The 144,179-nt window shown below is 38.4% G+C and overlaps 1 protein-coding gene across 3 annotated transcripts; it reads right to left on the bottom strand.

The window, feature by feature from the left end:
- Positions 1-57,747: 57,747 nt before the first annotated feature.
- WDR27 (WD repeat domain 27) lies at positions 57,748-137,393 on the bottom strand. Of its 3 annotated transcripts, none has more exons than XM_060753767.2 (26): positions 137,314-137,393; positions 136,813-136,890; positions 134,756-134,954; positions 132,306-132,447; positions 131,013-131,137; positions 129,576-129,689; positions 128,740-128,791; positions 127,199-127,269; positions 126,672-126,783; positions 125,589-125,721; positions 123,541-123,644; positions 122,949-123,016; positions 121,854-121,987; positions 119,481-119,548; positions 118,447-118,525; positions 116,035-116,109; positions 115,570-115,673; positions 115,222-115,311; positions 113,061-113,182; positions 108,007-108,140; positions 106,958-107,055; positions 105,163-105,284; positions 91,520-91,617; positions 86,927-87,029; positions 82,161-82,259; positions 57,748-58,329 (listed from the first exon to the last, which is right to left on the bottom strand). In XM_060753767.2, the coding sequence occupies exons 3-26, from the start codon at positions 134,945-134,947 to the stop codon at positions 58,282-58,284; spliced, it is 2,487 nt and encodes an 828-aa protein (XP_060609750.2). In that variant the 5' UTR covers positions 134,948-134,954; positions 136,813-136,890; positions 137,314-137,393; the 3' UTR covers positions 57,748-58,281. The 3 variants fall into 3 exon arrangements, with proteins under 3 accessions (XP_060609750.2, XP_067321653.1, XP_060609752.2); XM_067465552.1 differs by having other exon boundaries at positions 115,570-115,670; XM_060753769.2 differs by lacking the exon at positions 137,314-137,393 and having other exon boundaries at positions 136,813-137,298.
- Between the last annotated feature and the right edge of the window lie 6,786 nt (positions 137,394-144,179).

Raw genomic sequence — 144,179 nt, 5'->3', positions numbered from 1 at the left:
CATCAATAGGAGCATAGTGTCTAGGTCCAGGGAAGTAATGCTACCCCTCTACTCTGCTTTTGTTACACCACACCTGGAATATTGTGCCCAATTCTGGGCACCACAATTCAAGAGAGATATTGACAAGCTGGAATGTGTCCAGAGGAGAGCGACTAAAATGATAAAGGGTCTGGAGAACAAGCCCTACGAGGAGCGGCTTAAGGAGTTGGGCATGTTTAGCCTGAAGAAGAGAAGGCTGAGAGGGGTTATGATAGCCATGTATAAATATGTGAGAGGAAGCCAAAGGGAGGAGGGAGAAAGCTTGTTTTCTGCTTCCCTGAAGACTAGGACGCGGAACAATGGCTTCAAACTACAAGAGAGGAGATTCCATCTGAACATGAGGAAGAACTTCCTGACTGTGAGAGCCGTTCAGCAGTGGAACTCTCTGCCCTGGAGTGTGGTGGAGGCTCCTTCTTTGGAAGCTTTTAAACAGAGGCTGGATGGCCATCTGTCAGGGGTGATTTGAATGCAATATTCCTGCTTCTTGGCAGGGGGTTGGACTGGATGGCCCATGAGGTCTCTTCCAACTCTTTGATTCTATGATTCTATGATTCTAAAATGACCAAGATCCTTTGTCAAGGATGCACAACATAAATCTCTCCCGGTGGGTTTGCATGCTGGTTGTGCTGTACCATCTTTGTTTTGAATGGTAGTGTTTCATACCTGAATGTGTACAACCAAAATGAAGAAACAAAACAACAGAAGTATAAAAAGCGTACAGCTTGCTACCCACACAGATGAACAATAAAACATATACTGGCAATGAGAACATCTTTGGCCACCAACATCTCCAGAATATACTCAAACCAGGACATCCCACGGGCTCTCTTGTTAACCTTGTATGTGAGAGCATATATGTGTATGTGCCTTCAACTAGCCTGCCAACTTATGAATTTGAAAGGCTTTCCTTGCACAAGGACTATTCAGATATGGTTTTGCCACTTGCTTGCTCTGGCATTTAGCCTACAGTATCTGGTATTTCATTGGTACTAAGTAATAAGTACTAAGCTGGGCTGATCCTGCTTAGCTTTCCAAGATCAGACAGGATCTGGTTCCTTTAGAGCAGTGGTTCCCAACATATATTTTTTTTACCAGGGACCACGTGACCAGGGACTACTTTGACCAGGGACCACTCTCCAACATTAGTACCAGAAGGGTTACGAATCAGTTTTTGGTCAACTTTAGATACAGTTTGGTTGGTTATTTGGGGTGCTGATTCAGAAATTTGCATTGGATAGACCACATCAGTTCTAGTTTCTGATACAGAACATATGCCATCCAGTAGTCGCCATCTGCTCGCCCACAGAAAACCATATTTAATAATCTAGAGCCAATGTGGTCTATCCAAGGGGATAGGACTGGTCAGAGACAGGGAAGGAGTGGCAGGCGGCACAAAGGGAACAGAAAATAAATAAATAAATAAAGAGGAAGGAGGCTGGTAAACCAGATTTTCATCCTCGTGACCCACTGGTGATCTGCGGGCCACAGGTTAAGAACCACTGTTTTAGAGTGTTTGGGCCTCACGCTAGATATAGGAGTGAGGAAATCTAAATATGTAGCAGAAGCACAGTGCTACACTGAAAAGGAACTTGGTATCCTCTCAAATTCTTTGTTTGAATAAAATGGATGGAAGGAGAGACAGGGGGGTTGGTTTTTGTTGGGGGGTTTTTTGCAGCTGGCTAAAGGCAAATAACATCACACAAGCAACATAAATCTAAAGAAAGGGAATAAGGGGAATTGTAGATATCTACAGCTGGAAAACTATAGCTGGAACTTTCCCAAGCCAGACAGACTAGAACTGTAAAGCACACTGAACAAAAGAAAAAAAGGGAAAAAAGAAAGAGAAAGAAAATTCTTAAACAGCTGCAAGATAAAACAACCTGTGATCTATCACTTTCTAATTTGGCTTCCAAGAATTTAGAATGGATTTTATCTCTAAAATGCAGTGGCAAGACTTAAAGGAAATGGACATAGGTAGTTATAGAGTGATAAAGATGCCTGATTTAGAGTTTTCTTTAAAAAAAAAAAGGCTTGCAACAGTGACTAATTATTAAAACACATGTTTAAAGTTCAGCATTCCTTTACTAAGATTTTCTTCTATTAAGAAGGACATAGACATATCACCACAAAATAGAACCCATATGCCCCAGTAAGGAAATTGCTCAGAGGGTAACTAACCTCTGCTACTGAACATACAGAATGAATTCCTACCACCCACAGTAATATCCTATGCTTGGGAGATGGGGAGCAATCCACATGTATAAAGGAATGTAAAGCCTCTGCAGATTTTTGAAGTCTGGCAGCAATTAACTGTTGGGAGCGGGTAAAGGAATGAACCAGAAGGTTCCCCCATAAACGTTCATGCCTTAAACATAGTATTCTTGCTGGATAATTTTTCCAAACTCTGATTGTTGAGACATGTGAGAGATTATACTGGATCTGTCACATGTAAACTGTGGAGGGGAGAGAGAGAGAGAGAGAAAGAGAAAGCAGGAGAGAGAGAGCAGAAGCTGAGCAATAACCAATCTAATGCTTATGCATGGATATGTATAGGACCACTTCACACTGGCTAAAATTCAGTGGCGGCAACCTTTTTCTTTTCTTTTCTTTTCTTTTTTGCACTTTTGCCACAGAGCCTGCCAGCTCCCATCACACACTGGAAAAGTACTTCCGAGGCAGGCTCCATGGTGAAAAAAACCCTGCAGCCACCAAAAAATTGCTAGCTATACTCGACAGGAGGCTTTCCAACTTTCCATAGGGAAAGATGGGTTGAGCCAGTTTGCTGAGGCTTCTGCCCAGGTGATGAGTTGAGGGAGAAGCCGGGATGGTGCCAGGTGACAGATCCACATGCCCCTTGAGCGGGTGCCATCAGCATCACCATGATCTGTGGCAATACTCAGCAATTCCTGGAGTGAATGTGAAGAAGTCTCTAGTCTAACAGAGAATAGAAAAAAGTTAAACTTTTTGTTGTAAAACATATCAAAATAGTTTTGTTCAGTAATAATATGTTCATAGTGAACCACAAGTCTCAATGGAACAGTGAGAAGAAATAAGAAAATTGCTGATACAAGAAGAAAGTCATTTAAAAAAAACTTAGCATTCACAGTGAAAGAAGAAAAAAGATTACAAAGCATGTGATACAAAAGCCAGTCAAATCAAGAGCAGACAATACTGTCTAGGCTAAATGGGTGAACAGTCTAATATGACAGACTATTTTTCTACTGTGTAGTTTCATATGCACCATCTGATATTATCTGGCCAAAATCCATAAGATTACTAATACATAAGATTTTTAAATGCTAATTTGCGGCTTATCTGGAGAGAGAAATCGTCAATGGAAATAGCAAGACTTTCCAGTTCTTTGTGTTTCATTTTATCTGCATATTCATGGTTTTCCATTCAAACTTTTTCATTAAATATCCTGGACTTCTTTCACTTCTTCCTCCCCAATGTTTTTCCACAACCCCCTCCCACTGGTCATGTGTTACATCTAGAGTAAAACAACATATTAAAAAAATGCCACTGATCCCTTTGATGTAAGAGCCTTCAATTGAAAATTGAAACTCTTAACCCGTTTAGGCTTGCCTGGTTAAGAAAAGATTGCACAGGTTCCCAACCACAAAGAGCTCTTTGCTCTGGGATTGGTCATTTCCTTGGGGTGGTCAGTCTGTGACATCCCCTTATTTAGGCAATAGGAACTGTGCAAATAGAGCAAAGTCCACACCCTTTACATTTCTCATTGGCTGAAAAAATAATGAGATGATGCTACTTGCTAGAAATAAGTGATCTATAAAACTATTGTTCTAAAAGTTACACTTTGTTCCTTCTGTAATATAGATTAGGCACCTCACATGTGTGTGCTTTTCTGTTTTTTTTCTGAATATTTTGAATACATCTTTTTTTTCCTCTTGATACAAGAAATATCTGTGTTATTGCCTGTCTTTTGAACCTGCCAAACTGATTGCCCTAGACCCGGGGGGGGGGGGGGGGTGTCACAGTTTCATCTTATCATATGAGACAGGTAAACTCCAAATTGTATCTTGATAGCTGCCCTACATGGTTTGTGTTCAGTTATTATTATTTATTTATTTGCTTCATTTCTATACCACATTTTTCAGCCCAATTAGGCGACTCAATGCGGTTGAGTTACCTACAGAATTGCTTTCTTCCATACAATCCTCCTTGAACGCTGAGGTTCTCTAGGGAGCATCTGCTCCAATCAACCTGAACCCAACTGCTGACCATCACCAAGAGGCCCCAAGACTGTGAAGTGACCTGCTGGAAGAGTTCCAACAGCCAGATCATTTGAAGACCTATCTCTTCTGCCAGACCTACCCAGCCAGTTGTAATCACACATTTTAAACTTGCATCTTATGTTTAACCTTTGTTCTGTGTAAAATATGAGTATTTATCGAATGTATTTAGATGACCACATGTTTTTAGCAATATTGTATAGGCCTGTCGGTTTCGTTTCGTTAATTCGTTAATTCGTATTAAAATCGTTATTTTTTGCATATCTGAAGCGATATCAAAACATATTTTTAAACCCGGAAGGGTTTAAAAATATCGAAGCAGCAGCCCCATGTATTTTACGAGCTGAAGCTCCGCTCGTTAATGGCATGGAGGCTGCTGCTGAGTGCGCCATCCGGCTCTGGCTCCTCCTCTTCCTCCGGAGCCCATTGGATAGCGCGCGCGCGCTCACAAGCGGCCTCCGCGCGCCATCCGGCTCTGGCTCCTGCGCCCCCCTCCTCCTCCTCCTCCTCCTCCTCTTCCTCCCAGCTGGGAGGAAGAGGAGGAGGAGGAGGAGGAGGAGGGGGGCGCAGGAGCCGGAGCCCATTGGATGGCGCGCGCGGGCTCACAAGCGGCCTCCGCGCGCCATCCGGCTCTGGCTCCTCCTCTTCCTCCGGAGCCCATTGGATGGCGCGCGCGCGCTCACAAGCGGCCTCCGCGCGCCATCCGGCTCTGGCTCCTGCGCCCCCCTCCTCCTCCTCCTCCTCCTCCTCTTCCTCCCAGCTGGGAGGAAGAGGAGGAGGAGGAGGAGGAGGAGGGGGGCGCAGGAGCCGGAGCCCATTGGATGGCGCGTGCGGGCTCACAAGCGGCCTCCGCGCGCCATCCGGCTTGTGTGACTTTTCAGGGCTGTATGACCATGTTCCAGAAGCATTCTCTCCTGACATTTTGCCCACATCTATGGCAGGCATCCTCAGAGGTCTGTTGGAAACTAGGCAAATGGTGAGTTATATATCATCTAATATTATCTATGGAATGTCCAGGGTGGGAGAAAGCCATTCAATGCTAATCAAGGTGACCATTACTGCAACATTCACACTTAGCCTGTTTGATCAAGAAAAAATTTTTTTCTAAAATGTTTTGTAAATAATAACGAAAATTCGTAAATAACAAAACATTTTTTTGGAAAGTTTTGTAAATATTTTAAATATCGAAATAAAAAAACACCCCAATTAAGAATCAAATTTAGAAACAAATTTTTTCTTGATCAAACAGGCCTAATATTGTAACCTACCTTGAGCCACAAGGAGAGGTGGGTAAGAAATAAATTTGTTGTTGTTTTTGCTGTTGTTGTTGTTAGTAGTAGTAGCAGCAGTAGTAGTATTTATCTAGTATCTAGCATTATGATCATTTTCTTTTATTGCTGGAATTCTTCTCTCAATCACTTGATCTGTGTTGAATTACTATGCTTCCTTATGGCAGCTACCTTAGCTAGTTCTAGTATAACATAAACATCCATAGAGAAGAACATTTCATTTTGGGGAATAGTGAGTTAATTTAAACTGATGTGAGGAGTGGGAATGAAAAGTTTTTGATAATGCCAGACATTCCTTAGTAATACACCAGGATGGGGAAAACACCATTTAGACTCCCAAAATAACATTGGTTAGTACAGGAGCAAATCTGGAACTTGATTCTTCTCTGTTGAGCCCTTTGTTATGTGTAAGAAGAGTATTAGCTATTCAATGCATTGAAAGAATTTATAAAAACTAATCCTATAGGAATGTTTTTATATGACATCATATTAATAGCAAGTGTTAAACACTTTGTAACAGAAATTCTACTTTGTTTTGCCATTTACAACAAGCTTAATATAACTTTCTTTCCTTTTGAAAAGCACAATGCATCATACAGACACAATTGTCATGACAGCTGATCCTGAGCCTAGTTAAATTTTGAAATATATTATGAACTATTTCCAAAAATATAATAATACAAAGATATAGTTATATCAGATGTTACATTTTTGCTTTTTGTTATTTTACTGTTTTCTGCCTCAAGATATTCAATCAAGACTTGCTATTGCTATTTGACACCAAAGCAACTTCACATGATCCTATGAATGAGAGATCTCCAAGACCTTAAGGATTAAGTGCCCTTGTCATGTCTTGCATATTCAGATCTGTTACTTCCTTGGTCAAATCATGGAGGTCATTTTTTTTTAAAAAAAGTTCTTCTTTGCCAAGCATTGCTGTCTTTTCCGTGAGTCTCATCATCTCATATACCATATTCAAAGTATGACAAATTTTAGTCATCTTAGGTTATAGTGAAAGTACAGAATGTCATACCAATACATTTGTCATTCATAGAAATCTCCTCCAATTTTCAAATGTGTTCTTTCTTCCTTTTTTAGATTTCCTTCCACCCCATATGGGGACAGGACCTCAGCTGGAAGTCACACAATGTGTGTTGGCTGGCATGAGGCTCTGTCCCTGAAGAAGGCTCGAAGCTTCCCAGGATGCTCATTTTAGTATGATGAGGTTGTTAGCCCAAATCTCTGCCATGCAGAAAAATACAATGAAAGCACTCGCAGCAGATAGTCATCCAGCCTATGTTTAGAAACCTCAAAGGAAGGAGATTCAGCACACTCTGAGACATACAGCTCATAGGGTCAAAAAGCTCTTCCTAATCTTCAGGTGGAATCTCTTTTCCTGTAGTTTGAATCCACTGCTCCATTTCCTAATATCGGGAGTAGCAAGAAACAGCATCCCCCCTTCTCAATGCATCATCCTTTCAAATATTTGCCCATTGCCACTGTGATTGTGTTTACGGTAATTTTATATTGTTATGCATTCATATGTTTTATGTAATTATGATGCTGTGTATTGTTTTTGGTTTTGGTTTTATTTTGCTGTAATTTGTTGTTTGGGCTTGGCCTCATGTAAGCCACCCCGAGTCCCCATCTGGGAGATGGTGGTGGGGTATAAATAAATATTATTATTATTATTACTATTATTTGAACATTGCTATCATGTCACTTCTTAAATGTTTTTTCTCCAGGCTAAATAGCTTCCTAAGCCATTCCCAGTCACACAATGCAGTGTGCATCCCATTGCTGGTCTGACCCCCCCCCCCTTCCTCCATGAGTCCCCCATTGTCCGCTATTAATGTGTAAAACCCATCCATGGATCCGAAGCCTGCACTGTTCGTATTACCTACCTTGGTGCAATTCTTCACTATTTCCAAGCTAGCTGTTTTCTGTTCTTTTGGATTTATTTACATTTGCCTTAAAAAAAAAGAAATCTGAAAATGCAATTGTGCTGAAATTCAAATAAAAAAACCTATAGAATAGCAGTAGTACAGGAAGTTGGGAGGAAATACATTCATGGGACAACAAACTGCACTAATGAAGAGAATTGTGATATTGAGGGCTTGTACCCATTATCAATGCTAATAGTTATAGTGGAAAATTGGTTTGTATGATAAAGTTTGCTGAGTCTCAATATCCCCAAGCCTGTGGATGGGTTCCAGGGTTTTGCCTATTAACAGAAGCAACACAAGCCAGCAGTAAGATGTTTGGTGGATTAAATATCTCTCTTTTTTTAAAAAATCCTCTTAAGGAAGGCTGCCAAAATCTGACAAAAATGTGGCTGGAGAGGAGAGTCAGTTGTAGACCAGCAGCTGCAGGAGCTGCAGACCAGACGGTTGTACTGAGGCCCTGGCTTAAACGTTTTGGCAGGTGAATCCAGAGAAATCTCAGAACAAAAGTGCAAAAAAGGGGGAAATCGGGGACAGGGAATTCAACATGCAAAAGCTCAACATCTGATTGCGAACAATACCCCAGTCTTGCCCCATCATTCATGCTAGCAAGGTATTACTCCCATCTCAAATATCATAAAATACAATAGTGTTGGGGTTATGCCCATATCTTTATCTCTCATGTCTTTATCTCCAGTTTAAGGAAACTCAGTGAGATTCTATCTATTCTACACAGTTAAAGAAAATGGAGACCACTTGCTTTCTTGTAATCCCATTTGATAGAATTCTGGGATTTGTAGTTTGGTGAACAGAATTGTTGATGGCTGGGGCTCTTGGAAATATCCTGTGCATAGGATCCCCATAATTCAATGCCAATATAATAACAAATAAGTCTTGAACACTGCCCAAACAAGTACAGAGCTGTAGCAGAAAATTCTTAGCACTTTGCAAAACTGAAAATCCCAATATTCTGTAATACAGTGCCTTCATAGGTACAATGATATCAGACTGCAGTATCAAGTATAAATACCCTCTGAGTTGAACAAAGCTGGTGGCTTCCTTGTCAGTGGGGCAGTTTTTGTTCCACGTGACCTCATCAGATGAGGGTAAATTTGGCAGCATGCTCCACTTTGCATTCTCTTTAAGCACAGGGCCTGCCAGCTCCCATTACACAATGCACAACTACATCTGCCAGGGCTCCATGCTTAACGGGAAGGCGAAATGGAGCATGTCCCCCTGGCAGCTTCCCGTGTCTGCCAGCAACAATGGGGGGAAGCCGGGTGGTTGACACTTCCCCCTGTGAGATAGTGAATTTGGTGAGTTGAGCGACACCGAGCATGGGGCAATTGCCCCCCGACATTCACAGCCAGAATCACCACAACATTTACCGATTCTGGCATCTTTTGTTGATGTGAAAGGAGCTACCACCTCTGATATGTTTAATGCCTTAGAGAGCCCTGTTAAAAGTCAAACTAAAAGCAGACAATAGTCCTTGCCTTGCCCTTTCTCAATTCTGTACCCCTCCAGTCTCTTTGTTTTGTTGTTCTTCTGTAAGGTTAGTTTACTTAAAATTATTAACTAATTTATTATCAGTTGCTGCTTTTTAGTACACACTTCAGGCTTTCCACCTAGGAAATGGTGACACACAAGGAAAGGGGTAAGACAGTTGCTGGCTGCTCTTCTCTCCCTCAGTGACACTGCAATAGAGGAAGGAGCTCCCACCAGCCCCTGGGATCAAGACACAATGAAGATGTGCCTATTCTTTCCACACAGTGGCTGTTGATATTGGGCGTTGCTGGGACAAAGCTGTTGGGATTGTGGGGCTGTGCCTGGCAGTTGTTTTCTCCCTCAGAGGCCACAATAGTGGCAGTTGAAATGGAAAGAGGGCCTTTCACCAGTTGCTGGAACAAGGCATAATGGAGGTGTGCCTAGTTGCTGTTCTCTCTCTCAAAGGCCACAGTAGTGCCCTGGCTGCTCTCTCTCTCCCCACCCCCCCCCCCCCACCCCCAATATTGATAGATCATAATATTACACCCACAAGTATTTGAGTAGTTACATAGTTGTGGGATCACAGAGTAATAGGATAAAGAAAGATACAGGTTGCGGTACCAGTAGCTGCAATTCTACATGAGATACGTAACTAGCAACAATCTCATAGCTATGCTCTATCTCCTAATCAAATCCTTTAATATCCATCTAAAATGCTAGGCAGCTGTACCAAGCAAGGGAGTTCTGTAGTACTGTCAACTGGGCAATGGAAGATGATAAACTAGTCGACTCCCACCAGCAAGCCATTGTGCAATGAGCAGAAGCTCTGGAGTCTGGTTGCATTTCCCCATTGCACTGCAGCTCACTGGCAGAAGAGGACTGGGCGCATCATCCTCCAGTGCCCATTAACCATTGTTGCAGGATACCTTTAATTGGTAATTGCAGTGGGTCTAGCAGGATTTGTGATTTGACAATTGCTAGCTTAATTCTTCCACTTTAAACCCTTTCAAATCCCTCAGCCCCCCAAAAGTGTTTTCTTTACAAATTTCAGGAAGTTTTCAGCTAAAATCTGGTGAAACACATGCCAAGTGCCTGCCTACATCCCTCCTAAAAAACAAACCCCAAAATATTTAGCCATTATAATAGATTCTATTGGAATGGAAAACTTTTTGTTGATAGCTGTAAAAAATAACATGGCCAGGACATTTGATAGGTAGAAGCCCTGAGGTACAGTTCCAGTTTTTCTACTGGCCTGAAAGGCAATTCTTTCTTGCCTGCAATATACCAGGAGACTAAAAATGTGGAGGCATTTCTCCTGTGGAAAACTAGGATTTATTCTGGCAGCAAAACTATGGCACATAAGAAAAAGAATTTCCTAAACAGATCACACACTTTCCTGTGCTGGCTTAGCAAGAGGGAAAAGTTCTCACTTATTGAAATTGCTTTATGAAGTTCTCCAAATAAACAAGAAAAGTCAAGAACTTCTCTATTTCTTGCCTTTGTTTCTGGTTAGTGTGTCTGCCTCTGTAACATTGATATGGATTTGCACTTTCTTTCCCATTCAATCAACTCAATTATTTCTGTTTGTTATGTTTTGTCATTCCTTCAACAAGATCCAGCCAGGCACTCCACACAATTGACCTGTGTCCACTTCATCTTCACAACAACCTTGTGTGGTAAGTCAGGCCCACCCAATGAATTCCATGGCTCATTGGATACAGTCATCTGGATTTCCCAAATCCCAATCCAAAACCTTAACTACTATACCACATTGCCTCTCTAACCTTTGAAAAGCAATATGTGCAAGTTGCATTTGTGCTTACAACATGCTTGTAATGATTTCAGATGCCTTGTCAGTGAAAAAACAAAGACTGGCCATATCATTTCTTGATACCATAATCTGAGTAGTGCATATGAAACAATGACTATACTGTACTTTGTATCTAGAAAGCAATTTGAATATCTTGTGGAATAATATTCGTGGAAGTTTTTTTTCCCAATGCAGTGCGTAACATTTATTAATGTGGAACAACACTTCTTAGTGCATACCACGTTAGACCCTGTGCTTTTTATGATATTCTTCAACAGAATATGGAACAGCTATCTCCTCATGCCAGCTGGCATTTGTGCTTATAGTGTGAGTGGAAGAAGGGAGTTCTTTTTCCCCCCTCACCGAACCAGACAATTATGGAAACTGTGAGACTACAGGAAAGCATTAGCAGGTGACATGAAGCATTTATTTGTTTTAAATAGCTGTTCACAGTGCTGCTCCAAAGTCATTCCAACCATTTCCAAGTTTAGAATTTTTATAAGTACAAAGGTTTGATAACCACAACTATAATTATTCAGGTAAAAAAAACAACCTGGTATTCACCAGAGTTAGTCTTCATACAGGAATATTTTTGGCAAAGCCTTAACCAGCAGTTCAATTTTGTTCTGATGAACAAAATCAGACAAAACCTACTTCATCTTTCTTTTAGAAGTAGTTTTTTTTCTCTCAAACATGATTCTTTTACAAGCCTCATTCACCCTGAAACATCCTTGCTCTATTTAACCTGTACATAATATTCATCGTAGCACATCAATATAAAAGAGGGAAGCTGTAGCACTCTTGGGGGCCTTCCATCATCCCTGGCTATTGGTTATGCTGACCAGGGCTGAAAAATATTTTCTAGCACTATGATTCCACTTTACCTGTCATGATAACTTACTATGGGATTCTGGAATTTGGAGTTTTGCATTAGAAGAGCTCTGTGGCTGAGTATCCAAAACAATCCTCCCTAAACTGCAAATATAAGAATTTCATAGGACGTCATCACGGCAGATACAGGGTTATAACTTTGTAATGTGAGAATATCCCTACAGAGATAGAGGATCTCCACTTCTATTTAAACCTACACATTTGGGACCAAGATGGACCCAAAGATAACTGAGTTGCTTACCAAGAGAGAGAAAGGGTTGAGGGAAGAATGTAAATTCTACCCCATACCTTGAGACGAGTCAGAAGTGACTGAATGAATAAATAACAACAACCTTGAGATGCCTGACTTAGCCATGGCAGTCTATGCCTTAGTCACATCCTGTTTGGACTACTGCAATGCCTTCTATGTGGGGTTGCCTTTGAGGATAGTTTGGAAGCTACAATTAGTCAGGAGATCAGCAGCCAGGTTGTTTTGTGGAGCATTGCATTGTGAGAGGATGACTCCTATGTTGCGACAGCTCTACCCCAGGCACTGTGGTCTGCGGAGGAGGCCCTCCTCTCGATCCCACCTCCGTCACAAGCATGGCTGGTGGGGACAAGAGAGGGGGCCTTCTTCGTGATCACTCCCCACCTCCGTATCAAAAAATATAAAAATGGCCCCCACCCTCCTCTCTCAAAAAGCTACTAAAACACACCTTTGCACTTTGGCATAAGGAGAGGAGGATGATTACAGCACTTAGTAATGCCTTTGAAAAGCAGGCTGTCCTATCTGCACTTCATGGCCATTATGGTACAGTTAAGAACAACTAACAGCCAAATACTTACCCAATTTTTAATTGTGCTGACTATGTTAGATGTTTTATTGTTGACCATGCTTTTAAATGTCCTTGTTTAGTGATTAGTTGTTCTATGTTTTTATTTTTCTATTTAATTTCATTGTATTAGTACAATGTTATTATTATTCTGTATTATGTTTATTGCTGTAATGTTTTGATATATGCCAGGCATTGATATTTTTTTCCTTTCTGTAAACACCCTGTGTCCCCTGGAGAAGATAGGGTGATCTAAAAATAAAGATGACAATGATCCAAAGTACAAAATAATCAAAATGAAGAGAGGAAGGATTATGGTACACTAGTTGGCAAATTGCCATCTATGATTATCCAACCTCAACTCCATGATTATCCCTAATGTTGAAAATAAAATTATTATATGTATATACAGAAGCACATTTTCCTCCCAATACTCTTAGACCCATGTCTGAATTCATATTCACACATGATAAATAAATATATCACTAACTAAGAATGTATACAATGGGCCCTCTGTATCTATGGATTCTATATTCATGGATTCAACCACACATTTCTTAATAATAATAATAATAATAATAATAATAATATCCAAAAGGCAAACCTTGATTTTGCCATTTCATATAAGAGACACCATTTTACTATATCACTGTATATAACTGGACTTTAATATAGACAGATTTTTGTATCCACGGGGGTCCTGGAATCTAACTCCAGAGGATAACAACAACCATTGTATATTCATGTATACACACACTCACTCTTTAAGACATGGAGCTTTCACATTTCACATACTGTAGGGCACACATTTGTATATATGCAAATGTTCATGTCCACCCAAATGCAAAAATATGAACTAATGAATGCTTGAGTGTGAGAGAATAAAGTCACAAATAGACTAAAGATATGGATTTCTCATGAGATTGACCTCAACACAAAGGGCTATGGATTCATCATGCATCATGGTGAATCCATGGGGACCCGAAAGGGTGTGTGGAGAATCCGTCACTCCATGCCCACATTGCCAAACTTACCTGGACCTCCATTCCATGGGGAGAAGCATCGCCACCTGGCTTCCCCCCAATGCTCCAAAGGCAACAGGGGAAGCTCCCTGAGTTGCTGCCATGGTGGTGTACACCACTTGCTCTCCCCTTTCAACACCGAGCCCAGCCAGAAGTCCCTGTGTGTTGTGTAACAGGCTCCATGTTGAAAGTGGAGAGCAAGCAGCATATAATGGGCAAATCAGCCCATCTAATGAAGTCACATATCTAATGCAAACAATATGTAAGGTTTTGCTTTTCATTTAAATACCCAACCAGTTCTCCTTTGCACTCAAGCAACATGTTCATTTATTTTATTTAATAAACATTTGATTTATTAACATTTATTAGAATATTTTATTCTGCTTTTTTATTACAAGGTATGATGACAGATAAACAGATAAAACAATAAAAGCAATTTATACAATTCCAAATTGAAATCAGCAAATATTTTAAAGATCATATAAATGGAAAAAAATAACACAAACAAGCCAAAATGGCTAAAAACTCTGTAAGAGGGTTTTTTTAAAAAAAAATCACACGTTTTGAGCTGAAAACAATGTTGGCACTAGTCAGGCTTCAAAGGGAAGGACATCTGACATCTGAAGTCTTATAGCAAAGAAATCTTCTTCTGTGTCCTCATCCTTTGTCCCTACAGGTGATACAAAGTATGGCACCTTTAGACTGGACCTTATCCCATGGAAGCGGCCAAAGTAGTCTTGTTGTGTTTGGTGTGTAAAACATTTGTTAATCAAATGGTATGACTTCTCTTGTCTTCATACACATTTCATTTCTTCCAGTCTATAAATTAAAAATACGTGTTCACACACTCCATGGTTACTTCATCTATTTCTCCAGATCACATCCCTCACTCGCTTTACTTTTTTTCTCATTACCAGCATTTCTCACACATGTCATTGGGGAAAGAGATGAAATGGAGGTGGGAGAACAGACAGAACCTGTCCCATGACAAATGGGGATGATATGCATGCACTCAGGTTTTCTCTCTCAAGCACCTCCAAAAGTCCTTAGGCAGGCACAAATAGGAAGACATCACCAGCATTTTGAATTCACAGTAAGCAACATAGAATCATAGAATCATAGAGTTGGAAGAGACCTCATGGGCCATCTAGTCCAACGTCCTGCCAAGAAGCAGGAATCACATTCAAAGCACCCCCCAACAGATGGCCATCCAGCCTGTGTTTGAAAGCCTCCAAAGAAGGAGCTCCCACTGCTGAACAGTTCTTCCTAATGTTCAGGTGGAATCTACTTTCCTGTAGTTTACATAGACCTATCCTTCTGGCAACCATCCAATCCCCCCTTCCCCAGCTTTCATTTTAGAGAAATTATTTTGGTTTTAAAAGTGAACTTGGATGCCTGTGAAATTTATAAAGGAATTTGAGAATGATTGTATATACATGTATGCATTCAGGTCACTTATCAACTTATGATGACCCCACACATTTCATAAGGTTTTTAAGGCAAGAAATACTCAGAGATGGTTTTGACATTTCCTTCCTCTGAAAAGTCACCTAAAGCACCTGATATTAGGTGGTAGTCTTTCATTCATGTATAAGCATGGCTGATCCTTCTTAGCACCCAAAATCAGATTGGACGAGGTGATTTTAGGGTATTTGTGTGACTTCATAAGGGTTAAAAGTGAATAAATGTTTTACAAAAAATCCATATACATAGTTTCCTACTTCCCAAAGTCCTAAATATATGAAATTTTGCCAAAATGTGGGTCATGTTTTTACATCCAAAGGCAGCAGCTTCTGATGAAGAATAATGTAAAATAAGTCGGCAGCCTGCCCAGCAATAGTTTATTTATCTGATTGTTTAAAATATTTCTAAATCACCCTTCATTTCATAAATTACAGAGATGCATACACTAGACATAAAACATTTTTAAATAAAATACAAATCCAATGAAACAATAATCTCTGTAAGACTAAAAGCCAGGAGATGCCTATAAAAACAGCATGCATTCAAATCCCCCTTGAAAATGCACTCAGAAAAAAGACCTCAGCTGAAGATCTTAAAGCAAGCATGAGCTAGTAGAAGAAGGCACCTTTTCAACCCCCTAATAAACCCTCTTTGAGTTGTACTGGTGCCTTTGCAAATGTCAGCGAAGGCACCCTGGGATGGCCAGGAGCTCTTTGAAACTCCATGACCACAACTACGATAGGGACAGAATGACCAAGCAAAGGTGGCTGTCCAGCGAGACCCAACATAGTATCATCAGGATTCCATCCTGTTGCCATAGCAGGATGGAGGCATGTAGTGAAGACACTCATGAGGCTGATGAAGAGTATTGCACTTCACACCAACCACAGGCTTTCCTGCCTGTGTAGACCCACCCTTAGTAACCAGATGTTTGTTCAAAGTAAGGGGAAACCCATGGAAGAGAGCTCCACAGCCTTGGAACAGCTACCAAGAAGACTTTCATTCTTCACTAAATGCACCCATAAAGATGGTGGGACTAATAGAACCCCCCCCCCCCCCCACACACACACACACACACACACGCACACACTGATGAGGATCGTGATCATGATCCTTATATTGAGACAGAAGGAGAGAATCAACCTAGTAATGAGATTGGCTTACAATCCGGAAAAAAACCTGAAAGGAGGTATCACTTTCACACACTTATTTTTTGTTGTACAAAATTCACCAGGATCTGACCCATATTTTTTGTCTTTTAAAACTCTCACCTGTGACGGGACATTTCTAAGCCAGGCCTTCAGAAGAAAAAAATTGAAGCCAAGCCTGCAACCTGTCTTGAAACAGAGAGAGAGAGCAGTTATTATAATGGAAAGGTTGGCATCACTTCAACGGCTGCATGGCTGCTCGAGAGATGATGTGGCTGTGAGTTTAAAGTACGCCTGCCAAGTTTCACTCTTTTCAAATATGGTACAATCATGGTAAAACGTTTGACTGAGTTTGTTTTATTTTTAAACACATATGCACATGCCCGTACAGTCCATTCACACAGAGAGGTAGAGAAAATTACAAATATTGCTTCTTTCCCCCTTTCTTTTTTAAAAAAAGTAGAAGTGTGCTTTTTGGGGTGAGGGACAGGGGTTGGAAGCCATGGTTTACTATGACAGCTGAAATCACTTTTCCTGATCCTCAGACTGTACCCTTTCCAAAAGAAAGGAAGTTCTGTATAGGCTACTCCCTGAAGATAGCGGTCTAAATATAACCAGACTCAGAACTCCAGAATTGGCTTCCTAACAGAGGCTTACAACAATATTGAGATTGCTACTGCTCCATTAGCAGCCCAAGCAGCAGGAGGGGAAAGTTCTTCTTTATTTCTAAGAGGCCTCCATTTTTTTTGCTGTACTCTTTGTTACTAAAAAGTGGAGCATTAGTAGTAAAAAAAATTGCTCCCCCACCTCTGATTGCTGTCAGAAAGCTGAGTGAAAGAAAATTGTGTGTGTTGGAAGGATGAGAGATCAGCCACCCAAATAAACCAATGAAGAATCAATGGCAAATGTAAGGCTGGATGGATGCGCGGAGAGAGCAAAGGTGCACAAAATATGGCCCTGGCGAGAAACCACATGCAGTCCTAAAGGGACTCATTTTGCAGCTCCTGAAACACTTGGACCGCCAAAAAAAATCTAAAGCAAAAATTCTGTGTGTTGAGGAGAAAACCAGAAAAAAACAGCTCAACACTATCAAATATCAACACTGTCACAATGTTTTAACCACCTCCTGTCATAATAGCAGATGTGAAAATGTAAGTGATGTCACTTCTGGTTGTATCCAGAGTGCTGGTGCAGACTCCCTAGAAAGTATGTGAGTGATTTAAAAAATGTCCCCCACTCCCGCTTGGCTAGTTGACCACTTCTAGATTAAAGGGAGAGTAAAGTCCTCAAAATTAATAAATTAAAGGGTATTCAATCTGAATAACTGTTAAAACAATTCCAGTTTGTGCAAAAGATAATGCAGAAATATTTCGCAAATGAAAAATTCCCCAAATGCTTTACATGAACAGCCCCCCTAAAATTGGGGCTTCTTGTGAAAATGTTGAACCCATAGAAACATTTTTATTTATACAAAAATCAAAAACAATATTTTGTGATTGCTGTATATCCCCATTGCAACAGGTATTTTGCAAACAAGTTCATACAATCACAGAAAAATATTAATAAATACATAAAAATATTGTTCAGTCTTGCTTGGAGCAATTGCGTAAGAAAACATATACATTCCTAAGCCATTTTGATATACCTGTTTCTCTAATGTAATGTTTATTTACACATATTCCACATTGAATAAACTTCTTTGTATACATTTTCTAAATGTATGCCTTAACAGTTGTGCATTTTTGAAGGTGAACAGATCTCTGTGTGCCTTCCCCTTCACTCCCATAGGAACTACAGAGATTAAAAATGTTTTGAAGCAGGGTTAACCTTGCACATATTGGCATTATTCGTCAAAACTCCTGTCATTATGACAGCGTCATCTAAAGAATACACTAGATCCCCCATGAAAATTTCCCTATGAAACATTTTCCACTTAAGTCTCATCTGTCAAGGTTGCTTTGAATGCAAATTTCCTGCTTCTTAGCAGGGGGTTGGACTGGATGGCCCACGAGATCTCTTCAAACTCTATTATTATTCTATGATTCATTCAGATATGACATTTGCCATGGATAAAGCACTTAACAGAATAAACATTACACACACACACACTTGTTTATGTTTAAACATTCTTACCACATGTATCAGCCCATCCTGTTGTCCTCTTCACATGCTTAAAACTGGGGGCCTGAATGGGTATGATGTTTATGAGCCAGTATATATGAGTGAGCTGACAGAAATATAAGTGTTCATGCATGATTTGACAGACATTAAATGTTTGGACAGAAGGGCATCACATTTGTTTCTGCCCATGATTCACTTTAAGAAATGTGCAAATGAATTATGAAAACAGAGATTTGGTTTTCATGACATTTCTCATTCAGGTACACAGTTCCTTGAAAGTGCCATAACATGATGATAATAATAATAATAATAATAAGAAGAAGAAGAAGAAGAAGAAGAAGAAGACTCTTGCAAAGACTCTTGTAAAGGTGGTCCCAGTGGTGATCGTCACACTGGGTGCAGTGCCTAAAGACCTTGGCCTGCACTTAAACACAATCAGCGCTGACAAGATTATCATCTGCCAGCTGCGAAAGGTCACCCTAGTGGGATCTGCATGCATTATTTGCCGATACATCACATAGTCCTAGACACTTGGGAAGTGTCTCACGTGTGATCCAATACAACAACCAGCAGAGTGTTTTTGTTTGCTGTGGACTCATCTTGTTGTGTTTCAAATAATAATAATAATAATAATAACAACAACAACAACAACAACAACAACTTTATTTATACTCCACTCTATCTCCCTGGAGGGACTCAGGGCGGATTCCAAATATAAAAGGCAATCATAATAATAATACAATACAACCCTGCTTGTAAAGAAAGCCCATGTTTATCTCCTAATGATAAATCACAAAACAAAAGTAAATTACATATATATAGATATACTCTTCCATAAGTCAACCTCATGTATAGATTGAGGTCAGGTTTTGGAGCCAAAGTAATGGATTTTGCTATCACTTGAGGAAAAGTCAAGGGTTATATTCCACAGAAAGGGGAGAGCACCAGCATCGCCTCAGGTGGACACCCTCCCCCCCCCCCCCCCCCCGGCTTCCAGCACCACTGCCATTTTCCTATTCAAGAATGGCCAAAGCAGTGATGCAGTGGAGAAAGTAGAGGGGTCGGTGCATCTTTTAGATTCTTCCAGGGCCGTCTTAACAGCAATATTGGCTCCCAGGAAAAACAGTACACTGGGTTCTGCCTACACAACCACTCACAGCAAAAAAAAAATGTAAATTATTGATAAAATAAACTTATATTTATTAGTACCCCCAACAAAATCAACGTAACCAAGATGTTAACTTTAGGATTTTGCTCTTTTTCTCTTTCTCTTCTGCAGCTCATTTCCTTTTCTGTGCTCCAGTCAAAACATTACTTTTAATTTCTGTTCAAAGGGTTACTTACAAAATTCACTAACACGTAATAAATCTAGTTTCCTTTTTCTCATTTCACTTTCTTACACTTCCTCTAACCCTTCGTCACACAAACAGAGCTCTTGGAACAGAAACTGTAGAGGCTCTGCTTCTGATAATGGAAATGCACACTGTTAGCAGTCGTCCCCAGCTGCCAATTGCCTCCTGCAAATCCAGTAAAATTTATCTTGCAAATGTAGACAAATGCAGAGAAATTTTACTGGATTCATGGGAGGCAGTTGACAACAGGAGACAACTCTTTGCTACAAGTCATAGTTGTTCTCCTACAGAGTTATCTTTTTCTTACATCATTTGTTTTCTTCCCTCTTCCCCCCTCATTCCCATTCTTCTATGAGAAATGAGATGAAAACAACTGATTGAGGTTTGTCATTCCAATAGCATGAGTATGAGCTGTAGATCTTCAGGTATCTTTCCCTTTCAAAAGAAGTCTGAACTGCTGCTGCTGCTGCTTCAAGTAGGCAGACAAGTAAGTTTTCAGTTCCTTGCTTAGAATAGCTGTGGAGGAGGAGCCTTGGCTTGGGGTCCCTGGGTACAAAGGGTGATTTCTGCTTGCACGTTTTGAAAGTGTTAGTTACAGCAGATGCTGGATGCAGATGCTGTGCGCTCAGTCTATGTGAAAGTTCACTCTCAGAAACTGGGAGCTCATAGTGCCTTTTCAGTTGATTTAGTTTCCCTCTCCCTCCTGCAAACTATTAAACATTTTAAAGTAAAGACAGCATGTAAAAAGCAGACATTTATTCTGCCGGCATAAGTACTACATACTGTCCCTGGGGTGGGTCTGGTAAGGACGAGGGGACTCCAGACAGTCTGTGAACTAAGTGATAAGACCCTCATAGCCAAGATATTTTGCCTGGCCTTTCATTTCCTCTCTGTCCTGCTGACAAAGTGATCTCACAGGGAAAAAACTATAGTTATCTATAGCTCTCAATCCCAGTTCAAGCTCCTTTTTCATCATCCCAACAGAATCCAAGCAGCAATTTAAAGCAAGAGCAGGTCACAGCCAACTTTCCTGTCACCATAAATGATGGATTTCAAATATACAAGAGAATGATGGATTTCAAATATGTAAGAATGACAAATATGTAAGAATGACAGCTTATATTCATGATTATGAAATCATTAATGCAACCTCTTATTCTTGTATCAGTTATCTCAAGCTGGATCCACACAAGCCTTTATCCCAGGAGAATCCATATTAGAAAAATGTGGATTTCCCTAGGGGCCTGTCCACACCACACCCACCACAGAAAGTGCACGCTTTCTGGGGTGGGTATCCAGAAGTTCTCTTGGGACTAGCCTGACAGAACGTTTGGAGCCCCCCCTCCCCTCACACCCCCGACCCCTTAGAAAAGTAATAAAAACTTACCTGCCCTCCATTACAAGCCTCGACCAGCTCTCTCATTTCTATGCATTGGGAGAGCTGGCCGAAGCATGTAATGGAGATTGGGTGAGTTTTTATTACTTTTCTAATGGGTCTGGGGAGGAGGTGGGTATTCCCACAGTTTACTAGGCTTACTTAGTCTAGTAAGCTGTGGGAATACTGTCTGGACTGCAGTATTCTGCAGTCCAGAACCAAAAATAGTGGGTTTATCCAGTGCCTTCCAAGAAGGCATGGAAAAAAACCACTATCTAATTAATTTGCTACGAACCAGGATTTTCCTGGTTTGTGGAGAATTAATATGGGACTATCCAGAACATTGTCTGGACAGCCGTTCCTTTATTGCGGTAGATACCGCAATAAAGGTCCTGTCTGGATGGGTCCCCAGATAACACAGGGGAGCTTGCTCTTCTTTATCCTCAGCAGTACACCATTTTAAGCCTCCAAAAGCAAAATCCTGGTACTTTAAAACAATGTTTGCATTACTAAAGTTTCTGTTTCCATTGTTTTAACTATGCTGCTTTTTAAAACACTTTTCAATTATTTTATCTGGATACTTAAAATGGTTTCTAAATGGTTTTAGCTTAAATCCCAGACTTAAGAGAAAAGGTGAGATATAAATACAGTTAATAAAATGTATTTATCTATTTCACAGAATGACAGAATCAGAGTTGAAAGAGTTTATGAAAACCATCCAGTCCACCTTCCTGTTGTGCAAGAATACACAAAGTATTTCCAGCAGATGGCCATTCAAGCTCTGTTCAAAAGCCTCCAAAGAAGTTGACCACCATACTTTGGCATATTCCAGTAGTCTTTCCCTAATTGTTAGTTGTAATATCTTTTTCTGTAGTTTGAATCTATTTTGCCTTAGTGTTTGGACCAGCAAAAACAAGCTTTCCACCTCCTCAATATGACATGATTTCAAATGTTGAAACATGGCTATCATAATCCCCAGTGGTGCAATGGGTTAAACCCTTGTGCCCACTGGACCGCTGACCAAAAGGTCAGTGGTTCGAATTTGGAGAGCGGGATGCGCTCCCGTCTGTCAGCTCCAGCTTCTCATGTAGGGACATGAAAGGAGCCTCCCACAGGATGGTAAAACATCCGGGCATCCCCCTGGGCTACGTCCTTGCAGATGGCCAATTCTCTCACACCAGAAGCAACGTACAGTTTCTCAAGTTGCCCGACACAAAAAATATGACCCCTCTCCACCTTCTCTTCTGCAAGTTAAACATAACCAGCTCTCAAAGCTGCTCCTAATAGGACTTGGCTTCGAAACCCTTGGCTTCATTACAGGACTCAAGCCTACCATGACAGGATTGAGTGCTGGGGGGTCACACCTGTGGCCAGTTATTGTGCTACAGGATGATGTTTCCAGCCTCCCTCTCCAGGATCTGCAATGCAAAAATCAGACTTAAACCCCCTGTTAGAACTCTTCATTGCACCAGTTTCCTAGAAAAAGAGGTATAGAAATGTCATTCTGTAGCACTCTGATCACTTAAAGAATAGTTTGGTGAACCTACTGGCTGTTAAGGTTTGATAATTGAGTCAGGAGACAATATGTAGTTCGACATTAGTGGTTGTTGTTATCTTACTTTCCTTTCTTAAACAAGAATTAAAGCCGCTATGCCTGTGATGTAGGATCTTGACTAATATTATCATAATTACAATTCCCACCAGCAATGGAGAAATCCCCCTAGTAGGGTCGGAGACATGGACATGGGCAGGAATCTGTCTGTCTTTTTATTATATGCCATAGCTAGGGATCAGTGAGGCTCTTTTCACTGGAATTCTGACTTGAAACATTTAACTACAAACTTGCCAAATTTACATTTCCAGAGCCTAAATAAAAACAAACATACATTGAAACCCACATTTGTCTTATGTTCATGATGTGGTTCAATCTCCCATAGCATCTTCAAAACACAGCATAGAGAAACTGTGTACATTTTAAACAGGTGACACAAAAATGCAAATATTTAAACAAATAATATGTGTTGATTTCATGCTTACTGGAGACAAGGTGAAATTGTAATCTGAACTGGAAATAGGATGGTAACAACAACAAAAAAATCATTCTTGAGGTCCCAAAGTCAAGAACCCGAGCCATTCATGCAGGTCTGAGAATCATATAGCTCCCCCTATGCTGTTGGATTGCAACCCCCAGCATTCCTCATCTTTAGCTAATCTAGTTAAGTCACAGTTTAATACATCCAAGGGCTGTGTGGTCCCCAGCTCCAGTACAGCAGATGCTGCTGGCTTGAAAACTTAACAGCTAAACTAGATGCTTGTTTCCTTTACTAAAATCCAAAGCAATGTGAGATTGTGTGATCACCACTGGAAAGATCCATGATTGGAAGGTTAAGTGAAATATGGTACAGCTGCTGTGAAGGAAGTTGGTTTGGCTGCCTTAGAGACCTCCCGCGAGGTGATGGTGTTGGATAGTTCAAGAAACAATAGATACAGGAGGTTGCAATCTCAGGAAATAGAAACAGCAGAGAAAGAAGATGAGAGAAACCTGAAAAAAGACTGACAACAAATTATTTGAAGGATTTTTATCCTACTGGTGGGGCTACTTTAGAGATGGGATTCCTTTTATTTCTTGCTAGGTTTCTCAAAATGACCAACCACAAAATCAGAGGGTTTTTTAACCTAGTTTCTGAGTTTATATTTTGGATATCTGGATTATCTGGCCTTCTGACAAATCTCAGCAACAAAATTCAACCAGCACACTATGATGTGAAAATGCTTAAATGAGTTCATGTTTGTGTGTCTGTTTCATTGCCCAGATATGCTTCTCTATAAAATAATCTAACTTTAATAATGTCCTCTAGAGAACAGTTGGGCCTGGGAAGCAATGATAAGAGATCTTGAAAGGCAGAAATGAATGGATGAGAAACTAATTACTTGAGAGGGATTTCTTTATTTTCCTTTATTCAGAGAAACCACTTCCTCTAAGCTGTCGGAGGGGAAACCATTTAATTAATTTAGAGCCTGGCTCTAAGAATGCATTTATTCTGATTACTTCATGCTGTTGGGCAATAAAATAATGAAACAAGAAAATATATCCATAGTAAAATATATGTTGCTGTATATAGCACAGTATGCAACCAATTACATGTTCATCAATGTATACAATGTCTTACTTTTGTATAAAAAGGGATTTTGCCATAGAACAAACTTCAAGGATAAGGAATCCACCAAAGAGAGTTTGAGGGGAGATATAAAATTATATTTTCACCAGTGATGTTGATGATGGTCTACTGAAAGGACACAGTAAACTAACATTCAGACATGTGGACTCCTATTAGTCTTTTTAGGACTACAAGAAGTCCCTTGTTGTAAGCCTTTGTTTCAAGGGCAATTTTGTAATTCTGTCTTGCAATGTAATGTTTCATTCAAAAGAAGGGAGAACATAATTCAAAGTAAAGCTTAGAAAGTTGTCTTTAAAAAGTAACTTTTTGAGTGTTGTAACTCACATTTTTAGGCACCTCAAAGTAATTAATACCACAACTACATTTTTAAAAAAGCAACAGGTAACAACTGGTTTCTAAAAATATTTTCTTTCTGTTTTTCTGTTTCCCCCAGCTGCTTAAAATGTGGGTCTCTACCCCAAATAGGGTTTCAAGGTCAGAGTTGTGGTCACGAAAAATGTGGTAACAGTAAAAGGTTTGTAAATACCACCTATTGACTGTTCTAGACATTATTCAAATATGTTAGCAACACTGTACAGTGGACTATGCAGAAAATGCTTCAGATGTACTTCATAAAAAGAGAACATGCTGATTTATTATCAGCAAATGTTTATTATCAGTTCTGTGTTCTCAGTCCCACGGATTTGAAGCATTTTGTCTGTCCTCATGAATGTCATATCCAGGTGTTATCAATATGCCACATGTTCATCAAGAAGTATCTTATTCTATGATTGGAAATGCTTTGCCATTTCTAACAGCATGAAGCTCTGCAAAGCTGATTATCTGTAATTTCTTTAATGAGTGCCCATGAGAGCAAGCAAAATGCTAAGGGGGTATGGTAATGACTGAGTCATAACCATGTGAGGGTTATTGCAAAAGGGGTTGTATCAGCCAGTGTCCCTTACTGATGACCTATCAGCAGGTGACTATATAAGGAGGATGAAAGAATCTGCCTTTCTCTCTCTGGGGGAACTCAGTGGGCATATCTGCCTATGTTGTATGTAACTATCTGATGAGTGCAAGTATAAGGATCTGTTTCTACATTTTGTAAATATTGCAACAGTGAAAGATTAAAGCCTCTGGATATTTTGGATGAAAACCTGAATCTGGAAGTTTACTAAACAACGTGTGTATAAGGTCAGATGCTGGCAGTTAGAATGGGTTGAAGCGGGCCAGTTTTAATAGTGTCCCAATGTATTGTTACTGTTATTGTTTATTCTGCTTAACTGTTTTTAATTTGCTTTAGGTATTGTATTGTTGTACTGTGTTTTGAGGCTTCGGCCTATGTAAGCCGCATCGAGTCCTTCGGGAGATGCTAGCGGGGTACAAATAAAGTTATAATGATGATAATAATAATAATTTTGCTGTGAGAGGACTCTACTGTATTTTGTTCGCTTCTGGGACGCTTACAATCCAGCTTGCAGCAGTTCAGGGAAGTTGTGATTTGGAAACTATAAATTACTTTACATATCAGTACATCTCACAACACATGCTTGGTTGGAGTTGGACAATGAAAATATGCCTTTCCTTGTGTGCCTGCTATATCCAATCAACTAAATGCTAGTGCTTGAGATTGCATTTTGTTCCTCAAATATTGTCTCTTTAAGAATATAAACCTGAGGACATGCTTATATTCATCATCATCACCACCACCTAATAATTATTACAATTATTATTATTATTATGTTTATTATTATGTTTATTTATATCCCACTTTTTTCTCCACAAGGAGACTCAAAGCAGCAGTTGTTGGCCTGAAGCCTGTTATTTGTCCTGATTAAAGTAGACATATTGGGTTCAACCTATGTGTTGATTCATCATTCAACAAATAATTGAAAGCACACACCAACACCATTAATCTTTTTCTAGTGTTAAACTGCTCTGAGATCCTTTATCAACTGAAGACTGATGCAAAAAAGCTTAAAATAAATAAACAATAGTTATAGTTCTACTATATGCTATAATTATGGACTGGAACCCCCAGTGGCGCAGTGGGTTAAATCCTTGTGCTGGCAGAACTGAAGACCGACAGGTCGCAGGTCATGGGGGGACATGAGAGAAGCTTCCCACAAGGATGGTAAAACATCAAAACATCTAGGCATTCCCTGGGCAACGTCCTTGTAGACAGCCAATTCTCTCACACCAGAAGTGACTTGTAGTTTCTCAAGTCGCTCGTGACATGAAAAAAAATTATGGGGTAGCCAAAGAAGATAAATTAACAAGCACAGGAATGGTTGCTTACTCTCTTATTGTTCTTCCAAAATTTATTGTTTAGTCTCTTTAAAGCAATGGAACTTATAAAGATTTTACTTAATTCTAGCATTTCTATATACCTCTAGCACCTGTAGACGTGGTGGCCATCTATGCAATGACTACGGGTTTTTCAGGCCTCTTCTACACTGCTCTACATCCCAGGATCTGTTCCCAGATTACCTCCTTTGTACTGGATTATATGAGTCTACACTTCCAGATCATCTGGAATAAACAGATAATCATTTTAACTATACCCTCAACTTGTTTCTGAAATGATATATAAATAAATAGTTCAAAAATAAATTTCTCAGTTGCATCCTGTCTTGTAGTTTTGAAACACTCCAGTCTTTGACCTTTAAGAAATTAAAATATTATGAAAAGTCTTAAAATATATCTAATATATTAAAATATTATGAAAAGTGGTGTCATTTGATGGTTATCTATTCTTTCAAAACCTAAGGCAGTTTTTAAAGTCTTGTTTAACATATGCCTTGCTTAATATTAAACTGAAACCCAGCCAATCTGTAAAATAAAAGGAAGGGCTATGTCATGTTAAAATATGGAGCGCCATCTAGTGAAAACTGGCCTGGATATTTGAATAGGCTTTCCCAGTAACGTTGGGGGGGGGGGGGGAAATAAAGTAATATTTACATGTTGCATTACATCATAAGGTTATTCATAAAGAGAATTTTAAATGTAGCTTTTCAATTAGTATGATTAATAGTGTTTTCTCTCTGTAACCACAAGCAGAAATAACTTTATTGTACCAACTTGCAAGGCTAAAATATATAATGTAAGCCTTCAAAGCTGTTTTAGCTTCTTCAATCAGGAAAAGATGTTAAAAATAATACAGGAGGAAAAATTGAGTCACAGGCCTGTCACGGATATTGTCAGTTAAAAAAAGCATTGAGGAATTTCAGTGCAGGAATAGGCCACTCCACTTCTTGTTCATGTGAAGACTAAAGACAAAGACAGATAAAAGTCAGGTAATAAAATTTCAACTCCATCAACAACAGAAAAGTAACTTTTCCCAAGATCCATCTGTTCTATCCTGTGTGAAGCTAACTGTTGCTTTCTTAAGCAGAAAATGTGAATTTTTCAAGATGACACTGTATTATTACCACTGGAAAAAACCTTTAGATTCTGTGTAGGTAAATCATGCCAAACTGTAGTTTGATGAAATAGTTATACATTGAAGTAGCATTTTTAAATATTAGCAAAAAATCATTAAAACATTTGGTAGGAGGCACAAAAGTAATATTTTATGCAAAATACAATTTTCCGTACAAAGAAAAGTCTGAATTATATGCAAGTACACTGCAAAATAGCCTCTGCTCCAAGCATTAAAGTCACCTTGCCTATTCTGATTCAGGGTAGGCAATTGAGAAACGGTGGTGGGGAGCAGTAGAAGTGGAACAGAAGTGAATTAGCATAGCTGAGAAGGAATCAGGGAATCAGTGTAGGCAGGCAAGTCAATAAAGGAGAAGTGCACAGATTAAGAATCCAAGAAGTACATTGTTTGTGGGTTCTTTAGACTAGTGAGTGAATGGGAAATGATGGTGATTGTATGGACAGGGCAGGCTGCATCACTTAATAATGACACCAACACAGCAGAGTTGGGACAACAACAAGTTTTATTGGTTACAGCAGACTCCAGGGGTTAGCATAACACTGCATGGAACCTGCATCTTACATATGATTTTATATTAATGGGATAACATGAGGGAGTTGATGTCTCTCCTCCTACTCCTTGCCTTCAGGAGGCAAAGGGGGGATGGAGGGATATCCATTGCCAAGGAGGAGGAGCTTGAGTGTGGAGGGGCCTTTACTGGCTGAGGCCCCATGATGTCCCAGCTAGTGATTACCCGAGATGTGGGACATTTTCCACTTTCCCTTAAAATCTGGGGTGCCTGGCAAGCCTGGCCCTAAAGGAGCCCAGTATGCCCACATTGCCTGTTTTGTGGCACACTCCCATAGACCATCAACTCTGTCATTAGGTCTGGAATCACTGCAAATCATAACAACTTCCATTTTAGAATTCCAACACATAAGCAAAATCTATTGTAAATTGGGGGGGGGGGGCAGGAAGATGGACATGGAGCCTTGCCAACCACACAATGGGAACTATCTGGCCACCTGCTGCCACCCTACTAGTTGCTGCAGCCAATGACGGCCTACACCAGATCACCCAATAACTCTCCAGGGCACATCCAGTCTACAGTGCAAACACATAAGACACAGTACATAATACAATTCACAGTACATAATTGGTCCAACATTGCTGCTCTTGCAACCATTTTTGCCTTCCTCGGCCCTTGCTCTTGTGCTGTGCTTCTTCAACCCTTCACTCCTGTATATTTCCATCCATTGCCATTTTGATCAGATGACCTCATCCGGCTTCCTGGTAACTGCAGTGCATGGTGCCCTCATTCCTATTTCTTTTCCTCTGCTCCCCTTTTTGGTTTTTTGTTTATCTATCACATCATGGCAGCCATAAATATCTACTACTAAAAGAAAAAAAACATAGTGTTATTGATTTCCTATTACCATTTCTGGGTAAATGTATCTGGTATATGCATTAGACTACCACTGCCCCAACTCTGAATCTTCTTTGTGGTGAGAAAAAGCAAGGTATAGATAAACATAAACATAACAACAGCAACAACAACATGAAATTTTATTTATTTATCAAATTATCTTAAGTCCAGTTTTATAATATACTCAGAGACAAAGAATCAGACATAGCTGTAGACTCCTGTAGATTTTCACAATAATCCATTGTGGTGTGTGGGGGGGGTGTATAATTTAAAACAAGAATATGTTTTTCAATAGTTTGTCTTCTTCTTTTCTTTTCTTGAACAGTGGGTACACATATATTGCTCTCCCCTCCTTCATCTTCATGGACCAAATAAAACATTGTCACCTCAATCTCACCGTGAGCAGTCTAGATGACACACAGGCTGTTCTGCAACAGAAGTACAACTTCCAGCCTTTATCTATCCTAAGAGTATCCCTTGCTGATGTTGAAATGTAGTTATTGTTTCCTCAGCCTTGCTGAAAATGCCATGAGTTTTAAAAAAAACACACACACAAAATCAAGACCATGACATCCCCAGGTAAGGCTCTCAACCATGGTGTGTCTAGCCTTTCTTTCCATCTTCTCTATAAAATGAGGGGATGGGAGGTCAAATAACATCTTTGATAACCATCACTATTTCACATCTCAGATACACCCGCCTGATTTCTAAATCTTTTGCATAGGTTGAAAAACAACCAGGAATAGTCTGAGCTGACGAATGGAATATATTTGGTTGGAAAAAAGAACTGGTATTACAGAAGGAGGAAAACAGCACAACAGTGTTGTGTAAAAAGACTCCTTACTCTCCATCGCTAGCCTATATTTATTCAATTATAAAAGTTTTGTGTGGATCTGTGCCAGGATTCATAATACTTGAAGCCATACCAGCAATCATAACTGTCAAGGATATTCAATCTGTTATTAAAAAATTGGGATAACTCAGAATGCTCACTTAATCTAACTGATGAGGCAAGAGTTGGCCCTGAGACATTTTTCAAGAATCATCTTTCGATATTAGAGGAAAGTGTAAATTTTTTGTTTGTTTGTTTTGGTGGACTCTGCTCCAGGTAAAAAGTAAAGGGCTGGTTGCAAATCTCCAGGTCACACAGGAGAGTACCCAAGATTTCATTGATTTCTTGCTTCAGCTTGTAAGGACTCTCTAGAAGATTCTCTATATTTCCTTACTTTTCTTCCTCCTTTCTTCTGGCTGTTATGGAACAAAAGCTCACCATTCACTTTGAAGTGATAAACAACTAGGTTAGATTGAACAGTCCTGATCCCCTATTCCTAAGTAAGTGAAAATCTTCCCTCATTTCATCTAGATTTCGGACCAATATCTGTAGCAAAAGAAATTATCTTAATTTTCATACTGGAAGCATATGTTATCTATGTGTTTGCAGGGATCTGTTTAAACCACAAGCTGTGAGCATCTGTTGTTGATATTTGATACATACTGGTAATATACAATCACATCTCCAGGGATCTTCCCTAAAGACAGTTCCACACAGGTAATAAAATACAGTTTGAAGCTGTCTTGGGGTCAGTGTGTCTTCAAAACATACAACCCCAATATGTGCTACAGCATGTATTCAGCCAGAAACAGTGCATTAAAACCATAAAACCCATTGCAGCTGATCAATATATAGCTGATGCAGAACTGGACTTGAAACAGAGAAATGCAGAGCACTTGTTGAGAAAGGGCTACTTCTTACACATTTGAAAAAACTGGAAACACAGCAGGCCAGAAGGTAAACAAACATCTCCCTTCCTTGGAGAGGAAACCACAGTGGTCCTGTGAAAATGCTCACTGCCCCCCCCCCCCGTTGCTTTGCTCTGCCTTGCTCTAGCACCGATCCTAACTGGACATTCTGCTGCCCATCAGCACATCCTATCACATGAGGTAGGAAAAAATATTCATGGTTACAGATTGATCCACAATCAGCAGAACTTTGCGGCCACTGTTCTAGCCTCCAATTCAACCCTAGAGTGCATTTAAATCCTGACTTGATTTAAATGACTATATATAACTGCTCTGAGGTTTTGCTTTAGAAATCTCAGAGTCTAGGACAACCCTAAGCTAGTAACCCTAGCATGGGATGAAGTGTTAAGGCATATCATTGCTGCAAACCTGATCCTATAGGTCATTACCTATAAAGCTCTAAGTGGTTTGGGACCTGCCTATCTTCATGACTGCATCTTCCCCTATGAGCCCACACGATCTCTAAGATCTTCTATGGAGGCTCTTCTCTCATTCCCACTCCCGTCTCAGGTGCAGTTGGTGGGGACGAGAGAGAGAGTGGTGGCCCCTCAGCTCTGGAACTCCCTCCCCAGGGAGATCAGGCTAGCACCCTCCCTATCCACATTTCGTAAGGAACTAAAGATGTGGATGTTCCGTCGTGCATTTGATTAGACAATTCCCTTGACAGTTGGCCCTAACAATGGCCTGAAATTATGTCCCTGGACTTTACTACTGTACTATTCAAAGCCAGAATGATCCTGTTATAACTGCTCTTTTCCTTACGCTGCTATATGACCTATGCGCCTTATTGACTAGCCTATTTTCTAATTTTGCACATCAACCTGCCCTCCCACAACAAGACTTGAAATATATATTTGGTCGTTGCTTATGATGCCTGTTTTATTATTGTTATAATGTTGTTTTATGTTGTCTTACACCATTGTTATATTTTTACATGCTATGTTTTAACTTTGTGTGATTGGGCTTGGCCCCATGCAAGCTGCCTCGAGTCCCTTCAGGGAGATGGAGATGGGGTATAAAAATAAAGTTGTTGTTGTTGTTGTTGTTGTTGTTGTTGTTGTTATTAACACAAAAGCACAGTATGTCACAGCAAATGAGATCTATGCACTATAAGTCGAACACTTCCCAAGTGTCTAGGACTGTGTGATTTATTTTTTAATGGTGCGTGCAGATCCAAGTAAGGTGGCCTTTTGCAGTTGACAGATCGTGATTTTGTCGATGTTTATTGTTTCCAAATGCTGGCTGAGATCTTTTGGCACGGCACCCAGTGTGCCAATGACCACTGGGACCACCTGTACTGGTTTCTGCCAGAGCCTTTGCAGTTCGATTTTGAGGCTTGATAACAGCTGAGTATTTCCTTTTGTTTTTCCTCAGTGCGACTGTCACCCGGTATGGCGACATCAATAATCCAGACTTTTTTCTTTTCCACAATCATGATGTCTGGTGTATAGTGTTCCAAAACTTTGTCAGTCTGGATTTGAAAGTCCCACAATATGTTTGCATGTTCATTTTCCACGAGCTTTGCGGGTTTATGATCCCACCAATTCTTTACTGCTGGTAGGTGGTACTTGTGACATAAGTTCCAGTGATCATCTGGGCCACAGAGTTGTGTCTTTGTTATTGTTGCTATTATTATTATTATTATTATTATTATTAGATATGATAGCAAATGGGAATGCATCACTCACACCCAGAATAGATGGACATTCCCATATGTGAAATGACAAGTGAGTTAGTCAATGAGAAAAATGCAGCTACAGTATTGGTATTTTTTATTACCAAACGTAAACAACTGAAAATGCAAATATTTTTCCTGAAAGCTAGTTCCTAGAATCTACTTTATTATTCCCCTTTCCTAATGACTGAAAGAAGGAAATAGTCACGTTAAGTGCAGCTGCTTTGGATTTACAGAATATCTGATTGACAGTGAACTTGAGATACAATCCTGGAATTGATTCTAATAATACAGAGTATATTCATGTAGTGGCAGCCAAAGGACTACCCTCAGGCCACACACAGTCCCTCAAGGCTGTTTTTGAAAGCTGGGAATTTCTGAATAGTCTGCTGTGGGCACTTATCACTACAAAGAGCTTCTCTAGGTTTGTGCCAGAAATGGTTTAATACATAAACAATATCCTCTGGCTATAATTCCGATTCTTAAGGCTTGGGCAATTCAGGGATTCCAAACAGTTGCATTTTCCTGTGTGGTCCTGACTTCTCCCAATAATTCCAAAGAAATATTAAATAACAAGAAAGAGAGAAAAATGGATCCTGATAACTGCAAGACTCTTCTGGTCCTGTGCCTTTTTAAAGAAAAGACTAATTTTCAAAATAGTCTTTTCTTTCTGGGCTTTTGGGTTCTGATGTTCTGGTGTTTGTTTTGCACAAATTTAGCTAACTATGGGCTAGAGGTGAAGCAGAGACTAAAACAGCACTTCTGTCTTAAGCTACTAAAAGTGTCAATCCATCTTTGCCAGCTAAAGAAAGAACAGCACATTCCCTCCCAGGGTTAGGAATCGAGTCTGCATACAAGCATTCAAGGAAAATAATGCATATGAAGAAAAACCACAGCACAGTCATGAAGTATTTTCCATCCTGCATAGCTGACTGTTCAGTATTCACTCTATATAATATACAGTTACTTTTGCTGCAGACAAACTTCATGTGGACTGAAATCAAAGCCGGCCCAGTCATTTGCAATAATAACACAGAAGCCTACCCACCAAAGGCACACGTGCCCCATCAATATTGCAGAGTGTGTTTTGCTGGATTCCTTCTGATGGATGTGGTTAAGCTAGTTTGCTAATGTAATAAGATAGTTTTGGTTTGAGGGTGATGGTGACATTTGAAAAGAATTTGGGATGATAAATTGCTTGGAGGAAATTATTGTACGGCTACCAAGGTCTGAAGAAAGCAAATCATGGATCCAGAATAATTGCGGTACACAAGTCCAGCACTGGATTTCCCATTAGGCTAAGTAAACTAAAACTTGAGGCCTCAGTCAAATTGAGAATGTACTTCATAGTGAAGTGATCTGAAAGATGCCTCATGTTGAGAGTATTTTGGTTTTTTCCTTCTTCTTCTTCCTGTAGTAAGCTGCTTTGCTGTTTTCTAAAGCACCAAGTCCCATCTGATCCTGGAAGCTAAGCAAGGTCAACTCTAGCTAGTACTTGGAAGGGAGATCACCATTGAACACCAGGTGCTGTGAGATATGTTTCAAATGAAGACATTGGAAAAACCACATTTGAGTATTTTCTGCCTAAGAAAACTGTATGAGATTCAGAGGGTTGCTTAAACATAGACGCACAGAAATGAAAAGTAAGGATTTTTCAATTCTGTCTTTGTGCAGATTCTACTAATCTGGATAGCATGTTTGTACATGTCTTTAACCTCTTTGAGTGACATCAAACAAATAAATCAAATATTTATCTGAAAAGTTTGATATTGGATGCAACTTTCTAAAACATGAAGGACATCAGATTCAGAATTTCAAAAATGCTATTTCTTCCAGAATGTTTTTGAAGTAGGCAATGTTTACAACAAAACATCACATTTCTACTGCTTTAAATTGCACTTTTGTGGATAGAATATAAAGTAGCAATTTTCCAGCACAAAATGTTCTTGTGTTTTTGTGCCTTGCTCAAGTCTGACTAACCTCTCTTTTATTATTTCATTCCCATTTGAATATATGTTGTCCTCATGAGACAAATCTTCCATTTGAATCTTCAGATAACAGCTAGGCATTGGGAGAACCACACTGACCACTTCCAGAATCTTGGAAAGTCAGACTTAGCCTGCAATGCCCCCACCTCCTCAATAAAAAATGTTATCTGTTTCTTTATGCTTTGGAACAAACTGGGCAATCCTTCATGCCCATTACCCACACTTTCCACCAAGGGAGGCAAGAGCTATGTTGGAAGGGGATGCCTGTGGTAGAAATTTAGCCTTTAGAAGATAAGAGAGGATAGTTTCCTTCATCTAACATGACAGGTTTATAGTACTTTCTTCAATCATTTCAGGATTAAAGAAATAGAAACCCCATTCCACATCCAACCCAAATTGTTCAGGAACTAGGTTGAGAGGCATATTTTCTCTGGGAGGGTAAAGGAGAAATAGCCATCAGGAGAACTGATACTTGTCTCTCACATGAAAACAAGAAGAATGTGTTACACTTTTTATAAAACACAAAGGAACTACTATTCGGGAACATTTATAGGAGATGTTGAATCCTTTGATAAAAGGTGAAACACAATATAACCAGAGAGCTCCAGGATAATGGTAACACAATTTTTGCTGATATCATAGGAAGTTAATAATATTTTATATTATTAAAGTAGCCTGTTAATTATAATAAAATTCACTAGAATTTTTGTGAGATAATGATCTCTTCTATCATAATAAGTGCCACAGTATAAGTGAAAGGTGAGTAACATGTGAAATCCTCCCTCCTCAATTTTATGTGATTGGTATTCTCATCAGCCATAGCCAACAAAACTAATCATGAAGGATGATGGGAAGTGTGTTCCAAGAACATCTTGGCTGCACCTGCTCACCCTTTCTTTGGGTCATATGGAACTACTTTATGTATCAAAATTTGGGACAGAAGTGAGATGTTTACCCCCCCCCCCCAAAAAAAACCCTCCCTATTTTCTCTTATTAGACTGCCAAGATGACATAGTTACATTTGAACATGGCCAGCCCAGATTCTCCAGATATTAATAAAACATTGTGTATTGCAGCAGGAAAGATTAATAAAGCCTTGTGCAAGGCTAGACATCTTATAAGGAGCACAGTAGCTTCAAATGCTGCTTGTTGATTCCCCTGTTGTTATTGGGTTTTTTCCCCCATAAAGTGAGTGGAGTAAAAAGAAAGCTCACTTGAAGAACATTGATTCATGCCTTTCTGCTAAAAACATGGTGCTCAAAATGGTCAGAAAAAACAAGTTAAACATAACAATAAAACATATATTTATTATTATTATTATTATTATTTATTTATTTCAGATATTTGTACACCGTCCTTCTCAACACCCCCGGGGGGGAGGCCTCAGGGCGGCTTCCAACCAGCAACAATTCGAAGCCTCCAATGTACACATAATAAAATCTATATAAATAAAAATGTAATGTTCGTTTGTTGGATTAACATAACTCAAAAACCACTGGATGAAATGATACGAAATTTGAACATTACACCCCTAACAGACCAATGAGTGACCATCACTCAGAACCCCCCCCCCCCAAAAAAAAAAACAATGGAAAGGACTTAAAACCCCTGAAAAGCTAAATAAGGAAAAGCTAAATGATGATGCAGGGGAAAAAAGAGAAGGAAGAGGGAGGGAAGGAAGGGGAGAAAGAAAGAAAGAAAGAAAGAAAGAAAGAAAGAAAGAAAGAAAGAAAGAAGCATGGAAACAAAGAGTGAAGGAAGGAAGGAAAGAGGTAGAGAAGGAAGAAAGGAGCGAAAGAGGAAAAGAAAAGGGATGGAAAGAAAGGGGTAAAGAAAGAAAGTAGGAAAGAAAAAAGGAAAGGAGGGAAATAGGGAGCAAAGGAAAAAGAGAAAGAAAGGGAGAAATAAGTAGGGAAGGAAAGACGGAAGCAAAAAGCAAAGGAAGGAAGGAAAGAGGAAGAGAAGGAAAGAGAAAGAGGAAAAGAAAAAAGGGAAGGAAAGAAAGAGGTAGAGAAGGAAGGAAGGAGAGAAAAAGAGGGGAAGGAAAGACAGAAAGAAGGATGGAAGCAAAAAGTGAAGGAAGGAAGGAAAGAGGCAGAGAAGGAGAGAAGGGGAAGGAAAAGGAAAAGAGAGGAAGGAAAGAGGTAGAGAAGGATGGAAGGAGAGAAGGAAAGAAGAAAAGGGAAGGAAGGAAAGAGGGAGCGAAGGAAGGAGGGAAAGAAGGAGAGAAAGACGGAGGGAAGGTTGGCCACAGCAATGCATGGCTGGTACAACTGGTACATAATAAAATCCAATAATTACATACATTTAAAACATTAAAGCACATTAATTAATTAAAATCTGTTTCTGTTTCAATAACAGCCTGGTGGCCTTAACCCATATAAAACCATAATATTAATAATAATTATAATTCAGGTTTTACAACTGAAGAAGTAGAAACAATTATGTCTCATCCTAACTAGTGCTGAACACATCTTTCAACAGTCTGCATGCTTACACTAGGAGAACTAGATGGCTCCCGCAGCCCCTTCCAGCTTTAAGATTCTGTGAGAGGCTGGGCTTTATTGCATGAGGCCACTATTCAGAAGCAGTGGCACAATTGCAGCCTCGATTTTGGACCTCTCTCCACTTGTACAATAGTGCTGATTTGCCCATCTCTAGCCCCAAAGTCATACTTCCACATACCCCCATAACCCCATCTTCTATTACTTTCATTGCCAAAATTACTTTTTGGCAACCATGCAGTTTCAGAAATGATTTTTAAAAAATCCTGTAAAGTCTGAAAAAAATCCTGCCCTTGATGTTATTTCAGTACTGGCATGCAGGCCAAGAAGGAAAACAGCTCCATTGCACAAGGTAGGTGAAGGCAATGTTGTGGAATTAGAAGCTATTGTTGTGTTTTGCCCACCGGTGGGTGGGTGGGTTAATCAGAGGGAGAAGCCAGATCAGTAATGGGATTCACAGTGTTGCATAATCAGGACTGTCATCAAAGGTGACTATCCTGCTTCAATGCCAATTTGCTTCCCTAATGCCATTAAGTGGGACCAAACTAGACATTTAAAGAAGACACATGTTTCAACAGGTAGACTTCCAAATCAAATCCACGTTTGTGTTCAAATAACCAATCACAAAACAAAGCACTCTAAATGCAAGATAGTCCACTGATGACAGCTATGTGCTATGACAAACAGATGTTTCATCATTTGAGGGAACTCCACCTCTTCTAAAAATGTGCTAAACATATTGTCTTGTTTGATCTACTGTTTCACTTAGAGGCCATAAAAATGGCCAGAGTTCCAGGAAATAAAATCAGTCCACTATCCCAGAGGATAGGGATATACATTGCAAAACTTGATAGGGCTTACAACAGGCAATGGTATCACACCACATTCTATCATGTGGCCTGTTTCCAGGGTGCACTGCCATTAGCCAGTCCAAAGGCAAGTGCAGAAACATCTGGGGTACTTGTGTTTTAAAGGGCCCTTGTATAAGAGGGGTCTTCCTCCACTTTTCCTCTCTTCTCTTTATTTGGTCAGGGGGCCTGAAGGAAAAATTAAATCAGCATTGGACATGTGACTACTCCCTTTCCCCAAAGGTAGAAATATGTGGCAGGTAGCATAAAAATTAAGTTTTTGGAGTATTCTAAATTTCAGATAAGGAAAATTCAATTTGTATCTGTTAAAAAGGTTCTTTTAGGACCAGGCATGTACCCGGGGGGGGGGGGGGGGCTTGAGGGGCTTCAGCCCCCCCCCCCCGAAATTTTCATGGTGGCCCACGAGAAGGCCTTACTGGTGCATTATTTAAACTGTTATGTTTATATCATGTTCTGATCACTATACTCAATATATCCCATAAGAGAAAGACATTTGTGGCATAAACGTTTATAATCCCAATCTACTCCATCTGGTGAAGTAGACTGAATCTATGACCGTTTATGTTGCGTATTTAATTGCCTCCACTAGTCTTAAAGGTGCTACAAGGTCTCTTCATATCTTGCTACAAAGGAGAAGAAATACCTCACAATTTTACAAGTAAGAAGAAATATGTTCAATTTTATCTTCTTGTACAAAAACAAGACAAAGATTTACAATTTGTTGTCATTTTGTGCCATCAACTCCTTTCTGACTTATGGTGAACCTAAGGCAACACAATCATGTTTTTATTCCTAGCGAGATTTTTACAGGCGGTGGGGGTGGGGGGTGGGTTGCCTTTGCTTTCCTCTGAGACGGAGAGAGTATGGTTTACCCAAGATCACTCAGTGGGTTTCCATGATTGAGCAGGGATTCAAACCCAGATTTGTAATCCAAGGCTATAACCACTACACAAATTTGACTTTCTAGCCCAGCACATATGTTGGGTTTTGCACTGTCGTTGTCACAAACCCAGCTGCATCTCCCTAAGACAATAGATGCTCAATTCGCCATTTGGCAGTTTAGGCTCAAATGTATATTTTTTGCAACCATCTTGTTCTAATCAAATGTGGATGTACTTGAGGGCACAAAGGCATAGTGAATGGTTCAGTAGCTTTCTGAATGCATGATGTGAAATTATTATTTACATAGGGATCAACTAGCCTCCTGTGGACTGGAGCAAAGGAACTGTGGGGACAGGAGGGGAAACTTTGTTGGAAAAAAATTCCATACACAAGAAAGCCAGTGTTAATTCACAGCCACTATATGACAACAATTATTGGCCACAGCTGGAATGTCAAAGAGTCTAGTAGTTTACATCTACTTGAAATGTAATACCTTTGTTTATGCCAGGCAGAGAGAAAATGATTAAACTCAACGTCCTTTTACAGAACATGTAGCAAACCAAGCTACATAAATCATGGGAGAAAGTATTTCTTGATTCTGTTAGCATACTCTACTAGCATACTTTCTAGTGTTTTTTGTAAATGGTTTTGTACCTGCTAACATTGCTTTTCAGGACTTCTTTTGTGGGTGCACTTTGAACCCAAATTGTTACAGAAAATGCTCACTAATAAAGATTAGTTTACCATATATTGCTGCTAAAAATCAGTGGGCAAAAAGCAAAGATGGTACTGAGTCATGAGACTGGGAGGCTCGATCTAAAATTGAAAGTCAAAGTAGCATTTATTGGGAACTGCAATTACCTATGAACATAAAATATGGTGATGAAAAAAAGCTTCTAAAGCAACAAAAGAACCCTGCCATAGCTGATTGCCCATGTGCATTTTTAAAGTGCTGTAATTTGTGGGCAGGGGGAGCCCTACAAGCCCAGCACTTCTGTCCAATTTCTGTTTCCTTTCAAACACGAATGAATCTGACTACAACTCCCAAGCCAGTAGGAGTTGTACAACATATATTTAGAAGGTCATGAATATGCCTTGTGAGATAGTGGAGCTTCCCTTGGCATTATTCCCATACTGACTATCCTCCCTTCAACATGTCAAATATGGCCATGCTCTGGCAGGAAAATAGAATATAAATGAATTGTGCACAAGGTTTCTGGATGTTCCGGGTGTTTTTGGCAGCATCAGGGGAGGGACCTTTCTTGTTGTGGAAGGCTAAGCAAAATGCAGAAAGTCCTAGCACCTACTGTCTGGATTAACGCGCATGCTATATGACTCCCCTGTGTTCAAGTGTTTTCGTGGATACCTGAATCCATAGATAATAGCAAACTATATACTGTGGCTATACTTGGGCTGGAATCATACTGAAGGACCTAAAGGGACCACAAACACTTTCGGGGGAATATTTTTGGAGTCAGACGAAGCAATGTTAGAATTGAGTCAAGACGTCTTTCCTAGTCCTTGGAAGCCTTGCCTTGGATAAATTCATGTGTTAAGTGCCTTGTTTCATTTCATGATTCAAGTTTTGAAGTTTTACCTTGGAAGTTTCTGTATTTGTTTTTCATGAACTCTGATGGACTAATTTCTTGGACTATTTGTATCTGCTTCTCTTTCTACCTACTTGGATTTACCTATTTTTATGGAGTGCTTTTTACTGCTACTGCTTTTTAATTACCTTCAATAAACTGCTTGCATTTTTACTCAGCTGTGTGGTGTTTAAGTCAGAGAGCTTTCCTGGCCCGGAGTGCAACACCCAGTGTGGTTGGGTATGCATTGGACTTCTATACTATACTCTTCTCATGCACTTTGCTAAGCCAAATTACAGAAAAAAATATGCGATTCCATTCATTCTCCTTTTTATTTTAAAAAAACCCCTGGATTTTCATTTTTATCACAAATTCCATTAAACTTTGTAGTGTTGTCATAATATCCTCTGCCTTTCATCCTTTCCAGCCTTTGTCCTAGACCAGCTCAGATGCCAGAAAAAGCAAATTCAACATTTGGTAGCCCTATAATGGACAGACTCAAAAGCAGGGGTCCTCAAACTAAGGCCCGAGAGCCAGATATGTCCCTCCAAGGTCATTTACCCGGCCCTCACTCAGGGTCAACCTAAGTCTGAAATTACTTGAAAGCACACAACAACAACAACAACAACAACAACAACAACAACAACAATCCTGTCTCATCAGCCAAAAGCAGGCCCACACTTCCCCTTGAAATACTAATAAGTTTATATTTGTTAAAAACTGTTCTTCATTTTAATTATTGTATTGTTTTAAGTGTTTTTTGCAATACAAATAAGATATGTGCAGTATGAATAGGAATTCATTCAAGTTGTTTTTCAAATTATAATCTGGTCCTCCAACAGTTTGAGGGACTGTGACCTGGCCCTTTGTTTAAAACGTTTGAGGACCCCTGCCCAAAAGAGTTCCAGGAAATAGCAGAGGTATATGGACTGCGGTGGACAAGAATTGCTGCTTTTGAATATTATACTCTAGCATACATGTGCATTTGATCTCGGAAAGTCATCAGTCCTGCAGGAGGAAATTATTGTGGTGCAACTCTGGTGGTTCCTGTTTGTGAGAAACCACCAGAAATCATCCCCTCCACATCCTCTGGAATAAATAGTTGGTTTTCTTTAGCCAAAGACACAGCAACAACCCACCTCCCCTCTCTCTCTCTCTCTCACACACACACACACACACTTCTTTTTTTTCACTGGACACCGTAAAATAGGAATGCCTGTTAATCTCTGGCCTTTACAAATGATACTAACACTTCATTTTATGATGTCACCCCTCTTCTGTTTCAGAAGATAAAGGAATGATAACTAGAAGCTATCGATTAACAGCACATGAGTGGGGGAGGGAGGGGAGTTGACACCCTTCCTCTCCTAGCAAACATCTGACTTCATTATAAATTGTTTAGTGAAAGAAAAGATAAACATGTTCTCTTATAGTTATCATATACAGCTGGAATCTGGTTTGGAATTCAGCAGCTGGAAGTAAGTATTCACTCCATATTTCCTGGAGCGACACTCCTGGAGCCACTGTATTTATTTATTTATTTATTTACGATATTTCTACCCCACCTTTCTCAGTTCGAAGGTGACTCAAGGCGGTTTACAAATTGGCAGTGATTCGATGCCATAGTAATCACAAAATACAATTAAACACATTTAGAACAACATTATAAAAATCCATTAAAAACTATTAAAAACATATAATCCCCAATGTATTCCTGTTAATCTTATTTTCCAGTAGCATCATCTAAGCCATTCCATGTTTCACTCTTTCATAGTTCCATGTTTATCTATTACACTGCATATCCAAAGCCTTTTTCAAAGAGCCAGGTTTTTACTTTTTTTTTCAGAGAGTCAGGGGTGAGGGGGGCAATCTAATGTCCCTAGGGAGGGAGTTCCTCAGTCAAGGGGCCACCACTGAGAAGGCTTTGTCTCTCGTCCTGGCCAGATGCGCCAGCAAAGAAGGCAGGATTAAGAGCAGGGCCTCCCCTGACGATCTTAAATTCCAAGACAGCTATAGCAATTGGGAAAGGGAGTAAAAAAATAATAACTTTTCCAACCTGTGTTCAATGTTATTGTAGGTGCAGGTAAATCAGACAAATCGTATTTCTTTATCAATTGGGTTGCTGTGAGTTTTTTGAGTTGTATGGCCATGTTCCAGCAGCATTCCCTCCTAATGTTTCACCTGCATCTGTGGCTGGCATCTTCAAAGGTTCTTGTCCCCCTCCAAATACTGCACATTGGAAATTCTGGGGGCAGTGGGCTAAGGGCAGTGGGAATGCAAAAGACATCACAAAGCAGTCTTTCTTAGTTGCAACAAGAGGTACCCACCCCATGACCCTTCTTCCTTGTCTTCATTGCTCAGATTGATAGCACAAAGAGGCAGACAACATGTTACAATTCAATGGAAAAATTGTGAATTATATCAGTGGTGATTATAGGCCAAAAAGGGAACTGTTCTAGCTTATTAATGCAATAAAGAAATTAATTAAAAGGCAGGATCCATTCTTCTTCTTCTTGAAGATTAGATGAAATAGCATTTAATTCAGTTGGACTAAACTACTATCATTCATGCATATTTACACATAACTATATATAAATGTTAAATATGGCATCCATAGCTGACAGAAATCAGCATGTGGCTTAAATCATGAGACCAAAACCATACAAATGTCCCTTTTAAAGCAAACATGCATGTGTAACCAAGGAGCAATGTGACAAGAGAAGATGTCAGTGGAAGACAACTAGCAATGAAAAGAAACATTATTGACTAACTAAAGAAAACATTGTATGTATATGTCTCTGAGAGAGAAAAGTTGCAAAGTATTCCCAACTGGGACAGAACAAATATGTTTGTCCTAGAGTATCATCCTGCCATTGCCCAATTAAGCATGGCCTCAACAAATAATGAAATTCACTCTTAAAAGTGCCTTTATAAACTCTGAAGTAGAAGAGTGAAAACAAACAAACAAACTGAAGGTATTTATACTGGTGAATTGGTGAGGTTGAGATGGACAAAGAATTCATATCTGAACAATATGTTATTTCTCAGCTGGTTCTTAGAATGGCAATATACATTATTTATTAGCAGTGTATATGAAGAACAGAAACACTTCTTAGTATAGTAAGACCTCCATATCCACAGGAGATACATTCCCATCAGGAATGTGATTACCTGAAGCTACAAATATGATTGAATTTCATTAAATTAGCTTACTTCAGGTCTCATCATACCATGGAGTTGCATTGTTGAGTCAATGGGATCATTGCAATAAGAGAAAAGTATTACATCACCACACTGGTTCCTTTTCAGCTATGCATACATTTAGGCCTATGCTCAGAAAACAAAAGGGGTACAACAATGTACAGATGAATTTCAATGAACCTCATCACACTGATGAGGTCCAGCATTGTGAATTTCCAGCCTCCATGGTGAATCTGGGCAGCATCAAGGCATCAGTGAGGAAATCCTGATGTCCTGGTCACCAGCTGATGCTTTCCCATCCCACGCCACTCCACCAAAGCCCCATTGGCGACTTCGGTGTTGGTGGTGGCAGCGTTCTACTACGCTGCCACCTCAGTTCACCCACAGAGGCTCATCAGAAGTCATCCTACATTGTATGATCAGCAGTGTAGAGCTCCATGGGTGAACAAGGGCAGAAGCTTCCTAGGACACTTCTTCCACCCCATGTGAAACATCTGAAGGATTAACACAAAGGAGGAGTTACCACGAAATGACAATAAAAGAAAATCAACTCATTTCATTTCAGTTTAGTCCATTTACAAAGCCAAGAGCAGTTTGACCCTTATAAACTTTACAAAGTAGGCAGTCAAGGAAATTCCAAATAGCTTTCAACATGCTTGGCTTAGATTAGAAGTTTCTATGAATCACTATTCAAACTATCTCTTTGCAACTAAGCAGTCATTGCCGGACTGCCATGAAGAAGGCCTTTTGAACCAAACATTATGACCACCTGACATACTTGGAGCATGTTGTACACTGTGATAGAAGTAAAACTGCATGCATAAGAAATACATTCCATGTGGTATGTTGATTCAAAAGTACTTCTTTGTGACAGTCTGGCAATTACTGCTCAGCTGTAAAGAGATACTTTGACTGGTGATTCATAGAAACTTTGAATACTTGATCTCCATTACAATGACATGTGCTTACAGTCTGTTATGGATGAATTGGGTATTGTCTATGTAATGATGCATTGCTGAATTCATATTCCAGGGTTAGTAATGGTGATGGACATCAGTCAGGGGTGCTTTGATTGTGCTCATCCTGCATAGCAGGGGGTTGGACTAGATGGCCCATGTAGTCTCTTCCAATTCTATGATTCTATGCTTTTAGGTCACAATTGTGCTTAATGTAAGCCAAAAAAATTGGATAGAACTCTTTTTCTTTGCATGTGGCTTTTGCTGAGCCAAGGCCCTTAAAAAATCTGTCTTAAAAAGGGATCCTGTGAGAGGTGTTTTGTCAGCAAATAGTTTTCTCATTGTGTATCTTCTTTTTCATAAGCATATACTTCACAAGTTCATCCTTCAAATCATCTTCTAGATAACACAAATGCTTCATTAGATCAAGTATTCACTGTCCCTTACAAGAATGCGAGGGAGGAATGTCTCACATATTTATTGCAGCAATCTTAACAATATCTCTTTACAATATTTATATTTGATAAAGTGTTTTACGGTGTTCAAGCCACATTGCATAAATGAGCTATCATTTCAGAAGGCTCAGCTCATCATTTGGAAGAAGTTCACTTCATAAATCTAATATATGAACTGAATTACTTTATCCATAGATCAATCTTTTTACAATAGATGCTTTATACAATATGGCTAAGAATAAGCTACTCTTGTGTTTAATTGGTCTAATACCTCATATATTTGGCTTTTTATCCCAGAAACAAAACAAACCAGAAAGTGTTTGAATTGAATAAAAAAAAAAAACCTTGATAATCAAATCCAGCTTTAATTCTTAATGCTGAGATCCCAGGCTATTATTTTCAGCCACCCACCATGTTATTGTCCATAGGAAAAGTAACTCTGTGCCTTTGTGATGGCATGAAAGAAATCTGGACGGACTGTGTTCTGCTGCAATAATCTTTCTGTCTGTACATTTAACTCAGTGAAACCTAGCATATATATGCCAGTCCGATCACCATGTTTGCAACATTGACATATTAGGTACATTTGACTTTGACTGCATGCAGCTGCCTCCATCACTTCTATTTCTTTTGTTTTCTAAAAGATGGGACAAATGAACTTGGGAAACATACCTAAGTCTTTTTTTGTATCTTTTAGATTCCTAAGTCAGTAAAACAAAAGATTAAAGAATAAAGGCATCAAACTTAGTAGTTTCATAGTCATGCAGTTGAAGTATGCCACTAAAACCTCAGCTGACACTCAATTCAACTCTAATGTTCATGTATAGCAGAGCTTTTTGAACATTTCATGTTGGTGACACACCTTTTTAGATATGTATCATTTTGTGACACAGTAATTCAGTTTACTAGAAGACAGGGATTAAACCAACCCCTTATAAGTGATATGGACACATACTTAAATCATAACAACAACATGTATGGGGACACAAAATATCTCATGAAAGTCTTTCATGTATACACATGCAGTCCCCAAGTTATGAACAAGGTCAGTTCTATAGTTTTGTTCTTCAGTTGAATTCATTTGTAAGTTTAAATAGATACATTTGTTAAGTCTAACTCTAGCCAAAAATATGGTTTTTAGCTTTGGATAGCATAATCATCACCATCATCATCATCTTTATTTATCCCCTGCCACCATCTCCCCAATGGGAACTTGGGATGGCTAACGTGAGGCCAAGCCCAAAAAATACAGTACAACACAATAAAATACAAAACTTACATCAGAAAATAATTATAGTAGCAAACAAAACAATAAAGCAAATTAACACAATATAAAATCAGACAGGAGGGGCAGGCCAAATGGACGAAACAATAAAACCCTGGGTGAGGTAGGAATAGAAAATGTGTGAGGAGGAGCCCAGGAAGGATAAAACAGTGGAGTAAGGCTTTCAGTTTAGGGCATAGGGAAGAGTTAGCACCCTTGTTGTTATGCCCTATGAAGATTCTCACTGTTAACCCCTAGTTAAGATCTTTTTAGTTAGAGGGATTAATATTTTTATGTGCAGTTTCTGTATGCTCAGTCTAGACAGTCTCTTTGCATTTGAAGCCTCTGTTGACCTGACCCTTTAAGAATCCCCTCAGGGATGGAGCCTCTGGCAAGGCACTTCAGGTTCTTGGAAGAATCAGCCTTTTGGTGACTGGAAGGTGAAGAGAGAAGGCTAGAAGGTCTAGAAATAGCATATCCTGTCTACAAATAGCAGTCCAGTTGGAACTGTGTGAGCTGTATTCAAGTACAGTCATTATTCTAGTTCATTAAGATTTGTATTCAAGTACAGTCAGAGTTAAATATTAAGACTATCTTAGAGAGAACTGAACACCATATAAGAAAGAGACAATAAGAAGAAATAGGGATTCACAAGCCTCAATTTGACCAGAAGTGTGCCTATCTCTCAAAGACTTTACCTCTTCTCATAATGACTTTGTAGTGAGATTCAGGAGGAAGAAAATTTAAAATTCTTGTCTGTGAATTATTTTAGAACAAAGATCACTTCTGATAAGTTTCTAGATCACGGCATATTATTTTAAATATATATTTATTAGAGTGATTAACAGACAGTGCTCTATAAACAAATCAACAAAATGTTTTGGCTTTTGTCTTCTTCACTTTCTCAAAATAAAAATAAAAGTTTTTTGCGGTGTGTAAGGTAATCTGTGGGACAACATGTATGTCCCTTAAATAAGAATCATCCCTTACAGTAAGGGATACTTGGCAACCCTAACTATGAGGTAATTGGTTTTCTGACCTCTTGGGACAAAGTGTACCTTCCTCTTGTGGTCTCTTCATGTGTTCCAACAGTTACCAGAATAGCATGGCCTGACACCACAGATGTGTAGTAACGTTTAAAGAAAAAATAGAGGATGCTACTGGAACAAATTGGAAAGCTCAGATGTGTTGATGACAACACATTACAGATGCATTACAGTTCCCAGAATCCCTCAGCTTAAATGAGGGATCTAGAAATTGTGGTAGCAAATGTCATGTTTCCAAGCTCTGAATAAGTTCCTGGTTTTCTTTAGATTGTGTGTGTTGTTTTGAGCACTAGTTCACTTCTTTTCACTGCCATTTGTTATAGTTTAAATATTACCCAAGTTGCAGATGGATACTAGATGAGTAATTTTTGAGAGTGACATGTGTGCAAATATCCAAAAATGTATAGGGCTTGTAGGCTTTTGCCTGCTCTATTCCCCTTTGGTTTTGTCTCATTATACACATTTTTTGCTCCACAAAGCTGCCTCCACCCAAAATGTATGTTCTCATGACACTTTACTGGAATGCATATAATCTGTCCTGTTCCTAATTAGACTGCTCAGAGCTAGGAATGACTAGGAAGAATGATTTTCAAGTGAGTGGGAAAATGGCTAGGGAAGAACGAGTTCACTATCTTTTTCATACAGAAATGACTGAGAAATTACTCTGTATCTCACAAGAGACAACAAGACCTTCATGAATCATATTTGCACAAACAATCACACAAATCAAACTTATCAAAGTACAACATCTCTCTTGTTTTCCCCATATGTCTGGAAACCTGTGAACCATGAGGAAGAACTGTTATAGTTCACATAGAAAACTCATGGATTCCGTTTAATGTGATGGATCATATGGAAGTACATTGTATGGCTGATGTATCACAGAAGACTGGGCAGGGACCATTCCAATGAATGTTCTGTCATTCTACTTTTTCAGCTACTTTAAAAATGTCTCCATTTCTCTTTCCTCCATTCACATTCCATTTTTTGTCCTCAACTTACTTCAGTTGCTGTAGACTGAGTTCAACGTGCAACATCAGTTTGGCCTCATTAAGACAGTCGGGTGGAAAGGAAGGGGTGGAATCTTACTCCCAGTAAATGCCAACAAAAGCAAATTGCTGCATCTACCATCATCTTATGTGTTCCATTCTGACTACATAGTGAAGTTGCTTGGCCACAAGTGTCCCAGTTTATATGTGGCTTCTAGGAAGTGTTCAGATTGATTTCTTCTCAGACCAATACATTTGCTTTTTGCCAGTCCATGGTATCTGCTGACTGCTCCTGCAACACCACACTTAAAATGAACTGTTTTTCTTCCTATTAGCTTTTTTCACTCTCCAGCTTTCACAACCATACACATAAATAACAAAAATGCCAGCAAGGTCAACCTGACCTTGGTATTTAAGGATATATATTTACACCATTAGCTTCCTTCATATCTGCTCTTCCAAGCCCTAATCTTCTTTAGATTTCTTGACCAGTCTCCTTTCTGATTTATGACTGGGAATAAAATCTTGATCTATCTCAATGTCTTCCTCATCTCCTTTTAAGTTCCATAAATCATCTGTGGTTTCTTAATTTCAACAGTTTTTGCATTTCTTCCTCTATCATTCAAAGTAGTGTCCTTGTGTTCATTTAATCTATCAACAGGACTTAAATCTCATGTAAACATCATTCTCTATTGATTAGAGGTAAAACTCTGAAGTCAGTCTACTGACTTGATGAAGCAGTTATGATAAATTGGGCATGCTGCTGATAGTTCCATGTAATAAAGAAGGGGTTATTTGGTGCATGATACCAGAGAACACTTATAGGTTGGAAGCAACTAAAGTAGACTTACACGTAGCAGTGATTTCCACACATTCACACACATACATAGACAAACATAGTCAACTGTTGCTAGGTTTAAGACTTTTAGGCCAAAAGCAAAAGCAAACTTAGAGGATGGAGAATATTTTGCCAGCTGCATGTGGCAAAAGAACCTTGAGATTTTTTGTTGATCATTAATTGGACATGATCCATCAGTGTAGAGCTACAGCAAAAAAGATGGATATTATTTTAGCCTTCATAATAGAATTATAGTTTACAAGACAAGTGAAATAATAGCCCCATAACACTCCGCATTAATTAGACATAATCTGGAAGATTGTGTTCATTTTTGAGACCTTCATTTCAGAAAAGATATAAGTAAGACGGAGTAGGTTCAAGCAGGCCGGTAGCCAAGATATTTTGATTGAAGGGATGCTGAGTTTGATTTGGTGGGGGGGGGGGGTGAGTTTGATTCAAAGAGGGGGGGGACTGAGGATCTACCCTAGGAAACCTTTTGTATCATTATCCCAATAGCCCCATGCATATGGGATATATTGAGCATGGTGATCAAATCATGATATGAATAAACATAACAGTTTAAATAATGTACAGTAAGGCCTTCTTGTGGACCACCCTTAGAATTTCAGGAGGGGGGCTGAAGCCCCTCAAGCCCCCCCCCCCCCCAGCTACATGCCTGGGTTCAGGGACAGACAACAAGTTGGTAAGAGGTATAAAGAGCAAAATATATGAGGAAAGGCAAGGCTTGACGAAGAGAAGACTGAGGATGACCTTACTGCACTCTTTAAATGTCTAAGCGTTTGCCACAGAGAAAGGAGTTAAAGTTCATTTTCTGTTGCCCTAAAGGGTAGGATATCACAATAGGGTTTTAAAGTTAGTGTGTCCACTTTGCTGTTGCCCAATTTCCTCTTGCAGAATTCTGAGGTCGTTTTGAAAGGCCTTTGCAATTCTCAGCCAAAGAGGTCTTCTGCTTCTCCAAACTACATTTCCCAGAATTAGATCTCAGATAATATCATTCTAATGTGATATTGCCCAAGGTCTAATGGTTTAAGGTTACAGGAAGATTGATTTCAAATTAACAGTAACAGAATTGTTGAACAGTGCAATCAGTATAGAGATGGTGGGGCTTCCTTCTCTAGACTTCTTCAAAAGGAGGTATACAGATACCTACTGAGAGTGCTGCAGCTGGAGATCATGCATTGAGCGGAGGCAAGGACCAAATAGCCCATGAGGTCCCTTCCAACTGATTCCATTATTCTATTATTTCAGCCAATGGCTTGTTGACGAATAAAAGCTACCAACTGACCATTATTCTAAGATTCGCAAAGCAGGACTTGTGCACACACAAAAAATGTATGCAGAGTAAATGGTATATTATTGTTTCTACTTTTGATGAAACTTTTAGGATACATGTTTGAAAAACAGCCAGATCTTATCTGTTTTTCCCCCTCCATAAAGCAAAGAGGAGACTGGACCATTTGCAATGGTTTCTGAAGCATCCACAGCTTATTTGAGTGTTGCATTGCTTTTGACCCGGATCGTTAAAGGCCAGCTCATGAGTAGAACTGGAGACACTCTGGCCTTGCCAACTAACAGTATAAGTATTTTGTTTTCTTTCCTACCATAACTTTACGAGATTGGGCTACCAGTGTTCATTCTCCTTGTAAATGAAAGATTGGCAAAGAATTAAAAATTAACCAGGACTGGAATTCAAATAATGTTCAGAATATGGGTGTTCTGTGCCATTTCAAAATTGAAACAAGGCTAATTCTCTAACACTCTTCAGTTATTGTTATTCAATATCTTCAAAACAACTTGAAACAATTTGCCCTTTGTAAAGAGCTTCACACAAGAATTAAGCATTCCATTCCACTGAAAGTCTACAGCCTTTCTTCTGCTAATTCAATTGTTCTGAAAAGCATTATGCAGGAACAACTTGACTCAAAACCAATGTGGTGTTTCCTCAGATTTCCCAGAACCCAGGAAAAATCCAGACCTTTAAACTTTGGGAAACTGCTCTGGCCTTTTCTTTCTCTTCCTCCCCACCCAAGCAAGCTTATTCAGGAAAAAAGGGGTGAGATAAAAAGAGAAGAACACATATAGGCTTCAACCTTGATATAAGCATATAGCCAAGTCTGCTCAATAATACCCTTTACTGCTAGAATACATTGTGCATAAGATATATAGATCTCTACCCATCATGTCCCTTTTCAAATTTATAATGAAGCTTGTATGACCTGGCCTGTTTCAAGTCAACTTTTCACACATCTTCTCCCATCCCCAATTTCCCAGGATATTTTTGCTTGAGGGTTGTGGTGGTGCAGCGGGTTAAACTGCTAAGTTGCAGAACTTGCTGACCAGAAGGTCGACGTTTCAAATCCGAGGGACAGAGTGAGCTTCCGCTGTTAGGACCAGCTTCTGCCAACCTAGTAGTTCGGAAACATGCAAATGTGAAATCAATAGGTACCACTTTGGCAGGGAGGTAACGGCGCTCTATACAGTCATGCCAGCCACATGACCTTGGAGGCATCTATGGACAATGCTGGCTATTCGGCTTAGAAATGGAGATGAGCGCCACCCCCAGAGTCGGACTCGACAAGACTTAATATCGAGAGGAAACCTTTACCCTTTTTGCTTGAGCAAGGGATGGGAGAATTTCTGAGCAGGCTGGTGAGTGATAAATATACATCATACTTAACAACAGTTTTATAAGGGACATGAAAGTTGTTTCTAAATTATTTTTAAAAGAACCAGTCTTTGAAATGCAGCTTTGATCCCCAATCTATATATATAAATTTGTTAGGGGCATCCAACGAGGAAACAAAACTCAAAAACCCCCCAACGAAACTTAACCAAAATTCCCATGCCCATAACACAACCCACAAGGTACAAACATATCTACTCAAAATGAAAAACAACACAACAACACACTCACAAAACGGCAAAACAACAAAACTCAAAAATCCCCCAACGAAACTTGACCAAAATTCCCATGCCCATAACACAACCCACAAGGTACAAACATATCTACTCAAAATGAAAAACAACACAACAACACACTCACAAAACGGCAAAACAACAAAACTCAAAAATCCCCCAACGAAACTTAACCGAACTTCCCATGCCCATAACACAACCCACAAGGTACAAACATATTACTCAAAATGAAAAACAACACAACAACACACTCAAAACGGCAAAAAAACAAAACTCAAAAAAACCCCAACGAAACTTAACAAAAATTCCCATGCCCATAACACAACCCACAAGGTACAAACGTATCTACTCAAAATGAAAAACAACACAACAACACACTCACAAAACGGCAAAACAACTGAGCATGCGCATTGGCGCCCAGCCGCAAGTTCCCTGGCGTGCGCACATGCCCTTCCGGCCAACGTTCCCTCTGCGGAAACCATGCCCACTCCAAGCCCCGCCGCGCCGCTTCCCGCACACACACACACCCCTGCCGCACACACACACACAACCCCACACTCCATCACTCCCCCCGCCGCCGCACACACACACGCAACCCCACTCCCCCCACCGCCGCACACACACACGCAACCCCACACTCCATCACTTCCCCCGCTGCCGCACGCACACACGCAACCCCACTCCCCCCGCCGCCGCACACACACACGCAACCCCACGCTCCATCACTCCCCCCGCCGCCGCACGCACACACACAACCCCACTCCCCCCACCGCTGCACACACACACACAACCCCACGCTCCATCACTCCCCCCCCGCCGCCGCACACACACACGCAACCCCATGCTCCATCACTCCCCCCGCCGCTGCACACACACACACAACTCCACGCTCCATCACCCCCCCACCCCAATCTTACCTCCTTTTACTTCACGCCCCCTCCAAACCCCACCCCGCCCCTTCCCGCCCTGTCAAAATCTAGGAAAGACAGGAAGGAAGGAAAGAAGGAAGAAAGAGAAAGGGAGGTAAAGAAAAAGGGGGAAGGAAGGAAAGTTAGAGAAAGAAGGAAGAATAAAAGGAAAGAAAAGGAAAGATGGAAGGAAAGAAAAGAGAGACAGCAGAAAAGAAAGAAAAAGGGGGAAGGAAGGAAAGAGATAGAGAAAGAAGAGGAGAAGGAAAGATGGGAGGGAAGGAAGGAGGGAAGGAGGGAAAGAAGGAGAGAAAGAGGGAAGATTGGCCACAGCAACACGTGGCGGGTAAAGGTTGTTATTTCTATTATTATTATTATTATTATGCTATTGTTCCTATGAGACCCTGGAGGAATGGGAGAGGTGTCAGGTCCCAGAGGCAATGCATTGCATTATTGTTATTGTTATGATGGTGGTAAAATAAAAGGAAATAAAAAGTGAAAGAAGGAAGCAAACAGGGAGGGAAGAAAGGCAAAGGAAGAAAGGGGGAGGGAATGAAGGAAAGAGAGAAGGATGAAACCAAGTAGTGAAAGAAAGAAAGAGGTAGAGAAAGAAGAAAGGAGAGAAAGGGGGAGGAAAAGGGGGAAGGAATAGGTAGGTACCTCTCTTTCATAATAGTCCAGATATCTACCTCAACTTTGATAAGTTTTACTATAGGCCACAGCAACGCGTGGCAGGGCACAGCTAGTCCTTTATAAATGAAAGGGCACAGACATTTAGTACTGGAGAAATGTTTTATCTTGGAAGAATGTTGTTGTATAATTTTTTTCTACAGCCCTTTGAGAAACTGCAGCCCCTTGAAAAGTGCTACGTGCATGACAGTACAAACTATGTTTAGAAAACCTAATTATAGAAAGTTCCACAGAAGATACCCAAATGAGTAATGTGTTAACTTTGCACCAAATCAAGTGTTTGAGTTACCAGATCAACTTTTAAAGCTACATCGTAGAGAAAGGTGGCCTATATAATGTTAGTCCAAGAACAGCAGGGGAAACTCTTTGAAAACACCTTTGCTTTTAGAGATCTTCCTGATGATAAAAAGCCATTCTCCTGCATGCTCATGTACATCATTGGAAACTGTGATCAGCCCCAGTCTTTCAATGTTTTGGAAAAGTATAAGGATATGTAGAGCTGTAGCTATGATTGAGGGGTGGGTAGAAGGGTGACTTTTTTCCCTCTCCAAATAAGAATCCTGCCACCTTGTGAAATTTTCCTTCAGTCTCCAAATTTCTACCACCATTGCAGAGATGGAGACATTGAAAATCTTCAATAGGTAGAACTCTCATAATCATAAGTGTTTGGCTTCACTTGACAATTTGGCTTATTCCTTTTCTTTGGAGTTCAAAGCTGTATTTCTATATACTAACCCGAATATAAGTTACTCGAGAAATTTGGGAACTGGAAGAAAATTTCATTTGTGAAGGTAGAATACTTATTTGGAGGGAGAACATCCTGATATCCTTCCGCAAAGGTTATGGCTCTGAGGATTTGTGCTTTTAAATGTGTGTGTGTGTAGTGTTATTGTTTTGATTGAAGGGCCAATGTGGGGAAGTGGTTTAGTGTTGGACTAGTTTGTTAGTGTTAGTGTTTGTTAGTGTTGGACTAGTGTTGGACTAATTTGAACCCCCACCCAGCTAGATAAAGCCACTGTGAGACCTTGGACAAACAATACTTTCTCAGATCAGAGTTGAGGTAAAAACAAACCCACTCAGAACAAATCTTGCCAAGAAAAAAAAAACTTGTGATAGGTTCACCTTAGAGTCACTCTAAGTTGGAAATGGCTGTGGTTTTATTACTTTTTTTTAACTTATATTTCTGCCCTCCTTAATGACACTGTGTACTCACCTGGGGTTGAAGTCATTTGGTTGTCAATGTCTGGGCAGATGAAGCACCCTCCCTTGGTCTTAAAACTGAACACCTCCCCACCCCAACTCCCTATTTCATATTTGATGGGGGAAGAGCCAGATGTAAAGGAAGTTGAGTCACTTTCATGCCCTGGAGCAATACAATGATTTTCGAGTTGATTGTAGACCACTAAAGGGAACCTCAGCACAAAACAAAACAAAACAAAATCCCAGTAGTAGTCAATTTTAATCAAATGTTTGAAAGTTGGTTTGCTAGAGCTATAAAATCAGTGGAACTGAATGAACCTGGAAGAAAAAGGAAATGTGAAACAAATAATTTATTAGAGCAACATACAAATCATCTCAAGCTTTCCCCTGAAAACATTTAATTACAAAACCACAGTGATTACTGCATGACTGCTATACTGAAGAAAGGAGCACTCCAAGGATACAGAAAAATAAACTGCTGACAGCAAATTACCAGTTCTGCAATATATTCAGTTGACTCATGAAGACTGTGTATTTCCCCTTGGGTTTTCTATTTGTTCTAACAATCATGTGGCAAGAACAAATAGGTTGGATGTATCTGCATCTTAGAATGCACACACACTCCATTAGGGGAGAAACAACAGAACAGAATCTACATCATTTACTTAAAATGGAGAATTAACAGTGGGCAAGATTGGAATACTGAAAGATTCATCCATTAGGGAGATACAAAGGGAAGAATTGTAAGGTACAAATATGATTTGTTAAGTCTACACAAATAGCTAGGCACAGAGAAATGAACTGAGATAAAAAGGGTTACTATGGACAAACTTTTAGGTCAGTTGTCGTTAACTTTTTTTGTTCCACAGTTCCCTTTGCAGCTATGTCAAAACCATGGATCCCTTTTCAGAATGTAGCGGTGGACATTTGCATGTATTTTAATTAAATTTTAGATCATCAGTTAGTGTGGCATGCCTGGTACAGGTTTGCTGAAACCAGACAAGTGTATCTAAAGGTCTCATGCAATCACAAATGAAGACAGCCATGCACACCAGACCTGTTAACACATATATTTTATATTTCTACCCAGGAAAAGTGGATACTTCAGGCTTTCTGTAATATTTCAAGTTGGAGTAAAGCCAAACTCATTTAAAACATGTTTTTGTGTAAAATTTCAACAGTTAAAACTTATTATTACACTGGCCACACACACAAATACCTATATTGCAGATATCGATACCCCCACTTTATCTTCATTTTGTTATATTAATATGATGAAGGAGAAAGTAGGCATATGTGTTAAAATGACTTAGAAAAGGGAGAGGAATGGAGTCAATCTAAATTTCCATTCTGTGTTGGAAAGTTGCTTGCTATCCAGTGTTGGAAGATGCTTTTCCTCAGTAAGCAGCCAACTAAAGGTTTAAGAAAAGAAACAGGAAGAGCTTCTCTTCTATTCTAAGACTGCCAACTGTTCAATTAGGTAATTTAAGTCTCTGGAATAATGTAATGTTTGCTCCAATTTGGATGGTAATGTGGTCACATTGCAAAATTTGCTAGGTATACTTACTGCATTTGCAGATCTTCTTTCTTATCAGTCACACTTCTTGATGAACCAAATTCAACAACAAAAATTGCAGGACATACAACACATAGGACAAACAGCTCATCTAAGTACCTGGGTCTTCCTTGGGGATCCTACTGAATTTGTGGAGACAATTTGGTGCACTGAAATGTTTATCAAATCACAGATGAGTGGATGCAAGTTGTAATTTTATACACAACAGCATCTTTTGCAAAGATTATGCATTTAAGCCTGTCACAACTAGATTCTTTCAAAAAGTTCCATTTATTTGCGTGGGATAGTTAAGCACCTTATTAATACAACTGCAGCGATCATGAATTAATACTGCAAACATTTAACTCGATCAGGTTAAATGTTTGCAGGTTAGTCTTTTCCATTGATTCCAGTGGGTTTGGAAAAAGGATCGTATACCATGCTAATATTCTGAACAACCTGTTCAGAAAATGAGTAAGGCTGATTTTCTTACTTGTTCTTAAAGTGATAGTGAAAGGGTCAGAATACTTCTTTGATCAGGAGAAACAAAATGGTTGATGGCTAGCAAAATTTGAAAGACAGTTGCTATCATATCCACTGAAACCTAAAGTATGGCAGAAGTTAGCTAAAGTACCTTCATGTGGTTCCCAAAGTGAGATCAACAGACAAGACAGATATTCTTCAACAATATTCTTCATGACTGCCTGCCATTTTAATCTCTTACACTGAAGTGTAGACATGGAGTGCGTAAATTTCGCATCCGTGGGATTTGTTGGACGTATAGCAGAGTGACTGTAAAAAACTGCTGACAAGGGTTGGTGATCACTGTCTTTCCTTGGTTTGACTGTAACCTCGGAGAAGAACTTGCTGAATTCCTTAGAGACACATATATAGTCCAGGGTGCTACTGGCTCTCACTGAATGATAGGTAAAAGGATAACAGTATTTCTTACTTTTCCCACTTAGTATGTAAAGATTGAATTTTCCCACTTAGTATGTAAAAATTGAATTTGTCTAGAACAAATTCAATCTCTGCCTTATTTCTAACTGTGTCTCTAGAGTTCCATTCAGCATGGAAGGGCAGATCGTCCTTGGGAATGCCACATAGCTCTGACAGTTTATTTGCTGAGCTTCCCAGTCTCGCAATGAAATCTCCTAGTAAAATTATTAATGCTGTTGGATGTTCAAAATAACTTCTACAGCTCTTTCAAGAGATGCCCATGTAGAATATTGAGAAAATCTGCATAGGAGGCATGTATACGTTTCTAATGACCACGATAGGAGGGATGGTTTTGCTCTTTTGGGATGGGCTCATAGTTGAAAATTTTACTGCAAGAATATTTGGTTGCTCCGGGAAATCTTTAAAAATAATTCAACAAACAACAAAATATATGACAATAAAATAAATCATTTTATTACTGAGGATTGGGTGTTATCAAAAGTGTTACCAAAGCTGGCTTATATTTGTGTATCAATTTTGGTGCTCAAATATTGTATTTTTAAAAGTAAAGTGGTTCAGACAACCATCTCAAATCATAATAAAATACAACAGAAACAGCGAAGATCTTTTTCAAATTTCATTTGATGTTCCCTGATAAATTATAGATTGCATTGCAATGGCTAAAGTTAATGGTATCCAACTAGACTGATAGCTAACTGATAGCACTGGTGAAATTAGGTTTCAAAATAATGTATACTAGAATGCTCTGCTAAAGAAGAGACAGAAGTACTCACTCTCGTGATGGATTATTTCCTGTCATACACTTTTCTAGAAGTAAGCCTTTAAGTGCATCTTGAGGGTTAACAGGGAGCAGAAAGCACATGGAAACCTATATTTAACAAACTATATAGTAGCCTGCCCAACCTTCTCCTTTCTTTTAGGGAAACTGATTCTCAAAGTAGCAGGGTAAAGATGTCAAAGTCTTCAGGGTAGGAACAAATGCAATTTTCCATCCAAAGTGGCTGTGGTGAGCTGTAATATGAAGCAAAGAGAATGTGTCTGTAATATAATGAATTGTACATGGCAGAAGTCTTGCTGTTTTATAAACAAATTAATGAATATAAAGGTGAACTGAATGTACTGATAATGTATTACAGTATTTTTTCTTTTCATTCACATTTTCTTTCAGTGTGAACCTCAGTTCTTATAACTAAGGTTAACATATACAGTGATTTACAAATAATAATTAATCAGTTCAACAATACTTTGGAGAGAGATAAAAACAGATCACAAATCTGGTAATATCTCAAGAAGAAAAAGTACTATGAAGTTAAATACAAAACCTGGTACCTATCAAGAGTAATGGCAAAAAGATTTGGAAATAGGTATCCCAGATCAAACATTGGCTTTATTTTGTAAAACTGTATCTAAAATGACACTTTGTATAAACATTAAGAATTTAAAAAATAAGTTTGTGTTTGGTGTACAGTGCTACCCAGGATATATTAGAAATCAGTTATGTACATTTTATTGATTAGCCCATTGGCCATATCAAAACATTTGACAAACATGTTTGACACATATACATGCAGCCTACAACCCACATAACAACAGAAGTTAAAATAAATTAGCTATTAACAAGGGAGAAATCAAACTTTGGTCAAGCCTGTAACTGGAGAGGGAGGGTTAAGGGTTCAAACCGCCTACCCATTTTTCAGACTGGAACTGTTTAAGAAAAATATAAAAGACTGTTTTCCTGAATCAAGAAGAAACAGCTTGTTGCCACTTTGTGAAACCTGTTGAGTTGACTGACATGATGCAGTTTAACATTTTGTTGAACTATACAGTGTGGTGGTGAGAACATTTGAAGAACTAAAAGAGAGTCCTCTATACAACAGACTTCTTCCCAAGCTGGACACCTTCTTTTAGCTATTCTGAATGTTGAATTTGTAGTAACCATACACATCCTAAGAAAGCTTCTGTCGTCGTCCCTTCAACTTAGCAAACATTACAAATAGTAGATATGGACATTTTTGGTAGTCTGCAACATGTCGATAGTCTCAGAAAAAGCCAGGGTGATGCAAACAGAATCTGTGAAAGAATTTCAGCAGATCTTTGACACAACAAGATCAGTAGTGGAGTCTATGGGTGGAGAAGTTAGGATTCCTTGCATCTGTTCAAGGCAGACTCAAAAGCCAACATGCAGGCAACTTCACCAACACCAATGGAATGTTATAGGATGAATGTGTACATCCCATTTTTGGACTTTTTCTGAAGTCAGTTTCAAATAAAGGTTTACAAGGCACAGGGAAATAGTTCAGGAATTGCAAGTGTTCCTCCCTATTTATTGTGGCCATTTAAAATCCAGCTTGAACAATTGCACAGAACTTTACAATGAATGCCTTCATGATACTGACACACTGATGGAAGAATTTGACCTGTGGTGTAGATTGCACCTGCAGAAAAAAAAACATAAAATGTATTGGAAGCATATCTTGTTTGTGATAGATAGTTTATTTTTGGAATACGAAGAAACTTCTTCAGATTTCTGCAACATTGCCAGTGTCAACAAATACGCGGGGCTGCTGATAAGTCTTTGGCTTTACCCAGAAAGAAATGAGATATGAAGATGAAACTTTACATTTATTCCACATACTCTCCACTGACATCAACACACTTCTTACATCGGTATTCCAAGTTCTGTAAGCCTTGCAAAAAGACACAGCAGACATGGCATCAGAAATGGTGTGAAATTTGGTACCCTTGAGGTGTTTCTTCAGGTTTGGAAACAGATTATCATCGGAGGGAGCTAGATCCAATGAATAAGGTAGGTGGTCAACCAGCTGGAAGCCTAACTCCACCAGTTTTGCCATGGTCGCTTGTACAGTGTGAGCAGAGGAATCGTCTTGCAGGAACAAGATTCCTTTGGACAGCTTTCCGCACCTTTTGGCCTTCAGAACTGCCTTCAATTGGTCCAAAGGTTCAGTGTAATACCTTGCATTGATGGTGGAACCATTTTGAAGGTCGTCCATTAGTACCACGCCCTCCTTATCCCAGAACACAGACTCCATCACCTTAGTGGTTGATTTTTGCACTTGAACTTCTTTGGATGAGGAGAACTACTGTGAATCCACTCTTTTGACTGCTCCTTGGTTTTAGGGTCATACAAATAAATCCAGGTCTCATCCTTAGTGACCAGTCAATCCAGGAAGTTCTTAACAGTCTGGGAACTCTGACAAATGGACCAGGAAGTTTTCACTCGCATGCTTTTCTGATCTGTTGTCAAACATTTGGGGACCCACTTTGCAGAGAGCTTCTTCATGTTTGTTTATTTATTTATTTAGTACATTTATATACCGCCCCTCTCAGCCTTCCGGCACCTCAAGGCAGTTTACAAGGCAAGAATTCAATGCCACCAAGGACACAATTACAATATACAATATAAAAAACATCAGCAACAATAAAATCAAACATTATAATGAAACGTACTTCAATCAATAATCATTAAAACAATGTCCAGTTCTGCCATATAGTTATTCCATTATTATATCCGTTACTCCGTATTTTCAAATGCCCGCTCAAATAGCCATGTCTTAAGATTCTTCTGGAATGATAGGAGCGAGGAAGCCGATCTAATCTCCCTAGGAAGGGCGTTCCATAGCTGAGGGGCCACCACTGAGAAGGCCCTGTGTCTCATTCCCGCCAACCATACTTGTGATGATGGCGGGACTGAGAGCAGGGCCTCTCCAGATGATCTTAAAGTCCTTGCTGGTTCATAAGGGGAGATTCATTCAGACAGGTAAGTTGGGCCAGAACCATTTCAAATGTTCATGGATAATGACACAAACACATTCACACAAAATCCCCATGATGTCTACTATTCCTTAGCTGAAATTCACCGATTTTCCAGTATGATGTTGTGCACAGCATCAACGATCTCCGGAACAACCACCACTCTTGGTCGTCCAGGACGTTCCTCATCATTGCTGCTGAAGTGGCCTGTTTTAAATTTGGCAACCTAGTTCTTAACTGTAGAATATGAAGGGCATTGATCTCCCAATGTCTGCAACATATCACCATGAATATCCTTCATGGACTTCCCTTGCAGAAACAAGAATTTGATCACTCCTCTGCACTTATTTGCTGTGAATATCACCTTAGACTCCGCCATTTTGTTTTCCCGCGTGCCTAGATCACTGTTGCCATAAGCTACAAACACAAAATGTTGGCAACATATATTAGACACATAACGTTTTCATGTGATGTAACATTCGTTACCATAGAAACAAAACAAGAACACAAAGCCAGAGACATATCAGCAGCCCCTGGTACAAATGAAACATCATTTTCAACTCTTAAATGTTTGCAAACATATATAAAAAGTGCAATGGAGCAAGAAAGACTCATGATTAGCTTTAAAAAGTTTCAACCCCCTCCCCCCATTTTTTCTGGTGATGGGCCTGACTTTGATAAAATAAACAATATGCTATTAATTGCTAATTGAACCAGTATAAGATTTACTATGCAATTTAACAAGAGTTTATACCAGTGGGCTTAGAAACATTAATAATAAAGTAGACCATTTATTATTGACATTTCTGTGCAGAATTCTTTTCTGTGCCATTTTTGCTGTTTTCTACATGTTTTCTATTTTTTCTGTTTTTCTGTTTTCGATGCAAAAACATCATATGTGAAAATGAACTCTCTAGGACAGAATAATTACAAAAAGTTAAGAAGCATTAAAATTACTAATCTGATTCAAAATTTTAAAAAGGGAAAAAGACTGGCAGATTTTTAAAATTCAAATACTGAGTAAATCCAAAAGTACAGGGTACATATTATTAAATGTTTTATAAGAAAGCATAACATTATTCATATTCCCGTATCCCTTCTCATTCTCTTTTAGTGTAACTGCACCAGACCTTTCTTGACAGTGAGGAAGAGAAAACTGGACATTTCTTTTATGGAAGTCACAGTCCCTCCACCAAATACATTTTAGAAAAGAACAAAATTAATAACTATCTTCCCAGTGAAGGTAGTTGATATATGTTTACATGAATGAGAGAAGCTATTCTGAATCCAATACATTTTTTCACTCTAGACTTTGGCACTCATCACATGTAAATTTGAAAATTAGTTCAAGGATATCATTAATGAATTCACATTATAGACCAGACATTTTTGTAAAAGTGGTGGGGGAAAGTTAATGTCTTTATACTTGTATCTATTCCAGAGTAAGAAAACTAACAATTGGAAGCTCTAGCTAGCTACATATTGCTAAAAAGAAATTTCTACATGTATTTTTCATTGTCTCACAGGGCTAATAAAAAGCAGAACACAGGAAACAATGGAAACAAATACCACAAATAAAATAGCAAAATGAAGAGGCACAATAGTAAATCAGTGGTGGAAATTATATGACCCAAGGACACTATGTGCCTGCAAGGCTGTTTCTACAGCAACTAGCAATTCTTCTTTAAAGCAAGCCACAACTCTCTCATGCCTACTTCTATTCAAATATCCCCCCTTCCCCCAAATTGTTTCACAAACCAAAAATTCCAGATAGATAGATATGGGTGGCCGAGATGGCCTTGGCAGGCCCTAGAAGGACCAAATTGACCACAACTTGTTCATCCTTATGGTAAATTAGCATGGAGGGCACTAGTGTCATACTAAGATAGCATGGGATGTTCACTGAACAGAATATGGGTCTTAGTGTTTCTACAGATGGTTGTCAATGAAATCAGAATCTCTTAGCCATTTGCTTTAGGCACAGTGAGGAATTTTTACTCTAAGTATCTTTTATGTAAATCCAAAATACTGAGCAGGAAAAATGTATTGGGTGTTGCAGAGAATACTCAGGTTATTATCTTGCCATAGTAAGACGACCAGAATTGAGCAAAATTTCCGCAATTGTATGAGTTTATCTATATCCACCTGCTATTAGTCTTGGACTGATACTTGCAAGCAGGGGCGGTTCAACCCATTACGCAAAGTAAGCATTTGCAGGATAGTTTATTTTGCCCATGGGCACTCTTGATGCACTCTTGGGGAAAAATAGACCTTGACATATGCGAGTTGTAGTTACTGGGATATATAGTTCACCTACAATCAAAGAGCATTCTGAACTCCACCAATGATGGAATTGAACCAAATATGGCACACAGAACTCCCACGACGAACAGAAAATATATATCAGTGATTTGGGGGGGGGGGGGGGCAAAATACTGTTTGCTTACCATTGAAAATTACCTAGGGCCACCTCTGCTTGCAAGTCAATGCAATTCTTCCTCTTAGGGCATATTTTCTCAATCACTTTATGCGAAATTAGAAATGCAACAGTAGATATCCTTATTTTTTGCACCTAGCAGCTATTCTACTCATAGCTCGAAGATCTATTAATTACAAAAGTAGCTTTTCATGAAAGATCTTATATGAAGGAAGCCAACTCAGAGCCCTTCACTTTGACTGTTGGCAGAACTGTAATGCCAAGAGTGTAATTCCACAAGTTTTTAGCACATACTGTTTTACAAAACATATAATTTATGTATGCCACAAGCATTTCCCTATTATAATGGGGTTCGCACAAAGGTCTAATACTTATCATAGCTTTGTGCTAGCATACACACAGTGGAAAATGTGTATGTGTGTGTAATCATTTCACATATAAACCAACTGTAATGTAAAAATCTGTGTACCTTTTTAAAAAATAGACCTCCGCTCTAGATTGCTATTTGAAACTTATAGAACTCACAAGTTACCTTCTCAAAGCAAAACACTCAAAATCTTGTTATTTGTAATGAGTTTGGTGTCCTTGTGTTACTAGGTGCAGGAATTCTATGCTTTTATTTTTTGTTTAAACAAAATCTTTATTGAGGTTACAATGATCTGATGTTTTGATCTTTACTTTGCTTACCATGTTTTTGGGAGAATGTTACCTAAGAAGACCTGCAGTTCATCCAATAGAGGAAACATTGGATCACTTAATTAGTGAAATGATCATTGTTAACTTTGCATGAGTTCCATTATGGTATAGTGCCCTCTGCTGAAAATCCAACAGGCAGAGGTATAAATAAAATATACACAATCAATTTGGAAAAAGAAATGGAAGAAAGAACTATATATAAGAGTTTCTAGCACGCTCTTCTCTCTCTTGCCCTCAACAAGGAACTACTAAACAATTGATTTATCCCCTTATGTGTCTCTGCCTGAATTAGAAGGGGAACATACATTCTTCTTTTTAATCTTTACTTATTGTTATTTTAAGGTTTTCATCAGCTATTACTTCTTCATTTTCTTGTGATGTTGGTGTTCTTTACCATTTTTCTTCATGGGCTTCAGAATATTTTTTTAATACAATATGTCCTTTACTCACTTATTTTAATTACAGAATCATTTTAATGCTGACAATCATTCAATTATTATTCACTGTTCTCTTTAAAAATGTGGCCAACTGCCTTAATGGAATTTTCTCATGGATGTCTAGATTTATGTTGAGATCAACATGCAAATATTGAAGATTTATCTTTTCCCACTCCCAAATTTCCTTTGTGTTATTTTATTTCATACTCTTCAAACAATTATGTACTTCAGTGTGGCAAGTCTGTAAATTTCTTTTGTTGTTTTGTTTTGATACATTTCTCATATTGCACCCCTGAGATCTATGCATTCCTGGTCTACCATATTGCTGGGTGTGTTATTTTACGGTTTGGTCAGTTTATAGGCTTTGTTGTAGGACATGGTCAATTCCTTTTTCTACTTGAGAAGGTATTTAAAGAAAGTCCTGATGTATCCCCAAACTTTAGTTGTATCATGCAAACTCAATTAACAATCTTTTCTGATATTCTGCTTCTCCTTATCTCTATGTTATCCTTTCACCCGGCATTTCCTAGACATGATGGAGTTAGAAGAGGGATGCTGACAATATCCATCTCGCATTTGATAGAAATGTTCCATTCCATGGCTTGATAACCTGCAGGAGTAGAAATGGTGCTAAGATGTTGACTACTAAAAACCTGGATCCTTAATGGTAACCAATGGTTAACGAATCTCTAATAACAAGAGCCATTCAGAGAATGGGAAGTCTAGCCTTTTCCTCCTCTGTCATGGAAGAATATCCTTCCTAGTGTAGGAGACAAATCTGATTGTCACACATCTGAAGTTGATAGGATTATAGATATTGGTGGAAGAACAAAATGGTTAGCTACCAATAGTGAAGGTGGTTCAATTGATGCCCATGCCAATAGTATCAATGTCAGTGTTGACATCAAAACTGAAACAGAAGCCAAATCCTCTGAAGCAGATAGAAAGGTTATTGCTGGAGGAGGATAGACAATGGAACTGCCCTTGAGCACTTCCAGCACTATAAAGGGTCTTGAAATGTAGATGGTGGAAGGAGACAGTGGCCTTCATCTCAGCATCTGCAGCACAAAGCACTTTCCCTAGCGCAAAACTAAGAAGACTGATTATAGCATGCATGATTAATGAAAGCTTGTCACAAATCCCAACCATGTAACATTGTACTTTGTCCAGACTAGCAAAAGGTATGCCTGCCTATAAGGAGCAATGTGCTCTCACAACCGATTTCACCCACATAGGGCTGCTGGAGGACAGAAAAGTTAAGACCAAAGAAGAAGAAATAAAACTGACACCACCACCCCATAATATGAGAGAGAAGTATGACATTCTTTGTCTACCTAAGAAGAATGAGAAGATGGCTCCCAATTAAATAACTGCAACAATCAAAAGAGAAGTGACTGGCACCAGCTGGGCCATAATCCTTAAGTGGGATGAAATGGGGTACAGGTAAATATTGGGGAGGGATGTTTTTATTATGTGCTTTCACTTTATTGCTGAATAATAATAATAATAATAATAATAATAATAATTTTATTACCCAGCTCTCCTTGTAGCTCGAGATGAGGTACCCGGTACACAGTTAAAATGTAAGTTAAAATTCACTGATAAATGCAGATTAAAATTCACAAGTAAAAATTGACCTTTAGGTGAACCTATCACATGATTTTCTGGGGCTGAGAATGTGTGAATGGCCCAATAGGTTTCCATGGCTAAGTGGGGAATTAAGCCCTAATCTCCAGAGTTGCAGTTCGATGTTTATCCAAATCTGTTCAACATCATCGGCTGTAAGGAAGAGTGAAGGAAAACTTCCATTCATGGATTTCCTTACATTAATCTCTTACCATCAAAGCTGTCATTTAGTTACAACATTAGGCGCTACTCTTATAATCAAAATTAGTCTCTCTCTCTCTCTCTCTCTCTCTTTTGGCCTGCCCAAATGTATTTCCCTCTACGAACCATCAAGGAGATTAAGATCATCCAAGGAGGCCCTGCTTTCAGTCCCACCACCGTCGCAGGCACAACTGGTGGGGATGAGGGACAGGGTCTTCTCAGTGGTGACTCCTCGGCTGTGGAACTCCCTCCCCAAGGAAATCAGGTCTGCCCTCTCCCTCTTGGTGCTAAGATTTTGACCAGAAAAAAACTTAAAGCATGGTTGTGGGACCAAGTATTCGAGCAGTAGATGCAGTAACTAGAATGAGAGTGATTTTATCTGACCGGCAATGGACTGACCTTGCACTATAATTCTGAACTGGCTGAATTTTAATGCATGTTTTATAATTGATTTTATATGTTGTTTTTATCTGTAACTGTTATTTTATAATGTATGTGTTGGCATCTAATGGTTGCCTGTTGTGAAAGGTTTTCTTGACAAACATTTAGAGATTCTCAATTGTCTTCCTTTTAGGCTAGAGAGTGACTTTACAAGGACATCCTGAAGATTTCCATGGCCGATTGAGGAATCAAAACTCAAATATCTACACGACACTGTCTCTCCCAAGTTGTTAATTCAGATTTTTTTTAATCGTCATAGAAATTTGTTTCCTCCATTCTAAACAATTGTGGTTTCCATCATATAGCATTATATGGGCTTTATAAGCATACTACACATTTTAAAATGTTCTTTAAAAACCTATGCTAATGTGCAAGTTCTACTAAGCTAGCCTGAAAAATATATAATGGTTTTCCAGTCACATTTGTAATAGGCATTTGTAAATCTATAACATATATTTAAAATTCACATGGTTGAAAAAGTGAATGTGGGTTCAGATTAAGTTTTTTTAAAAAAACATTTAAAAGATGACTTTAAAAGAAATCTAACACAAGTATCATCTTTTGGTAAAAGAACACAGATGTGCTTATGCTGTTACTATGAGATCATTCCCACCATGAGAGTGCCTCCTTAATAATGAGAAAAACAGGGAGGAATTGTTGCTAAAAGGCAGGGGCAAGCTACATTTGCAATCTATAATTACACACTTGTACAATTTCTGGGTCTTAATATCCTATGTCTGAATGCCAGAGAAAACCAAACCTCGAGTAAATGGTAAACTCCTCAAGATCCAAGTTGTAGTTCTAAAACTACTATGATCTAATCACCTAAACAGTAAAGAATATTGTGATTATGGGTAACAAGAGCCCTACAATAATCTGTCCTGGTGTAGCATGCATCTGTTCAAGATTTCATTCACTCCATTCTGTTCCTCCACCACCCAACAACAGCTACTATTCTGCTTCTTCTTCTTTCCCAACTACCCACCATTTTGGGTTTGGGAAAATGAATAGACACACTACTGTACAGTCTCGGCTATATTAAAATGTAGGATTTTCCACTAATATCTACAGGAAGATCTCACTTCAGTTTCTGGAAACACTCACAGCATGAACTAGGAAACAGCTGAATGAGACAATACAATGTTTCTTTCTTCTTTTAAAATTTCATCTGCTTCTTTATTTCAGTCTTATCTGTCATGTATTTGGCTTTTTGAAACTAGCTTGGTTGCATTTAGGCTGAATATATTTCAATGTATGAATGTTGATGTATTTTATTTTATGTATTTGAAAGTTGATGTATTTTATGTATTATGTATTTTATGTATGGCATCTTTCGCCCCAAGTCTCTATGGGAGATGGTGACAGACTATAAATGAAGTATTATTATTATGATGATGATTTCAGGAATGTATTTAAATCTAACCTGCCAATTAAAATTTAGAGATGTAAGCTGTAATCCTAGACTGTGTCTTTTTACCAAAGGAAGATATTAGGCCTGTGCGATTGATGAAAAAAGTGTTTCCAAATTCATTACAAAATTAGGGGGTGCCGATGTTTTGTTTCTAAAGTGTTTCTAAAGTTCATCAGTAAAAAAAATCATTACTATAACAAGAGTAGTGAAATTTCATTACTTTTTCATTGTAGTAGTTGCACAAGTGAAGAGACTTCAGGGGCTCCTTTTCTCTAATTTTATGGTTATTGAGGTGAAACTTGCTACAATGGTAGAACACATTTACCACTGTCAGCCCATCAAGTTTCAGAAAGTTTCTCTTATCCATGGATTTTTGGGGAAATTTCAATGTTTTTATAAAGAACATCTTTAAAAAAACTACAAGAGCTATCTCCTTGAATTTTCTTTACAATGACACAAGATAACAGGGGATAATTCCCCCAACTTTCAGAAGTATTCATACATCTACTGATTTTGAAACTGACTTTGGGAAGCTTCCGAGGTTTACAAAATTCAAATGAAAAAGTATTGAGTAAGTTTAGATTCCTAAGTTTTTGGTGCAGGGCATGGCCACATGATGGATATCGCATCATGATTACAAATTTAATGAATTTGATCTCATTTATGATAATTTTGCACAGCCCTAGAACATAGTCAATAGTGTCCTTCCATCAATGGAACCGACACTATTAGCAGATTCCAGATTTCCAAATATCCACAGATATAGCAGCCCAGTGTCTTCTCTCCTTGTAAAACTTTAGATCAACCGAATTTTTAAAAGGCTTTCTTGCTGAATATTAACATTTTTCAGGCCACTTCCCTGGATGCTTTTGGAAATATAAGTGATATTTAGTGGTTGCCTTATAACATTATCTGCTACCACTAAAACTTTTCTCATAAAATGATGACAAACATTTGGACTTTGAAGCTGCTAGTTGATTGAAGCATACATTGAAAACTGCATTCAGTGGCAGGGGCTGCTACAGCACAATAACTTATGTTAGCATGCAAAAGTTGTATTATGCTTTCCTCAGAACTTACATAACCTTAAGAAAATGCTATAGTTCTAGGAAAGCATTGCTCTGTTAAAGGGAGTAAGATTGAGTTTGAAGTTAGATCAAAATTCACAACTAAAGTTAAGTTTGGCTTTTGAATTTTGATTTAACTTGAACTCTCAAATGATCAAACAAATGTATTGAATGATCACCTTATCTGTGTCCCTGCAAAGTGGGAGCAGCACAAGGTATCCTGTGGCACATACCTGCTACCATGCAACTTTTTGGGATATCTGATATGTGGATTGGGCAGTTTTACTTCATTTATGTGCCAGGGATCAGTACCATGTTGCTGCACATTGGCTACAACTGTTTCCTCAGATCAACAATTGATGGGTCAACTAGCAATGTAATGCTAGCAAAAGCAATGGGGGCTGAACCAGTCTTGTGCGTATTCACCAACACTCCCTAACCACATGTTCCAAATTGCTGGGTAACTTTCTAGGGTTAGTTTTATCATGACAGAGGGCTGAAGAAGAGGGAGGCAGGACAAAGCTCAGATATCATTGTTAGCATTATGCCAGTATTATAATGTATGCATTGAAATCAGTATGTTAGATTTTCAATAATTAGCAAATCAACCAAGACACAAACTGAAACAATAAGATTGCTTCCTTCTGTAATAAGCCAAATCAGCTATTTCAGACATGTTACTATGGATTAAAAACTAAAATACTGAAGATGTCTTTCCTCCTAATACTAAGTGGTTGTTTTTTTATTTATGCTAATTTATATGTTCTTCAACTTGAAGAACTGATGTCCATTACAGTTTGAACAATACCAATAAGTAACTTGAGTTAATAATCTCTCTCTTTTTAAACTAATAAACTAAAATCCTTTAACTATCTTGGCCATTTCTAAGGTGCCAGACCTATATGCACTTTGAAGTCTAATTAAAATGAAAATAAACATATAGTTTATGTATATGACTGAAAAGTCTCGGTGCACTAGACAGTTTGGATACGAATAATATTAGAAAAACACTCCTAAATAGTTAAGTGAAATATGCTCCTGTAAACCACTAGGATGACTTCATAGGTTAGTCAATGAAAGAAGACAAAGAAGCTGTTATAATCGATATTAGAACTGTCTTGCAAAAATAAAGGAAAGTTTTAAATGAAAACACTACCATCTTCAGCATTCCAGTAACAATAAGAGCCGCCGCAAACTACAGGAAAGCGGGAGCGAGCTTGCGCTTGCGCTCGCTCCGAAGCCCCGCCTTTTTTCCCCCGAGGCTGCTCTCCCTCTTGCTAGCATGCCTGTTTTCCCTTGCTAGGCCAGCGTTCCAAGCGTACTCTTGCTGTTGACAGAATTCAACAGCGAGAGTACGCTTGGAACGCTGGCCTAGCAAGGGAAAACAGGCACGCTAGCAAGAGGGAGAGCAGCCTTGGGGGAAAAAAGGCGGGGCTTCGGAGCAAGCGCAAGCACAAGCTCGCTCCCGCTTTCCTGTAGTTTGCGGCGGCTCTAAGACCACGTTAACCAAGCACCTATGAATACCTACACGACCTCTTTAATATAGCTCAGCATATGTGTCTGGACAAAACATGTGGCTTGGTTAAAGTGAGCAGCATTGAAGCAAATGTATTTTTAAAGATATACAATGTATACAAATAAAGCCAGCCCTCTACATTTGTGGGTTTGATTTTTGAAGATTTGGTTATTTGTGGATTTGATTAATATGAATCCCTAGGTCCTCCATTGCATCTCTGTGGCCAAATTCTTCCAGACACTGAACATTGAGTCATGCTGGAGGACCTAACATATCTAGGCATTTTTAGATTCTCCTGTTTGATTCTATGCATATAGTCACACTAGGGGAACAAAAGATTTTTAGAAATATTCTGCAGGGTTAAAATATTTTTTATTTATGTTTTTTTCCACTATTGTGGGGGTCTTGCGTCCGTAGCTCACATGAAAGTGGATGGCCTACTGTTTAGAGCTCAGATTTGCAATGTATTTGGTTTAATATACTTCTGAAGAGCTTCCCCACTCATGACAGCTGGGGATTATTTTTTTTAAAAAAAATTACCAATCAAAAAAATCAAGCTAATAAAATGAAGATTGTTACTAGCTGTTAAAAAGAGTATAAATCTAACATCAATTGGAAGGTATATGTAGTTTCACAGATCCTTTATCAGGATATCTGTGTTGCTTGATTAAAATTAATCAAACAAATCAAAGTTAATTAAGTTTAAATTAAGAAATGTACCTTCCTATAAAGAAATTTTAGTAGTGATTAGCCAGTCTATGTTATTATAATTTTTCACGTCTACCGGGTCAGGACACTGAAGTCATTAAGGGTACTTCAAGCTTCCCATAAGCATAAGAAATTCACCCAAAAGAATTGAACTGTTGGAAGTGAGGGGTAAAACCTATGTTGGCAGCTGCTTTCACTCTCCTAATAAAGTCAATCCAGATGGAGAATCTCACACAAGTGTCTTAACCTCAATCTCATGGTGGCTTTGAATGCAGAGCAACAATTTTATTTTAAAATTTTATATTGATTTGCAATGTACCTTGGGCCTTTTTTCTTGAGAGAAAAAATGGTTTGTAAATGGAATGAATGAACAGCTCTGTAAAATATGTTACTGTAACAAAAGAATTCATTGTGTGAGTTCACACAGATGTTATTGTTGCTCAAGGATATACCACATTTTCACATATTTTCTGTCTGCCTCATTATACCCACATCAGAAACATACTAAACCTTCATTAAAAACAAATCTTACAGACCATGGAAGATTTACCAGCTAAGAGATCATCATATACAGTCCACAACGATACTGATTTTATAAAGAATAACTACTCCTCCAAAAACCATAAATCAAATAACAAATGTACAAACTATTATTGTAAACTGCCTTGTGTATAAATGGTACATTTGAAGGCAGTTTAGTACAACTGTCTACAGCAGCCTTCACTAATCTGAAGACTTCAAAATATGCTAGAGTAAAGCTCCCACATATATTTTCATGCTGTCTGGGGATAATGGGAATTGTAGTTCAACACATCTGGAGAGCACCTGTGAAGAAACTGGCCTACAATATATTTAACATATGACAATCACAGCTGCATGAATAATTTCCAAATAGTACAGCATGAGGTTGTGATCAACATCCTTGAAACTGTTCAACAGACCAACTTACAAACTTGTCCTACTTAGCTGGCAAGCTTGCTGGGGACATTAGCAGAACCAATTTAATTAGACACATGTGCTCTACACTTCTCATTTATGTAGGCTACCACTGAAGAATATCTCCTTGAAAATAGTAACAAACTCTCTGTGCCAAGGCAATGCATTGAAACTGGAACTTGGTCAATTGTATAGATTTTGACTGAAACTAATGGTCGAATCAATCGAGAAAGGTCTGGCCATTGAACAGATTGACTCATACTTAAGGATGAAGGTGAGACAACAGGCAGTCAAAGAAATCTACTCCTCAGAAGGGAAATTCAATCCAGAAAGTTATCATGGAAAAAAGCTTTTTTTCCACTAATCTTTGTTTTCACAATAAGCCAATTTTTTCAAAATCCAATGATCATAGTGATATCTTCTGAACAGAGGCACAGACATCAAAACAAACACCACAAGGATGCTAACCTTTCCCTATGCTATTCAAAGCTAAATATGTATATAATTTTGATTGGAGTAACACTTAAGAAATGCATCTGTTTTGACTTACAAGCAAGTTCAACTCAAGAACAAACCTACAGAACCTATCTTGTTCGTAACTTGAAGACTGCCTGTAGATGAAATTATTTCTCTAGATCAGGCATGGACAAACTTCAGCCCTCCAGGTGTCTTGGACTTCAACTCCTACAACTCTTAACAGCCTACTGGCTGGTAGGAATTCTAAGAGTTGAAGTCCAAAACACTTGGAGGGCCGAAGTTCACCCATGCCTGCTCTAGATGCACACTTGAAAAGCAGGATTGCAGTCACAGGAGATCTTTTCTTTCTGGCATATGCATAAGTGGGGTGAATAATAATACAAGAGATATATTCTGTCGACAGCAGAAGTGGAGTTAGTTTCACAAGGTCCTTTAATTATCTCTGCCAAAAAGTGCTTGTGACCCACCAATTACAATTCCCATGATTCCATAGTATTGAAACATGGCAGTTAAAGTGGTGTTAAACTGCATTGATTCTACAGTGTAGATGCAGCCCTAGATAGTTCTCTTGTTATCTTAATTGGGATGGGAAAGGCAGGTTGATTTAAAGCTGAAGATCTATATATTTAATACGCATGATAGTTATTCTCATCTTTGCACTGATTGTTCTGGAACAGCTGTTCCAGGAGCTCCAAATTTGTTTGCTTTGCACTGAGTGTTTGTTTATAGTCCTAAGTTTCAGGGACTCTGCAGATAGGTGGTTTCTTCTGGCTGCATCCATAGGGCAAGCCACCTGTCAATTATAGTTAGGTTCTCTGGTCCCGCCCCTTTTTGGGTTTTTGGAGGGAAGGGGCCATTTTTCAGTTAGTCTCAGCAAAGGAAGCCAATGCGCAGGATGTGTACAGACATTCTCCTGTACAAAGGCTTCAACCCTTAAGACTTCCCGGGGGAGAACAGTCTTAAGCCTCTAAAGATTACCAAAGCCTTACAGCCCTGAGGAATTCCGGAGGGAATAACAGCTTTAATCATCAAAATCTCCAGCTAAGTGACTACAGGCCTGCTGGTACGTCTGTTCGGTTTTGAGACACAGTTCAGCCGGTAGTGGATTCAAATCAGTCAGGTTTAGGTTCACAGTAGCCTGGGAGGAGCTAGAAAGGGGATTTTCCTTGAAAATAAAGCAAAGAAACAGTTAGAAGCCACCAGTTGCTTGAAGCCTGGAAGCATTTGTTTAATTTTGAAGACAAAGGAAGTTTCTGTTTAATTGTTCATCAATAAAAGATTGTTGTATTTAAGCTCAAGCCTCCTAAAGACTGTTTAATGAGGGAAAATTCTCTAAAGGCTTCTTTTCAGGTCCCCTGGCTTCCCGTTGGGCTAAAGTTGCATGTCCTGTGTTAAAAGCACTTCGTTTCAAGCCCAGCGGCGACAGAACACTGATGCTTATTACATTCAAAATCTAACAGTTAAATAAACAATAAGAATCAATGTTGATGACCTCATCTTTCAAAAACAGTGCTTTAATATCAAAAAGATGCCAAAACTGACCTCTGAATCTTACATAAGTCATGGTGAGCTAATGAAGAAAAATGAAGTGTGCCTGCCAGGCTAGTGGTTATATTTAAAAGAGAGTATCATATTTTGCAGTGCAAACAAAAGGGTTTGCTAGCATGTCATTTACACACAGAGACTGGACTGAATCTTCATAGTTACGATGAGACTATACTCCAGAATAATTGAGAGTCTACAGTGAAAAAGAAAAGCCAATTTGGGTAACTGAAGTGTTGTAATACAGTGGTAATGCAAGTCAGTGATTTTCTAAGCAGAGAAAGTGATACTAGCCTATTTAGAGTATATCATCGAAATAGGGGCCACATCATTTTACTTAAACAAATGTACCTGTCTTCAGTATCAACAGAATAGTCCATAAAGTGGGATGTATGAAGGGTTTCAGGTCACATTTTGGTACCTCTCAAAACTGCACACAATATCTTCAATGGTGTAAGTTAGACCATGAGCACTGGGGCCCTGCAGGCATGCCTGTCTTTTCATGAGATATTATTTCCAAGAGCTATTGATTATGGTTCACTGAACTTTGCCTTAATTGCAGGAATCAAGTTCTTCTTTTCTATCAAGTTGTGCAGGAAGTTTCCATAGTGTCAACTGTGATAAAAGGATCAAAATGGAAGCCTGGACTGTAAAATAACATTGGTTCATCAAGGAGGAAACTGATACTGTTTTCTCCTTTTCTTTGTTTTTTCTGTACCAAAGTCTCAGCTGTTCTTGAGGAAGCCATTTATGATTTGTTTTCTATGTTTCTCGGGAATCTCACTTATTTTGGGAACAGCCATTACTGTTTGTTTCCTCCCTTGCAAGTACTTATTCTGGAGTCCCAAGTTCCCCGGATGTTGCCTTTCCAGCTTTATTGTTCTGTGGTCTTAGTTATTCTCGCTATAGCTTTTGGGCACGGTGGTTTCTTGTAAAATTATTTCTTCTAATAAGTAACTTAATCAGGAATAATGGCTTTGTTCTAGTTACGGAAGTGCACCTCCCAATGACAGAAAATGGTAGTGTATGTTGTAGTCAGATTTAAACATATTGAAATGAATTAACATATTTTAAAAACCACATAATTATTTATTATTCCTTAGAATTCATGCTACTTTTCTTCTGTTAGGTCTCATGGTTTTTGAGTTATAGTGGAGATGGAGATACATCCATACTCTTAGTATTATTATTATACATGCACTGCAATTTAAAGAAAAGCAAGAATCTTTTTATCAATTCAAACATGCAAAACACAATAATTTTGATCTAGGAGAATAGACATCAGCATTGGTCATGGTTATGGCCTTTACCATCTTCCTGCAAGAATTCTCCCTATTGATTTCAAAAATATATGTGGGGGAACTTGTTGAGATCGACTTCTGTCTTTTTATCTTCCAACTGGATCCCTTTATGGAAGAAAATTCAGCATTACAGAAGTGCCCCGAGAAGGTGACTTTAGGATGAAATGAATGTGAATAATTTCAAGCCTGGTAGCAGGAACATAAGGCACATGTTATTTCCCCATCCCCTCCATTTTTCAATGGTGAGATGTGAGATGAAAACTGAGAAGTGGAAGCAGAAGAATTCACAGTTGATGAGGGCTTTGCAACCCTTTTCAAGAAAATGGAAATAAAACTGGCTGCAATTTTAAAGCGGTATTTTTTCCCTACTTTTCAAGCCCACCATTAATTAAAATATTCACTCCATATCTATTTTAAGAAATAACTTTGTTTATCATATTATACTTTCTGACACAATGACTATTAATATAAATAAACTCATTATGTTGTCTTGAAAGAAAAAAACAAAACTAAAAATCTGTAGAGTTTGCTAAAGCTTGGCATTTACAATTATGTTCTCTTCGACATTTTATAAAATAATTTGATTTTGTTGAAAGAAAACATGATCATTATATATTCCCACCAATACCCTGGCCAACATTGGCTAGAATTATGCTAGAATTATGCCCAATATGCATTCCTCAACCCACACTCCAATTGCCATCTAGGAAAGACCACTGGCATTTTGATGATTAGAATACACACCAAGCAAGCAATAGAAACTAAAAGGAATGTAAATGTAGGCTTGTTAAACTGTAAATGTTGACACAGCCATTTAAGGCAGATATTCAGGCAAAGACTCAAACTTCATTGCCATTCATGATCAACATTACCAAACAATCTCAAAATATCAAATGTAATGGACTTTAAATCATTCTGATCCTAAACAGAGAGCAGACTCTAACCTCAGTCTTCAGTGTACAACACAGAAGATATCAACTGAATTAGGAATTATGCAAAACCCAAAGATTTTAGAAGATTTATAAAGATATTCTGAAGGTCTCTTTTTAAACAAAGAAAAAAGCCTATGTGAAGCTACTGATGTTAGGGTTGCTTCTATACTAATGGATGCTTTTGCCCAAAATTTCTGGATGTTTTTGCCTTACAATAGAGTTTATGCATGCAGCACCCAAGAGTATTTTCAAAATAAACTTTTTTTGTAATAATGTGCAACTCTATTGATGCACAAAATGGGAAGGAGCCAGTTAAATATCTCTTCACATTGAAGGTTCCTTCACAATAAATCTTTGTAGAAAAATAGCTTGCAATTATAGTAGCCAGTTACATTGAATGACAAATGTAAAAACTACAGGGCAATCTGAAGATAGAATAAATAGCTGGATAGTTGAATACTCAAAAACTGCTGAGCCAATGCATGAAAATCTGAGGCTGTAATCCTAGACAGATCTTCCTGGAAGTAAATCTAGTCCATATTAACACTACAACCCTATTCATATCTATTCAAAGGTAAGTTCCTTTAATTTCAGTGAGACCTATTCCCAGTAAAAGATGACTATACACAGTCTCTACCTTTTATCCATTATATCAGCAGCTTTGGGATTTTAATCTTTTCAGTATGATAGAGTGAAAAGTACAGGAATTAAACTACAGGAATTAAAACTGGAAAAGATGAGATGTGGCCATTTAAAAGCAAGGGTGAAAGGACAACATGGTAGGCCCTGCATGAGAAAGAATGTAACGTACATGAGCATAAAATGCAGGCATCTTTAGTTTACCTAAATACATAACATTTCAAACAATTGCTTGGTGAAGCTTTTAAAAAAGAACATATATGTATTTTTCCAATATCATGGTGAGTACAGCAGTGATTCTGAAATTTTAGTCCTTCAAGTGTTTTGGACTTCAGATCCAACAAACTCTGACCACTGTTCAGGGTATGATGATGATGTTGATTTATTTCAGTTTTGTTCTGTTTTAATCAGTAATAAGCTGCCTTTTTATACTGGGAGACAGATGGGACATAGAGGATACAACTTAAATGAGCCTGTGAAGCCCATTAGATAGTGTTAGGCATTTTTTTCATGCTGAGAAAGACTATCAAATTGTGGCAATTTGGCCTGCACAAACAGACACAAAATTGTGACAACACATTCACTAACTGAAAGTTATACTAATGTTACCTTGTGCACCAGTTGCGCCTGTAGCTTGGGAAGTCAGACTTGACCATGGTGGTCCATGCTCTTGTTACATCTCGCATAGACTACTGCAAGGCACTCTATGTAGGGTTGCCTTCAAATAGTCCAGCAGTCAGATTTCTAATGGGAGCAGGGTACAGGGAGCATACAACTCCCCTGTTGCGTCAGCTCCACTGGCTTCTGATTTGCTAATGAGCCCAATTTAAAGTGCTCGCCTTAGTCTATAAAGCTCTAAATGTTTCCAGTCCAACTTATCTGTCCGAACGTATCTCCTTGTATGGGCCTACTAGAACTTTAAGATCATCTGGGGAGGCTCTGCTCTAGGCCCTACTCTCTTTGCAAGCACGATTGGTGGGGATGAGAGACACAGCCTTCTTAGTGGTGGCCCCTTGGCTGTGGAACTCCCTCCCCAGTGACATCAGGCAGGCCTCATCCCTTTTAATTTTTAGAAAAAAAGTTAAAGAGATAGCTTTGCACACAAGCATTTGAAGAATAAGTAACTACGGGTTTTAACACTGTTTGGATATGGATTATTTACTTATTTATTTATTTAGAGAATTTGTATCTCATCCTTCTCAACTCCCGAAGGGGGATTTAGGACAAAGCTCTTGAACAAATGGAACTATGCACTTTATATGTTTTAATCTGTGTGTTGTTTTAATGGTCTGACTGACTAATTATTAACCGTTTTAATGGAGGGGATATGCTATTGTTTTTACTGTTGATTTTACCGGTATTGAATTGTACCGGAGTTGTAAGCCACCTTGAGTCCCCTGAGGGGGAGAAAGGCAGTATATAAATATATTAATACTTTTGTACTAGCTGTTTTCAGAACTAGCATGAAGGATGCTCCTAAAGTATATTTTAAAGTCTGTACTAGCATAAGGTCTTTTGTTTATTTTCACTTATAAACTATAACCATGAGCAAGTATTTTAAAAAACAAAATACAAACTTTAACTCTGCCACGCATTTCATCTGCTATTATGTTAAAGATGTCATATAAACCTAGAATGTCTGGCAGAAAAGAAAGCACAACATTTCAATAATTTTATGATCCCATTCTCTACAATCAACATACAATCTATCTTGAGAGGAAAAGCAGTCCTCCAAATTGTTTTTGGAAAGACTCGACAGGGTTTGGCACCAATGCTTTCAAGCTGAATGATTTCATTTTTATAAGATTTGCACAGAAAACTGCTTCCTGATGTTTGTTTTCAAAGTAAGATATTGCATGCAAAAATTGTATATATGCCTATGTGAGTTCGTGCATGACCTGCCTCACAAGCTGCACAAGTATAATATGTTCTGGAAGTGGGGATTTAATTGGAAATGCTGGAAAGTATCCAAGACTAGACTGCAGTTGGTGGGACAGTGGGATTCTATGGAAATGAGAAGCAATTCTCCTTCTACTTCACCCCCATTGAATATATTTAAAAGCAGCTCAATTTTGAACCAGTTTCTAGGAGACACAAAAAGATGCAGAGGGAGGAAGAAGTTCTGTTACACTAATGCTGTAGTGCTAGCGTGATGCTGGACTGAGGCCCTTTGCTTCCCCATCTAATATATTATTCTGCCATTTTGAGCAGTGGAGGTAGCATATAGCTCTTGTGACTGGTAGTCTCTTCTTAAAAATGAATACTTTTTAAACAATTAAGATTGCTATCAGTACATTATGTGGTAGTAAAAATCCATCTCCCCTAATCAATTTGATTGGATGATCCCAAGTTCCAATGTTAGAGAGACCATGCATCTGTTAATTTATTTCCTGCATTTGAGGCATCTCATATAGATCTCATTCTATAAAAATACACATTTTTGTGTAGGAAATAGTAATTACTGTACATACTGTTTTCCGAGCAAACAAATGCTATTTTTATACACATATATTATTTCCTGCTGCTGAACACTGAACATTCAGAAGTCCTTTTGCAATAAATATATTGAATCAAATTTATATAAGGCAAGGAATTAATTACACCATTTCTTGAAATGATATGATTTGAATAGTCACTACATTATTCTGCTATGCAGAATAACCAGCTTGACTTAAATACTTCATCCCACTATTTACTACAGCTGCAATTTTTCCTAAACTCAGACATTTATCCCATATTTGAAAATCTTATAGAAGGCTGCCGTTGCTCATCTGCAAGGACTTGAAGTTGCTTCCAATAATGTGAAATGCCAGAGGCCACTGCAAATTGTAGAATATACTTATCAAAAATGTATGAAAACCATTGTTGTGCACTGTAGTAATATTTTATGCTCTTCTCTGATCTGGAATTGATCCATTTGGAAAGAGTTGGCTGCTAAATAAAAGAAGGCAAGAACTTTCAAGGAGTTGGAATGTAGTTTGCCCCTCTGCATTATCCAGATAATGTATAAGAGCCCTTAGAAGATTGTATTGTTTGGTAGTATGAGTATGAAAAACCAAACTATTTGCCTTTATACATTAAAAACTGTTTTTGTTTCACTATGGTTAGTGCCAGTGAAAGCAACAGATTCCCCATGTATAAAAATTTACTCTGTACAAATGTGTCTGGAAGAGATCTAAATATAATAAGAGACCTGAATTATTATTTTATGTATATTTTGGTTTATACAAATATTTTTTTAAAAAGACAGATATTGAGCTCATAGTCCGTTTAGGTTTTCCCCTCCATTAAATTATATTTGTGACAAAAGTAATGACGTCTTTATTAGCAAGCAGGTATTTTGGAAAGAAAGTATATTCAATTCCTATAACATGTATTCTTTATATCATATTTAAGAATTAAGATAATTTAAATTATCCCTTTGTAGATGCTATTTTCATTACCCTTTCTATCATCCTGGCTTGTTGAAAGCCTGTAAGACCAAGTTCTGGGCATCTAAAATCTAAATAGCGATATAAAAGATAATAGGAATTTGGAATCACAGACTAATATATCCTGATAGATATAAATAAATAACAATCTCTGTGTTTTAAAATACATCTTGTTCAATATCTCTATTGGAGGACATTTCAAAGAATGTTATTTTTGTTTTTTCCTTTTCAATAATTTCTGTCATAAATATCAATACCTGTGTTTACCACTATCCCTCTCCCTGCTACACACAACGGTATGGAAATTTACATTTCTACTTGCTGCACCTAAGCTGTGTAATTTTAAAGAAACACATTATTTTGAAGCCATATTCAAAATCCACAGAATTTAGGGCTGCTATTAAAATACTATCAGTAGACATCTGTCCTTAAAAAGTGTCTCCCTTGTAAGTTCGACTGAGCATTAATGCAACCACAACATAACACTGTGAATCATAGCTGTGGGTGCTATGAATCTTGTAGCGATTCACATAATGGAAAATACATAGCAGGCACATGAGAGATAATCAAAGAGTGATGTAATCCCAAAGTCAAAATGTGGTAAAAAAAAGTTTAAAAGAACCTTTTTCTATTGCCACAAAGCAAACTTACTTGTGGAAAATTATGTGCTACTGATGATTAAGTGAACAGGTGGCAGCAAACCACTATCACAGAACAGTGCTTTCAAATGTGTCTTTCTTTGTAATTCAGTTTTCCATATGTGGTCCCCAGAGAAACAGACTTTTCACCTCGAGCCAGTAAAAATTCAATAACTCATATTTTTAGACCCATCCAAGGCTACTTGAAGCCAATTCTAAATTCATTTCCGTGACTTAAAGTGCTTACATTTTTGCTATCTAGGAAGTTTTATGTATATTTTTCTATTGGCCAGTTAAGTATCCTTATGTAGCATTTTATCAAAAATAATTCTAAAACATTGTCTAGTTGCAATGCAGCCCTGATTGGGGGGGGGGGGAGGGTAGAATCCCCCACATAACTGAAAGATACTTTTCATTGCTTGTTTTTTTGTGACAACTGTCATATCAATGGCATGGTTTTCTTCCAATTTGTTAGAATACATACATTAGAAACATACTCAAGGAAAGTAACTGTTACTTCCAGGTTCTCTTTCACATTTGTATTACAATTCACACCTATACATGTATTATAGATTGTCACAAAGATTTCCAGCAGCTAGAAATGACCATATAAAAAGGAAACAAGGGGAAAATACCTGGGGAGATGATGGGCCAAAAGCCACATTGATTACAGATTCTGTGTGTCCGGTCAATTTATGGGAATAGGTGCTTGAATGCTTCTCATATATGTAAGCCTGAAAAACAATACATATTTAAAGATTATTGATTTACTAAATACCCATTGATTTAATGAGTCCACTCAAGTAGACACTAATTACTGAATACAAGATAGAAACTCTACCCATAGCCATCTTACATACTACAATATTCCAGCTAAAATTTGTAATTTCTAAAAAGAGGTCAATATAGAAATGGAAACAACAATCATATTTGGGGGTTTGAGAGAATACATTATTTAGCTACTGACAATTTCTGTGACCTGCCACACTGTTGCAGCCTGTGCAGAAATTACTTATTAAAGTTTTTTTTAGTGTCATGATCTTTGCCTTGTCAACGGCAAGGAAAATTAACTACAGCAACTCCAAGGTAGATGTAGTCCTTCGCCTCTTGTAGGGGACCAGATATAGTATTCATCCTTGAATTCCACTGACAAATCCTCAAAGATACCACTTCCAGTTCCACCACTGTGGAATAATTGCCAGCAGCATAGTAACATCATGTGAGGTTAGTAGGAGGTAGTCTTCATTATTCCTATCATCTGCACCATTGGTTCTTAACTTTTGATTTACCATGCATCCTTTTAAATATATTTTATTGTTGCAGAGCATCAAATCTCAATTTAAGATTTTAAATCTGAGCAGTCCTGGATCTGGTAAGTTCTTTCTGAATCCAGGGTTATTGTCAACACAGCCAGAGAGAGTAGATACTTTGCTAAAGTAGTTTGCATCTTACCTTCTCCATGCCACTACTGCCACTCCTAACCAGCCATATAGATCCATACAAGCTCCTGGCCACTGTGGGTGCCTCTTTGACATCACAATGGGGTACCCACATGACCAGCATGAAGAAGGAGGGGTAATTCACTTTTTCGTGCTCACATTGGCACCCTGTTCTGATGCTGTCAGAGACATCTTCAAAACCAGGAAAATGGAGGATTATCTGGTCACATGGGCACCTCTACTGATGTCATAATAGGGCACTTCTCCTCATTCATGTTGGTTGTGCCCCATTCTGATATCAGCAAAGGTTGCACAGAGCTCTGTGGCTGGCTGGAAACAGCAGCTGAAGTGACATGGTCAATATCCACCCCCTTTCCTTGCATTGATGAGCACAGGGAAAGGGTGATGATGCTGGTGTTCCATTTAGAAAGCAGATTAGGCCAAACTGGACCCATTCTTGCGGATCAGAATGCCTCAAAGGGATGGGATATGCCAGAGTTTTCAGTAAAATAAATATGATGAATTGTTCTTCTTTTTTATGGTGGAGAAATCTGACACACCTTTTCCCAATGCAATTTCTATCTCTGGTACCAAAGGATTAAAACCCAGGAACGTATCTACTTTGTTAACTGAATTACACCTGTTGTTTTAATTCAAAACAATTTTTACATACTGGGATCAGAGTAACTGTTCATTAACTGGTTTTCATAGGTCAATCTAAGTATTTGTTCCACTCAATTCTAACTTCATTCTTATCCTCTCAAGTGTGTTCCAATAAACTATTAAGAAATCACATTAGATTGAATTAATACTTCCAACACAAGCATGGCTGAATTATCACCACTATCTGCCAACATACTGTATGATCACCAAATGGTGTTATGATTTATATAAAATATTAATTATGATAAAAAGTGTTGAGCTGCCCTATTATTTATTTATTTCAGTTACTTCTACCCTGCCCTTCTCACCCCGGAGGGGACTTACAAAGGCACAATTCGATGCCGGCATCAACATAACAGTATTTATTTTATTTATTTATTTACTTTATTTATAGACCGCTGTTCTCAGCCCGAGGGCGACTCACAGCGGTGTACAACATGAAAGCAACAATATTCAAAGCACGATAAAAACAATTCACAACATTATACAAAAAACAGTAGCATCATTTCTAGAATAAAAACAATATAGCAGCAATTAAAACAATTAACAATCAGTTTCTGCATTACAACAATAAAACCAATAAAACCAATAAAACCGATTACACCTAATTAACGCTCAGCGTTCGCCATCTCATAGTCCAAATTCCAATTCCACTTTGTCAATCCTGTTAGTCCTAGTCGTCTGATTGTCCTTATCTAGTTGTCAGATTGCCCGAAGGCCTGGTCCCACAACCACATTTTTAATTTCCTCCTGAAGGAGAGGAGGGATGTTGATGACCTAATTTCCCCCGGGAGTGAGTTCCACAGGTGAGGGGCCACCACTGAGAAGGCCCTGCTCCTCGTCCCCACCAACCTCACTTGTGATAGCGGTGGGGTCGAGAGCAGGGCCTCCCCAGATGATCTCAAATTCCGGGGTGGGATGTAGAGGGAGATGCGTTCGGACAGACCAATTTGTCTAATACATAACTATCAGTTACTTTCTTATCATTACTTACATTCAAAATCATTTAATTTAACAAGATCTCGTAACCATGGATGGGGTCTCCAGAAACAAGAGACAAACCCATAAATAACTATTTATTATTTCTTCTCATATAGTCTTGGGATTAAATTTCCCAGAACTCTCCAAAGTCACTGATTTAAAATTAAGATAGCAAGACCACTGCTGGGAAGCATGTTAACTGTTGAACTCAGTTCCAGAGTTTTATATAAATAGAAATTGTGCTAGGCTCTTTTTAGGAATAACGTTTCTAACCCATTTTTACGAGTATGGAACAGGAGGACAAGCATCTTCAACTCCTGTATATAATAACATTGCAGAGTATCTCTTTCTGCACCAAACCCACAATATGGTTTCAATTTTGTTTTTAAGAAATGCTGCCAACAAATATTCTTTCTTGTTGAACTCTTGTGAATTATAAAAGGCAGTTTATCATTCTATTATTGTCACTTTTGAGTTTTTATTCATTATGCATTTCTTTATAATAAGAAGTCAAAGTCCTTATGTTTTATAAATGGATTTCCTGGTGTCCCAAATAATATCACTGTAGTGAAGTGGTCATTTTTTTTCTAGATTCAAATATTTGGCACCAAAAACTGTAGCAACAATGGCCAACATTTCATGGGGGGACAGAAGAGCAGACCTCTCTGCATTCTGTCATAAACAGTACACTGTCAGCCCTCCACATTTGCTGGGGTTAGGGGCATAAGACTCCTTCAAAAGTGAAAAAACTGCAAAGAACACTACTCTAGAAATCTCTAGGTTTTCTAGAATGACTCTATGGTCAACAATTTGATCACAGAAACTCACTGAAGACCCAGAGATGTCCAGAGAGAACTTTTTAATCAATTTTGCAAAAGTCAAACCCACAAATGTGAAGGACTGACTATACAACTACCAGTGGCTTCAGTAAATTCAACACTGATTAAAGGGTATATCCAACCAGTATAGTCTGGCAAATAATAATATGCAAAGCTGAAAAGGATGCTAGAAAATAGATAGCTGGTCTTGCTTTTAAGGGGTATCTCCTTATTCATATGGTTCCACCACTCCACCTTTTAAACTGCTACACTGAGAGGAAAGAACATAGCACCTGGCCAAGATCAAATTCATATTTATATATCTTATACATTTTGGCTAGGCATGGTTTCCTCACAGGGTAGTCCTTTTCCTCCCCATACTTCACATCCTGGTAATTATTTCCCAGGAACTAACATAGTGTAGTTATGATGAAACATTTAAAAGTCACCACAATGGTACAGTTTTGTTTTGTTGGCATTGCAGACTTTTTAGTGAGTTTTGGAGGCATAAATCCAACCTACCCCATTGTAACCCACATTTTGGTGGTTGTGGAGATTGGAGTTCTATTCCAACTGAGCAATGGCCAAAATCCCCAACAAAACCCGCCATTTCAATTGATCAGCCCACCCAAGATGCCCATTTCTCAGTGAATAGTGGAGGGAGATGCAAAAAAACCATTATCAACTATACTATTAGGGACTGTCAGAGATGAAAAGACACCTAAGTACCAAGCAGGGTAAAATCAAAGGGGCTGTGATAGTCTGAGTTGAAATGTTTGGTCATTGGTTACTTTATAATTGTGACTGCAGACTTATGATTCCTGAAGCATGCATGGAGGTCTATGGTTGTTTTGCCCACTTACTGCAGAAAATATCCTACAGTCTGCATTCATGTGTGTGTTGCAGTAGTGTTTATGCAAAATCAGTTATCCATGAAAGAAATCTCATTACGTTCTCTTTAGGGCTATGTAAAACTAAAGTATTCATTCTTCTAATTGGTACCAGTTTCCCTTCTCTTATGGAACTATATTACAATAACATATTAACATGATTATAAATCGTTAAGTAAACAAGTGAAAGATTCTGAAGAAGAGACTCAAAGGAATGAGGGAGATCAGAAAATCACTTTGTGATTCACTACAAGACTGACTTACAGGTAGACAACTGCTATTACAGAAGCATAAAAAGGAAAAGTTAGCAAATATGTCAAATCTTTAAAAGCGAGTGAGGTTTTCTTATATGCAAAACAGGTAAGGCTTAAGTACAACATATGTTGCAGTTATGGCATGATAGGTTTCAATAAATCACTTTGTGGTTAAACTCCACATCAACCCAGTAATCTATGAAAGTCAGATTCCATGATATCACTCTAATCACATTGTTACTTCCTTCCCATCATCATCATTTCACTGCAGAAGGAGGACTGCCTTGTGTGGGGACTAATATGATTAGGAAAACAAAGCATATGTACCACAGACACACAAGGTAGCAATTACATACACATTTATCTTCAGATCCACTGGCAATGAATTGTCCACAAGGAGAAACAGCAATCCCACAAGGATGGCAGCGACTGCTATGACCTTCAAAGCGTCGTTCACACCTTTGTAAAAATACAGTTTAAATAAGAGCAATAATCTTTTTAAAAAATGCTATGAAATTTTATTATTCATTTTGAAGAGATGTCTCTACATTTACTTTTTAAAAATCTAAATGCAAAAGAAATAATTCACTATAGCATTCATATTCTTGGATGGATTCAGATAATGAAGACAAAAAGCCAAATATACATTACGTCTCTCAAAGTTACAATGACTGGATTTCAAAGCTAACAGTGATTCTTTGTTGCAAACTGCAAGTGACTTTACTGAGGATATTGAATTTCTTCTGTATTTCCTGTCTACTTTAACAGGGCAGGACACAGATGCTCTGGGTAGGAAAGGATGAAATCATTTGAGTAATATGTTGAAGCTAGGAACACACTCACTGCAACCTCTATGACAAAAACCATTTGTGTTAACCTAGATATTTTTTCCAGATATAATTGTATTTTTAAATACAATTTTTTTACTGGTGGTCACAATTATAATGATAAATGTATGCTGCATTAGATTCACCTGCCTGATACATCATTCCCCAGATCAATTGCATGAAAAATCAGGAAGAATATGGCTAAGGCATCTAAAGATATAAAATCAGCACTACTCTCATTCTTCTGGGGGTGGGGGAGGACTTTCTGACATCTGAGGAAAAAAGGGAAGAACCGCAGGAAAAATAAGGGATGAAAATTATTGGATGTATATACCTTTTTCCGAAAAAACAAAACTCAAAAATATACATTGTGATGATATCTTATATGGCTGGTGAAAACTAGCTTTTAAAGCCCATTGGATTCTTCTCTGGATTGTGACTTAACCCTTCAAGGTTTTCTATCTCCAACAAAGGGAAAACACTTTCACTGGACTCCAATTTGCAAGGTAACCTAAACAGCAACTAAAAGTTTTGGCAGATTTAACAGTAAAGAAACTTCTTGAGAAATTCAGTGTTTCCTGCCCAAGATGATGATGATGATGATGATGATGATTATGATTATTATTTGTGATTCAAAATTCAGTTTGCTGTATCGAACTGTGTTTTTGTGTCATTTATTATTATTATTCCCATTTTTTCTCTCCACGAAGGAGACAAAGTCGCTTAGTAGCAGGACTTCAGACACCTCAATCTCAAGAAAAGTTACTTTTATGTTAGTTTAATAGAATGGAAATGTTATTACCTGTCTTTTATTGCCCTCTGTCCCTTACATGGCCTCTGACTGCACTGAAATCCCTCAGCACCATCTTAACTTGTAACCCACTCTGAGTCCCCTTTGGGGTGAGAAGGGTGGCATATAAATGTCATAAATAAATAAATAAATAAATAAATAAATAAAGGCCTGTGAAGCTAATATCATCTCCATTTTTTTCCTTTATGACTTTTTAACATTTTTGCCTGATGAAGAAGACAATGAAGCTCCTATTATGCATTTTATATTCTGGAACAGACGTAATAAAGATATTAATTGCGTGTGCATTTTGGACTTTGCGGTATCTTTTAAGGAAAAGATATGCTATATGAAGAAAATGCAAAGGCAGATCATGTTCTGCATCTAACTGAAGATGCTTGTTTCAGATGGTGTTTAAGAAATTCTTGAAGGAAGGTTGAGACACAGAGAAGACACATCTCTTCCTAGCAATAAGGGTACTGTAAACAAAGACAGTAAAAGAAATGGAATAGCATCTCTTTCTTGCTGTGTGAAATGTCTTCAGAGTTACCATTCAATATTTCTTCTTTTAATACAACAATAGTAATGATATTTCAAAATACACATACAATTTGATGACGTTCTTTGTTCCAAAAGAACATAAACCAGTTTCCAAATGTTCAATCAAGCAAAGGGAGCCTGTATTTCTTACATTTCTTTGCATGAATGCATTTTGACCTATTAAACTATAGATTTCCATGTCTATTTTCCATTTCCAGCTAAAACAGGAGTATTTTCCCTTTATTCTAACTTGCTTTCTTTTGTAGAATGCTCTTCCAGTATATTTTCCAATCCCATATTCAGTTTCTTATTCAATGGGACTAGTGTTAAATTCTTTTGAAACACTGCCAACTACAAAATTAATTAAACATATATATGTGTATATGTATTTCTTTCAACAAGTCTTCAACACAATGCCACATGATATTCTCATCAGGAAAATTAGAAAAGTATGAAATAAAAGATGCAATTATAATATGGATAAACAGTTGATTGGAAAACTGCCCTTCGTAGCAAGCAATTAATGGACTGCATCCAATATGGAAGGGAACAGTAAGTGGTTTTCCATTTGGCATTGCTTCCAATCCAGCACTGTATAAGATATCCAATGAATGATCTGGATCACAAAAAGCAAGGAAATATTCAGTTTCAAAAATGTAGAGAGTATTTCATAACAAAATCCCTTTCCCCTTCAGTTTGGATTCTGATAAAAGTACAACTCTGAGCAAAGTTTAATTCATGGCATAAGCAATTAAGAAGCTTATTATAAGTAAAGGTCCTTATATCCCATGAAACCAGCATGTTAAAACAAAAATCTACAGCTTAAATTGTGCCTGGAATGGATTTGGAATCCAGTACAATTTAATAGTTCTTTTTGATTTTGTTGTGAGACATTTTGAAAAAAACCTTACTTAATATAAAATAAATTCATTGATGATAGGAATTGTTCCTATAAAAACATATAATAAAAATATTATACTGTATCATCAAATAAATCTAGATAGCCTCAGTCACCTCAGAAATGCTGCTCCCCTAAACTGCTTGATTTTCGTAAACACATATGTAAAAGTCTACTGACTGGAATGGGAATTAGAAGAGCCAGGTTCAAGTCCCAATCCAAAACAAAACTCACTGGATTCTAAATTTATCTGATCAACCTCACAAGGCTGCTGTGACAGCAAAGTTGGAAGGAGAAAAGACATGTACACTGCCTCAAGGTGATAAAAATACAAATTCATTTAAAAATGCTTTTATCTCCGTTTGTGTGTTTCTACCAAGGTCACTTTTCCCTTCTTCCAAAAGTCAGTTAATCATTTGTCTCCTTTTGTCTAGGAATAGAGCATCCACAAGGCTATACCTCTTGATGCCTTATAGCCGCACATAAGAACCAGCTCTTAGGGGCTTTTCTATTGAATTTAGGAAATTATTTTTCTTTTGGGGAAGTCTTATCTCCTTTCCTATCCTAAGATGGATTTCCTGAAGCAATAAATTTAAGTTTTTCTTTCTTTTTAACCTTACAAGAGCATCCTGAGTATTTTTCTCTTGTTTTCTACCACAAGCTCATATTGCACCGGCTACACTGCACTCTGCTTGATATAGATGCCAAATATTCCTGCAGGATTGACAGTATAGCACATCATATTACATAGCCTTTAGTTACAGTTAAACTGCTTACCCAGATTTTACTTTTAACTATTCTACCATTCACCTACTCTGCTTAAAATTGATGTTTTAATAGAAGACAGAAGTTAAGTAGTGATCTGTGAAATGTGTTCAACTTTTTCATTATTTGTGGTTTGTAGTTAAACAAGTTGATGAAAAAAACATAAGGAGACAACAGAGTCCAAATCCCAAAGTCTCTAATTTTATTATGTTTTGACATTTGGTACAGGTAATAAACCTTTATAGTTTGGCAAGGTCTAACCAACTCTCCCCTCCCCAAAAGATAATATGAAATTATAGAGCAATAAGAAAGAAAAAACCAACTGGTATTAAAGCTAGCTACCACATTCTTTCAAAGCATTTTTCTCACAACAGTTCACTTGAATATTTTTTCCACTTGAATGATTTACAGCAATCTCCCTAAATATGCTCCTTCTTGAACTGCTGCCCCAGTTTGTAATCATTCAGTTCTTTATATATAGTCAAGCTGAAAGGATTTTAAGGCTAAAAGGGTACCTTTTATTACCTATTTAAAAAAGAAGAAGAAAGAAAATTCAATTGATTTTACATTAATTTCACATCCACGTGTCTTTTATTTTTAAAAGACACCTTCTGAGTTCTGGCCATCTCATGTATTACAAAAGAGAGTTCACTTAAGTCATGGATCCTTGTGAAAATATATGTTTGATGAATAGCAACTCTGGTAGGATTAAAGGACAATTCCACCACCACCCCACCACCCCCTTCCAGACCCTCTGTGATCTCCAGAAACTGCCAAAAAATGAAAATAAAATATGGAAGTAGTAAGAAAACCACTTTTTTTCTTTATTTTTTTAAAAAGGCATTTTTGGTGTTGATCAGTGCAGGAATGTAACCTATTTAAAAGGAGAATTGCCACTTTTGAAGGTTTCTAAGAGAGCCTGCTCACCATCCCATTTGAAGGGGGGGTCAGAACAAGAGCATTCTGGGTAGTGTGGCATACCTGAGGATAACAAAAGCAGCCCTGAGGCTCATATGTAGCCCAAGAGCTACACACAGTGACACGGGTTAAATCTACACTGCATAATTAATATATCTTAAAGACCAACACATATATAAAGGAATAAGCTTTTGCAAGTTTCATTTGCTACCTTAATGTTCTCAAATCCCAAAGCTTGATACCATCACCAATAGCTGTTGTTAAGAAGAGATTGTAAGCTTCACACTGCTGACTGCTAAAAGCTGAACCCTGAAAGGCAAAACATTAATTTTCAATTAGTGAATATGCAGGAATTTGAACACCTTATTTATAAAAGGACATTAACAATCATATTATACTAATTATTTTCTATGCATGTTATAGGAACATAAGGCATCATGCAATTCAAATTAATTGAAACAGTTCAAAGCACTTTAAGACTGTAAAGAGTAAATACTAGTTTAATAATAATCATCATCATCATAATCATCATCATCATCATCATCCCCCATTTTTAAAAAGGAGATGGAGGGCCTGATTTTTGCAGCCCAAAGACAAGCCATTAGAACAAATGCCATCAAAGCCAGAATTGAAAAGTCGATGACAGATCCCAAATGTAGACTCTGCATCTACACAGCACAATCTGGCTTAAATGAGAAGAGGTGGATCTTATTATCATCAGTATACTTCACTTCACTTTATTTCTTAATTAATTGCTCTCCACCAAGGTACTCCGAGCGACTTACAATCTGAAATAGCATTTACACACTATAAAAACATTCAACATAAAAACATTCAACAGTGACTATTTGGCAAATTAGATCTGATTACTTAAATGCACAACCAAACAGCCAAGTCTTGAGTGCTTTTACAATAGGTCACAACTCCGACATTGCTCTAACATATGGAGGCAATGAGTTCCACAGAATTGGAGCACAGCTCTACGCCTTGTAGCTTCCAGGTGTACCTCCCTAGGGCCCGGTATGTATAGGAGATTTTCCTGGGTGGATCGAGGTAACCACTGATGGAAAAAGGGAATGAGGCGGTCCCTAAGATATAAAGGTCCTTGGCCATTTTGAGCTCTAAATGTCAGGATCAGTATCTTGTAAGAGGTCCGATGTTCTATTGGTAGCCAATGCAGTTGTTGCAGAATCAGTGTAATATGGGATCTTATAGATGATCCCGCTAGCAGCCTGGCCATCGCATTTTGGACCATCCGAATGTTTTGGGTTGTTGACTTTTGAAGGCCAGCATATAAGGCATTGCAATAGTCCAACCTAGTGGTGACTGTTGCGTGGATTACCGTTGCCAATGCTTCTACTGAAAGGTAGGATGCCAATTTCCTTGCCTGGCGAAGATTAAAAAAGGCCTGCTTACTTATGGCAGTGATCTGGACCTCCATCGTCAGCAATGAATCCAACACAACCCCAAGGCTTTTAACAGTTGCAGACTGATGGCATTTATCTCAAAGTCTGACTGAAGTCACCCATGTTCAACCCACTTAGTTTCAAGCCTGCCAGAGTGGTCAGTAAGCAAGGAAATTGAGCATAGTAAGAAAGGGTAGGAAGGTGGGTTGTGTGACTTCACAGATGACCCTCAAAGAACCATACTTAGAGGTAAGCACACTATATTTCTTCTTTGTGGTCTCTGTGACTCACATATAGCATACTAGCTGTCCCCTGCCACACATTGCTGTGGCCCAGTTGTCCTTCTTTAGGGGTCCCTTTCAAATTATGATACTATATCTGTCATATATATATAAACGGTTACATCCCGTTTAGACTACTGCAACGCTCTCTACGTGGGGTTGCCTTTGAAGATGGCTCGGAAGCTCCAGCTAGTCCAACGCTCGGCAGCCATGATACTAACAGGAGCGGAGCGCAGGGAGCATACAACTCCTCTGCTGCACTAGCTCCACTGGCTGCCGATTTGCTACCGGGCTCAATTCAAAGTGCTGGCGTTGGCCTATAAAGCCCTAAACAGTTCTGGCCCAAGCTACCTATCCGAACGTATCTCTGCCTATCAGCCCGCCAGGACCCTAAGATCTTCTGGGGAGGCCCTGCTCTCTATCCCGCCTGCTTCACAGGTGCAGCTGGCTGGGACGAGAGACAGGGCCTTTTCTGTGCTGGCCCTCGGCTGTGGAACGCCCTTCCCATGGAGGTTAGATCAGCCCCCTCGCTAATGGTGTTTCAAAGAAGATTAAAAACTTGGATGTTTGAACGGGCATTCGGATAACAGTGCAATGAATGTGATGATTACAGGAATGGAAATATGGACGACGAATTGGATCACAACTCTAGTTATGAGATGTATTGTGTTGTTATTGTGGTGTTAATATTTGTATACTATGTTTTTATGGTTTTAAATTGTATATCGTTGATTGACTGTTTACCCTTGTTGTAAACCGCGTTGAATCGCCGGCTGAGCTGAGAAACTGCGGTATACAAGTAAAGTATAGTAAATAAATAAATAAATAAATATGGGTGTGAAGCATATATATCTCACTATATCTATGGCTGGATGGCTCTTTGTCAAGAGGGCTTTGATTATGTTTTCTTTCCCTGGTGAAGGGAGTTGGACTGGATAGCCTTAAGGCAGCATTTCTCAACCTGGGTGTCGGGTTCCCTGTTTGGGGGGGGGGGGGGGGGGGTTGCAAGGGGGTGTCAGAAAGGTTGCCAAAGATAACCAGAAAACACAGCATTTTCTGTTGGTCATGGGGGTTCTGTGTGGGAAGTTGAGGCCAATTCTATCATTGGTGGGGTTCAGTAAGCTCCTTGATTGTAGATGAACTATAAATCCCAGTAACTACAAATCCCAAATGTCAAGGTCTATTTCCCTTAAACTCTATCTGTGTTCATATTTGAGCATATGGAGTATTAGTGCCAAGTTTGGTCTAGATTAATCATTGCTTGAGTCCACAGTACTCTCTGTATGTAGGTGAACTACAACTCCCATAGTCAAGGTCAATGTCCACCAAACTCTTCCAGTATTTTTTATTGGTCACAGGAGTCCTGTGTGCCAAATTTGGTTCAATTCCATCATTGGTGGAGTTCAGGAGGCTCTTTGATTGTAGGTGAACTATACATCCCAGAAACTACAACTCCTAAATGACAAAATCAATTTTTGGAGTGATGTTCACTCCTTGGATTAGTAGGTGTCTTCTGGCCAAATTTGGCGGCAATTTGTCTGGAAGATTTTGAATTATGATGTCACTCAAAATGAACAGAGCAGATAGATAGATAGATAGATAGATAGGCAAGTTTGACACACCTAGAAGGAGGGTCACTATACTTGTGATAACCGAAGCACGAACAAGCCAAAAGTAGTAATTTCTGATCAGAACATCAATTCTGAAGTAGTTAAGAATTTGACCCTAGAAGCTACTGCTAGACAGAGGATATGGATGGATACATTAGCCAAAACTGCAGAAGCAGAAACAGTTTTTGTGGAATGGAAACAGAGCGAGGAAGTCTCTGGTTTCCTAGCAGTTTTGTAGGCTCACGAGCTGGTAGCTGCCAACTCTTCAGAAATGATGTGCAAATAAGCTTGGAAAACCTTGCTTGACAACATAGTGGACAGAGAGTCTAGGGAATTTTCTGAAAAGTTTTGTTCAGTCAACAGAGAAGGCAAGAACATATCTAATATCTAGTGTTTGCCAAGCCCATTCACTGCTGGTTGACAGGTTTGGGAAGAAACTCAGAAGTGAGAACTCCTGAGACAAATGAAAGGATGAAGCCACCCTGAAGGAAAATGACATTTGGAAGCAGAACCACCTTCTCTGTGTTATTTGAGGAACAACAGCTCTACTCACAAAGCAGTTAGTTCACTGGCTATCTTTGTAGAAGCGATAATCATATGAAATTCAATATTAGAATCATAGAGTTGGAAGAGATCTTGTCGGCCATCCAGTCCACCCCCTGCCAAGAAGCAGGAAAATTGCATTCAAAGCACCCCCAACAGATAGCCATCCAGTCTCTGTTTAAAAGAAGGAGCCTCCACCACACTCTGGGGCAGAGAGTTCCACTGCTGAACAGCTTTCACAGTCAGGAAGTTCTTCCTAATGTTCAGATGGAATTTCCTTTCTTGTAGTTTGTAGCCATTGTTCCGTGTTCTAGTCTCCAGGGCAGCAGAAAACAAGCTTGCTCCCTCCTCCCTATGACTTTCCCTCACATATTTATACATGGCTATCATGTCTCTTCTCAGCCTTCTCTTCTTCAGGCTAAACATGCCCAACTCTTTAAGCCGCTCCTCATAGGGCTTGTTCTCCAGACCCTTGATCATTTTAGTTGACCTCCTCTGGACACATCTTCCATATGAGGAAGAATAAATTACATAAGGCCAGGAGTTTGAAAGGACATCTCATCAACTGGTAGAGAACCAAGTGTGGATTACAAGATAGAGAGTTAAGATTTTGAGAAGACGAGATATTCACAAAACCTTTCAAGGAAAATTAAACCAAGGGGTGAACAAATTAAGAAAAAAATGTATTGGGATGAAATGAACATGGTATTGAAGAAACTGAGATACTAAATACAACACGAACCAAAGAACATGGTTAATAGAAACTAGGTACCAGTCCATGTGAATGCCATGGAGAAACGAGATTATGTCTTCTGTCAGTATAAAGTTAACAACATCGGGGTGATAAATCCTTCATGTTATGAGATGAAGGGTTAGAAGATCTGGGTGTAGAATTCAACCTTTGGATTGGGTGGATTGTTTATGGGGCTTTTGTTACAGATGAACCTCTGAATTCAGTAGATTTTAATCACATGGCACTGTGCAAGTAGTATCTTTTTCTGCTAGGTGGAGGGCATGCTCAGTAATCCTCACAGTAGAAACACACTGGTGGAGCTGAGGGAGGATGAGGATGACAAGATTGCTCATGAAGACACTAAAGCTCTTACAGTGTGCGAGGACATACCTGATGATCTGGAGACCTAGATTAGTGTGAAGCTATGGAAAGTTGGTTTGGAGTGGTGGCTTGGCCTCTCACAAAAGTACAGATGGAAAATAGACTCTGAATCATTTGAAAGCTTCTTCCTCTTCTTATAAACCAGATAAAGCCTGCTTATACATTAAAATGCCTCCAAAATGGCTGGTCAAATGTGAGGTTGACAACATTGAAATTCTTTGATGAGAGGAGGAAATACTATTGGTACCAAAGTACAGAAGGCTAGGCCTGTAGAGGCTATAAAAGTAGCCTGTTTTTGGTGGCAAGGTCAGCAGTTTGGGTAGCCAACTCCGATGGGCTTTGTGGGAAAAATTTGTACAATGGGAGTTAAGTGTGGGCCTCCTCCAAAGGAGCTATCCATTTGTCAGATCCTCTTAATGCAGGAGACACTGCTCTTGAAGAATGCTGTAGGTGCCATGAATTAGGAGAAAAATGGAGAAAATATGTCAAAGAAGAGAAGTAATGCTGTAAAGTGATTGTAATGACGGTCAAAAGAGAACTGAAAAAGTCTGAGAAGGAGCAGTACTGAGCATGTGCAGCATATGGGAGGGGAAAGACCTTCAGATGAAGAGAGTGAGCTCTAGAGGTGTCAGAATATGATCTGCTTAGAATTCCATAAATATGGGTCACAGAGACCATGAAAAAAATAATGTATGAAAACAATTATCATAATTAATGTAATTGACAATAAAAAATAATTTCTCAGTATTCAGTGTTTTACATTAACAAATCATTTTTAAATTTAGCATCCCATGTTAATTAATTATGCATATCTTGAAACATGCTTTGGAGTGGTAGCCCTTATTAGGCCCTAACCCACCTCAATTGTCTTCAGTTACAGTTTGTTCAGATGCAATTCTGAGCTGATGATATATATTTATTTACAAAAAATAGTTCTTTATTAGCTCTTAGCTCATTGGAGAATCTCAGGCAATTTACAGCAGATTTTAAAAACTGTTAAAAACAAATCAAAACAATAGACTTTAATTGCTAGGGATCCTCATTTTTTTCACAACTCCTCATTCTAACTTTAATTCATACTCATCACCAGTTACCAGGAAATTATACAAATCTTCATCAAATGCTATTATATATAAATAATTCTAAATCCTAAATTGCAATAGCAGTATGACAGAATGATTTTCTGTGCTTCTGTTGTCTTTGACACTACCCAGAAACAGGTCACTGTTTCTGAGTCCTCAAAAACTGGTGTTGTGTGTGTGTGTGTGTGTGTGTGTGTGTGGCGGCACCAATGGGGTGATCACTAAAATAACCTGTTTGCACAGTAGCTCTGAAGTACATTTATTTGCAAAAGCATACAATAAGCTCAGGATGATATTCAACCAATTAGAAGAATATAAACCACCAGAAAGAATTAAACTTAAACCCAATCCAGAAATCAATTTAAATTATGATAGCCACAAATATACACAAATACATCCATAGAAAATCCAGTGATAGGAAAAAAACTAGCCTCAATTAACCTCATCCTGCATAAATGTGGTTTTTTTTTTGTGAAAACAAGTTTTAAATGTCTGCCAAAAAGCCAGTAAAACAGTGGCCAGACAAGCTTCTATAGTAAAGCATTCCTAAATAAGATTGTCACCATATTTTTTTTAAAATGAACACTCAGCTTTATTCATTCATTTGTTCATTCTATTAAAAATTCCTCAAGGTATTACACTGCAATGAAGAAGTCATTCAAAACATACATAAAGGGCAACAAAGCACATTAAACTAGACTTTGTCTGTTCACAAAAATCATTACGTTTTCTCCTATGCCACCCACCAAGTTAGTCAGTCAAGATTTCTTTCAGTAGAGTTAATAGACAGTATTGTTGTTCTTCAAAAGTTATCCAAAAGGCTCCTGTTAAATGCAATTAGCCCCAAATTAGCTCCAGGTTTGCTTTTCTCTACAGATCATTATTCTGTTTTGCTTTCCATAAGCTTTACGATTATAAGAGTGTTGTAGCACCTAAACAACCTATGTTTTATTTAGTATAAGCTTCTATGGACCCTAGCTCACTCCATGAGGACCATGTATAGACAATAGACAGGGCTGTACTCCATGAAAGATGGAGCCTAATAAAAACCTTTACATTACTAGGGTGCTGTAAGATTTGTTGCTGATTTTGCTACAACAAATTGACACAGTTAAGCCAAGCTGAGATTCTTGTTTGTTACAAAAAAAAAACCCCCATTAAAATGCAAAGGACTTGCAAAAAGAATTTCAAGAATTCTCTTCGCGACTGGGTATAGTTAATAAGTGATATTTTCAGACAGCAAGGTTTCACAAATAGGGATAAATGTGGATTTATTCAGGATGTTTATTGTAATAATAGTGGAAGCTGATTAATTCATTAGATTTATTTTAAAATATGGTTCCTATCCAGATCATTTTAAATTACAGTTTTAAAGTATTTTGATAGATCTTCAAATGTTGTAGCATTTGTTGTTGTTCGCTGCATTGATCTAGAGAGAGATAGGCACAATATGATGATGTGCTGCTGCTGCTCTAGTAATCTAATATTTCTAAAATAATTCTCAAAAAATATAAGACCATTTACAAAATAATGTACAGTTCCAACAATAAAGTAAATTTTATTCTTATGAGTGATAAATAGTACTTTTATCATGTACCAAGGGAAACAACAGAGCAAAATATGGTATTTCTTTTACTATGTGCATAATTATTCCAAGATAGCAAGTGGATGCCTCAGTTCTTTGGTAAGCAGCAGACAGAAGCTGGTTTTTCTTCTCCTAAGCAGTTAAAGCTATTGCTGATTCCTACATACCATATTCCAACCATTTCAATTTTCCCATATAAGATAGTGTTTAGTGTGATTGTCACAGCTAAGACAGCTAAGGCAATGTTCAGAGCCAATTCTCAAAAGCATGACTCAATATGGATACTATTTATATTGTTGAATATTCCTTCTCCTTGGTTCTAATATGTATGGGGGCTATAAGTACATAATCATTGTTCACTAAAGGTATGAGTATTTGTTTAGAATAAAGTCAAAATCAAATATACATCAACAAACAGGTACAGATGAAGCTATGCATCAATTTCTGATATTCACATATATTTGACTTTGAGCATATTGAAGCAGGAAATCATTAAAGAAGGCACCCAAGGAAACTCTATTGGTGGTCCAATTAAATTATTTCAGACACAGTGTGATCCCATAGCTAATGCTGGGATGAAAAATCCTATGGCTAAAATTGGTTTTAGGATTTGTATCATTTTTCCTGTCTTGATCTCTTATTCAGAGGTTTGATACAAAGTTCCTGTGTATACAGGGGGCTTTCCAGTGATATCAGCTAACAAGTTAAGCAAGAACTGTAAAAAGATTGTCTCCAATTAATATATGCACTCCTATGTTGTTTTTTATTTGTTCAGTCGCTAATGTGACCTCGTGTACCAGCCCACGCCAGAGCTCCCTGTCGGCCGTCACCACCTCCAGCTCCTTCAGAATCAAGCCAGTCACTTCAAGGATGCAATCCATCCACCTTGCCCTTGGTCGGCCCCTTTTCCTTTTCCTTCCATTTTCTCCAGCATCATTGTCTTCTCTAAGCTTTCTTATCTTCTCATGATGTACTCGTATAATCAAAATAATCATCAGGTGGTTTAAGGATGGATTTTATTATTTCTTAGACTGTGAACTTGTTGTCTAAAAATGTTTAAATTCTCTATCAACAGCTTTGCAAAGCTTTTTTAAAAAAATTAAAGGAATTTGCCAGATTCTGGCTATTGCATTTTTCCACTGTGCATAATATTAAATGTGTTATTAATTTAAAGAGATTTGCCAGATTGTGGCTATTGCATTTTTCCACTGTGCATAATAATAATGGTGTTACAAAACTACAAAACTGATTTAGGATTATCATCTCCAGTTTTCCAGAAAAACAAGATCCAATTCCTCTCCGTGTTTGAATGTATATTCACAGCTTTAAAATGTGCTCTGCTAAAGTAACTTGAAATCACTTTGCTGACAGAGCAAAAAGAACAGCCAGAAAAAGTAAAAGCATAAATGTGTTACAAATAATACGGCAAGAGTTTAGCAAAGCTAAGTGTTATACCAGGCCAGTCTTTCAGAAAAACCACAAAAACTATGCTAAAGTCATTTTAAGGAACTGTTTTAAAACCACAAAAGAAAAAGATATTCAGAACTAAGGATGGATTGCTGTCTGTAACCTGACCAATGAGCTCAAGCAGAGCAGGGAGTCAAACATGGGTAGGAGGGAATGATTATACTATCCCAACCTGTCTGTAATCCTTAAAATACAAACATAAATTATTGATACACTTTTAAAAAGTAGTAACGGTTGTGAATTCCATGTCTTTGCCCAGGGTTTGAAGTTGAGAAGCAACACAATTCTGACATTTTGATAAGATTTATCACTATGAGACTAAAATTCACCTGAAGCCTATGGTTCACTTGGGATTTACTAACACAGGAAATCACTGTTATCTTGGCAAACATAACAACAAGACCCATGCTTTCATAAAAGACTTGATTGAACTGCCTTTTGCTTTCCTTTGAATTTCCTGAACACTTAAATCAAAATTTTGCACATTGCCCAGCTCACCAAGCTAATACAATCAGCACATACCATTTTCTTTTTTATTGCCATACCTCAGTAAATCAGAAAATAAGGTACAGTAGACACACAGGTAACTGGAGTTCAAGCATGCAGAAGTCTCAAGCAAAAATAATATCAAAGAAATAGTATGATTACTTGTTGTGGTTCCCAGATAGCCAATAGTACCATACTCCAAGTGACTGACCACTTTATCATGTTTTGGGATACTCATACTTTAAATCAAATTCAAAACAAAACCATTTATTTATAATACAGTGAAGTTATTTTTCTAATACAGTAAAACTGTATTACATTAAGTTTGTCTTTATTTGCTTTTAATTATTGTATTTCAATATTAATATCAAATCAATACAGAATATTAATATCAAATCAATACAGACTCTATAAACTAGCTGACATTGCCCCCCTCCCCACCCGATGTGTGATGGGAAGTCGCTGCCAACTGTGAGAGAATAAGGTTGAACATTGTGAAAACCACCAACTGCATGGCTATCAACCTCCTTCCAGTAGACTGAAATCAAGGAAGTTTCATGTGAACCACCTGAACACTTAATGTTCTCACAGCAACAGCAGGAGTATCCTTCTGGGCAGCTAAACTAGGAAATCCCAACTGGATGGCCCCCACGAAAGTATGCCTTCAGGGGCAAACCAATAATGGGCAAGTCAGGAATCCCTGAACAGACTCAGAAGTAGAGTTGGCAAATCAAAAGACAACCTGGCTAAATGGCACTACCTAAAAAAATCCTTCACCTTGTGTGAATGTGGAGCAGAACAAACTACTCAGCATCTGTATGCCTGCCCACAATGTCCTGCCTCATGCACAGAGGAAGAACTGTTTAAAACTACAGACAATGCAGTCACTGTTGCCTGTTTTAGGTCAAAAACTATTTAGCCGCTTGTGTTCCCTCTATTTCATCAGTTTTATACTAATTTATTTATGCAATGCTTTTGACAGGTAATAAAGAAAATACAGAATTTATCGTATAGTATAATACAGGGTATAGTATCAGCTAGGATATTGTAATAGTAATTCTCTAAGCAGCCAGAAACAGGATTTATCTGGCACCTACCAATCCCCACAGGAGCCAGTTAACCAAGTGTACTGTACAATGTTTAAGGAAAATGTGGTGCTGCTAGGATTAAAAGCCAGAACTGGTATACAGTGCTATGTAGCCCACTTATCCATGTCAAGACTATGAAGAGAGCAGCTGAGAATGGTGAAAGCAGCAGCCAAGAGCCAACATTAAGGCAGAATTGATCATGCTGGCTTTCAAAGGGGCCAGTACTGGTCGCTGATACATCCTTCATTGAGTTTTTTTTTAAAAAAAAAGAAACATTGTATAGTCAGACAACTATAAAGATAGTCAAATCATTTTATAGTTTTTACTTTAAAATGTGCTGTTATTTGCTATAACAAAATGGCCCAGTAAATTGTTTGCTTCCCAAATAAATTTGTTTAGAAACAAACTCTATTCTATTCCTTTGGTGACAGGGTGCTAAGGTTTAAGTAGGTTTAGAAGTTTAGAAGGGTTGGTAAGATGTTTTGTTGCCTTTTATTTATTTATTTATTTATTTCTCTCAGCCCAAGGGCGACTTGGAGCGGTTAACAATAGGCAACAATTTGATGCCGGTGCAGTTAAAACAAATTAAAACAATCATAAATACGTTAAAATATGAACAGAAATACAAAAATATAAAAATCATACATAGCATTTAAAAACACTGGGCCTTTTGTCCCATTTATCACATCACAAATAAAGATGCAGTCATGAAGCATGGGTGCAGGGCAAATAAGAAAAGTTCACAAATGTGCTTCACAAATGAACACGCACATTGCCATCTGCAGGATGTCAGTTTTTTCTTTTACCCAGACACACACACACAGACATACACACACACAAACACTATTTGGTTGGAGCAGATAAATTAATGTGGCCTTCTTCAGTTGCCCACCTCTGATGCACACAAATGAGTGTCATTTTGCTAGGAAGTTTGCATACATATGTCATGAAAAGAAGATAGAATCATAAAACTTCATAGGAATGCTGCTGGGTTCTTAGCTATATAAAACACATATTCTGAAATGGCACTATAATGAAAGGTTGAAAAGAATAACCATCTGAAATTCGTGAAGATGGATGCTTCTCACCAACATTTCACCATAGGAAAAGTAAGGTGTGGTTTTGTAATGTACCTTCGCAAAGCCATACCAGTCACACTGTTTTACGCTTGCAAATTGTAATGCATAGCACTAATATAACAGGGTTAGTGGTCTAATGGAAGATCTGTGAAAAGCTACTATTTGGATTTATTCCCTGCCATGTGACAGATTATGTAACTTTTTAATGGTGTTTGTTCTGCTGAAATTCTATCTATAGCAAACATCTAAGAGACCGATCTAGTTTCATGACATTAATATAAAAATAGTCCAAAGTAATAGCTTTGAAAATATATTTAAATTTTTGATTTATGGATTAGCAAAAAATATCGGAAACCACAAAAAGTGTTTTGCACTCCTGATATGTAGAATGTGTAATTTATTTAGACTAAATTTAGGGATTACTTTCCCCTTTCTGATTACGACATAACAAACTTTAGCCAAAAGTGAATGTTTTATGGAATTTCATAAATACTAAAAGAACATCCAAATTAAATGGAACTGCTGACAGATTACTTTTTGTAATAATTATGTTATTTTAGCTCTAATTATGGCAATCCAACATCATAAAATATTTTAACTAAACTCTGACCTAAGTATGAATGCTTGGAAATATGCTTAATTGAAACTGATCGAGTTTACGATCATAAAATACAATCAGGATTCAAGTAAATGTTCTCAATTTTCAACATACTGAGTATGACACATTGTTAGCCACCATCTAACATCCCAAAGAGCTAATGATAATGAATTAGAATAAAAAAAATAAAAAAAATATCTTAAGGTTGGGAGCTGGGGTAATGGTAAAGCAGACTAAAGAAGGCAATGCATGTTCCAAGATCACAGATGCAGACTGTTTGTGGGAAAATGTCAAGGAAGTTGAGATTAAACTTAAAGGAAGGTTTGACCAGCTCACTGAAAACCTGAGCAGGAATACTCCATTCTGCAATGTTTTCATGCAGGTATTTCCTTTCTCATATAGAATTTGTAATTTATTGTCAGTTCTCCAACGTACAATAGTCTTCCAATGCTGACCTTTATATTGAACAATCATATTATGACTCTCTTTGATAAAATGCATCAGCTTAAGAACTTCACAATAGATCCAACATTATGCAAACTGAGAAGCAATGCCTAAACAAGGGATGAACAAAGTGTAACCCATAAGCTTCATGAAGCTCATAATCATTTTGTGGTCCCAGACTCCTCACCCTCACTTCAAACAGGAATGTTAACCCCTAACTAATCAACAGTATATCTCAAACCTATGGAGGCAAGCCTGATTAGATTTTGGGGTTTCTTGTCCTTTTAAAGGTCTTTAGCGGTCTTCCTTCAGGCTTTCTTCAAATCAGAAAGGGATCAAATCTTCTGTTCTGGTCACATCTTATTCTGAAGCCAAATTCATATTGGCCAAAGGAAAGACTTTAGAAGCCTAGAAGAGACAAGCGCACCCCAAAACATGAAGTGGTCAATTGCTTGGAATATGGCACTATTGGCTATCTTGGAGTATGCTACTGTTGATTATGACAACAAAAAACCATTTAAATTTTGGGGAACAAGGGGCAACGGAGGGGTCATATGAGGCACAATGTTGCTCTTAATTATTAGCAATTGCCCAGTCCTGCTCCTATAAGTTTGTGTGTGTGTCTACATGAATGTAATTTCAAGTTGCCTATTTAAGGCAACCCTATTTCATAGAATTTTCTTAGACAGGGACAGTTCAAATGTAGTTTTGCCAGTTTCTTCTGAAATTTAGCTTACAACACTTAGTATTCATTGATACGCCCCCATCCAAATGGTAACTAGGGTTTACCCTACTTAGCTTCCAAGATCAGACAGGATCTGATGCTTTGAGGATATTAAGGAACTTCACCCTTACACCGTCAGTAAATCCAACATGTCATGTGTACAAACTTTTTATCTTCCCATAGGTAGAATCATTTTGAATAATTTCCTCCTTTCCACCCAGCAGAAATTTGAGATATAGCAATAACAAAAATAGTGTTTCTGATGTGTCTTCATGGTAATTTGCATTTATACACTATTATATTATGTTAATATTAATTATAAGGTTCATTGAGGGTCTCGTGCCTACCTTATTTTGGCAAATCTGGTGAACCGATCTAGAATGAGCATCTGATATTAAGGCTGCACTGCAGCCAACGTTGAGGTCAAACACTTCTAGTGCTCGGTTGCTGCCTGCAGCCAGAACAATATCTGTTATCTCTGCAGGTTAAAGTTCTGTTAAACCATTTGTGGGATTACTAGTACAAAAATAAATATTTTCAAACTTCTTCATATTCGCACATTTTCTGACATGTAAAGAAACATAGGACATCAAACTAAACTGAAATGCATTCCTAATTCGTTTTAATCGACATGTTCTGATTAAACCATTAAGAGACAAGCACATTAATGCTGACCTGGAGTGTGGCCAGATGAGCAAAAGGATGAGCTGTCAAGCTTGTCAAAATATGACAAACTCTTTAATCTATGGTGCTCCTTCTTTTAACTTTAGCAACCAGAAAACAAACGTAAGTGTGGAGTGCCCTGGCTAGCCCTGTGCATGTACACGCTCAATAACTTAACAAATGTCTTGATTGAGATCATCAGACCCTTCTTGCATCAAGGTGGCCATGTACTCAATGACCATATGCTTGCATGGTGCTGGATGTGGCACGCCACATTGCCATCATTGTTCCCCAATGTCCGAACGTAATGTTAGAAAGATTCCAACACCATCCTTTCCAACAGAGTAATGGCCAGCATTCTTGTCTAGGAAGCTTCTCAGCTACACTACCAGTTCAATGTAACAGTTATGATATTTATTTATTGGTTGATGATCTGCTCCCCCCTCCCAAAGTGGCTAACAACTTAAAAAGCATCACAGTTCAAAGCTTATAAAAAGCAAATGTTTAAATAGAAGCAAACTAATCCAATTATCAAAACAATTAAAATTAAAATACAATTGTCAAATAAATCAAAAAGTTGTTTAAAACCATTCAAGCAAAGCAGCACTCCTAGGGTGGATTCAGACAGACCTTTTTCCCAGGAGAATCTGAGGGTAGGTGTCCAGATGCTCTCGTAGGACTGGCCTGTGAAAACATCTGGAGGCCCTACCCTCTCCCCCGAAGCCAGCCCCCACACTCCTTTGAAAAGTAAAATAAACTTACCTGGCCTCCAGTAGACTCTTGGAGCAGCTATTTTCCTCCCTCCACCCCCCCCCCCCCCCCGCTCTCCTGGAGCATCATTTCTACGCATTGGGAGAGCTACTCCAAGTATGTACTGGAGGCTGGATAAGTTTATTTTACTTTTCAGAGGGATTTGGGGGCTTTGGGGGCTTTTTCCGGACTAAAATTGTGGGAATAGTGTCTGGACTACAGTCCAGACACCAGAAATAGTGGATTTATCCCGCGTCTTCCAAGAAGGCATGGAATAAATCCACTATCTAATTAATTCGCTACAAACCAGGGATTTCCTGGTTTGTAGTGAATTAATTCAGGACTGTTCAGGACATTGTCTGGACAGCCCCTTCTTTATTGTGGGAGTTGCCGCAATAAAGGTACTGTCTGGACGGGCTGATAGCCTGCTTCTGTTTTAATAAAATGTTAAAATGGAATGTTGGATACTTGCTGGTAATTGTCCATTATAAAGGATTCAGGGATGGGTTTTTTTCCAACACAGAGCTCACAATTAGTAGATTTAAAAGACATAAAGATGTTGTGTTATCACAATTATGTTGTCAGTCACTAGTACTTTTGCAACACAAGCTGATTATTAAAGCTGGTGATGTGGATTATTGTTGTTGTCAAGTACCTAACAGCAATTTTAAAAAAAATCAAGTCTGTCTAACTGAAATGCTGAACACAAGAAATAAGTTGAAAGGATACAAGAATAGAATTCATTTACAGCCGAAAGACTGGAAATTTCCACTGTAGATGCCATGGGAAATTTTTGTATTGATTTGCAAATGCTCTTACTTTTGTACCTGAATAAAAAATATAAATGACACCAAATAATAATACAACACATTAATAATAGCCGGACATTAGAGATAACTCTACAACAATATTCCAGAAAAGTTCTTGGTAAGAAGAGGGGGGAACGCTATGTTTGCAAAGGCATCCTTTAGCTGAATTCAAAATATAATTACACTCTTCCTTGAGAGTGTTTCTGCAAATTGCCATTGTAAGAAGGCAATGAATCAGGAGCTAAGAATTGTGACTACAGCATATCTTTTGATCCTTACAGTAGTCCTAATGTGATTCAGGGATTCTGATTGCAACAGTTCCCATTCTTTTCAATAAAACAAGGAGAAAGAGGGAAGAGAGGAAAAAAGGGAATATGGTAGCATCTTAAGACTAACTGGTTTTCATTTCAGCTTTTGTGGATATAAATCCACTTCTTCAGATGCAGTACAGAGTGACATTAAAGTCTGAAGTTTTGGAGCACATTTATAGATGTGGGAATGTGACATAATGTAACATGATGCAGAAAGATTCAAATCATGTCCCTTGCCCTAAATTTTCAAAGGGTTGGTTGAGGTGATTGAGGTCTTTCAGATCTTTATAGTGATCAGTTAGTGTGGATATGTAAAAGCAATAAATAAGCTTACCATAAGTTAATTAAAACTGCTCCCCATCAAACAATTTAGTGTATTGATTGAAATAAATAAGGTTGCACTTTTACACTATTTTTACATTGCTTCTTTCTGATTGTGTTCTTCAGATGCAAACAGCATTTAAAGAATATTTGTATGTGTAAACTTTTAACAGCTATATCCAAAAGTATGATTTACCTTGTGCAAAGCTTCTCATTACAACTCATTACATCCCTATTCACCTTAGTTTGTACTACTTCATCTAACAATGATTGTACAACCACTAACAGAGGTTTTCAACTAACATTAATTTTGACATAAACTTTTGTTTTTACCTACCGTTTAAACTCATCTTTGGTAGTGTCCAGGTAGTACCTTAACAAATAAAACTCTGCTCCACAGGATAGCAGTATAAATGTATCTATGTAATAGAACTGGGCTGATCTGATTGGTTTATGAAAAAGTTCCTTTCCCTGGAATCAAAAATATATAATTAACTCTGTATACTGTAAACAACTTCAGATAAAAAATACAGAATTTTATCTACAGAATATTGCAGTCTTAATATAGTGGTCTTAACTCACTGTGTTTGTTTTGTTTTGGTTTGGTTTTTTTTATACATTTGTCAATGCTATTCTTCTTGATCCCTCTGATTACCAACTCATTAACCTTTGTGGTGGGCTAGGAAGTTTTCTTGCTAGATATCATTCTTTCCACAGCCTTCATTAGTTTCTGGTCTGTTACTGCCAAGTAGTATTCTTTTAGGGCGCTGAATAAGGTCCAGGTCTCTCTGCTTTGTTGATCCTTTATTACATACATTTCTGGTGTGAACTCATTCATCTGATAGCTTTTCAGATTAAATATACGCCAATAACGTCCAAATATAAACCAATAGCATCCAGATAGACCTATCACATTTCTTTACCACCCTCTACTCTCAGAATTCAAAATACATGTATACATGTATACAATATTTAATGGGTACAATCTTTCTTTTCAAGTGCTCATTCAAAAAAAGTCAGGGATACATTAGGTGCTAAATGAAGATAATTTCCATCATTTAAATGTCTTCCAAAATATAAATAACTAGAAAAAACTTCAGAGGTTAGTTTAAGACACGACTGTGCAAATTAGAATTAGAACTGATTGTAAGCTCATTTGTTATTGCTCTTTTATTATACTATTGAGGGTAAATTCTGATATGATTTCAATAAACATGGAATGAATGAGAGAGTCCCAAAGCTGAGAATTATTAATGAGAGACAACCGCCTAACCTAAACTTAGTTCTGTCTCACAACTGAAACTTAACTGAATTTACACAAGTTCGTTCTCTTTTTGGGCTAAGAAGCCTATCACATTTCCAATTATATAATTAGTCATACAAGTCACACAAGAATGCTAATCATAATGCTAGATATCTTGATAACATGAACTGACTGGTTTAAAGGGTATTTATTTATACTGTTTTTAGCGGGATAATAGCTTTTAATTTGTTTTTTATTAATGTTTATACTATTGTGTTATTTCAACTGCATGAAGTGATAATTGTTTATTGTTGTTTATTGTTTATAGCTTATATTATTTCCTGTATCTGTTGGTTGTTGTAACCCATCACAAGTTCCCTTGGGGAGAGAGGGCAGGGTAAAAATAAAGATGATGATGATGATGATGATTATCATTATTATTAAGATGGAAACCTACTTGGAAGAGATCTTTTTGCAAAATACATCTTAGGCCTATAATAATAATAATAATAATAATAATAATAATAATAATACCCTGCCCCATCTCCCAACAAGGGACTCAGAGCAGCTTACAGTCATAAAACATAGTGGATAACATAAAACAAAATAGGTAACATATAAAATTTTAAAACAATCACAGACTTAACACAATACAACTGACGTATCAATAGCCAATTATTATATAAAACAATTTGAACAACATATAGGGTTCGAAGCATTGCACTAATAAAGATAAGCCACAGAATCAGTTTGGTGGTTTCTTAAGAATTCCTACATTTCACCATTGTCAAAACTTCTCAGCCAAGTTTTCAACTCCTTCCTAAAGGACATGAGTGTGTGTGCTTGCCTAATCTCTCTGGGGAAGGCTTTCCAAAGCTGGGGGGTCACTACCGAGAAGGCCCTCCATGTCATCCCCACCTACTGCACTTGTGATATAGGCGGGGCAGTGAGGAAGGCCTCCCCATCAGATCTTAAGGCCCAAACATGTTCATAATAGAAGGTGTAAATAGACTGGACCTGAACTGTGTAGGGCTTTGTAGATAATAACCTGCACTTTGAACTGGCCCCAGAAGCATATAGGTATCCAGTGAAGCTGCTATAATAGGGGGTGGTACGTTCCCTATAAGTCACTCCTGTTTGCAGCCTGGCTACAGATCTTTGTACTAATTGAAGCTTCCGAACCTGTGGACCTGTGTCCTCAGAGAGAGTATTACCCCATCAAGGCCTACAGCTTTGATGCTCTTCTATTGTCATCAAGAAGTACAGAAAACATGGGTGAGATATGGTCCAATGAGGCCTTTGTGAGCATAATAGAAATTCAACTAACAGAAACGGAAATTCCTCTTTCTCATATGTTTTAAACCGAGGCTGGGTGGTCACTTGTGGGAAGTGTTTTCATTGTATGGTATGTGAGAGTGCCTCATTCTATGAAAATTCCATTCATGAACATTCAGCTACAAACCATTCATATATACATTTTCCATACTTCCATGTATCAGCTGACAGATAGTTCATTACAAATTATAAGCAGGAAAAATATTTATCATTCAACAAAATGAGCCAAGAAACTTGAAGAAATACACTTTCCATGTTTCACAGATAGCAGTAATCGAGGAAATCTGAAAAACATCTACCACAGTATATCTTCCCATATTGACCAAGATAAATTTGGAAAGGAAGACTGATACTGCAAAAGATGACAAGTAATAGTTCAATACCCTTAGAAGGATCATCAGGAAACATAGTCCTTTGGTATGTAGTCCATGCATGAAATTTTAATAACTACTTTAAAAGACAAGATAACTTCACAACACTGATGAAATTATATACTGCCTGTGAACTGGAAGCTGCATAAATCTGTATTAACATTTGAAAGCATAAAATAATCAATTTGCATCTTTAAGACCAACTAGTTTATACTAGCATGAATGAAGTTACTGCCACTGGATGTCTCTGAATATTTTTATACTGAAACTTCTCTTGGGTACTTGATAATTCCAGGATCTTCTAATATAAAATTTTTCCACACACATTTACTATGATGGTGTGTGGAAGTGTCAAGCTACTTGGAAACTTTGGGTGACCTCATCAATTTTCTTAGGCAAGGAATACTCCTTCCTCTAAAATATAGACTATAGTCCCTGGTAGACTTGTGTACAGATTCATTTTGGCCGTTTGCCTTCGGCTTCTTTGGACAGCCATACGGCAAGGGCTCAGCCACCATGGTTTTTTCAACTGAAGGGGCTCGCGTCACTGCCGGTTGTGGCTACCTTCTTTTCTATTCAGGATCACATGGAGAGGCTGCTGCATGCTCATGCAGGGTTTCCCTGTGAGCCCTGCCTGATAGGTCAATCAGAATAAAACGGTGTGACATGTCTTACACAGGTTGTGTCTATTTAATGGGACGAGTGCCTCCATTGCTCAGTTGCATCCTGGCTCTGAGAAGTGCTACTCCAGTCCATCTGATCATCTTGCCTTGTCTTGCTACTCACGCACAGCTCTGCTTTAGTTTTTTGCTTGGTTTCTAGCATTGAATCTTTTTGATTTTCCCTGATTTTCCTTTTTTTAATTGATTCTTCTTATTTAGTGGTACTGGGATTTGGAAAGTGAGAGTGGGTGGGTGTGTGCATTTGGGGACTTGGGAGGAAAGGAAGAACATCTCTGTCACAAGTGAGATTGGCAAGGACGAGGAGCAGGGCCTTCTCGGTGGTGGCCCCTCACCTATGGAATTCACTCCTCGGGGAGATCAGATCAGCAACATCCCTCCTTTCATTCAGAAAGAAATTAAATACGTGGATGTGGGACCAGGCGTTTGGGCACTCTGGCAGATTAATAAGGGACTGTGACGACGGATAGGAATTGGACAATGGTGGAACGAAATATGAACTCTGAGTTGGTGAACGCTGTGTCTGAGATTGGCTATTGATTGTGTGATATATTGTTTTTAAGTGTTTTTAATTGTTGACCATTTAATTGCTGGTTTTATATGTTATTGTATTGTGTAGGCACCAAGATGTGCCTTTTGTAAGCCGCCCTGAGTCCCCCCTTGGGGGTTGAGAAGGGCGGGGTATAAGTACACGAAATAAATTGGGTGGGTGTGCTTTTCTTTAAAATATTATGGTGGCTCTGAGCCTTTAACTTCTTCTCTCCTTTCCTCTCTGGATATTTTTCTCCTCCCTCCCCTCCTTCAGAAATATTTTTAAAAGATTATTATTATTATTATTATTATTATTATTATTATTATTATTATTACAGGGCAGGGCCAGCAAGGGATACCTTTTGGGGATTTTTTAAAGGAGAAATTAATTCTAGAAAGAAAAAAATCCTAAAAATCAGGAGATGACCCAAACATTATGAAACTTGATGGTCCAGTAGTGGTAGATGTGTCGTCCAAGTGTGGCCATTGTCATCCTAATAACCCTGAAAATGACGGGAAGGGGAGCCCATGAACCCCCCCCCCCAAGTTGCTGCCAATGGGCCAGATCTAGCTGGCAGACAGAAAACAGCTATTTGGCTGGCTAGCTGTTTATGGAAGACATTTGGGTAGCAGAAACAGACTGAGGTTCAGCCGAAATACACAAGCTTAGTACCTGGTATTCTTTGGCAATCTCCATCCAAGTATAAATAGGGCTGAACCTGCTTAGATTCCAAAACCAGACAGGATTTGGTGCCTTTAGGTTATTTATGGGACAAGTTGAGCAGCCAGAAATCCAAAGGATTCCAAATTTTTTACCCCCAGCCACCCACTTGTACCTTTGAGGTGGCAGATGCAGTGTTTCTGCTCACTCATTCACAAAGCAGAAGTAGGCTGCTGATGGGCTACTTAAAAAGAGGCTAGAAAGAGATGTGAAGCTGAAGAGAGATTAGAAGATCTGTAAAATAGTGGAAAGTATGGATTCACATTGAGCACTACACCTGGGATTTCCACCAGTTCACAGCTGTGTGGTCCCTCTCCATCCTTGAGTCTTATTACTGGTATCCCAAAATCCAAAATGCTTCTGGTCACAAGCATTTCAGATAAAGGATACTCAAACTGTAATGGGTATAATGAAATGAATGAAATGCAGATAATCAATATGATTTCAAGGTGCAAGTGGTATTTAAAATAGTTCTTGAAATCTGCCCAATTTGCACAAGCTATTTATTACCAGACATAAAGCAGGCTCTGCACTGCTGACTGACCAGATCCTTAATGTTCTGTCTTCAGAAGATGAAACAAGCCAGTGGTTATCAAGGCTCCAACCAACTGAGTTAACAGCACCATCATGCCCTAAGAGATAAAGAAACATTTGTCTGTAAATACATTTGAATTTTTTCCCACAGCAATGAATAAATTACAAGATATTTTACCTCAAAAGCAATCACTGTTCATTTTACACACATATCTGTGTATGTATATAGACACATTTGAGCTCTTTAGGCTTAAAGTAAAGAGAAGGAGAAGTGTTGATGTACACAGTTTTCCAATGCTCAATGACAATAATGTAGAAGAAATTGGATAACAAGCTTACAAAAAATATTGACTTAAATGGAGTTAAATAGAGACATGGAAATGTTAAAAAAGAAAAATAATTCCCCAAAGTAAAAAATTATAAATATAAACATATTTGAAGGTCCTAGGCTGTCCCCTAGTGTACATCACTGAAATTTTACTTTGTCATTTATTTAATTTGTAGAAGGATTCACAATTTTAGTCACAACCAGTCTCTAAAACCTGAGAATAAATGGTATGAAAAAATTCTGGGCAATGCAACATAAACTTGACCTTCCATCCTTCCATACACTACTGTGAATTTTTAAATTATAAATTTCTGGGGATTATCATGAACATTGAAAATGTGTTGTTCTTTTTGTATGTACCAACCAGCATTAATTCTTCCAGAAAATACCAGGAACAATTTCATTTTAGAGTGTTGATGACTACTTTTCATTGTCTAATATATTGATGTGATTTTACTTGTATTTTGTGTGGTTATGGCACTTGTATGTGTACAAACATTCTCACCACTGACTTCCTTCCCCTGGAAAACAGTGCCCACAACTGGAAATATTATAATGTCTTAACTCTGGCAAGTCCTCTTCTAATCATTTCACTGCCATTTCCTCTCCCTTCTACCAAATATACCTTGAACCCCAGCTTTCACCTACCTAGCGATTTGAAAGCAAAAATGTGAGATTAATAGTCACCGCTTAAAAAGAAGGGGGGGGTTAAAAGGACTCAGAAAAAATGCTTGCGATTCATCAAAAAGTTTATGAGCAAAGCCCTTTGGCAGGGAGATGGAGCTACAGCACCGCCCTCCCCATGGCTGGAACCAAGCACAAGCCTCCAAGACACTATGGGGAAAGCTTATATATACATCTGTTATATGTAAAATTGAATGTCTTGTCTGTGTATAAATGGCATTGAGTGGTTTGCCCCATACGTATGTTCTGTGATCTACCCTGAGTCCCCTTGGGGGTGAGCAGGGCAGAATATAAAGACTGTAAATAAATAAATAAATAATGTCAAAAGCAGAAAAATCATATGTTTTAGATGGTTGTTAGCAGAGAAGGCAAAATAATACTTGCCAATATTTGTGTATTTAAAATAAACTAGGCTGAGCCAGCTCCTTTCAGGTGTAATTTTTCAGAAAGATTGAATGCCAAGGACACTGCAATACATGGATCTATCACATAGAACTAGAGGCATACACCTATCTCACAGATGGAAATTCATGTACCTTCTGAGAAACCAACCCTACATACATAGAACAATCAATCTTTGTCTCCTGATTTGTTTATTTTCCCTCGCCCCAGTGATTCTTATCTTCCAATATTCACTCACTCTCCTGGTGCCAGCCTTCTTGTAATACACATAAATGCCTGGCTTACTTAAAGCAATGTGGACCAACCGAGACATGGACCTGAACTATGCTGTTTTCAACTAGCACCCACAGGCAGACTGTTTGGGTTGAGAAGGCTCAACTGCTTTGACTATATGCATTAGCCAGGAGAAGCCAAGCAATTCTGCTGGGGGGTACCCTTACTGGGCAGTGGATGCACATCTAACAAGCAGCAATACTACACGCTTGGCAAGTAGGCAGCAAAGCACGCGGCAGGGACAGAAACCTGTTGGCTTGGCTGAGGCATCCTCATCCTGGTTTATATGACAAATATCTACTTTAAGAAAGTATTTGATAATCCCTTTAGTGTTTTTCAACTTATTTACCTAGTTTTCAGTTGCCCCAATCATTTCAATATAGGTTGAAGGAGTTTTTAAAAGGTTTTTTCCTCACTAAATTAAGGATAGAATCACAAGTTAAGATGTACCTGAATAAACAGTTGGCGTTCCTGTGAGGTTTGACTTGAATGCCAGCAACGTTTTGTCAGCTAATCCACAAGCCAAGAGCTCTCCATCTCCTAATAATAAGATGTTAATACAATCATTTTAAACAGCAAATATACTAATGCATTAAAACAAATCTAGTTATTGCATTTAATAATGGATAGATGAACTAGTATTCATACCTAGTTTTATAGTCTAGAGTGGGCTTATTTCAGGCATTCAAATTTTATTTTGTTTTTAGTTGAATCTCAAGTTCCATCATATATTGTCTGATACAAAAGGCAACCATTTGGAATTAAATAATTCTGAGCCCATCTGAGGTTTTTCTGTACCTGAATATTGAATACAGCATACAGATGTTGATTTGTCAGCAACAGTAACCTGCCTCTCAAATTTGGTTGGAGGAAATTTTGGAAGTGGATATTCTTCACTTCTTCTTTAGGGACAAAGAAATAATAGGAAGAAAATCAAAATAATAAAAGCAATTATGCTGCACAATGAAAAAGATTACTAATAAATCAAATGTAGTATTTTCACACATTTATATGCAGGTGTTCTGCGTGTTACTCCCTGAGGAAGGAATTCCAGAAGTCAGTTTCTGGGATTTTGGGGTGTTTTTTTGTTGTTGTTTTTGTTTTTTGTTATCTTGTACACTGCAGCTGCAGGATAATGCTACAACTACTTAATGTTATAAACACCTTTTCTTTATAGACCCACTTGTATTGTGTGCATGTGGTGCTTTTTGTCATGGCCTTGGGCCTGTGCAATAAACTATTTTGATGATGAGTATTACTTACCGTTTGCTACCTTTTTTGCCTTTTGGTACTGAACTCTTTTGCATTGCATTCGTCTTTGGAGAAAACATAGTCATTCTGCAGGAGAAAATAACTATAGATGACAACACTGAAGACCAAATGAGACTAAAGTTTACATACTGCTGACAGGAGAGTTCACTCCAAACGAAATCTAGGTCCATGGGAAGGACTAACTTTAAGAATGCAGAAAAGAAGGAAAGGGTTAATTTCTTTATTTACTCACTTTGTTTTATATCCCACCCTCTGTCCCTCACAGAGGGATTCAGCGTGTCTAACTCTTCTTGAAGGAGGAGAAATGGAGTCAATAGTAATAACTAAAAATCAGATGGCTCCTGTCCCAGAGGCTGGTGAATGGAAATATAAGCCAGTGGGTTTTTTGTGGAGTGCTTCTTTGCACATTCCAAAGAATGAGTATAATATAATACTGGGCATAAAATCTTAACTTTCTTTTTAAAATGTTCTGGCTTCTGTGATGGAAAAGCTATGCATAAAAATGTATAGGTAGTGACTGCTGAATCTCAAAAGCCAGAGATGTGGCTGTTGTGTAAGGGAGGACTTAATAATTCAGCTATTTCTGACATCTACCCATAACTGACAAAACATTATACAACTATGGAGATTTTGCTCAATTCAGCTGTTTGATTTAAAACAGCATAATGTACACCAGGAGTGTTCAAACTTTTAAAGTCGAGGGCCAGTTCATGGTCCATCTGCCTGTTTGGGGGGGGGGGGGAGGGAGACTAAAGTTTGAAAAAACATGAACACATTCCTGTGCACACTGCATAAGTGCAGACTTGCTTTGGGCTTATAAGAGAGTCAAAATAATTAGTATTGTTGTTGTTGTGTGCTTAAAGTCATTTCAGAACCTGGCATATGCTGCCTCAAGAGTCTGATAGATGGGTTGTTGTAGGTTTTTCCAGGCTATATGGCCATGTTCTGGAGGCAATTTTTTCTCCTGACGTTTCGCCTGCATCTCTGGCAAGCATCCTAAGAGGTCATGAAGTCTGTTGGAACTAGGAAAAATGTGTTTATATATCTGTGGAATGACCAGGGTGAGACAAAGGACTTTTGTTTGCTGGGGCTAGGTGTGAATGTTTCAGCTGATCACCTTGATTTGCATTCAATGACTTGGAAGCACCATTGAATCAAGCAGGGAATTGGGGAGGCTTCCTTTAAAAATAAATAAATAAAAAGTTGTGGAGGAAGAGAGAGAGAGAGAGAGAAGAGGCCACTGGGATGGGATGCCCAAGGCTGGAGCCACCTGAACAGAAGGCAATGCTTAATTGGGATGAAGAAGGGACACAAGAGGCCGCTACCTCTCTTTCTCTCCTCCCGAGAGAAAAAAAGAAGGAGCAAACGAAGAGAGGAAGGAAGTTGAAAAAGGAATGAAAGGAGTAATGAAAGAAGCAAGGGAGGGAGGGAGTCCTGAAGAGAGAAGGCCGGTAAAAATTTGAACTGGGGCTACAATTGGCCCCCAGGCTGGGCTTTGGACATGCCAAGTGTACACAAAGCCCTATATAAATCTATATCAATATCCAACAAACAAGAAATAAAAAATTTGCAAATGGGGATTTACTTTCTTCTTTACCAATCATACTCCCAAATCAGATCACGTTTGTGGACAAGTCTACATAGGGACCACCAAACGCAGCGCCCAGACACACATCAAGGAACATGAAAGGCACTGCAAACTACTCCAACCAGAGAAATCAGCCATAGCAGAGCACCTGATGAACCAACCTGGACACAGCATATTATTTGAGAACACAGAAGTGCTGGACCACTCTCACAACCACCATGTCAGACTACACAGAGAAGCCATTGAAATCCACAAGCATGTGTACAATTTCAACAGAAAGGAAGAAACCATGAACAAAATCTGGCTACCAGTATTAAAAAACTCAAAAATTACAGCAGCAAAACAACAGAGGGGAAACAAACAGGCACATGAAATCACTCTCAACAAAAGATTCCCCCCAGGCGCTTCCAAGCCATTGAATGCAAATCAAGGTGATCAGCTGAAACATTCACAGCTAGCCCCAGCAAACAAAAGTCCTTTGTCTCACCCTGGTCATTCCACAGATATATAAACCCATTTTTCCTAGTTCCAACAGACCTCATTACCTCTGAGGATGCTTGCCATAGATGCAGGCGAAACGTCAGGAGAAAAATTGCCTCCAGAACATGGCCATATAGCCCGGAAAAACCTACAACAACCCATGGATTCCGGCCATGAAAGCCTTCGACAATACACAGATCAAGTTTGTTTTACACTGATTTTTCAATACATCAATATAGTTATGTAACTGATACAGAGCTCTACTTTCTGCAACAAAATAAGAAACTTTTAACTGTAATTCCTAAAATAACATTTCTATCAAAATTTATACTCACTGTGGTGATGATGTATAACCTGATGACTTGATTTTATTATGAAAAACCAGGGGCTGATCTTTTACAGAGCTCTTTATACCTGAGTTTAAGTAAAATCAGTAGTCAATATGAAAAATGAACACAATAATCAGCAAACAGTAACTAAATGCATTAACCAAAACATTATTAAACATTTATAAATATATATATATATTAAATACCAATAAGTTCATGCTGCTTGGCTTTTATCTTTTAAATACTCCAGAAGCAATTTAGCCTTATCATCCTAGAAAAAAGGGGGAGTTGAGTCAGTCTAATGGAGTCAGAAGCTCTAATGTGACCTAAAAACAGCATAAAGGACATTATTGTTATATGTCAAGTGTTTCATCTGATGGAGTCTGCATCCCTTAGCCTCATTCAGAAAAAACTGCAGTAAGAAAGAAGAGGAACCCAAAAACAAAATGCTTAAAGTTAATGCCAAGAAGAGCTCAGGCAATGCAAAGAAGTCCAGCTGGGCAAAAGAAATCAGAATAATGATAGTACAAGGGTGCTTCTTTTCAGATGTACAATTTTATTTTCTCCCTGGCTTTTGGCTTGAACAAGACACAATTCCTTCCAATCCATGCCTTTTAAATGTGCTACCTGTTCTCTAGCCCACTGAACAAGAAACATACCAAGTCATATGTAAATGATGATGATGATGATAATAGTAAGTAATCTAACGTAAGTATCTCATGACCATTGAAGAAATAAAGAGGCACAAAATGACCTTGAAGTTAAAATTCTTAATAGACAGAGCAGAAACAGCAGAAGATATTATGAGCAAGATCCAATAAAAATATACAGTGGGCCCTTGGTATCTGCTGATGTTTGGTTCCAGAACATCCCCCCTTCCCCCGTGGATACAAAAGTCCCATTATATACAAAGGCAAAGTAAAATGGCATCCTTCACATAAATAGCAAAATCAAGGTTTATTTTTGGGATTTAAAAATATTTTTTCAACCTATGGTTTAACTAGATAGTATAGATAGTTCCAAAGTTATTTAAAGTTTACCTTTCCTATGGACCAAGATGTTTTTTTCCTTCTTCGGGTATAATGGAGAGGTTGGTAAGAGGGTACACCTGAATTAAGAAATCAGCAAAGATAGGTTAAGTTTAGACAGATATTCTAACTGTGATCCACATGTCACTTTCAGAAGAACAATACTACTAACTTAAATAGAATTTCCTTCAAATAAAGGGTTGGGACTTACTAGGCCTCTTAGCATTAGGACACCTACGGTCTGGACATCACAACAAAAAAGGGCTTTCCCAACATCATCTGATGAGAATGTGTGAATTACTGAATGTTGTTCTCAAAAAGAACCTAATGTTTCCCTGACTGATGCAACTATATGGCAGGACTGTGAAGATAAATTTTAATGACTCATCACACATTGGAGTCACCCTTTCCTGGAAAATTTTCATCTGCATTTCTCCTGGAAGAAATATATAAGTAAATCTGAACCCATCACAAAGGTTTTTTTTTTTTTTTCTAAAGTAAAGAGTCAAAGCCCAAGTGAATTTTGAATACCTCTCCTATAAATGAAAATAATTGCTCAAAATGTGAAGATAATCACACATTGTTTAATATCAACACAGGGGAAAGAACTTGGAATCTTAGAAAACCCAAGCAAAGCAAAGCAAAGGAAGAGTGTAACCAGGATTAAGCTTTTCCTTTCCAATACAAAAAATAATACTATTTTAGTTGGGTTGACAACTCTCTGTTTGCTTCAGGCAAACACATTTCATAGTGAATAAGTTTTCATTTTTCCTGCAGTAGAGGACAAATGGGTAACACTAAAAATTGTGGAACCAGCTGTGAAATGGCTCTCTCCCTGCCTTACTGAATTGTGATTCCTCTAATAATGTCATGGCAATCCCAGGAATCTTGTTTCTTAAAAGATTTCTCTCATTCATTTGTAGCATTCTGGGGCAGGACTTTCCCATTCATGACAGAATGAGAGAGGGATGCAACACAGGCCCAAAGTTACTTAATGCCAAAAAAGCATGTGTAGTAGACTATTTCAGTCCAGGAAATGCACATAGAGTGAAAATAACATAAAGTTTCTGCTTGCATGGTGAGAGCAGTCCCTTTGCCATTTTGTTCAATAAAACTGCCAAATAGTCCATAAACGAAAGCCGTCAAACTTGCAAAGATACTCAAAATAGCTCTTTAAATTCATCTTCTTCAAAGAAAGATTTAACGGCACATCTTCCAGTCCTTTCTTGTCCTCCTTGTCCTCTTTCTTTCTCTGTGACTCTCCTTTTAATCTCCCTGCACCTTGTCCTTCACATACACCTCTCCTACAATCACTCAGGTTATTGTCATCACAGTATCTCAAGCCTCGGCTCACATTTCTCTATGTTGAATTAAGGTTGTATGTTCTTTTCCCTAAAGGCAATTCCCTCATAATTCCACATAACTATCACAGACACATTTTCTTTGATGTCTGAGACAGGAGACAAGATGGCACCCTAACCCCATGTACAAAAGGGAAATGAAAAGACAACTGAAATATGCATTTCAATTTTCAGGATCAATGGCCTCCAAAACATTTAAACACTTAAGGGCAACAAACTCATTTTAAAAATGTATGACAGGATATGTGATGCACCAACACTGTCTACCAACCTTGTCCTCCAATGATAAGGGAGCTCTTGGGAAATGGCTGGGAAGCTATCCCTACTGCTTCCCAACATCAACTGACTGAGATGGTTAACTCACACTGCCTTATGGTTGAGCAAGGGTTAATTTTTTTGAAACTTTGTATTAAACTGGGAAAAATATATATAATGAAACAAACTTTAACTTAGTTCTTGTGGGTTTTTTCGGGCTATATGGCCATGTTCTAGAGGCATTTCTCCTGACTTTTCGCCTGCATCTATGGCAAGCATCCTCAGAGGTGAGGTCTGTTGGAACTGGGAAAAGGGGTTTATATATCTGTGGAATGACCAGGGTGAGACAAAGGACTTTTGTCAGTTGGGCTAGGTGTGAATGTTTCGACTGACCACCTTGATTAGCATACAATGGGCTGACTGTGCCTGGAGCAGACTCTTCTTGAAAGGTATCTTTCAAGAAGAGTTTGCTCCAGGCACAGTCAGCCCATTGTATGCTAATCAAGGTGGTCAGTCGAAACATTCACACCTAGCCCAACTGACAAAAGTCCTTTGTCTCACCCTGGTCATTCCACAGATATATAAACCCTTTTTCCCAGTTCCAACAGACCTCACCTCTGAGGATGCTTGCCATAGATGCAGGTGAAACGTCAGGAGAAATGCCTCTAGAACATGGCCATATAGCCCGAAAAAACCCACAAGAACTTAGTGATTCCAGCCATGAAAGCCTTCGACAATAAACTTTAACTTAACTGAAATTATCCTTTACCTGGCAACAACTGAAAGGCTTTTTTCCTTTCCACTTAAAAGGAGTTCATTTTGTTGGGATCTCAACAGGGCGGCAACATTCACCTCCAGTAAGGCAATTCTGTTCTCAAACATTGAAGTTAGCACACAACAAACCTACAAAGATATGTCTGTGAAGTATTTCTTCATTCAAATCAAAACAATACAATACAAAAGCAGTAAACAAAACATTAGTCAACTGGAACACAGGTCACCGAACATGGCTTTCTCATTGCCTGTTTTCTGCTGCAGCCCTCTAAGCTCCTGCAAAACCTGTAAGTTGGGGAGTTATTTGAAACATGCCACATGGTATGAAAGGTGCAGCAGAAAAGGAAAATTAGGAAAAAATTCAGGACCCTCATAAAATGCTTCTTTATAATTTCATAGCCATGCATGTGTCTTGTTAGAATGCGATATCATTCTCAAATGTCACTTTTTAGATCTGTGTAATCAGGCCTATAGCCAGGATTTTGATTCGGGGGGAGATGAGTTTGATTCGGGGGGGGGGGGGGCTGAGTCTGAGTGAAAGAGGGTCTACCCTAGCAAACCTTTTGTATCATTACCCAAATACCCCCATGCATATGGAATACATTGAGCATGGTGATCAGATCATGATATGAATAAACATAACAGTTTAAATAATGTACCAGTAAGGCCTTCTCGCAGACTACCATGAGAATTTCGGGGGGGGGGGGGCTGAAACACCTCAAGGCCCCCCCCTTCCCGGCTACAGGCCTGTGTGTAATGGTCATTTTCACTGAATTACATCAGTGTAGGCTATATGATTTTGTTTGACTTCCATAATTTAGTCAGTCAGCCACCTCAATTCCACATCCAGAGTTGTTAAGCAGCCTTTCCCAGCTCCTGTCCCTTTATTTATCCAAACTACCATTAAAAATAAAGACAAAAATAATACTGAATGTCTCTGGTGTGTCTGACATCTTGAATTCCATCATACATATCTTGAAATAAAGGATCTAAGACAGCAACATTGGGAAAGATTCCTCCCCCAGATAACAGCTCACTCCACGTGAAAAAAATAAAAAAAAATACCAAATATTTTAAGACAGATACTCACCTTACCATTGACTGCCTTCTTCATTAAAGCACATGATCCAGCCGACTGAATGCTGAGAGCACTGAAATCTTTAAGCACACAGAAACCCAACATGAGGAAACAATTTTCAACTTTTTAAAATAAGAAACCACTGTACAAGATTAAATTATAAATTCACCTCATTTTTCATATGTAATATACGCAGATCTAATTGCATTGATATGAGAAGAATTGCTACCACGTTTAAAGAAAGTTATCTATAACCTTCCATTGAAATAATTACACACAAATTAGGGGATGCCTTTACCTTCTTCTTTGCCTGAGAAAGTTTAACTTGCCCAACATCACCCAGTGGGTTTTCATGACTGAGCAGAGATTTGAACCCTGGTCTCCAGAGTTGTAGTTCAATGCTTAAACTACTACAGCAAGCTGGCTTAGGTCCCCTACCTTGCTATAGTCTTCTCTTTGTTTCCATTAGTTAACTCATCGGGTTTAATCATGGTAACCAATCACGCAATAAACAGACATATTTCAAATTACGGTATGGATGCACACATGCACACTATACTATGCTACAGTTACAAACCAAGTAGCAAAAAGGTTATAATTATACCTCTATAATGAAGAATAGCTTCCAATTCAAAATTTGCCATGTTAATTATGAATAAACCAGTAGAGCTTCCTATCCATAAGCATCGGGCATTTGCATAAGAAAAACTGGAATAAAACAAAGAAAAGAGAGATCATCTTTTTTTATAAAAAACATAAATACCTTTCTTTATTGCTACAAAGAGGTATTTTGAAGTTTCACAGATCTGAAATGTGAACTGGAGATTTTATACATAGGAAAAAATATACTAGTCAGTCCCCTTTGGGTTGAGGGCGGTATATAAATACAGTAAATAAATAAAATTTAGATTTGACAGTCCACTCCAACAAATATCTAACCATATATTTAACTTCAACTTAAAAAGAACAATGTTTCTTCAGCAATGAGAAAAAACTGAAATGGAAATGGAAAAGCAATACATGTTTTTTCAGCAGTCTAGATCAAGGACAGCCCAAGTACAGTGGTTCAGGTACTGTTGATGATTTGCAATGGCTTATGAATCACCACAGTGCAGTTTTTGCAGGATGCACAGGGATGAGACATCACTAGAAATCAAAGAAAGCTGTTGCTGTTAGGACAAAAGATACCCCGTCAGTTCCTGAGCAACCATGGAAACAATGGGCTGATTTTTCTCTTTATTATTATTATTTGCCATATTTATATCCTGCCCTTCTCATCCCAAAGGGGACTCATAACGGCGCACATAAAGGCACAATTCAATGCCATATGTGTTGCAATCCAGAGCAGGAAACGAGGCCCTAAGGTAACTATCCACCACACTTGACTGTGAAAAACAATCCTTTTTTATTGAAGAAAAATAGTTACAGAATAAAGGAAAAATGCAAGTCAAAGGCCACAGCAAAATCAGCAAACATGAATTTAAATGGACAAAAACAAAACCCAAAGCCACACTGTAAAATACTGGAACCTGTTAGCAATCCACTAACCGTACTTGATATCCTAGAAATCTTTCAAGACAATGGCCAGGAAAACCGGGAGAACTGCCAAGGTCTTCATCAATCTGAAACGATGCCTGAACTGAGAAAGTCAGCCCGGCGGAAGGCACTTAAAGCCGAAGAATTGGTTCCGTGAACCGCCTCTCTGCTTTGAAGCCGTTGTTTGTATTTCTTTTAATCGGGAAGACCTTTGCAAGCTGAGTGATTTACTTCTGTCTTGCCAGATCTGGCCCCTTCTGTTCTCAATTAAAGTTACCAGGTGCAGAAGGGAGTGAAAGGTCATGGCTTCCCTCTGAAACATTCTCATGAACACTGGTACTTTCATTTTCCAAATCTACAGAAGTTTCTTCCTCACTAATTTCAGGAGCATTGGCATCATTGGCATACATTTTCATTAGCATCAGTAAATATATTTTCATTAGCATCAGGAGGAACAAACAGTGAATTAGGTTCAAGTTCAAACTCAGGATGAACCCCAACACTATGATGCATATCCAGCAAATAAAAACATATACATTAAAACACCCACTAAAACATTTCAACATTAAAATAAAATTAAAATCACACAATTCTCTTCTGGTAGTGCTGACTTCCTCTCTCTTCCTCCATCCCCACAGCACATGTAACTATTTTTCTCCTGCAGGGATGCTGTCGCCATTACCTGAACTGACAACAGAATTGCCAAGTACAGTTGCATTAGGCAAAGAACAAGATAGTGTATTACTGCATCCACAACTCTAGTTGTTAACAGATCTAACACGGCTGAGTAGGACAACATTCTCTACATTCAAGAACAGAAATACACATCAAGTGAAAGCTCTAGCCTTTTCATCCACCTTCACACTTAACGTATGATGCTTCAGGCAGATGCCTCAGTTTGTCCAACCCTGCTGGCACAACCAGCAATGGCTGAGGCAGAGGTAAACTTGATTTGACTTGCAATTAGAACTTTTTTTAAATTATGTGGCTTAACACTGATATTATTCAAATAGCTGGATGACCTCCATATAATAATGTAATCCGATCACTACATTAACAAAAAATCTGCCTCTATACAATATTTCATACATCTATATGATTTTCTTTTGTCTCTACCTGGATACTTCATCATCTAAATTTGCAGACTTGTCACAGTGTTCAATTTGGAGAACTGGAAAAGTGGATTCAACCGTTTCTTCATATCTTAAATCATTTGAAGCATATGCCTTTGATGAATTCTGAATCTGATCTGTGGGAAATAAACAATGGCTGTACTATAAATGGCATGATGCCTTTATACATCACACTAATAATAATAATAATAATAATAATAATAATAATAATAATATAACTTTATTTTTATACCCCGCCTCCATCTACTCAGGGCAGCTTACATGGGGACAAGCCTGAACAGCATAATAAAATAAAACAGCACATTAACATATATAAAATAAAATACAACATTATAACAAAATATAAAAGCAAAACATCAAGCAACAACCGATCAGTTTTCTGGATATGGGTAGGAGGACTGGTGCAAGGACAATTGTGAGGATAGGGCTGATGGATAAAGTGCATCGATTCCATGACAATAGGGAAAATAGATGGCAGTATGAGAATACAAGATTATGAATTTAAGCACAGAACAATAATGAAGTGCATGGACAAGATTTTGGATCCTAGTTTGGGGCCCAGCTATCTAGGGGGTTATCTAGTCAAAGGCACAGCAGAACAACCATGTATTTAAATGTTTGCGGAAGATGGACAGGGTGGGTGCTAGGATAATCTCCCTGGGGAGGGAGTTCCAGAGCCAGGGGGCCATAACCGAGAAGGCCCTCTCTCTCATCCCCAACAACTGTGCCTGGGATGGGAGCGAGAGAAGAGCCTGCCCAGACAATCTTGGATATCGTGTTGGTTCATAGTGGAAGATGCGGTTACGAAGATAGGCAGGTCCCAAACTGTTTAAAGCTTTATAGGTAATAACCTGCACCTTGTATTGGGATAGTTTCCTTCTGTATTCATTTGCCTGAGAATTTTCTTTACTTTGAAGATGTCCTCATTTTTTGTGCAACTGCTATCAATGTGTATGGTAAACCAACAAATCAATCCATGTTAATCAAAAGTCTATATTTCAAAACTACATTTTAGGCATATCAACAGAAAAATACGTAATTAAAAAAAGTTCTGGAAGTGTTTTACCCAAATGTTCAGATTTTCCAATTTTGCTGTAAAACTTCTCCCTCTCTTTCTGTACATTAATGTGTACCACACAGCGATATTGGTGCCCACTAGTCAAGCTAAAGATCCACAGCTGAAAGGGAAAATATAGCCACTGTCACTTATTTTTCCATATTTCTTCTAAAAATAGAATGTTTCTGATACTATTACCAGGGTTTAATTGTAAGGTTGTTGCCAGATACAAAATCTAATCAATACTACAATATTTCAAATACACTTTTGTTAAGCATGAGCATGAAATGGTACTTTTGGTAAATAACACTGGTAAATAACACAGGCAGTCCCCAAGTTACAAACATCCTACTTACAAATGAGGTGAACAGAGTTGAAACAACAGAAAGTGAGAGAAATCTATCCTAGGATTTCAATGTAATTAAACTTCCTAAAAAATGTAAAATATGTATGTGTGTGTGTGTGTGTATAAAATTTTAACACATGATGCTAATTTTAATAACAAAATGGAAATAGATGCTGTTTATACTTCATACCTGTCCATCTGCACAACCAGTTATGATCTGCTTATTTTCTTCATCAATGAAGAGACTTAAAAGAGGAAATGCTGTATAAAAAACCCACACTGCATTAATACTGAAAATGGACTAAGTGTCTGCTTCTTCATCCCCAAGCATGCAATCTCACATAATCCCCTGTATATCAGGTTATAAATAATTCAAATGTTTACTGATTATTTCAAAAAGACAGTAATGTATTTTAACTCCACGAGAAAGCCATTTTGTGGCAATGGTCTGTAAAAAGATAGAAGTGAAAATAAGTTTAAGCAAGTATACACCTGTTCTCGGTTTCAAATCCTGTCCTTAAACTGCTTAAATAGAGTGAGGGTTTCCTTATACTTATACATAAAATATAGACAAACCATTAGAATAGCTTCTATACAACTATTTTTGGAAATGAATAAAGAAACAAGCATGAATAAAAAGAGGCAGACAACAAAAACAAAAACAAACTATGAGGAAGAAATGCAAACCTGCAAGTGGTGAGTAAAAATAAGGACTCTACACTACCAAATCAGGGCAACAGTAAAATGTGGCTACCCACCATAAAGTGGATTCGCCCCAATACTTTATCACTACAGGAGTACTGCTGCTTACTCAGTGGGTTTATGTAGCTGAGTGGGAATTCAAACCCTGGTCTCCAGAGTCCAACCCTAAAACCACAACACCGCATTGCCTCTCCTCAAAATCACTAGCAACACACATCCCATCTACACTGCCATATACTCCAGTTTCTGAATGCAGATTATCCACTTTAAAGTGGATTATACAGCAATGGAGACTCATATACATTATTATTATTATTTGAAACATAACAAAATTACTACATAGCAAACAAGGTCACTATGCTGGCTGTTGTATTAGATCACATGTCGGACACTTCCCAAGTGTCTAGGACTGTGTGATGTATCGGTGTGCAGATCCCAGTAGGGTGGCCTTTTGCAGCTGACAGATAGTAATTTTGTCAGTGCTGATTGTGTTTAAGTGCAGGCCAAGGTCTTTAGGCACTGCACCCAGTGTGCCAATCACCACTGGGACCACTGACTCAAAGCAGCTCAAAACTAAAAGCATTTCGGTACAGTCAGGTTCATACAAGGGAATGCAGTCAGCCAAATAGTCTGGACCTGAATCACCTAGGGCTTTAAATGTCATAACCAGCACTTTGAATTGTGTCTGGTAACAGACTGGCAGCCAGTCAGAAAAAATCCAGTTTAAAGCAGATAATCTGCATTCAGAAACTGGAAGTATAGATGGGGTCACATATTGCTATAGAGATAGCAGACCTTTCTAGATTATCTCTTTCCACAAAACTTAACAGGGCAGTAGGCAACTACCAATATTTTTACATGTATTATTGTCAGTAGAAACCAAATAAATATGAGGAATAATGCATTGAACTGAACTTATTCTGCCCAATGCCTCCAAACAATAACACTTGGAATGATTATACTAATCTTTTACTACAACTATTGTTTTTAAAACATACACTAATTGATTCTTTTAGTTTTTAAACATACCTGTTATTACTGCTGATTGATATATTAGCAGTCCAGTACAATAATCCCATACCTTTAAAAACATAGTAACAAGTAAATGTCAATTTATATAATAATGAAAACATAGTAACATGTAAATGTCAATTTATATAATAATGAACCACACCTTACATCACTGCAATCTATATGAAAAAGAAAGGAAACAATTGATTGATTTTGCAAGTAAGTGTTTGACACCATAGACCAGGCATGGGCAAACTTCAGCCCTTCAGGTGTTTTGGACTTCAACTCCCACAATAACCTAACAATTGGTAAGATGGCTGTGATTTCTGGAAACTGAAGTCCAAAACACCTTGAGGGCTGAAATTTGCTCAAACCTGCCATAGTCCCTGCAAGAGAGAAATGGAATTACCAGTATGTTGCTGTTCTCCTTTACCACTGTATCAGAGAAAACAGATATGCATGCTATATATAGTAGTTCATTTAGTCTTCATCTGCACAGTAAAGTTAATGCAGTTTGACATGACTATTACTGTCATGGCATCCTAGGAGCTGTGGTTTTACAAAGTCTTTAGCCTTCTTTGTCAAAGAGTTATAGTGTCTTGTCAAACTACAGTTCCCATGATTCTACAGCATTGTGTCATGGCAGTTATAGTCATCTCAAGAGGTATAAATTCTACAGTGTGGATGCTCCCAAATATCACAGTTCAGTTGTACAAGTAATTCCATTTCATAATACCCAAGTGCTTCTTCATTTTATTTCAATATTGTACCCTGAAGCAAATGGAACATATTTTAAAATAGGGAGAGGGATTCATGAGGGAGAGTGAGGACAGTAAGAAAAAAAAAATCCTTGCCTTAAAACTTCTGTCTTCAGACACTGATATCAGTATATTTTTCTCCCAAGTACAAAACTCAGCAGCTGTCACTGGAGCCAAATGGCCCTCTAGTTCCGCAAGTATAGCCTCATCCTACAATCAGTTCAAAATACACACATTTGAATATACATTTTTGCTCTCTTTAGTATTTCACATAATGCCACTTCATTTGTATGATAAATTCTGGTACATTACATTATTTGGCAAGTGATACATTGTCTCCCCAGCACAATCCACTAATAATGTCTCTTATTTAAGATCTACTGAAATAAATGAAAGCTATAGAAAAGGACAATTATTTACGTGTGCCATTATTTTCAGAGTTCTCATGAGTAATTTTTGGAGAACTGTGTACTGGCTGCAGCATTATTATTGAATTTCACTATTATGGTTACATGTATTTCCATATTATACGCTTAGTTTCACCAACAGGTAGTTTTCAATGACTTAAAAGATGATAATCTTTTCTATCATGTTCATCTGTCTATGTTGCTTTATTGTTGCTGCTGTTGTCATGTGCCTTTCAGTCATTTCTGACAAATAGCAACCCTATCATAAGTATTTCATTGTAGGTTTCTTTGGATGAGGTTTGGTCTTGCCTTCTTCTGAAGCTGAGAGAGTGTGACTTGCCCAAGGTCACCCCATGCCATTTTCATGGGTGAATGAGGATTTGAAGTCTAGTCTCCAGAGTCGCATTCTGCATCTGCACTGTAGAATCAATATCGTTTGACACAACATTAAATGTCATGGTTCAATGCTGGAATCCTGAGTAGTTTGGTGAAGCACCAGCACTCTTTGTTAAAGACTAAAGACATAAAACTACAACACCCATAAACCCATAGCATTGAGCCTTAGCAGTTAAAATGGTTTTAAACAGCATTAATTCTACCGATTAGATGCAGCCATAGTCCAATGCTCAAACCATTATATCATGCTGGCTATTATGGCTATATAACCATCCACAGCCAAATTAAATTAAAATCAATTAAATATGTAAATCAAAAATAAAAACCATTGTGACTTTAAAATACTGGAATTTGCAGACTCCATAAATAATTTTTTTCTCCCATTTCTTTAATTATGACTACATTTTTTGTTCTTTCATGTCTTTCATTTTTATTCCACATTACTTTTCTTCTAAATTGTTATGTCTCCACAAGAGATCTGTTAAAGCAATACCAAAACTTCCAGTGGCTGAAAATGAATACAATTTAAATATAGTCAAATATTCACTGATATTTTGAACTTGTTCAATTCAAATGCATACTGTGATTATTACATAAATAAAACAGAAAAATTAAAACTATGTGTTCATCTTAAATAGCTTGTGAAAAATACAATTAGTGCAAAAAGCTAAACATTTCACTTTACTCCACATTTTTAAATTAAGCATGCTGACATTGTATTCTCACTCACTTTTGCATTTAACATGTAAATCCTATTGCCAGCACATACTGCCACAGTCTGATCATCTGGACTAAATCGGACATAAAGCACCATTCCCAAGAGTGTCCCTATAACAATACCTTGTGGCATTAATCCTGTAGTAATTGAAACAAAGTGTACAATTATTAAGCCTGTAACAATGTATGTATAAAGTCTATTTCAATTGCTCTGTGAAAGCCAGTGACTATCATATACCATATAAAATAGTGCAAATATACAACGGCAGTACTCGCAGTTAATTAATCCACATAAGAATAAAATATGCCATCTTAGAGTATTTTCTAGGTCCTCCAATACAACTCTATTGTATTCTTGAGGCATACATTCTTTATTTCAATATGCTACACTATCATCTGCCTTTTGTGTATCCATACAAAGTTGTGTATCAGTGGATATGGGGATCATACAGGATAAACAGAAACTATACCAAACTATAGCATAATCCTGAACATGCCTACTTAAACGTATGCATGACTGTGTTCAAACAGACTTATTTCAACACGTAATGGAATTTGCGCTGATCACCTGATTGGTATTATACAATATTCAACAATTCAGAAAACAACCTCATTCAAATGCAGTCCAATCTGATGCAACTCCAAAGCAGAATTAGAAATCCAAAACTTCATACCTGCCTATGGCTAAAATCCAATGAATTTCATCAAGTTCTGTTTGTCATAACTGGATGAAATTTCCAGGCATAGTACCCTTTAAAGGAGGATTAAAATTCTAATTTTGGACAAATGGTGTAAGAGTGTTGTGTTACATGCCTTCGTGTTTTATTTATGCATTCATTCCATTTAGATGCCCCTGTATATAATTGCTTGTAAGCTATGTAAGAAGAAAGTTGGGATATAAATTAATAATTTAAATAGGTAATAAAATAGTTAACTAAACATGTCTTGCAGAAACCAAAATGAAATGTATTTTGCTTCATCCCCATTTCCCTCCTCTTCTTACTGTAACGAATACATTATACCTGGCTTAATAAAACACTCCAATTTGTCAAACCAAGTCTGCCAAATTCATAAACTTACTTTAAGAGATTCTTGGAATAATAATTTGCTTGTTCAAATGTTATGGCAAACTATGGTTAGAAATCGGAAAATATTGGACTAAGCTAAGGGTACCACGAAACCCACAAACAAAACTTGAACAGTCAAACGCAGTTTAGAAAACTTGAGACGTATGAAGACTAATGTACTATGCAAATTTTGCTTAAATCACAAGACAATAATATCAAATATATCACAATGTCCTCACCTTCTAGCACCTTCTTCATACATGCATCCAGATCCCACACTATCACATAGTCACTCGAAGCAGAGCAAATTAGAAGTGGACTGACCTTGCTTCCAAATGCAACAGCAGTAATTGAATGGTGATGGCCAATTAAGTGTAATGGCTGACAAAATAAGATTGGGATACTTTGAAACAGAAATTAAATGACAGACACAGAGAAGTTCAATTTCTTCTAAAATATTTTTGTTATAGAAATTTACCACTTGGTTTCAGAAGCAAATAGTGTGTAGTTATAAATATTTTGATTTATTCTAAAAATGCTTTTCCAAGATATTCACTTTTGTTCCAGTGTCTCAGGGACTAGCACCATATTTCAGCCCACCCACTGGCTACAGTTGTCTCTTTCTTTCCTGAAAACTCTCAAGAGGATCATCAAGTGAGGCCTTATGTACCAGCACTGGTCCATGGAGTACTGCTCTAAAACATAAATACACATATATATCCAATTGGCCAGGAACAGCATCTTCATGTAATGTCAAAGTGTATTATCAAAAGAGCATATAATATTCCATTTACCAAAATCCCCAGCACATAGCTTAATTCAGTGGCACACAGCAAAATCAAAAGGAGCAGCCGCTCTCAAATGTAACAGTTCTAGGTCTGGATAAGGATTCCACTGTATATAGGCTTCAGGGATACATTCAATAAGAAAAATCATATAAACAAAGTAAGCATTGAGTCATGAGGCTATATGTAGACTAAAGACAATAATGAAGATGGAGCGCCACTCTCAAAACAATTTCATGGAAAAAATCCAAATTAAGTCCAGTGAAAATGGAGCACTGCTTCTCAAAATAAGTCTATAAATTCTACTTGCCAGATGCCATACTACATTATGAGTATAGATCAAGTGTCCCCAAACTTAGGACAATGGGCCAGAAACAGCCCTCCAAGTTCATGTATCCCCCTCCTCCATCCCCCGGCACCAAATTTTAGACTTAGGGTTGACCTACGTCTGAAACGACTTGAAGACACACAACAATAAACAATCCTAATGAAGTTGACTATCTCATCAGCCAAAAGCAGTCTCACACTTCTCATTGAAATACTGGTAAATTTATGTTGGTTAAAATTGTTTTTCATTTTAAACGGATTCACTGCTCCCACGGATTCACTGCTCCCACAATAACAGATCCACCATCTGTTCCAGCAACCAACCATTCAGACTATACAACAGTTTCAGTAACAGGGCAAACCAATTGTAACTAAACAGCCTCTCCTCTTTGCAGTTCCCTACACTTCTCCAAATCTCCAGAAACCTGAAGTAGATTTGAAAGGATGCAAAGTGGACAGGAGGAAGATGAAATCATTGAAAAATTATCTTCTCTTAGTTGTCTATCAGCAAATCATTACTAAATACAATCATCTGATACAGTAAGACTAGCCGAACCTGACAGTATTTAATCTATTTACAGTAATTTCAGAAATATGCACAAGTTTGGATATCAGCAGGAAATCTAGAGTAATTGTAAACAAAGTTAAGGATGAGGATAGGGACATGAATTTCTCTTTCTGAAATACCTGAATGCTCACTGCTTTATAGAACAGAAAATTTATGGAACACAGAAACCGAAACAAGAGGTATAGAGAAAAGGAAGGAAAGTTGACATCAAACAATACGCTATAAATTCTACTTGCCAGATGCCAGACTACATTATGAGTATAGATCAGCTGTCCCCAAACTTAGGACAATGGGCCAGAAACAGCCCTCCAAGTTCATGTACCCCCCTCCTCCATCCCCCGGCACTAAACTTTAGACTTAGGGTTGACCTATGTCTGAAACGACTTGAAGATACACAACAATAAACAATCCTAATGAAGTTGACTATCTCATCAGCCAAAAGCAGTCCCACACTTCTCATTGAAATACTGGTAAATTTATGTTGGTTAAAATTGTTCTTCATTTTAAATATTGTATTATTCTATCATCGGGGTTTTGTTTTGTTTTGTTTTTGTTTTTTTTTTGTTTTGTTTTTTGCACTAGAAATAAGATATGTGCATAGGAATTTGTTCATGTTTTTTTTTTTCAAACTATAGTCTGGCCCCCAGCAGTCTGAGGGACTGTCAACCAGCCCCTGGCTGAAAAGGTTTGAGGACCCTGGTATAGATCTTTGCTTATTTCATTTAGTTTTAATTTTAAAATCTATTAGAAGAAAATGTCTGTGATTTTTAAAAAAATCCTGTAGTTTGGGTAAACATCATGTTGAGACATTGTTTCTTGTCAAGGATAAGAAAAACCTTTGTTCTTTAAATTTCTTTTTCATTCAAGGATGAATGTTAGAATGTCAGACTGGTCTCATGCTGTATGTACTGTTACCAGATAACTACTATTTCCATTAATTGCCAGGAATTTGCATATGAACACTGATTTTCAACATAAACTAAACATCCAAAAAGATATAAATGTTAACCTCATGCTTAGGATCATCAGTCGTATCCAAAATACAAAGCTCATTTCCATTCAAAGGAAAAGCACAGTAATGGAGGCTGCAAGCAAGCTGAACATGTGATTCTGATACTTGGGATTTAAAAACTTGTTTTTCAAGAACTATGCTGCTGTCACATCCTTCTTCAGGAAAGCAGAGGTCTTCAGGGCTTTCCATAGTATGGCTGAAATAGATATAAAATGAATGAATGAATGAATGAACGAACGAACAAACGAACAGCAGAAGGCAATCTGGATGGGAAAAATTGTTGGGAAAACAAGGAATCTCTGCAGGTTTTTGGAAGCATGATCCTTTTGGAGATCAATTGCCATTCACGCTGTTTCGAATAATCATGACCCAAGGAAAGGCATGACCTTGTTATAAATTATAACCTTTTGTAAATTATGATCTTCCAGAGAAGAGTTAAAGACTTGCTTGAGTGAACCTTCACTTCAGTGGTAAATATCCACTTGTATTCATGGAAGGCAATTCGACTTCTCAACTGTTAGACTGATATACTTAGATACCTCTTTGAACTGTTAGGAACAAAGATATGCCAATGCACAAAAAACTGCAGAGTTTCAGAAGTGTTCTTTGAGTTGCCCAAAAAAATCTACTCTCCCTTAAAACATATTGATTTAAATCATGCTCTCAAGAGATCAAAAAATAACATTGTTGGTTTACTCACTAACTTCATGTATTCAGCATACAGGTACACTGCTTATCAGTCTAGTTACAAATAGGATTTGGGGCAGTTTCTCTGTGTAGATAACACAGGACATCTTTCTTAGAATCTAAACAGTTCAAAGTAAAGCATCTCTCCAGTCTGAGAGTCTAATAGAGTCTGTATAGTCTGAAAGCCCAACTCTTTAAGCCAATCCTCATAGGGCTTGTTCTCCAGACCCTTGATCATTTTGGTCGCCCTCCTCTGGACACATTCCAGCTTGTCAACATTTCCTTTCAAATGCAGTGCCTAGAATTGGAACAGAATGCTTTAAAGAAGAGACTCTATTAGACCCTTACACTACAGCAGTGGTTCTCAACCAGTGAGCCATGGCCCATCAGTGTGCCGTGACAACAAAAATCTGGTCCATGAACCTCCTTCCTCTTTATTTTATTTTATTTCATTTCTATTCCTTTCTGCAGCACTAACCAGCCATGCCCCTTTTTGTACTAATGTTGGAGAGTGATCCCTGGTCAAACTGGTCCCCATTCAAGTGAGCCCTGGTTAAAAAAAGGTTGGGAACCACTGGACTAGAAAAATGCTTTAGACTTTGGACTATTAATTATAAGAAAGATGCCTTGTCTTATCTACACAAACTACTTCAAATCCTATCTGCAATTGGATTGATAAGAAATATACCTGTATGCTGAATACATGAAGCCTGTGAGTAAACCAGCTATATTACTTTTAACTAAGACTACTTTATTTTTGTCTCTTGAGAGCATGACTTAAACCAAGATGTTTTAAAGGGGAGTAAATGTTTTTGGGCAACTGAAATAATACTTCTGAAACTCTGCTATATATGGTTTTTTTTTTGGTTTTTTTTTTTTTTTTTTTTGCATTTACATATCTTTTTCCCTAACAGTTCAAAGAGATATCTAGGTATATCAGTCTTACAGCTGAGAATCCTAATTGCCTTGCATGAATGCTAGTGGATATTTACCACAAAAGTGAAGGTTGACTCAAGCGGGTTTTTAACTCTTCTCTGGGACATTCCTGATTTTCCCAAAAGGTAGTGAATGCCATTTCCCAAAAGGTTATGGAGATTTCCACTTCCCAAAAGATCAGAAATGTGTCTTTCGTTAGGGCTATGAATATTCTACACAAGGATTCTTATGAAAGTTGTCAAAGATACATTTCCATTTAAACCTCCTAACATGGAAAAAAGTATTTAGCGGCATACTTATTCGGATTCAAGTAGACCTCGTTTTTCTCAGAATTTTAAAATGTGACACATTTGACTGCCTCTATTACATCAATGCATGAGTTTATGTTTACAGTAAAGTGGGACAAATAGTCAAAATCAATAGCAACTCACATTAATCTTTAGTGACTTGAACAAGCTGTACTTCATCACGGTGTGATGTACTGGAGTTCAGAGCTACATTACTAAAATCTTCAAATGAATGGGAAAAAAGAGGAGACAGATGATTAAAGGCTGGGATAATTAAGGTATGCTACTAATTTTTTTAATTCAGGTCAAAAAGATAAAACTGGATAATTGCAGGTGAATTTAAGTATGCGATTCCAGCTATTGTTTTGCCCACATTGCAATACATTCTAGGAAGGGGCGGGGCTTGTCGTTTCCTCGCGTTTGAACTCAACTCCCAGAATTCCGGAGCCCCGCCACGCTAGGCCGGGGCTTCTGGGAGATGAAGTCCAAAGCGGGTGCTCGGGATTAATACGGCCAATAGAGATAGCGTTATAGAGCGCGTGCTCAAGCCCACCGCCCTCCCAGTCCTTCTCGCAGTTCGGGAGCTGCCTTCGGCTCCCCCTCGCCGTCCGTGGTGCCCGTGCCAGCCGCCCAGTGGCCTCTCACCGGCTACAATGAGGCGGAGGAGGTGGAGGCCGCGGTGGTCGGACTCTTCTCTGGCGGAAGGATGAGCAGAGCGCCGCGCGGTTTCCTAGGCAACAGTGACGCCTACGGCAAACCTGTGAGGCCAATTGCAGGCGTTTTCTCTCTCGTTCGCTTTCAGGGTGTAGTTTGACAACGGCCCCATCAATGCTGCATTACATGGTCAGTGTCCAGACTTGGGCAAACTTCGGCCCTCCAGGTGTTTTGGACTTCAACTCCCACAATTCCTAACAGCCGGTTTGCCCAGGCCTCCCCAAACTCAGAATGGCAGCCTAGTTCTTTGGAAGCCATTCAGCCTTTACTCCTGTACTAATTACTCATCTTGAATTAATTTCCCGAATATTGAGCAAAGTTTATGAATGTCATTTTCGTCTTATTATTCTTATATTTATTTATACCAGCTTTATCTCCCCCATGGTGGAGAACTTGCTGACTGGAAGGTTGGTGGTTTGCATCCGCAAAACGGGGTGCGCTCCCATTGATACCCTCAGCTTCTGCCAGCCTAGCAGTTCGAAAACACGCAGATGTGAGTAGATCAAAAGGTACCACTCCGGCAAGAAGGTAACGGCGCTCCATGCAGTCATGCTGGCCACATGACCTAGGAAGAGTCTACAGACAATGCTGGCTCTTTGGTTTAGAAATAGAGATGAGCACCAACCCACCGAGTTGGACTTGACTAGATTTAACGTCAAGGGAAAACCTTTACCTTTACTTATCTTCCCCAAAGGGGACTCAAAGCAGCTTAACATAAAAATGTTAGCACAGCATTGAAAATACACAAATATTAAAACATCTAAACATTAACAGTATTAAAAGATTCAGAGTTGAAACCATTCAAACATATTTGATGCATATTCAAAGCTAAAACCACAGCACCCCCTGAATTGATCTTAAACACCTTCATCTTTAAAAGCCTGCCTGAATAAGAAGGTTTGAGCCTGCTGCTGGATGGACAGCCATTCTGGCTTCCCTGGGCAGGGAGTTCCAGAGTCGTGGAGCAGCCACTGAGAAGAAAGGCCCACTCTCTCATTCCCACCAACTGATCTTGAGATGGAGATGGGATCGAGAGAAGGGCCTCTCCTGAAGATCTCAGGGCCCAGGCAGCTTCGTATAAGGGGATGCAGTCAGCAAAATAGCCTGGACTTCAACCATCTAGGGCTTCAAATGTCATAATCAGCACTTTGAATTGTGCTCAGTAACAGACTGGCAGCCAGTATTGCTGCTGCAACGGAGGGGGGGGGGGGTTGTCCGCTCCCTACAGCCAGGCCCAGTGAGCAACCTGGCTGCAGCTCTTCCAACCAGCTGAAGTTTCTGAGAGCACTGTTCAGAGGCAGCCCCATGTAGAGCACATTACAGTAATCTAGACAGGATGTAACTAAGGGATGAACCAGATCTGGCTTCTCAAGGAATGGGTGCAGTTGGCGCACAAATTTTAATTGTGCAAAGACCCTCCTGGCCACTGCCGATACCTGGGCCTCCAGGGTCAATGCTGAATCCAGGAGGACCCCCAAATTGCAGACCTGTGTGACCCCCATCCAGCACAGGATGGATTCCTATTCTCTGATCTGCCTTCTGACTGACCAGGAGCACCTCTGTCTTGTCTGGATTAAGTTTCAATTTGGTTGCACTCGTCCAGTCCATTATTGATGACAGACACTGTTTTAAGGTCAGGGTTCTTCATTTAGTAAGTTTCAGACTGTTATACATGAGGTCACAGGTTCCCTATTAGATATTCCACAGTGGTATGTATGTTCTTCTCCAATGCAACTGTTACAAGTATTTTGATGTTTCATGACAAACAGCTCTTTGTAGCACCAAAACCAATTTGCCTAGTCCAGATTGGGGAAAATGCAGCCCCGGAGCCCCATGAGTCCTTCAAGGTTCTTTTTGTGGCCTTTGACCCTTCCAGATTTCTAGACTGCCATTTTGTTTTGACAAAAAATATAAATGGTGTCTCCAAGAAACCCCCAGTTGCCGCAACCTATCTTTTAAAGAGGGCTCCCAACACTTTTTTAAATGTTTAAAATTGTTCTTCAAATCACAAGTAGACTTCTAGCCACTTCCAGACAAGTCTGCTATGATGGCAAGGAGTGTTTTTGATTTTTCATGTGGCCCTAGAAAGTTCCAGAAACAAAACATTGGCTAGCAGACACTGAATCACAGAGTTGGAAGACACCAGAAGGCCATACTGACCAACCTCCTGCTGCAGCTACAAAGATAACTGGCTACAATTCCTAGTTTCCTTGTATGTGTATGTGTATTCCCAGTATATCTAGAGCAGAGCTTTCCAAATTGCATCACAACATATCAGTATTTCAGCTGAAATGTATAGGTGTGCTGCGCGAACGTAATGACAAATCTCTGAGTCTTTGTAAAAGAAACAAGAAATCATATTTTTTATAAGATACTCTGTCATATATTTAATTATTACAATGTACGTATGTGTCTGCACCTTTTATAAGGGTATTTTTAAACCTCTGGTTCATTAATAAAACTGAATGACTGTGTCACAAAATGATGCATGTCTAAAAAGTATGTCGTCAACACTAAACTTTGGACATCTCTCCTCTAGAGAGTACACCTAGTAATACCAGTATGTCAGTAATTCTCAAAATCAGTGGCAAATGTACTGCCAGTTCTTCTTGAAATGATTCTATTTGGGATAGAAGATGCCATCTGTTTGGTGTCATCTGTACGCAGATGATGTTCAACGCTATCACTCCTTTCTGCTTACTGCTAAGGAGGCTGTTCAGGTCCTGAACCAGTGCTTGGCAGCTGTGATAGTCTGGGTGAGGGTGAACAAATTGAAATTGAATCCAGACAACACAGAGGTACTTCTGGTCAGTCATAAGGCTGAACAGGGTATAGGGTTGTAGCCGGTGCTGGACAGTTACACTCCCCCTGAAGACACAGGTTTGCAGCTTGGGAGTTTTCCTGGACTCATAGCTGAACCTGGAACTTCAGGTTTCAGCAGTGGCCAGGGAAGCTTTTGCACAATTAAAACTTGTGCACAAGTTGTGCCCGTACCTTGGGAAGTCAGACTTTGCCACAGTGGTCCGTGCGTTTGTTACATCCCAAATAGACAACGCACTCTAAGTGGGGTTGCCTTTGAAGACTGTTCGGAAGCTTCAAGTGGTCCAACGGGCAGCAGCCAGATTCCTCACTGGGGCAGCATACAGGGAGCATACAACCCCCATTACATCAGCTCCACTGACAGCCAGTCTGCTTCTAAGCACAATTCAAAGTGCTGGCTTTAGCCTATAAAACCCTAAACTGTTCTGGCCCAGCTTACCTGTCCAAGCGCATCTCACACTATGAACCATTGCAGAAGTTAAGAACTTCTGGGGAGGCTTTGCTCTCGATCACACTTCCTTCGCAGGTGCTGTTGCTGGGGACAAGAGACAGGGCCTTCTCAGTGGTAGCCCCTCAACTATGGAACTCCATGTTTGTAGTATTCAAATACCATTCACAGGAAAAGTAAACATTGGGGTTTTATCTCTGTGGGGTAGAGTAACGACTAGAACTCAAGATAGTGCAGTGGTTCTCAACCTATGTGTTTTGGGAAAACAAGAGATGCTTCCCTTTGCACAACACATAAGCAATTCAGAAATTAGAATGTAAATCAAAGTCGATTTCAGTTTACCTTGCATGCCTATAGTAATGGGTAACACAAGACTAGACTTCTTATTATACGAATTTAATATGAAACAGTCCAGCTGTTACATTTTCCATGTCTAAATTAATCTTCCAAATCTGATTATCTACAAAAACTGCAGTGAGAAAAGGAGAACAATTCTAACATAAACATTATGCCCAGGAAAAATAATCCAAGTCTAATATTGTTACTATTAAATAGGAACAGCATGTGGATTATTGCCTTCCAAGAATACATTTTTTAACATTCTGGGAGATGTCATGGTGCAATAATTAGTTTAGCAATTCTAACGTATTTACACATGTCTGCCTTGGCCATCTCTATGGTTTGTAAAACGCTGCGCTCTGCAAACTTTAGCTTGTCTATTTAGAAATAAGAACAGTGTCCAAGAATGTATCTTAATCTTAAGGATTAACTAATTTATTATAGTATGCACCTTTGTGGCCTATAACCTGTGAAATGTTGGTTCTTACTTAAAAACTCATAACTCCAATTTGATGTTCTTAGTATACACAGAGCCTTTTCTGTGGTGTTTTCCAAATCATTGAAGTAGACATAGGCACTCCGTAGACAGAAAAGTTTGCTCACTCTCTATGCATTTTGGATTACTTTATTTTACTGTGTTTTACAGTAAAAATTTGGAATGCCTCGTTGAAATAATTTATAAAGAAAAGTAAGATAAACATTTTGAAATAAATTTATTATTATTATTTATTATTTACTTTGCTTATATACTGCTGTATCTCAAGCCCGAAGGTGACTCACAGCGGTTCACAAACAGTAAAAACAGATAAATAAAAAAATAAATCTCAACTAAATGAAAAATAGTTGAAATTTATATTTATCCAGAGCCTTAGTTTTTCATTGCTGCACTGTGCAGGATTCAATGGAACCTAATAACCTTTGTCTACCTTTGGTTCCCCCAACAGAGTGTTCGTATGCTTGTAGAAAAAGACAAGATATAAGAACAGCAGTCTGTCTTTCATTAAATAACTGCCAACTAGTTCTACTGACAGACTGTTTGATCAGTTCTCCTTCTGGGAAAGAAGCCTATTTAATCCCCCTTGACCCTACAACAGGTACATATTTGAAATTTTGCTTTTTTAATATTCCCAATTCCTCTCTCTCATCTCTTCAGTCGTCTGAGAGCATGCCATTTTTTCCAGGTGGTAGCAGTGATGATGATCCACATTACAGCCCCAAATTACTCTTCCAGTTCTACATTGACTTGAATAAAGAAGTGAATGTATCTCTTATTGTTTTGTAAATGCAGTATTGTATAATTCATCAGCCAGCTCTCTTTACAGTTCATCCCCTCGATGGATACTCACCTTGCCATATTGAGAGGGCCTGAGTGTTACAATGAAATTGCAGGTGTAACCGTAGGAGTCATGTACTCCCAAGGAGAGGCTGTAGAAGAGGATTCAGACCAAGAACAATCTGAAGACCTCAAAGCCGGAACAGGTGGATGGCAATATGGTACATGTTACAATGGCTGTGAAGGCAGAAGAAGGCTGCAACAGATGAGAAGCCACTGTCATCATGTTAACCATGCTACAGGATGGGAACCTTATTCTGAGAAGACTGTGTGTTCATCGGCTGCGCACCAATCTCCACACATAAACTCACACACAGGCCTCTTCCTAGAAAAATAAAACTAAGAAAAGTCCCATGGTGTACAGCGAGTGGCGATGGGGGCAGGACTGAAATCTGGAAGCCCGTACTCACAGATTGGCACATGGGTGGATATGGATTTAGTCATTCTACCTCAAGGTCCAAGGCAGTTAAGTAGTCCAGCAGCTGTATCCATGACTGAGCAGCCCTTTTTTTAGGATCCACTCTGCTCACCCCTCACAGGAAGGGGACTAGAAAAGATGCCCTAAACATAATTTGCCTCTCTCATCCCTGACTGGACCGCCACATCCAAAGGTGTCGCCACCTTGCAGCCAAAAAAGAAAAATGAACTTTGGAACATAGAACTTATGAACATTGTTGAACAATACAGACAGTGAACAGCCTGAACAGAGAACTGCTGTTATTTCAAGGGAGCGGGGGCGCTTTAATATTGACATAGCAGCACTTCAGGAGACCGGAAAGCAGGAGAGGGACAGCTGAAGGAAGAAAAAGGGAGGCTACATCTTTTTCTAGAAGGGACTACATGAAGAACGAAGAATGCACGGAGATAGCTTTGTTATCAGAAACAACCTGGTGAAGTATCTGTCCAAAGCACCCATTGGCATTAACAAACAACTCTCAATCCTCCGAATTAACTTTGCCAAAAACCAAAAGACAACTATCATAAGTGCCTATGCAGCAATACTAGACGCTGATGAAGACATCAAGGAAATTTTGTACTGTCAGCTGGACACTATCCTATTGAAGATATCTAAAGAGGCCAAAATCATCCTCCTGGGTGATTTTAATGCGAGATTTAAATGAGACTTCGACCTGTGGCCAGGGACCATAGGAAAAGATGGGGTGAGAAACAGCCACCTGAATTACATCCTGCTTCTCACCAAATGTGCGGAACACAACCTTGTCATCACAAACACACTCTTCCACCATAAAGACAAACTTAAGACATCATGGAAGCACGCCCAGCCAAAGCACTGGCACCTCTTAGACTATGCAATTATACGTGCCAAAGACCACCACAAGGTGCTGTTCACAAGAGCCATGACAGATGCTGATAACTGCTGGACAGACCACAGGTTAATTTGATCCATGATGTCCATCAAGATCACCCCGAAGAATAGGCCTCTATGAACCCACCTACGGACCCACCGTCCTATACTTGGAAAGCAGTAATCTTCAGACACAAGTGATCGCTGATGATGATGGATTTACAATTCAATGTTGCCCTGTCCATCAGGACTTCAGCACAGCCTTGCTAGATCAAGAAGATCTTCTAGTTTCTTTATTTGGCATACATAGCTACTACACTTCTATTTCCCGACTTGTTTATGAGAGGAGTACAGTAGCTGTTGGTCAGAGCATAAGCTACACTCTTCTGTATTAAAATTGCAGATTGATGAGTCTCTATTTGGTAATAAAATATGTTAGCTTGATTTTAGTGTGGGACAATATCCAATCCTTAACAGCAAACTTAAAATGAACTCGTTCATTGCTACCCCTAGACCCAAAACCCAAATTTTCAACATGCTTATTTGCCAGT

Source organism: Anolis sagrei, chromosome 1 (assembly GCF_037176765.1).
Source record: "Anolis sagrei isolate rAnoSag1 chromosome 1, rAnoSag1.mat, whole genome shotgun sequence".
NCBI lineage: Eukaryota > Metazoa > Chordata > Lepidosauria > Squamata > Dactyloidae > Anolis > Anolis sagrei.
The sequence above is the reverse complement of the archived record's forward strand: the minus strand, read 5'-3'. Positions and strand labels throughout refer to the sequence as shown.

Coding starts and splice junctions, on each gene's coding strand:
- WDR27 (XM_060753767.2), bottom strand. CDS start 134,947: ATGGAAAGCCCTGAAGACCTCTGCTTTCCTGAAGAAGGATGTGACAGC. Junction 123,645..125,588: donor TTAGATGATGAAGTATCCAG/GTAGAGACAAAA, acceptor GTTTTATTCCAG/TTTTTCTTATGCAAATGCCC. Junction 119,549..121,853: donor AGCCTTTCAGTTGTTGCCAG/GTAAAGGATAAT, acceptor TTCTTAATTCAG/GTGTACCCTCTTACCAACCT.